Below are 133,713 nucleotides of genomic sequence, written 5' to 3'. Positions count from 1 at the left end.
GTGGCTCTGGCGCGGGATGTGGACCCCACTCCACCATAGTCTTTCTCCGTCTCTTTAACCGCCTCCATGGCCTCTTTAGAGCGACCCTCGCCACCGACCTCGGACTGGGGACCCAAGCCTGGAAAGCCTACATTTATTCAGTAATCCCATTGTATTACGACCGGACAGGAGATTCCAGCAGCACCGGACAGGCGGGAGACTCCGGCAACTCCGGAGTGAAGGGCGATTCCGGCAGCGCCGGCTTGACGGGCGATTCTGGCAGTTCCTGGCTGACGGACGGCTCTGGCATCTCCTGACTGACGGGCGGCTCTGGCAGCTCCTGACAGACGGGCGGCTCAGGCAGCTCAGGACAGAGGGGCAGCTCTGGCAGCTCAGGACAGACGGGCGGTTCTGGCAGCTCAGGACAGACGGGGGGCTCTGGCAGCTCAGGACAGATGGGAGACTCTGGCAGCTCAGGACAGACGGGAGACTCTGGCAACGTTAGACAGGAGGAAGACTCTGGCAGCGCTGAGCAGGCGGAAGCACCTTTAGGGAGGAGACGGAGAGACAGCCTGGTGCGGGGGGCTGCCACTGGAGGGCTGGTGCGTGGAGGAGGCACCGGATAGACCGGACCGTGGAGGCGCACTGGAGGTCTTGAGCACCGAGCCTGCCCAACCCTACCTGGCTGAATGCTCCCTGTAGCCAGGCCAGTGCGGCGAGGTGGAATAGCCCGCCCTGGGCTGTGCTGGTGAACCGGGGACACCATGCGTAAGGCTGGTGCCATGTACCCCGGCCTGAGGAGACGCACTGGAGACCAGATGCGCTGCGCCGGCTTCATGGCACCTGGCTCGATGCCCACTCTAGCCCGGCCGATATGAGGCACTGCTATGTACCGCACTGGGCTATGCCTGCCCGGTCCCCCTCTCTCCACGGTAAGCACGGGGAGTTGGCTCAGGTCTCCTTCCTGACTTAGCAACACTCCCCGTGTGCCCCCCCCCAAGACATTTTTGGGGCTGCCTCTCGGGCTTCCAACCACGCTGCCGTGCTGCCTCCTCATACCACCGCCTCTCGGCTTTCGATGCCTCCAGCTCTGCCTTTGTGCGGCGATATTCCCCAGCCTGTGCCCAGGGTCCTTTGCCGTCCAAAATCTCCTCCCATGTCCAGGAGTCTGGAGTTCGCTGCTGCTGCCTGTTACCACACTGCTTGGTCCTTTGGTGGTGGGTGATTCTGTAATGATTTTCCTCTTCTTCTGACGAGGAGTAAGAGAGGTCGGACCAATGTGCAGCGTGGTAAGTGTCCATTTTAATATATAAAACAGAACACTACAAAAATACAAAATAACAACGTGAATGAACAAACGAAAATCGAAACAGTCCCTTGTGGTACAAACACAGACACAGGAAACAATCACCCACCACTCAAAAGTGAAACCAGGCTACCTAAGTATGGTTCTCAATCAGGGACAACGAATGACAGCTGCCTCTGATTGAGAACCATACCAGGCCAAACACAGAAATCCCAAATCATAGAAAAAGGAACATAGACAACCCACCCAACTCACGTCCTGACCATACTAAAACAAAGACATAACAAAAGAACTAAGGTCAGAACGTGACAGCATTGAGATACCGATCTGTTATTAACTGCCTTCATTTTGCTGGACCCCAGGAAGAGTATGGGGATCCATAATAAATACAAACAGAAACATGCCACTCGTGAAAGTAAACAGGGACAAATGGGACGTAATGAGAAAAGTTCCTATCTTGTAGTACATACTGTTTATATATTTTCCCTGTTTTGTAAATGTACATTCTAACTGTCGGTGTGTGCTAAATTGAGGGTCTCAAATTCGAGTGATAAACTCAAAGCGAAGCACTAAGGACTGTCATTCTAAAATTGGGTTGGATAATTTATCAAGTGCTTTATTGTGATTCGGAAAAGAGTGAAAGAGAGAGGGCACAGCCCTAAACTGTGAGCAGAGCACAAAGTGAGGGGAGGGTGTACTGCTCAAATTTATTGAGTCTAGGGAGGGTTTTCCTCCCTTTAAACCTTATTTTATCATGTCCTCCGAGAGGGAGGTTATTACACAACCCACCAGATAATAGCTTGGGCTAACCATGATGGGGTATTGTGAGGGTAGGGGTTTTGTTTTACAATGTCATCAGAATCCTAATCAGTGGCAATTTTAGAATGTAAATCTTGGTGGGGCAAACTCCTCCAAAAATGTTTAGATGCATGCCAGCAAAGACACTACACAACATTAAACAATACGTTAATTACACTCTAACGGTGACAAGTGGTGCCGACAAACTGCTAGGTCCTAAATAAAGCTGTCCCAACAGCAGAGCTATCTTTCCAGCACAATGGAGTGAATCCTCACCACTGCTACACCTGGCTATCAGCGGAGCCTTGTTTGGCAGCGAAACAATTAATTCAGCCTCGTTTACTGACTTTTAAAAAAACATAGCTGATATGGCTGATAAGACAGGGAATTTTTACTTGATTTAAATATCAGGAATGGTGAAAAACTGAATTTAAATGTATTTGGCTAAGAAAAAGGGGTAAAATTTAAAAATAATAATAATAATAATGTTCTCCAGAAGTCGTTCCGACTTCAACTGTATGTAAAATAGTCTAGGAAACTTGACCGAAGAAGAGAGAGAAGAACAATTTCCTCTCACCGTTATTGATACCTCTAAAGTATCTATTCCAGTGACCTTGACCGTGTTACTTTGAAAGATCCATTCTGGAGAATCAAATCAAATCAAATTTATTTATATAGCCCTTCGTACATCAGCTGATATCTCAAAGTGCTGTACAGAAACCCAGCCTAAAACCCCAAACAGCAAGCAATGCAGGTGTAGAAGCATGGTGGCTAGGAAAAACTCCCTAGAAAGGCCAAAACCTAGGAAGAAACCTAGAGAGGAACCAGGCTAGTCCTCTTGTGGTGGCCAGTCCTCTTCTGGCTGTGCCGGGTGGAGATTATAACAGAACATGGTCAAGATGTTCAAATGTTCATAAATTACCAGCATGGTCGAATAATAATAAGGCAGAACAGTTGAAACTGGAGCAGCAGCACAGTCAGGTGGACAGGGGGCAGCAAGGAGTCATCATGTCAGGTATTCCTGGGGCATGGTCCTAGGGCTCAGGTCAGTTGAAACTGGAGAAACAGCACGGCCAGGTGGACTGGAAGGAGGAGTCATCATGTCAGGTAGTCCTAGGGCTCAGGTCGGCAGAACAGTTGAAAACATTATTATTATTATTTTGTAGTAGCTACTATCTTGTCTCATCGCTACAACTCCCATTCGGGCTCGGGAGAGATAAAGGTTGAAAGACATGCATCCTCCGATACACAACCCAACCAAGCCGCACTGCTTCTTAACACAACCCGGAAGCCAGCCGCACCAATGTGTCAGAGGAAACACCATGCACCTGGCAACCTTGGTTAGCGCGCACTGCGCCCAGCCCGCCACAGGAGTCGCTGGTGCACGATGAGACAAGGATTTCCCTACCAGCCAAACCCTCCCTAACCCGGACGACGCTAGGCCAATTGTGCGTCGCACCAGGTTACGACAGAGCCTGGGCGCGAACCCAGAGTCTCAGGTGGCACAGCTGGCGCTGCAGTACAGCGCCCTTAACCACTGCGCCACCCGGGAGGCCCTGGAGAACATTTTCTTATCAAACGACCATTGGTAGTCTGACGTATCCATTATAACAGACACTCCAAGAACAAAGGGAATAAGTAAGCTACAACTACAAAATACTTTGATCTCTGGTGGACAAACCAGAGACTTTCTGTCGACTGACTCTCCAGAAGACGGACTGGCGATTTCAACAAAGGCATACAATCGTAAATATGTCAATTGTAATTATTTTTTAATGAGTGGCTGTTCATGTGAAAAGTAAAAGCATTTCTATGTTCATAGTTATCAGCTGTGTTTACTATAGTGAAGTCCTTTGTCTTTTCTCCCACTCTTTCTTACATGCCCCTCCAATTTCATTTTGTGTAACAAGCCATCATATCGGTTTAGTCCACTAGGGACTTTTCATTGGAATATGTAGTAATCAATGTGTATGTCACACCCTGATCTATTTCACCTGTCTTTGTGATTGTCTCCACCCCCTCGAGGTGTCACCCATCTTCCCCATTATCCCCTGTGTATTTATACCTGTGTTCTCTGTTTTTCTGTTGCCAGTTTGTCTTGTTTGTCAAGCCAACCAGCGTTTTGTGTCAGCTTCTGCTTTTCCCCAGTCTCTCTTTTCTCGTCCTCCTGGTTTTTGACCCTTGCCTGTCCTGACCCTGTACCCACCAGCCTGACCACTCTTCCTGAGCCCGCCTGCCGTCCTTTGCCCCACCTCTGGATTATCGACCTCTGCCTAACCTGAGCCTGCCTGCCGTCCTGTACATTTGCCCCTGTAAACATTGTCACTTCGACACAGTCTGCATCGCGGTCTTACCTTGATAGCTGATAGTGTAACCTATTCTGTTTGTGTTTATGTAATTCTGTGTGATTATTTAGTTAGTTAGTAAATAAATAATTAAGCCAATAGTATATCACTGATTCATCATTTATGCTAGGGTACGTGCAGATATCCAAGAGTTTGCGACATTCGGAATATGACTGAGGTAATAATACATTAATAATTGACTGTAATCGATAACATATGAAAATATCAGAAGAGAGTTAAATTCGGGAAATAGTAACTCTTTAAACAACATTTTCCTGTGGTGCCCCAACTTCCTAGTTAATTGTTGACATGATTAGTTTAATCATGTAATAATTACACATAGAGAATTGATTCGATAATATAACAGTCTTCATATTAATGATAGTCTAAGACATGACAGCCACTTTGCAAATGCGATGATATGCATACAATGCTTTAATATAAAGGTGATTTTTTTTCTCTATCATGGTTTCTGCTACTGAAGAACTCCCCAGGTCACCCCACTCTCGCGCTCATCTTTTGTTCCGGCACCTCCCGATTTACAAATTAAGCATTGGCGTTGGGCAGACCGCACCACCCTCTGGAGAGCCCTAAGGTTGCAGGCGGTGCAGTTGCAATACCAGGTGGTGATACAGCCCGACAGGATGCTCTCAATGGTGCATCTGTAAAAGTCTGTGAGGGTCTTCGGAGCCAAGCCAAATTTCCTCAGCCTCATGAGGATTAAGAGGCGGTGTTGCGCCTTCTTCACCACATTGTCTGTATAGGTGGACCATTTCAGATTATCAGTGATGTGTATGATGCAGAACTTGAGAAGCTTCTCCACTGCAGTCTCATTGATGTGGATGGGGGAGTGCTCCCTGTGCTGTCTCTTGAAATCCAGGATCAGCTCCTTTGTTTTGTTGACGTTAAGGGAGAGGTTATTTTCCTGGCACCACTCTGCCACCCTCACCTCCTCCCTGTAGGCTGTCCCATCATTGTTGGTAATCAGGCCTACGTCTGTCCTACCTTCACCACCTGGGAGCAGCCCGTCAAGGAAGTCCAGGACCCAGTTGCACAGGGCGGGGTTCAGACCCAGGGCCTCGAGATTAATGATGAGCTTGGAGGGTACTATGGTGTTGAATGCTGAGCTGTAGTCAATGAACATCATTCTTACATACAGCACCAGTCAACAGTTTGGACACACCTACTCATGTCTTTATTTTTACTATTTTGTACATTGTAGATTAATAGTGAAGACATCAAAACTATGAAATAACACATATGGAATCATGTAGTAACCAAAAAAGAAAATGTTAAACAAATCTAAATATTTTTTGACATTTTAGATTCTTCAAAGTAGCCACCCTTTGCCTTGATGACAGCTTTACATACTCTTGGCATTCTTCTCTCAACCAGCTTCACCTGGAATGCTATTCATGCTACGGGGTGATAGTCATTTAGTTCAGTTACTTTTGCTTTCTTGGGTACAGGAACAATGGTGGATATCTTGAAGCAAGTGGGGGCATGTTAAGGGAATGTATATGTTTAAAGTAATAATAAGAGAATCTGAATGACATTAAGAGTAATGACTAAAGTATTTCACCCTAATAGTTACAGAAACGTAGACAATGTGTTTAGACATAATACTAGAATATTGTGAGACAGTGGGAATATTGTGTTTGTGTGTGATAAAGAGGAACTGACAACAGACATGTTTTGGTACTGTGAGACCAAGGACAGGAGATAAAGTTCCTCCACCCAGGGAGGAACAGATGCGCTTGTAGACTTGTAGGCGCTTGTAGGAGTTATATAAAAGGCTATGTGCATTGTATGATTTATAGAGCTCTCATGAATAAACTACAACAAACCTTTTGCATAAGCTGAGTCTTTGCCTAATCATTATTAAACCCAGGGTCTAACAAACCTCGGGGATTGGTCAAAGCTTATTGATTGTTAGTTATCATTGGGATTGAAAATTCTTGTGACAGGGCAGCAGACTTGGATAGGGAGAGATTGAATATGTCCGTAAACACTCCAGCCAGCTGGTCTGCACATGCTCTGAGGATGCGACTAGGGATGCCATCTGGGCTGGCAGCCTTGTAAGGTTTAACATGCTTAAATGTCTTACGTCGGTCATGGAAAACGAGAGCCCACAGTAAGGTAATACACATAATAGCATGGTTGGCTATATATACAGTATATAAGCTATGATGATATTGTCGTAGAAATTCTTACACAGGGACACTCAAAGTCAATTTTAAATTAATCATTGTTTATTGTCAGCATGCTGGAGAGGTTCCAAAAAACTGTCAGGAGCTCTGCTGGGGCAGTCCCAGCAGTTGTCTTAGATACACCGACAAGTTATATTTGCATGATTAAATCATAATGATTTCATCATTACCGTTTTCATTGATGTAACCAACCAATACATCACGAAGCTTCTTCTCTCTAAGCTGAAACCTTGTTCTCAAGTACTGCCAAATTGCAGATACTGATAAATGAGAATTTGTTCAATCAGTCACTTGCATGAACACAGAAATTGGTTATAACAAAATCCCATGTATAAAATATGTAAGCATTTAGATTTTAGCTTCAATGTCAACATATTCTATATTCTTATTTAAGTAAGGGAAAGCAACACAGAAAAAAGACACTTCATCATTTCAAACCCTTCATTCTGGGTTGTACAATCCAATTAGTATGGTAATTCTATAATCATAATAAAGGTTATACTTCTAGTAATGGTAGTGAGTATCAAAAATACACCCAAATACACAAGGGATCTGTAGATTCAGAGATGAATACATCTCAATGTTAACCATTCTTTCCACATCTTACCACAATCGTGTTGGATTGACCTATGTTTTTCACTAACTGTCCCTGGGACATCAACTTAGTCAAAATATAAAACCCTGTTGTTTAACAATTTTTGTTAAATGAAAACCACCTTCAATCATTACTCGTCATCCGTATCTACTGGGGGAAATGGAAGCTCATCCAGAGTTGGCAGCTCATTAGTTTCACCATTCTCTACAGGAGAAGAAAACATGATAGCTGATGAAATCTTATCAGCCAGAGGTATAGATCGCCTTACAGCATGTTAATAACATTTCACAGGGAAGAGAGAGAGAACACGTTATAACAGTTTCACACCAACCTTGATAAGAATGAGATTGGGCTAGGTTAGGCCAAGGGAAAATCGAGTGGCTCTCCTCACATTTTATCCAACCCATATTTAGAATGACAGTGCTTTGTGCTTCACGTTGGTTTTATCATTCAAATTTAAGACCCTCAACTTAGCACACACCGACACTGGCAGAATGTACAGTTACATTGAACTTGTTTTTCTAGCATTAACTTTTCTCATCATGGCCCCGTTTGTGGTAATGACAGATTGGAATCTCAATGCATTCTTAGTCTTAATTACTATACATTTTGCAGACCTCCACAATCAACCTGATACCCCATATATTTTTTGGGGGATAAGCCTAAATCAATTACGGGCACAGTTGACCACCCCCCTCCGTCCCAGCACTCATCCTTCTGGTGTTTCTTCATGTTCTTCTTCAGATAGTTTTTCAGTTCGTCTTTTAATGGCATATGTTCAAAGTGGATGGCCCTTGATAATTTCTCTCACCTGAGCCACCACTGTCCTTTACAGTACATTATGCCTTGTCCATTTTCCTACCAGTACACCAGCAGCATTAGAGAACTTTGGATGGGATCTCTCTCCATGCTCACACACCGTGGACTCATGTCGCACTCCTGAGAAAAAAGGAATGAGTGAAAAGGCAGTTGATAGCTTCGACTAGATGCTGTGTATAGGTTGCTGGCTCAGACTTAGGTCTCATGGTAGAAGTTGTGAAGGACCATACTGAACGCCATTTTCGCCATTACTTCAGCTGGTTAGTGGGGTTTGAGGTTCATACTGTTCTTGGTCAAATTATCCCTTCCATGCATCTAGATACCATCTGTTGTCTGCCTCGCCATAACCTTGAGACAGGACAGACCAAAGCAACAGTTAGGTTAAGGGCATTTCTGATTCAGGAAATCTAGACAATCTATTTACTGTATGACAAATTGTTACTACTATCAATATTCTTAATCCAGATTTCTAAAACAAATGTCAAAGACAATAACAACAGACAGCTGAAACCAGTTGCATATTTACCAAAGGGCCCCAGGGGACTGGTAATTCCCCCTGGGGGGAAAAACAAACACTGCATGTTAAATAAAAAATAAACAAATTAGAATAACAAATCAAATGATCACTCTTGATAACTCAATAAGGAAATAATTGTATCCCAAAGGGTTTGGTAAAATAGACTAGAGACAGGTGTCCCTCATTCAGGGGCAGCACTCTTTCTCTGTTCTCGTGGGTAAACACAAACAAAATGGCCAGGCCTTGCTTAATTTGGGAGGTCCCTTAACAGCTGGATCCGGGTACTTTTAACTGCTCTCCTAAGGCCTCAGGAAAGGGGAGAGATACAGAATCATTGATGAACATGTAAAAATAAAAATAAAAACTTGTTAGCGGATATTCCATCAGTCCTGGAAGAAAGAAAATAAACATAATCGAGTTGACTCCATCTTGAGCAGGAAGTCTTAGTAAACCCATGAGTATACAGAATTATACTTCAGACACATTTATACCTCAGACACATCAGATGATACAGTGTCCCGTAAAGCTGAATTAGGTACCTTCTAAAGTAAACAATCCAAGAGCCCCTCTTGTAATCTTAATATTTTTGACCTGTTGCATTGACATACAATTATGTACAAACTGTCCCAGGAACATAAATAGTTGCTACTTATATGGTAATTATCTATCTGGTTTGGCGTCAAGCCAGATACATGGTACCTTGGCAACGTGCTTTGCATTTATGCAACTTCAACTTGAAATGTCTAATGTACAGCTACAGTATGCCAATGTGAATTGAATACAAAGTATATTATTTTCTGTATTTTGCAGTTTCACAACATGAACGGTTACAATATTGTGGCAGATGGCAGGGAGAGGTGAGGGGAGTGGTGATTGAAGGGAGATTTCTTTCAGCCCAATGGCTGAACTTGGTGACGTGGAAACCCCACCCCCTTGAGCCTGCTACATGTGGTGGAGAATGCGGGCACCCCAAACCAGGCTCAATAACTAAATGGACACATAGCACAATGGAAACATTGGTGAAACAGCTGGTGGAGGCGAACATAGTGCAGCAGGCTTTGCATCGGGAACTGCTGGAGGAAAAGTGTCAGCAGACCGCTCTCCTGAGAGCTGAAGTCAGCTGACAGCCACCCAGGCGCAGCAGTCACTCGTCCCAAATCCAGTAGGTTTATACTAAAGTTGACAGAGGCTGACAACATTGAGGCTTACCTGAAAGCCTTCGAGAGGACGGTGGCTGGGGAGAAATGGCCCCATGAGCAATGGGCCAGCCTGCTAGCACCCTTTCTGTCAGATGCGACACAGAAGACCTATGAGGATCTGACAGCTGACCAGGCGCCGCATTACGAGGGGCTGAAAAAGGAAATCCTGCGCCAGAATGGTTACACCCTGATTAGCAAGGCACAAAGATTCCATGATTGAGCGTATGATGCTATAGCATCCCCCCGATCGCAAATGCATGATCTAATTAGGCTGGCCAATAGCTGGCTAACTGCTGAACCACTGATGCTCACACCCATTGAGAAAGTGGTCATTGATAAATTTCTACACTCTCTCCCATTCGAAGCTGTTGTGTTCGAAATTTTGAACATTGAGATATTAAATAAATGATAGACAGAATCAAATGGGAAAGTTAGGGGTTCTCTGTAGAAGGACAGATAGCTGTGGAATGTGTTGGAATGTGTTGGGGGACGGGAGCAGAGCACCGCGTTGATACAGGAAAGACAGATGGACATCTGTGTATTAGATGGAGGGGTTGAGGTGAGGAGGTGAGGACAGGTCACCTGATGAAGTAATAAGGGTTTGGGATCTTGTTACTCTTTTCCTGTTAAACCATAAACTAAGGATTGTAGAGAGGGAGTGTCTTAAGTAGGAGGTATATAACTGTGATGTGAGAAATGTTTTGCTGTCTGATTACAGCTGTACAGAACCTTTGGGAAGAATTAAACTTGGCTAAAGCGCCTCTAGTGTCCGTGGGTTATTTAAACTGAAAAATAAGAACCTAACAAAGCTAAAAAGTTAGCACGCCAAGCTAACCCGCAGAGTGGTGGAACTGGTGGAAGGTCAACAGGTGGCTTTGGAGGTCCTGCGCAGCAGACAACCACGGAAGGCTGAACCCTACACTCGCCCGAAGGAGCAGAAAACGGCGGAGGACCACGCAGGGATCCCGGCCAAGGATGGGGGGACACCAACAGCCAGCTCCCCGAGATGACGCCCCTTCCTGAACCTGGACAGGAGGAAGTGCTACGAGTTTGGCGAGCCGGGAGAGTGGTCCTTCCCCTGTCACCCCTGTAAGAGCCAACCGAAAGGACACCACGGCACTTGTGGACTCCAGGAGTATGGTAACCCTGATCCGACCTGACTTCGCCCAGTCCCCGAACCTAACGGACACCATGGCCAGACCACAAAGGTACAACACACAGGGCAAGTGGGAGTCGCCCCGAAACCACTTCTGCCGGTACTCATTTGGAGGGATTCCCTGGTGGACCAGTATGTCCGGAGACGTGGGGAACCGAGGGAACCAGAAGGGAAGAGGATGCCGGAGAGGTGGGATGAACGCATGAAAGAGAGATGTGTGGATTCCAGGAAGTGGACCCCCAGTCTTCAACAGAACCCCTCTCAGAGGGTGACTCGGGTGAAGCAAGACTGGAGGAAGGTGTGGCAAGTCTGGAAGACAATGAGGTGGTGCCAGAGCCCACTCTCTAGTGGGCCGGTTAGGAACGGACCAATTGGAAGATCCCAACCTGGCCAGCTCTCTCCAGCAGGTGACCGTGGTGGACGGAAAGCCCATGGAGGGGGTAAGTCAGATCACCTACCCCCATTTTTCTTTAAAGAAGAAATTGCTGTATCAGGTCGTGAAGAAGAATGACGAATGTATGAAGTTGTTGTTGGTGCCCCGTCCCTTTGTACAATATGTCCTGCAGCTGGCGCACTCCCACCTTCTTGGGGCTCACTTAGGGGTGGAGAAGACAATTTTAGGGGTGGAGAAGGCACAATTTTACTGGCCGGGTGTGAAGAGAGCAGTGGAAGATTACTTCCGCAGTTGCCCGGAGTGCCAGCAGGTGTGGCCAAAACCACACTTTCGCAGCCCCTAACCTCTTGCGACGAACAATCCCGTATCCGGGAGCGTAATCATAGCCTCAAATGCATTAGCATAACGCAGCGGACATAAATACCCCTAGAACCTTTTCCTATTCATGAAAATCACAAATGAAATGAAATAAATATATTCAAACACAAGCTTAGCCTTTTGTTAACAACACTGTCAACTCAGATTTTCAAAATATGCGTTACAGCCAATGCTAGACAAGCATTTGTGTAAGTTTATCATGGCATAATGCTATGCTAGCTCTGCTGGCAGCAGGCAACATTTTCACGAAAATAAGAAAAGCAACCAAATTAAATAATTTACCTTTGAAGAACTTCGGATGCTTTCACTCAGGAGACTCCCAGTTAGATAGCAAATGTTCCTTTTTTCCAAAAAGATAATTTTTGTAGGCGAAATAGCTCCCGTTTCTTCATCATGCTTGGCTGAGAAATAGACCGGAAATGCTTCAACTATAACGGCAAACTTTTTTCAAAATTTGCTCCATAATATCGACAGAAACACGGCAAACGTTGTTTAGGATCCATCCTCAAGGTGTTTTTAACATATATATTCAATAATATATCCGTCGAGGCAATTGGTTTCTCATCAGAAGTGATTGGAAAAATGGCTACCTCAGTATTTTACGCGAGATTTTCTGCGGGAGACACCATGTGACCACATGCTATATATGGTCCCTTACGGCCATTCTTCAATGGAAATGCCTAAAAAGACGTCACAATGCTGTAGACACCTTGGGGAATACGTGGAAAACGTAAGCTCATCCGTAGCTCATTCACAGCCATAGCATGAGGCGGTTTCAAAAAATGCGGCACTTCCTGGTTGGATTTTTATCTATCTTTTTATTTTCACCTGTAACATCAGTTCTGTGGCACTCACAGACAATATCTTTGCAGTTTTGGAAACGTCAGAGTGTTTTCTTTCCAAAGCTATCAATTATATGCATAGTCGAGCATCTTTTCGCGACAAAATATAACGGGAACGTTTTTCCTCCAACATTTTTAATAGCATAACTGGTTAATTCCACTACCCATTATTTCAGTCCCTTTCAGAAGGATCACAATGGACCTGGTGGGACCTCTACCCAAGAGCAACTGTGGGCACCAATACATCCTGGCGATTCTGGATTATGCCACCAGGTACCCGGAAGCCAATCCCCTGCTCGCTATGACCACCAAGGGAATCACACATGAGTTAGTCATGCTGTTCTCCCGAGTAGGAATCCCTGAGGAGATCTTCAAATCAAATAAAATCAAATGTATTTATATAGCCCTTCGTACATCAGCTGATATCTCAAAGTGCTGTACAGAAACCCAGCCTAAAACCCCAAACAGCAAGCAATGCAGGTGTAGAAGCACGGTGGCTAGGAAAAACTCCCTAGAAAGGCCAAAACCTAGGAAGAAACCTAGAGAGGAACCAGGCTATGTGGGGTGGCCAGTCCTCTTCTGGCTGTGCCGGGTGGAGATTATAACAGAACATGGCCAAGATGTTCAAATGTTCATAAATGACCAGCATGGTCGAATAATAATAAGGCAGAACAGTTGAAACTGGAGCAGCAGCACGGTCAGGTGGACTGGGAACAGCAAGGAGTCATCATGTCAGGTAGTCCTGGGGCATGGTCCTAGGGCTCAGGTCAGTTGAAACTGGAGTAACAGCACGGCCAGGTGGACTGGGGACAGCAAGGAGTCATCATGTCAGGTAGTCCTGGGGCATGGTCCTAGGGCTCAGGTCCTCCAAGAGAGAGAAAGAAAGAGAGAAGGAGAGAATTAGAGAACGCACACTAAGATTCACACAGAACACCGAATAGGACAGGAGAAGTACTCCAGATATAACAAACTGACCCTAGCCCCCCGACACATAAACTACTGCAGCATAAATACTGGAGGCTGAGACAGGAGGGGTCAGGAGACACTGGGCCCCATCCGAGGACACCCCCGGACAGGGCCAAACAGGAAGGATATAACCCCACCCACTTTGCCAAAGCACAGTCCCCACACCACTAGAGGGATATCTTCAACCAAACAACTTACCATCCTGAGACAAGGCTGAGTATAGCCCACAAAGACCCCACGCATCTTAACTGACCAAGGAACCCCGTTCATGTCGCGATTCATGAAGGATCTCTGCAAACTAATGAAAATAACCCAGTTGCGCACCTCAGTGTCTCACACAGACTGATGGAAATCCTGTGGCCCCTGGCACGGGAACACATGCTGGAGGCCCTAGCTCGGGTATACAACAGAGGGGCACAACAAAGAGTCTTCCAGCCAGGAGACAAAGTGTTGGTGTTGGTCCCCACCTCAGAATGTACATTTTTGGCCCGATGGAACGGGCCATACGAAGTCCTTGAGAAGGTGGGTGAAGTTTACTATAGGGTCAGACAGCCAGGACATAGGCATCTGACCCAGATTTACCATGTGAATTTGTTAAAAAAATGGAATGCACGTGATGTACTCTACTCTATTTCCCCGAAGAAGGCTACCATAGAGAGCAAGCCGGCGGAGGTGCCACTGAGGGAGCAACTGAGCCAAGCACAGAAGGAGGAGCTGACGGAGTAGGTCGGCCAGAACCAGGATTTGTTCTCCAGTGAACCAGGACACACCAATCTGGTACAGCACAGCATCATCCCCAAACCGGGGAAAAGGTGAGGTTGAGACCCTACTGCATAACGGAAGCATGGAGAGAGGCTGTTAGGAAGGAGGTAAAAAACGCTGTTGGAAGCTGATATTATCGAAGTTGAATAGTGAGTGGAGCAGCCCCATAGTGTTGGTGCCAAAACCAGATGGCACCATTCGCTTCTGTAATGATTTTAGAAAGGTAAATTAAATCTCAAAGTTTGACGCCTACTCCATGCCCGAATTGACGATCTAATCGAACAGCTAGGGACCGCCCAATTTATCAGCATGCTCGACCTGACAAAGGGTTATTGGCAGGTGCCCATTGCGCCCGAGTCGTGGAGAAAACTGTTTTTATCACCCCTGACGGGCTGTTCCACCACAAGAAGCTGCCCTTTTGTTTGCACTGGGCCCTGGCCACCTTCCAGAGGTTGATGGACGGATTCTCCGTCCTCATCGTGAGTATGCGACGGCCTACCTTGATGTTATTGTGGTCAATGGGATCAAGTGGGAGACACATCTAAACCAGGTGAGCGTGGTATTGCACGCTCACCTTACGGGAGCGAACCCAAGGAAATGTCGTCTCGGCCTGCGGGACGCTAAGGGGTGGGGTGCACGATCGGGAAGGGATGTGTCAAACCCCAGGCAAAGAAAGTGGAGGCGATTCAGGACTGGCCCTGTCTCCAAGAATATAAAATGTTGCCGGAAGAAATGGCAGAAGTTTTACGGGCGCCCAACCAATTGCGCTATTATGTGGTTTTTTTCACATTATTTATAACTTATTTTGTACCTAATGTTTCTCGATAAGAAACATTACTGTGCAGCCGTATTCATTGATCTGGCCAAGGCTTTCGACTCTGTCAATCACCACATCCTCATCGGCAGACTCGACAGCCTTGGTTTCTCAGATGATTGCTTCGCCTGGTTCACCAACTACTTCTCTGATAGAGTTCAGTGTGTCAAATCGGAGGGTCTGCTGTCCGGACCTCTGGCAGTCTCTATGGGGGTGCCACAGGGTTCAATTCTTGGACCGACTCTCTTCTCTGTATACATCAATGAGGTCGCTCTTGCTGCTGGTGAGTCTCTGATCCACCTCTATGCAGACGACACCATTCTGTATACTTCTGGCCCTTCTTTGGATAACAACCCTCCAGGCAAGCTTCAATGCCATACAACTCTCTTTCCGTGGCCTCCAATTGCTCTTAAATACAAGTAAAACTAAATGCATGCTCCTCAACCGATCGCTACCTGTACCTACCCGCCTGTCCAACATTACTACTCTGGACGGCTCCGACTTAGAATACGTGGACAACTACAAATACTTAGGTGTCTGGTTAGACTGTAAACTCTCCTTCCAGACCCATATCAAACATCTCCAATCCAAAGTCAAATCTATAATTGGCTTCCTATTTCGCAACAAAGCATCCTTCACTCATGCTGCCAAACATACCCTTGTAAAACTGACCATCCTACCAATCCTCGACTTTGGCGATGTCATTTACAAAATAGCCTCCAATACCCTACTCAACAAATTGGATGCAGTCTATCACAGTGCAATCCGTTTTGTCACCAAAGCCCCATATACTACCCACCATTGCGACCTGTACGCTCTCGTTGGCTGGCCCTCGCTTCATACTCGTCGCCAAACCTACTGGCTCCATGTCATCTACAAGACCCTGCTAGGTAAAGTCCCCCCTTATCTCAGCTCGCTGGTCACCATTGCATCTCCCACCTGTAGCACACGCTCCAGCAGGTATATCTCTCTAGTCACCCCCAAAACCAATTCTTTCTTTGGCCTCCTCTCCTTCCAGTTCTCTGCTGCCAATGACTGGAACGAACTACAAAAATCTCTGAAACTGGAAACACTTATCTCCCTCACTAGCTTTAAGCACCAACTGTCAGAGCAGCTCACAGATTACTACACATGTACATAGCCCACCTATAATTTAGCCCAAACAACTACCTCTTTCCCTACTGTATTTTATTTATTTATTTATTTTGCTCCTTTGCACCCCCATTATTTTTATTTCTACTTTGCACATTCTCCCCATTGCAAATCTACTATTCCAGTGTTTTACTTGCTATATTGTATCTACTTTGCCACCATGGCCTTTTTGCCTTTACCTCCCTTATCTCACCTCATTTGCTCACATCGTATATAGACTTGTTTATACTGTATTATTGACTGTATGTTTGTTTTACTCCATGTGTAACTCTGTATGTGTCGAACTGCTTTGCTTTATCTTGGCCAGGTCGCAATTGTAAATGAGAACTTGTTCTCAACTTGCCTACCTGGTTAAATAAAGGTGAAATAAATAAGAAAATAAGTAAACAGGAAACCACTCACCCAGAGGCGGCGTTCCTAGTGGCCTGAGACTTTAATGCAGGGAAACTTAAATCAGTTCTACCAAATTTCTATCAACATGTTAAATGTGCAACCAGAGGGAAACAAATTATAGATCACCTGTACTCCACACAAAAAGCTCTCCCTCAGCCTTCATTTGGAAAATCCAACCACAACTCTATCCTCCTGAGTCCTGCCTACAAACAAAAATGAAAGCAGGAAGCACCAGTGACTCGGTCTATAAAAAAGTGGTCAGATGAAGCAGATGCTAAACTACAGGACTGTTTTGCTATCACAGACTGGAACATGTTCTGGGATTCTTCCGATGGCATTGAGGAGTACACCACATCAGTCACTGGCTTTATCAATAAGTGCATCGAGGACGTCATCCCCACAGTGACTGTACGTTCATACTCCAACCAGAAGCCATGGATAAAATGCAACATTCGCCCTGAGCTAAAGGGTAGAGCTGCCGCTTTCAAGGTGCGGGACTCTCACCCGGGAGCTTACAAGAAATCCTGCTATGCCCTGCGACGAACCATCAAACAGGCAACGCGTCAATACAGGGCTAAGATTGAATCATACTACACTGGCTCTCACACTCTTCTTATGTGGCAGGGCTTGCGAACTATTACAAAGGGAAGCATAGCCGCGAGCTGCCCAGTGACACGAGCCTACCAGACGAGCTAAATCCCTTCTATGGTCGCTTCGAGGCAAGCAACACTGAGGCATGCATGAGAGCATCAGCTGTTCTGGCCGACGTCCATAGCCATGAAGTGCTTTGAAAGGTTGTTAATGGCTCACATCAACACCATTATCCCAGAAACCCTAGACCCACTCCAATTTGCATACCGCCCAAACAGATCCACTGATGATGCAATCTCTATTGCACTCCACACTGCCCTTTCCCACCTGGACAAAATAATCACTTATGTGAGAATGCTATTCATTGACTACAGCTCAGCGTTCAACACCATAGTACCCTCAAAGCTCCTCACTAAGCTAAGGATCCTGGGAGTAAACACCTCCCACTGCAAATGGATCCTGGACTTCCTGATGGGCCACCCCCAGGTGGTGAGGGTAGGTAGCAACACATCTGCCACGTTGATCCTCAACACTGGAGCTCTCCAGAGGTGCGTGCTCAGTCCCCTCCTGTACTCCCTGTTTACCCACGACTGCATGGCCAGGCACGACTCCAACACCATCATTAAGTTTGCAGACGACACAACAGTGGTAGGCCTGATCACCGACAATGACGAGACACCCTACAGGGAGGAGGTCAGAACACACGTTAGCTCAACTGTCTCGGTATATGTACACCGATCCTGTAGAGGTTAACATGGTCTGGCAACAACTTGAAGAGTGCTATGGTACACCCGAAGTGATCAAGAATGCACTGTTGAAGAAAACGTATGATTTTACAAAACTGTCTAAGAAAGACAATCACAAGCTAAGAGAACTGGGTGACATTCTTCTTGAACTGGAGTGTGCTCTACACCTCAACTACCCAGGTGTCCATGAAAAGTAAGAAACCTGTCAGGTACAGCAGCAAGACACCTATGACTGTATGCAAAACAGACGTGTCATCTGAGCTTACAAACCACCAAACCAAACCCAGTAAGACAAGGGTTGAAAGCCCTGACTATCACTGCCCAACACATAACATGCCTCATCCTCTTAAAAAGTATAGTGTGTTAAGATCCGAAAATGTGCCTAGTCAAAGCTTATTATGCTGGGAAATGAGGGAAAGCTGTCAAAATGTTTGTAGTGCTTGATGAACAGAGCCTCAAATCTCTGGCCTAGACAGTGTTTTTCAACCTCTATAACATCAATGACAACTCTGCTCCATACATCATGAAGACCTGTTCTGGGGTAACAGAGACATCAGGCAGGAGAACGGTCAACTTCATGGTGGAGTCTATAGACGGACACATGCAGCTCACTCTCCATACGCTGATAGAGTGTGACATGATGCCAGACGATAGGATGGAGATTCCCTCCCCAGACATTGCGCATCATCGTCCCCATCTGCAACCAGTGGCGGACAAAATTCCAGCCGTGGACCCAGACGCTCCCACCCTCCTGCTCTTAGGACGAGACTCTTTAAGGGGACACAAGGTACGAGAGCAAATCAATGGGCCCCACGACACTCTTTATCGGAGCGGTAGCCTACCTGAGATGTATTGACTCGAAAGGTTCAATGCCATGTTGGATTTGTCATGGGGAAATCTAAATTGGCTCCTCGACCGGCCCACACTATCCCACTCCATCCCACGCCCAGAACTGTGTGCGGTTGTGCTAGCTGTTAAGATGTATGAACTGATCAAATACGAAATGGACACTGATGTAAATACGTCCAAGTTCTACACAGACAATAAGATTGTGGATGTAACCGAGAACTATGTCACCAAAAGATTCTATGTGTATGTTGCCAATAAGGTAACTAGCATCAGGAAGTCTACCCATCCAGATCAGTGGTGTTATGTAAACACTGACAGCAATCCAGCAGACCATGCAACCAGGTCCATACTAACTGCACTCTTGAAGCACACCAGTTGGCTCTCAGGTCCACCTTTCCTGGCCCAAGCAAACTCAAATGAGCCTGAGACGATCAATTTTGACCTTGTAGAGCCTGACGCAGACGCAGAGATTTGACGAGACGTCACTGCCTACGCCAATAAGGTTTCTGGAGCTCAACTCTGCACTCATCGCTTTGAGAGCTTCTCAAGCTGGAAAGCTCTCCATCGAGCCACAGCACGACTCATTCATGTTGTCAGAACCTTCCATGAACGGTGTGGACGACACCAACAGCAGAGGCTGGCATCACTGTAATAAGCCACACAGTACAAGTACAGTAGTCATTCTTCATGCAGACAAGCAGCTAAAACAACTCTAAGGTGAAGTTCTTTCAGAGCAGCTATTTCTTGTCACGCTACAGTCTCTGAAAATATTTGTTTGTAAGTTCAATTCAAGCATATTGTTAGTGATGATAATATTGTTATTCATAGAATTGCTTACTTATCAATGTTGGTTACATTTTACTCACGCAAATTGCCTTGCCTTTAATGTATGCTGTCAGCTGTATGAGTTTACTCTTGCGTCATGTAAGAGAATTGTAAAACATACTATAGTTTTGTTACTATTTCTAGTGTAATATGCTTTGTTATTGTACAGAAGTCTTTGCACATTATTAGAGGAATGAAAGGAGTTGGCTAGTTGCTACTCATATGGTAATTATCTATCTGGTTTAGTGTCATGCCAGATACATGGTACCTTAGCATGTGCTTTGTATTCATGCAACTTCAACTTGAAATGTCTAATGTACAGCTACAGTATGTCAATGTGAATTGAATACTAAAGTATATTGTTTTCTGTATTTTGCTGTTTCACAACATGAACGTTTTCAATATATTCGTTCAAGAAAAGTCACACCTTGGGAGTTTTATTGAAGACTCAGTTTTTAGCTATCTGTCTAGTTTTGCATTGGACCGCAATTCCAGGGCAGAATAGCTAACTAACTTCCAAATGTCCAGACTGTCTCAACTCGGGTTGCTTAAGATTTTTTTATTTTTTTTTGATAGCACTTTTTGAACTATAACAATGTTTAAATAAGCTCCCAATGCATTTCAATGGGGAAAATGGGCCATTGACTTGAATGGTTTACAAATGTATAATTTATTAACCAATCTCTATCACGACTCAGAATATGACCCAAATGCAGACACAGGAGGTGGATAGTACAGTTCTCAATAATTTATTATAGCATGGGGCTAAGGGCAGGTCGAGTACAGGCAGAGGTTCGTAATCAGGTTAGAGTCATGCAGGTACAGGATGGCAGGCAGGCTCGGGGTCAGGGAAGGCAGAATGGAGAGAACTGGGAAAAACTAGGAAACAAACACTTGAGAAACAGTAAAACAGGATTGCACGCGTAAGACCTGACTGGCAACAGACAAACAGAGAACACAGGTATAAATGCTCAGGGGATAATGGGGAAGATGGGTGAAACCTGGAGGGGGATGGAGACAAGTACAAACAGAAGACTGAGGACAGTGAGACAGGATTTATCTTGGACACAAGAAAGGTAGGATGGATACGGAGGGTGCACGTCAACAGAAGATGAACAAAGGATTTTAGAGATGGGGAAAGGGCAGATGAAAAATGGGGGGAAAGTTTATGGGACTTCACACTGAGGGACATGTCCCAAGTGGACAGCCATACCCTCTGTGTCACGCCCTGACCTTAGAGAGACGTTTTATTTCTCTATTTGGTTAGGGGATGGGCATTCTATTTTTTGTTTTCTAGATTTCTTTATTTCTATGTTTTGGCCGGGTATGGTTTTCAATCAGGGACAGCTGTCTATCGTTGTCTTTAATTGGGAATCATACTTAGGTAGCCCCTTTTCCCTCCTTTCAGTGTGGGTAGTTAACTTTGTTTGTGGCACTTAGCCCTGTTTAAGCATCACGGTTGTTTTGTTATTTATTGCTTTGTTGGCTACATTTTATTTAAATAAAATAAAATGTACGCTCACCACGCTGCACCTTGGTCTACTTCCAACGACACCCGTGACAGAAAAACCCACCACCAAAAGACCAAGCAGCGTGCGCCAACCGGGAGGACGAGCTGGACCGGGGAAGAGAGAATGGCAGGAGACAAGACCCGGTCACGGAAGCCTGAGAGGCAGCTCCAAAAAAAAAATTGGGGGGGACACACGGGGAGATTGGCGGAGTCAGAATTTAGACCTGAACCAACTCCCTGTGCTTACCGTGGGGAGCATGTGACTGGTCAGGCACTGTGTTATGGGGTGATGCGCACAGTGTCTCGAGTGAGCATTCATAGGCCGGTGTGCTCTGTGCCAGCGTCCCGCATTTGCCAGGTGGAAGTGGGCATCCAGCCAGAACGGGTTGTGCCAGCTCTGCGCTCGAGACCATCAGCGCGCCTTCATGGCCATGTGTGTCCGATGCACGCCCCACGCACCACATCTCCTGTGTGTCTCTCCAGTCCGGTGAGTCCTGTAAATGCTTCAAGAACCAGGCCTCCTGTGTGTCTCCCCAGCCTGGTGAGTCCTGTGCCCGAGCCCAGAACGAAGCCTCCAGTGATGATCCATGGCAAGAAGCCTCCGGTGATGATCCATGGCAAGAAGCCTCCGGTGATGATCCATGGCACGAAGCCTCCAATGATGATCCATGGCACGAAGCCTCCAATGATGATCCATGGCACGAAGCCTCCAGCGACGTCCTCCAGTCCGGAGCCTCCAGCGACGTCCTTCAGTCCGGAGCCTCCAGCGACGTCCTTCAGTCCGGAGCCTCCAGCGACGTCCTTCAGTCCGGAACCTCCAGCGACGGTCTCAACCTGGAGCCTCCAGCGACGCCCTCCAGTCCGGAGCCTCCAGCGACGCCCTCCAGTCCGGAGCCTCCAGCGACGCCCTCCAGTCCGGAGCCTCCAGCGATGGTCTCCAGTCCCGAGCCCCAGCGAGGGTGCCCAGTCCGGGGCCCGCAACGAGGGTGCCCAGTCCGGGGCTCGCAACGAGGGTGCCCAGTCCGGGGCCAGCAGCGAGGGTCCCCAGTCCGGGGCCAGCAGCGAGAGTCCCCAGTCCGGGGCCAGTCCGGGCCCACAGAAAGGGTCCCCAGTCCGGGCCCACAGAAAGGGTCCCCAGTCCAGGGTCAGCGGTTAGGGTCCCCAGTCCGGGGTCGGCGGTTAGGGTCCCCACACCAGAGGTGCCACCAAAGCGGGGTGAACCAGAGGTGGAGCGGGGTCTACATCCCGCACCAGAGACGCCACCGCGGGGTATGGTTCTCAATCAGGGACAGCTGTCTATCATTGTCTCTGATTGGGTATTATACTTCGGTAGCGCTCACCACGCTGCACCTTGGTCTACTGCCAACGACACCCGTGACACTCTGCCCGAACCGATAGTAGGGAGCAGGGGTCCGGTGGCAATCTGCTTTTCGCCGATACCTGGATGTAGTCTTCAAAAGAGCGGCTCTCTTCCAGGTACAGCGATAGCGTTGGATGAACATCTGGGCAGAGCGTATTCTGACTTTAGTGGCTGAGCAGGGAATGGTGTTACGGACGTATTCCACCCACACGAGTTGCTGGCTCCAGGTGATGGGGTTGGCGGAGACGAGGCAACACAGGGCCATCTCTAGGTCCTGATTGGCTCGCTCCGACTGGTCATTAGATTGGGGGTGGAAACCAGAGGACAGGCTGTTTGACAACCCAATGAGGGTGCAGAACGTCTTCCAGAACCGGGACGAGACCTGGGGACCACAATCAGAGACCATGTTGACCAGAAGTCCATTGATCCGGAAGACCGGATGAGCTGAACTCTCTCCTTGGCTGAGGGTAACTTGGGAAGGGGAATAAAATGTAAGGCTTTAGAAAACCTTTCCACCACCGTCAGGATAGTAGTGTTGTCATCTGACGGGGGAAGCCCATTAACAAAATCCTGGGATATATGGGACTAAGGGCATGAGGAACAGGGAGTTGTTGAAGAAGGCCAGCTGGAACTTGCCGTGGAGTCTTATTTTGTGCACACACAGTGCAGGCAGCAATACGGAAACAGCCAGCACCATAGAAGGACACAAAAAGAGTGGTTGGATGAAAGCCAGGGTCCAACAGGAGCCTGGATGGCAGGTCAGTCTTGAGGAATGTGCCCATTCCAATTACCGGGGAACGGGCAGAGTCTGGGACAAACATCCGGTTAGCTGGACCCTCTTGTATTCCGACTGGGAACACTGCATCTTACGGACCAGGCTCTCTATACACCAGACAACTGTAGCCGCTAAACAGGAGGTAGGGAGCATGTTCTCATGGTCAGACGGAGTAGTAGCAGAGCAATATAACCATGAGAGTGCATAAGACTTCACCCTCTTGGACACCGGGCGGTAGGAGAGAGCGAAATTGAAACGGGTGAATAACAGGGCCCAACGAGTTGCCTAGAGTTGAGGCGCTTGGCGGTGTGGAGATATTCCAAATTCTTACTGGTCCGTCCACACTAAGAATGGTTGTTCTGCCCAGTCCAACCAGTGCCTCCAGTCCTCCAACGCCATCATGATGGCGAGGAGTTCTCGATTTCCCACATCATACTTCCTCTCTGCAAGGGTAAGACAATGGGAGAGGAAAGCGCAGGGGTGCAGTTTTTCATCCTGGGCATAACGCTGGGACAGGACGGTCCCCATTCCGACATCTGAGGTATCGACCTCCACCACAAACTGACAGGACGGGATGGATTAAGATGAGGGCTGTAGTGAATCGACGTTGATGTCAGAGAATGCCTGGTCAGCTGCTGGAGTCCACGTGAAGGGAACCTTGGGAGAGGTGAGTGCTGAGAGGAGAGAAGCCAGGATGCTGTAAGCCCGGCGGTAGAAATGAGCAAAACCCAGGAAACGTTCCAACTGCACTCTGGATGTGGGTTGAGGTCAATCCACCACCGCTCTCACCTTGTCTGGATACATGTGTATATGTCCTGCAGCGAGGACGTATCCTAGGAAGGAGATGGTGGGACGATATAATTCACACTTCTCCGCTTTAACGTCCAGGAGACGCTAAGGGACTTGTCGGACATTGAAAGACAAGGATGTCATTGAGGTAGACCAACACGAACGAGTTCAGCATGTCCCGGAGCACATCGTTGCCCAGGGCCTGGAACACCACGGGAGCGTTGGTCGGTCCGAATGGCTTAACTAAGTACTCATAGTGCCCCTAGCTGTGGTAAAGGCTGTTTTCCACTCATCTCCTTCCCTCTCCGAACCAGATGGTAGGCATTCCGAATGTCCAAATTAGAGAAGATGGTAGCTCCCTGAAGTGGTTTGAAAACCAAGGAGAAGATTGGTAGGGGGTAACAGTTAACTGTGATGTCATTAAGGCCCCTGTAGTCAATACATGGGCGCAGGGTTTTGTCCTTCTCCACAAAGAAGAACCCTGCTCTGGCGGGAGAGGCCGATGGACGAATACTCCCTGCAGCAAGAGAGTTCTCAATGTACTCCAAAGCTTTGGTCTCCGGTCCCGACAGGGAGTAAAGCCACCCCTGAGAGAGTGTATGCTCGGGAGAAGTTCAATGGCACAGTCGTAGGGTCCTATGGCTACCCGGACTACCTATATCGGCCGTTTTTGCACTAACTCTCTTGCATTGACTCTATGCACACACACACACACACGAGACTCTAACCACACACCCACACATACTTACACTGACACCCCAAAACACACACATATGCTGCTTCCCACTTTACCCCTACCTATATGTACAGTACATAACTAACTACCTCACTATGAAGCATGTGAAAAAATACAATTTGATTTGAAATGGATTCAATTGAGATTTTGTTCGCTGGCCTAGACACAATATCGCATGATGTCAAAGTGGAATTATGTTTAGACATTTTTACAAATTCATTAAAACTGAAATCTCTTGAGTCAATTAGTATTCAAACCTTTTGTTATGGCAAGCCTAAATGAGTTCAGGCGTAAAACTTTGCTTAACATAATCACATATTGTAACGGTTTTCTTTTGTTGAAGGAGAGGAGGACCAAAATGCAGCGTGGTTAGTGTTCAACATGTTTAATAAGGACAATAAACATGAACACTACAAAATAACAAATGTGAAAAAACCAAAACAGTCCTATCTGGTGCATAGACACAAAGACAGAAGACCCACCCACAAAACCAAACACAAAACAGGCTACAAGGAGCTGGAACGTACTGCACCGGGCTATACACCTGCACTGGGGACACCATGCGCTCCACAGCATATCTCTCTCGCTCTCCGGTAAGCACAGGAAGTTGGCGCAGGTCTCCTACCTGGCTTCGCCACACTCCCTGTGTGCCCCCCCAATACATTTTTGGGGCTGTCTCGGGCTTCCTTGCCAGCCGTGTTCCCTCATATCACTGGCTCCTCTCTCCGGCTGCCTCTGCTCTCCTAGCTGCCTCCACCTGTTCCCATGGGAGGCGATCCCTTCCAGCCAGGATCTCCTCCCATGTGTAGCAACCCTTGCCGTTCAAAACGTCCTCCCATTTCCAGGAGTCCTGACATCGCTGCCTCTCCTGCTGCTGCCGCTTGGTCCTTGGTTGGTGGGTGGTTCTGTAATGGTTTTCTTCCGTTGAAGGAGAGGAGGACCAAAATGCAGCGTGGTTAGTGTTCAACATGTTTAATAAGGACAATTAACGTGAACACTACAAAATACAAAACAACAAATGTGGAAAAACCGAAACCGTCCTATCTGGTGCATAGACAGAAGACAACCACCCACAAAACCCAACACAAAACAGGCTACCTAAATATGGTTCCCAATCAGAGACAATGACTAACACCTGCCTCTGATTGAGAACCATATCAGGCCAAACATAGAAATAGACAAACTAGACATTTAACATAGAATGCCCACTCAGCTCACGTCCTGACCAACACTAAAACAAAGAAAACACAAAAGAACTATGGTCAGAACGTGACACATATACTGAACAAATATATATATGCAACATGTAAAGTGTTGGTCCCATGTTTCATGAGCTGAAATAAAAGATCCCAGAAATTGTCCACATGCACAAAATGATTATTTCTTTCAAATGTTGTGCAGAAATGTGTTTACATCCCTGTTAGTGAGCATTTCTACCTTGCCAAGATAATTCATCCACCTGACAGGTGTTGCAAATCAAGAAGCTGATTACACAGCATGATCATTACACAGATGCACTTTGTGCTGGGGACAATAAAAGGCCACTCTAAAATGTGCAGTTTTCTCACAACACAATGCCACAGATGTCTCAAGTTTTGAGGAAGCGCGCAATTGGCATGCTGACTGCAGGAATGTCCACCAGAGCTGTTGCCAGAGAATTGAATCTTAATTTCTCTACCATAAGTTGCCTCTAATGTCATTGTATAGAATTTGTTAGTACGTCCAACCGGCCTCACAACCGCAGACCACATGTAACCAGGACCTCCACGTCCGTCTTCTTCACCTTTGGGATCATCTGAGACCAGCCACCTGGACAGCTGATGAAACTGAACAGTATTTATGTCTGTAATAAAACCCTTTTGTGGGGAAAAACACACTCTGATTGGCTGGACCTGGCTCCCCAGTGGGTGGCGTGGGCCCTCCCAGGCCCACCCATGGCTGTGCCCCTGCCCAGTCATGTGAAATCCATAGATTAGTGCCTAATGAATGTATTTCAATTGACTGATTTCCTAATATGAACTGTAACTGAGTAAAATTGTTGCATGTTGTGTTTATATTTTTGTTCAGTATAAGTTACATGGGCTCACTCTGTGTGTAATAATAGTATTGAACATGAATGACTACCTCATCTCTGTACCCCACAAATACATTGATCTGTACGGTTCCTCAGTCGAGCAGTGCATTTCAAACACAGATTTAACTATCAAGATCAGGGAAGTTTTCCAATGCCTCGCAAAGAAGGGCACCTATTGGTAGATGGGTATGAATTAAGAAAACAGCAGACATTGAATAACCCTTTGAGCATGGTGAAGTTATTAAATGTACTTTGGATGGTGTATCAATACACCCAGTCACTACAGAGATACAGGTGTTCTTCCTATCTCAGTTGCCGGAAAGGAAGGAAACAGCTCAGGGATTTCACCAAGAGGCCAATGTTGACTTTAATACAGTTACAGAGTTCAATGGCTGTGAGAGGAGAAAACTGGGTTTGGATTAACAACATTGTAGTTACTCTACAATACTAAACTAATACACAAAGTGAAAAGAAGAAAGCCTGTGCAGAAGAAAATATATTCCAAAACATGCATCCTGTTTGCAATAAGGCACTGACGTAAAACAGCAAAAAATTATGTCCTGAATACAAACCGTTTATGTTTGGGGCAAATTCAACACAACACATCACTGAGTACCACTCCTCATATTTTCAAGCATGGTGGTGGCTGCATCATGTTATTGATATGCTTGCCACCGGCAAGGACTAGGGAGTCTTATTTATGATAAAAATAAACTGAATAAAGCTAAGCACAGAAAAATCCTAGACAAAAACCTGGCTCAGTCTGCTTTCCAACAGACACTGGGAGACAAATTCAAATTTCAGTAGGACAATAAGAAGGCCAGACATACACTGGAGTTGCTTACCAATACGACATTGAATGTTCCTCAGTGGCCAAATTACAGTTTTGACTTAAATTGTCTTGAAAATCTATGGCAAGACTTGAAAATGGCTGTCTAGCAATGATCAAGAATCAACTTGACAGAGCTTGAATAATTTGTAATGTAATTGCTGCAAAAGGTAATTGCTGCAAAAGGTGATTCTAACATATATTGACTCAGCAGGTTGAATACTTATCTCATCAAGATATATTAGTGTTTATTTTTTTATGTTAGTATTTTTCTTAAATCAATTTTAATCACACTTTGTAACACAATAAAATGTGAAACAAGTCAAGGGGGCGTGAGTATTTTCTGAAGGCACTGTATTTTAATACGACTTGATGGTGCTAAATCTGATTAACTCAACAAAGTAGAATGTTAATGCAGAATTTTTTTTTCTGCCCCAAAAAGCAGGGCCCTATTCATCCCTCACTGTATGAATAGGGCCCTGCTTTTGGGGGCAGAAATGGAGGCACTGTGCTTTTACTGGTATTATAACATTATTTCCTAGTGTCGCTGCAGGTAGAAAATCCTAGGAAATGTTCTGTAATTGACACAAGTTGTCTCCAATCAATCAATGTCTGGTTGTGCGTGTGTGTTTGGCAAGGTGATTGCTTGAGCCAGGGGAGACGCAGCTCTGCGAATCTTGATCACGCAAAACCCATCATCTGATCACCAAACTTTCACCCTGTTGTCCTCTGAATCATTCAGATGTTAATTGGCAAACTTCAGACGGGCATGTATATGTGCTTTCTTGAGCAGGCAGACATTGCGGGCGCTGCAGGATTTCAGTCCTTCACGGCGTAGTGTGTTACCAATTGTTCTCTTGGTGACTATGTTCCCAGCTGCCTTGAGATCATTGACAAGATCCTCCCGTGTAGTTCTGAGCTGATTCCTCACCGTTCTCATGATCATTGCAACTCCACAAGGTGAGATCTTGCATGGAGCCCCATGCCGAGGGAGATTGACAGTTCTTTTGTGTTTCTTCCATTTGTGAATAATTGAACACACTGTTATCATCTTCTCACCAAGCTGCTTGGCGATGGTCTTGTAGCCCATTCCAGCCTTGTGTAGGTCTACAATCTTTTCCCTGACATCCTTGGAGAGCTCTTTGGTCTTGACCATGGTGGAGAGTTTGGAATCTGAATGATTGATTGCTTCTGTGGACAGGTGTCTTTCATACAGGTAACAAACTGAGATTAGGAGCACTCCCTTTAAGAGTGTGCTCATAATCTCAGCTCGTTACCTGTATAAAAGACACCTGGGAGCCAGAAATCTTTCTGATTGAGAGGGGGTCAAATACTTATTTCCCTCATTAAAATGCAAATCCATTTATAACATTTTTGACATGCGTTTTTCTGGATTTTTTGTTGTTGTTATTCTGTCTCTCATTGTTCAAAAAAACCTACCATTAAAATTCTAGACTGATCATTTCTTTGTCAGTGGGCAAACGTACAAAATCAGCAGGGGATCAAATACTTTTTCCCCTCACTGTCTGTGTTAAGTCATAGGAAGTTTCTTGCTCAGAGTTCAAAGTCTTTTAAGCGGCTTGGAAGCTTTGTATGCTTCTGGGAACAGAGAACACTAGGGGTAGTGATCATTCTCAAAGGTAGAAAAGCCACCAGCTGTTTCTGAGCCGGGCTCAGAGTATCTGACTCTGAGACTGGGTTCTCCTCTTGGTGAACTGTTTCCCCTGTTACAGTCTCTGTCTGTGGAACATGCACCACAGAAGAACTTGGATAGCTAGAGAGAAAGAAGCCTGTTCTCTGCCATCACAACTGATAGCTCACTTGTTGTTCCCTCCCATCTGGTGTTGTGTCTTTGGCATCATTAAACTAAAGACTTATTTCATCAAATCAATTCTCTGTAATTATTATTACGTGATTAAACTAACCAGGTTAATGTAATTAACTAGGAAGTCAGGGCACCAAATAACATTTTCAGATCACAAAGTTATAATTTTCCTAATATAACTTTTAGATATTTTAATATTTGATCAATTAGTCTTCTAATTAATGAATTATTCTTTACCTCACGTTAGTCTCATTCCAAACGTTGTAAATGGTTGGTTATCTGCACGGACCCAGTCTTCACCATGAAATTATTGACGAGTTTGTCAAGGTATTCCGCACCAAGCAGGGGCGGAGAGGGTTGGCTTCATCCTGTGGGGAGATTGAGGGTGAAAGGCCAAGAGGAGAAGCCAAGCCTTGTTGTTATTGGCCAAAAGGAGCCATATTACTCAGTGCCAAATGGCAAAGAGGAGAAGACTGAGGGACACATGAGGGAGGCAAAGTCTGAAACCTATCGTCTTTACTCCTGTGAGTACAGGGCACCGGTTGCTTGGATTGGTAGTCACGCTGTAGAGCGTGACCATTCTGGACTTCCTCCAGATGGTACCTAAGGGTGGTATTCTGCTGCTTTGCAGAGTCCACTTGAGCTCTTAGAGTACTGATTTTGGACACGTGAGTGTCGCACTTGCACCTTTCGGTCTCAAACTTATCTGTCATGGTTTGCAGATAGAGGTCTTTACGGAGCGAGAGATTCAGTGATGAGATTTCCTCCGCTTGCTTAGAAATCAATATTTCCATCTTCATCACCTGAGTTCTCTCATCATTCATTTGGTCAGCGATTTCAATAAGTTCTTCTGATTTGTCATCCAACTTAGTCATTGTGTTCATTAACTGATCGTCTTTGGTCTGCAGCGTTTTGAGTAGAACCGTATTACTTTGAGTAACGTTCAACAAAACTGCATGCATGTTATCAAGTTGAGCGCTCCTGTTTGTAGATAACTCGTCAGACTTATCTAGTTTGGCGTGGACATCATCATTTTTAGTTTTGGCTAAATCGAGTTGTTCATGTAGAAGGTGATTTTGTTCCTGTAGAAGGCGATTTTGTTGAAGAGTTTGTGCTTGTTCATCGTCATACGTTTTTGCAATTACATTTAATTGTTCCATTTTCAAACGCAGTTCCATAGCTAGCAGAATTGTTCCCTTTCCTGCATTTGTCATTGTTTCCCGGTTCTCTCCACCTGTCTCTTTATGTCTACCATTATCTGCTCGTGCTTCAATTGTGCACTGCGGTATTGGACCGATGCCAATCCTGGTTGGCAAGACATCAGGGTTAGACTGGTGAGAGACCTGCAGCCAATGGTTGACTTTGGAAAGCGTTGTTGTCTGCTGTTTTTCCGCTAATGGCATAATTAGGGTTGGTATCGCTGCTGAGGTCAGAGATCAATCCATTTATGGGTCGAGGTTCACAGATTTGCGGGCGAGTGGGGACTACACCCTCTGATAGCTTGAACATTATTAGAACATTTGAAAGGAAAATGTTTTTCCTAATTTTCCAAACTTTGGTTTTGGAATATGTTGGGAGCAGCAAATATGATTTTAATCTATTTATAGATGTTAATGAACCAACAGTACCAGTACTGTGGGAGTTGGACATGAATGAGTTTGCAAAAGCAAATTGAATTAATCAATTATAATGATTCATCATACCTGGATGGGCTATCTGGGAATTAAACTTTAAATTCAAATCAAATCAAGGTTTATTTGTCACGTGCGCTGAATACAACAGGTGTAGACCTTACAGTGAAATGCTTACTTACAGGCTCTAACCAATAGTGCAAAAAAGGTATTAGGTGAACAATAGGTAGGTAAAGAAATAAAACAACAGTAAAAAGACAGGCTACACACTGTAGCGAAGCTATAAAAGTAGCGAGGCTACATACAGACACTGGTTAGTCAGGCTGATTAAGGTAGTATGTATATGTAGATATGGTTAAAGTGACTATGCATGAACAGTGCCTTGCGAAAGTATTCGGCCCCCTTGAACTTTGCGACCTTTTGCCACATTTCAGGCTTCAAACATAAAGATATAAAACTGTATTTTTTTGTGAAGAATCAACAACAAGTGGGACACAATCATGAAGTGGAACGACATTTATTGGATATTTCAAACTTTTTTAACAAATCAAAAACTGAAAAATTGGGCGTGCAAAATTATTCAGCCCCCTTAAGCTAATACTTTGTAGCGCCACCTTTTGCTGCGATTACAGCTGTAAGTCACTTGGGGTATGTCTCTATCAGTTTTGCACATCGAGAGACCAACATTTTTTCCCATTCCTCCTTGCAAAACAGCTCGAGCTCAGTGAGGTTGGATGGAGAGCATTTGTGAACAGCAGTTTTCAGTTCTTTCCACAGATTCTCGATTGGATTCAGGTCTGGACTTTGACTTGGCCATTTTAACTCCTGGATATGTTTATTTTTGAACCATTCCATTGTAGATTTTGCTTTATGTTTTGGATCATTGTCTTGTTGGAAGACAAATCTCCGTCCCAGTCTCAGGTCTTTTGCAGACTCCATCAGGTTTTCTTCCAGAATAGTCCTGTATTTGGCTCCATCCATCTTCCCATCAATTTTAACCATCTTCCCTGTCCCTGCTGAAGAAAAGCAGGCCCAAACCATGATGCTGCCACCACCATGATTGACAGTGGGGATGGTGTTTTCAGGGTGATGGGCTGTGTTGCTTTTACGCCAAACATAACGTTTTGCATTGTTGCCAAAAAGTTCCATTTTGGTTTCATTTTGGTTTCATCTGACCAGAGCACCTTCTGCCACAGCTTGTGGCAAACTTTAAACAACACTTTTTATGGATATCTTTAAGAAATGGCTTTCTTCTTGCCACTCTTCCATAAAGGCCAGATTTGTGCAATATACGACTGATTGTTGTCCTATGGACAGTCTCCCACCTCAGCTGTAGATCTCTGCAGTTCATCCAGAGTGATCATGGGCCTCTTGGCTGCATCTCTGATCAGTCTTCTCCTTGTATGAGCTGAAAGTTTAGAGGGACGGCCAGGTCTTGGTAGATTTGCAATGGTCTGATACTCCTTCCATTTCAATATTATCGCTTGCACAGTGCTCCTTGGGATGTTTAAGGCTTGGGAAATCTTTTTGTATCCAAATCCGGCTTTAAACTTCTTCACAACAGTATCTCGGACCTGCCTGGTGTGTTCCTTGTTCTTCATGATGCTCTCTGCGCTTTTAACGGACCTCTGAGACTATCACAGTGCAGGTGCATTTATACGGAGACTTGATTACACACAGGTGGATTGTATTTATCATCATTAGTCATTTAGGTCAACATTGGATCATTCAGAGATCCTCACTGAACTTCTGGAGAGAGTTTGCTGCACTGAAAGTAAAGGGGCTGAATAATTTTGCACGCCCAATTTTTCAGTTTTTGAATTGCTAAAAAAGTTTGAAATATCCAATAAATGTCGTTCCACTTCATGATTGTGTCCCACTTGTTGTTGATTCTTCATAAAAAAATACAGTTTTATATCTTTATGTTTGAAGCCTGAAATGTGGCAAAAGGTCGCAAAGTTCAAGGGGGCCGAATACTTTCGCAAGGCACTGTATGATGAACAGAGAATAGCAGTAGCATAAAAGAGGGGTTGGCGGGTGGTGGGTGGGACACAATGCAGATAGCCCGGTTAGTAACTGTGCGGGAGCACTGGTTGGTCGGCCCAATTGCGGTAGTATATACAGGAATGTATAGTTAAAGTGACTATGCATATATGACAAACAGAGAGTAGCAGCAGCGTAAAAAGAGGGGTTGGGGGGGCATACAATGCAAATAGCCCGGGAAGCCATTTGATTACCTGTTCAGGAGTCTTATGGCTTGGGGGTAAAAACTGTTGAGAAGCCTTTTTGTCCTAGACTTGGCATTCCGGTACCGCTTGTCATGCGGTAGTAGAGAGATCATTCTATGACTGGGGTGGCTGGGGTTATTTAGGGCCTTCCTCTGACACCGCCTGGTATAGAGGTCCTGGATGGCAGGCAGCTTGGCCCCAGTGATGTACGGTCAGAGGCCGAGCAGTTGCCGTACCAGGCAGTGATGCAACCAGTGCTCTCAATGTTGCAGCTGTAGAACCTTTTGAGGATCTCAGGACCCATGACAAATCTTTTGAGTTTTCTGAAGGGGAATAGGCTTTGTCGTGCCCTCTTCACGACTGTCTTAGTGTGTTTGGACCATTCTAGTTTGTTGTTGATGTGGACACCGAGGAACTTGAAGCTCTCAACCTGCTCCACTACAGCCCTGTCGATGAGAATGGGGGCGTGCTCGGTCCTCCTTTTCCTGTAGTCCACAATAATCTCCTTAGTCTTGGTTATGTTGAGGGATAGGGATAGGTTGATATTCTGGCACCACCCGGCCAGGTCTCAGACTTCCTCCCGATTGGCTGTCTCGTCGTTGTCGGTGATCAGGATGATCACACTGTTGTGTCGTCTGCAAACTTAATGATGGTGTTGCAGTCGTGCCTGGCCATGCAGTCGTGGGTGAACAGGGAGTACAGGAGGGGACTGAGCACGCACCCCTGGGGAGCTCCAGTGTTGAGGATCAACGTGGCAGATGTGTTACTACCTACCCTCACCACCTGGGGGTGGCCCGTCAGGAATTCCAGGATCCAGTTGCAGAGGGAGGTGTTTAGTCCAAGGATCCTTAGGTTAGTGATGAGCTTTGAGGGTACTATGGTGTTGAACGCTGAGCTGTAGTCAATGAATAGCATTCTCACGTAAGTGTTCCTTTTGTCCAGGTGGGAAAGGGCAGTGTGGAGTGCAATAGAGATTGTATCATCTGTGGATCTGTTTTGGCAGTATGCAAATTGGAGTGGGTCTAGGGTTTCTGGGATAATGGTGTTGATGTGAGCCATTACTAACCTCTCAAACCACTTTGTGACTACAGACCTGAGTGCTATGGGTCTGTAGTCATTTAGGCAGGTTGCCTTTGTATTCTTGGGCACAGGGACTATGGTGGTCTGCTTGAAACATGTCGCTATTACAGACTTAATCAGGGACATGTTGACAATGTGAGTGAAGACACTTGCCAGTTGGTCAGCACATGCCCGAAGCACACGTCCTGGTAATCTATCTGGCCCCGCAGCCTTGTTTGTGTATGTTGAGCTGTTTAAATGTCTTAATCTCATCGGCTACTGAGAGCGTGATCACACAGTCGCCTGGAACAGCTGATGCTCTCATGCATGCCTCAGTGTTGCATGCCTCGAAGCGAGCATAGAAGAGATTTAGCTCGTCTGGTAGGCTTGTGTCACTGGGCAGCTCGCGGCTGTGCTTCCCTTTGTAGTCTGTAATAGTTTGCAAGCCCTGCCACATAAGACAAGCGTCAGAGCTGGTGTAGTATGATTCAATCTTAGCCCTGTATTGACGCATTGCCTGTTTGATGGTTCGTCGCAGGGCATAGCAATATTTCTTGTAAGCTTCCGGGTTAGAGTCCCGGCACCTTGAAAGCGGCAGCTCTACCCTTTAGCTCAGTGCAAATGCTGCCTGTAATCCATGGCTTCTGGTTGGGGTATGTATGTACAGTCACTGTGGGGACGACGTTCTCGATGCACTTATTTATAAAGGCAGTGACTGATGTGGTGTACTCCTCAATGCCATAGGAAGAATCCCAGAACATGTTCCAGTCTGTGATAGCAAAACAGTCCTGTAGTTTAGCATCTGCTTCATCTGACCACTTTTTTATAGACCGAGTATCAGGAAAACAGTTCAGCGAACTGGATGTTTGCATTTTATTAAGAGCACGATTGATTATTCCACAGTCAGCACGCCAGGCTATCCTACAGCAGTTACATCAGAGTCACCCTGGGCTCTCGCATATGAAAACATTGGCTAGGAGTTACTTATATGGTGGCCAAAACTAGATCAGAAGATAGAGAAACTAATCAAGACATGTAACACGTGTCAGGAACACAGAAGGGCACCAGCAGCAGCTCCACTTCACCCTTGGGAGTTTCCAGTAGAAAATGTTTCTGATAATCATCAATGCGCATTCAAAATGCATGGATGTGTATCCTGTTAGTTCTGCTTCATCTACAACTACTTTAGATGGCCTACGACAGAACTTAAGTAACCCAGGGATACCGGGGATGGTGGTGAGTGACAATGCAACCTGTTTCATGAGTACAGAAACACAAGAATTCTTCAGAAACAACGGTCACAAGAATTCTTCAGAAACAACGGTATTGTGCATGTGACATCTGCTCCATATCATCCATTTTCAAATGAACTGGCGAAACGGGCAGTACAGATGAATGCTTACTCATTTATTTAATCGAAAAGAGACAGTAAAAGTGTATGATCTGTACGTATGGTAAACTTCCCACCATATATGAGACAATCACCCACAAAACCCAACACCAAACAGGCTACCTAAATATGGTTCCCAATCAGAGACAATGACTAACACCTGCCTCTGATTGAGAACCATATTTAGGTAGCCTGTTTGGTGTTGGGTTTTGTGGGTGATTGTCTCCTGTGTCAGTGTTTGTACCACACGGGACTGGTTTCGGGTTTTCACATGTATTGTTTTGTAGTTTGTTCATGTATAGTTTTTCTTATTAAAAAACCATGAACTTCAACCACGCTGCGTATTGGTCCGCCTCTCCTTCGACGGAAGAACCCCGTTACAGAATCACCCACCACAACAGGACCAAGCAGGCTACCTAAATATGGTTCCCAATCAGAGACAATTCTCTGATTGAAAACCATATCAGGCCAAACACAGAAACAGACAAACTAGACACACAACATAGAATGCCCACTCAGATCACAACCTGACCAAAGCAAACTATGGTCAGGGTGTGACAATATATGTATTTGCGGAACCTCCCCTAAATCAGATCAAATCAAAATGTATTAGTCACATGCGCCGAATACAACAGGTGAAATGCTTACTTAACCTCCTGGCTGTCTCGCTGTTGTCGGTAATCAGGCCTACTGTTGTGTCATCGGCAAATTTAATTATGGTGTTGGAGTCATGCCTGGCTGTGCAGTCATGAGCATCTCACCCCGTAGAGTGACACATCACACAAGAGAATGAGGTCCTTCTCTCCATCGTAGTAAACCAACACATTCCATGACTGCATCCGTTTCTTTGATTTTGAAAACAAAGGCTCCTGCTCTTTCCCCCACTGCCACTTTGTCTCTTTACACAGTAGTGTGTGAAGAGGTGCTAACACTGTTGACAAGTTTGGCAAAAACCTCTTATAATAGTTTAGCAGTCCCAGGTAAGCTTTTAACTCAGTCACATTTATAGGAGCAGACGCGATCTGGATTGCTTGTACCTTGTAATTGAGAGGATGGATGGCAACTACTCTGTGTCCTTGGAACACTGCCTCGTTCCCTTTGAAGGTACATTTACTTCGCTTGAGATGTAAGCCGGCACTCTCCAACTCTGTAGTACCTCAGTCAGTGTGCTCAGATGCTCCTGGTCACTCCTCCCCGTCACCAGGATGTCATCCAAGTAAATGGCAACATGTGGAATCCCTTGAAGTACGCCCTCGATGGTCCTCTGAAAAATAGCAGGACTGCTGGAGACACCAAAAGGTAAACGTTTATTCATAAACAATCCCTTGTGTTTACTGTACAATACTCTTCATCAAGAGTGATCTGTTGATATGCAATGCTCATATCTAACTTTGTGAACTTCTGTCCACCAGACAGATTAGCAAATTGATCCTCTGTTTTTGGAATATGATAATGCTCTAACTTGGATACTCTGTTAACAGTCAACTGACTGTTAACAGAGTATCCAAGTTAGAGAATCCCCACAGATCCCCACAGATTCTCAAAGTATTCTCAGGTTTCAAAACAGGCACTATGGTAGCTGCCCATTCTGAGAATTTGACTGGTTCCATAATGTCCTCTTTCAAGAGACGGTCAATCTCTGCCTCTACCTTTGACTTCATGGCATAAGGCACAGGTCTTGATTTGTAAAACCTTGGTGTGTCCTCCTTGTGTCTACATATATTTTAGCTGGGGGGCTTTTCAATGTTCCAAGTTCATCTTTGAACACATTCTCATGCTTTGTCAACACCTCTCCCAATGTTCACAATTAACCCTCATCAATCTGATGTTCTATTCCCCAATCTAAATTCAGTTATTTTATCCAGCCCTGACCTAGCAAGTTTGGCTCGTTGCCTGATATGACTACTACAGGTAGCGGAGTCACTGTGACGCTGTGCTGCACAGTTACATTAGCTGCACCTAATGTGTCTACTCTCTCACCTGTGTACGTTTTGAGATGCAGAGAACAAGTATTTAAGTCTGGAACTTTTGCACTGTCCCACAACTAAGAGTACTCAGATCTGTTCATTATGGTGACACTGCACCCTGTATCCACTTCAAACTTCACATCTGATTCAATGACTTTCAATCTTAATGTGATAGGAGCTACTTTTGGAATGTTCTCTGAAATACTGAAAACTGTAAACATATCATCTTCCTCCTCTTTGTTTTATTCAGCTTCCCTGCTGATGTGATGTGTCCCATACTTTCTTACTCCTTTTTCCTGTTTTTGCTTTCTTCCCCTTTTGATTTGGAACTATCTGCAGGTGATTTAGCCTTACATGCTTGTTTTATGTGTCCTTGTTTACCACACTTATTGCACTTTTCATCCTGAAAACGGCACTCGCCATGTGATCACCTTCATATCTGTAACATGCTTTCACGTGCTCACCTCATGCTGGTTTCGCTCTCTGACATGTGCACACTTCCATGGCCTGTCCGTTGTTTCCAAGTCTCACATTATCACTGTCCACACATTTTCCATGGATTTATTTTCCATCCTTGTTGGCAGTCTCCATTGCTTGGGCACAGAACAATGCTGTATCAAAATAAAGTCCAGTCTCGGATAACTTCAGTTGGATCCGGCCAATTTCTTAGCATTTCCTTCAGAATGTCCCCATAACTGGAATCTTGTGTCAGTTTACACAACACAGCTACATAGTCCACAACACTCTCCTCCACATTTCTGTTCCTTAAATGAAAGTTCAACCGTTGCATGATCTCACTAGGCTTCAGGTTGAAATGTGCTTTTAGCTACATCACTAGCTCCTCAAAGTGTTGATCTCCAGGCTTTACAGGACTAAGCAGATTTCTCATAAGACTGTTGGTTTGGCTTCCCACGGAACTCTTGTCAGCTTCTATTTTGTTTGGATGCAAAAAATTACCAAGTACTTCACAGTATTTTTCTCACAATTGGGTCAAAGGGAGATACCGATCCTACCGTGGCAGCCATTTCTCTGTTACCATCTAGTTTTAGCCTTCCTGCTCGTGAATCCTTATGCCATGAAGTCAAAGGTAGAGGCAGAGTGGCCCAAGCCCGTGAACAGGAATGTTCCAAGTTCAGACAGAAAGGGGGAATCAGATCGTTATGATCGCAAAGAACTTTCCTTTTGGTTTTTGTATTTTGTTGTGCTACTAGTACAGCCTGTTGATGTTAAGGAGGCAGCTACAGTAGCTGGATGATTTTAACATATTTTTTTTTCATTATTTAAAAAAATGTCATCTGTGTGTTTACATCACCTACTAACACCCTGGTACTACCCGTAGCTCCCGTAAAAGGTGTGTTGCAAATTACTCCTGTGTAGAAGTCCATAACTTTAAATAAATAAAGCATTTCAATGTTAATGCTACAGGTATTGTTATGAGGGAGTGTGAGACTATTGAAACATGTAACTTTCAGAGTTGTTATTGTTGTTACTGATATACAGGACCAGTCAAAGTTTGGACACCTACTCATTACAGGGCTTTTCTTTATTTTTACTATTTTCTACATTGTAGAATAATAGGGAAGACATCGAAACTATGAAATAACACATATGGAATTATGTAGTAACCAAACATTTGTTAAACAAATCAAAATATATTTGAGATTCTTCAAAGTTGCCACTCTTTACCTTGATGACAGCTTTGCACACTCTTTGCATTCTCTCAACCTGCTTCACCTGGGATGCTTCTCCAACAGTCTTGAATGAGTTGCCACATATGCTGAGCACTTGTTGGCTGCTTTTCCTTCACTCTGCAGTCCAACCCATCCCAAACCATCTCAATTGGGTTGAGGTCGGGGGAATGTGGAGGTTAGGTCATCTGATGCAGCACTCCATCACTCATCACAGAAATTAGACCATGAAGAACTGATTCACGACATCTCCTCTCAACAGTTAATGTTGAGATGTGTCTCTTACTTGAACTCGTGGAAGCATTTATTTGGGCAGCAATTTCTGAGGCTAGTAAAGCTAATGAACTTATCCTCTGCAGCAGAGGTAACTCCGGGTCTTCCTTTTCTGTGGCGGTCCTCATGAGAGCCAGTTTCATCGGATTGCTTGATGGTTTTTGCGACTGCACATGAAGAAACTTTCAAAGTTCTTGAAATTTTCCGGATTGACTGACCTTCATGTCTTAAAGTAATGATGGTCTGTCGTTTCTCTTTGCTTATTTGAGCTGTTCATGCCACAATATGGAGTTGATCTTTTGCCAAACAGGGCTTTCTTCTGTATGTCAATCCTACCTTGTCCCAACACAACTGATTGGCTCAAACGCAAATTACACAAATTAACTTTTAACAAGGCACACCTGTTCATTGAAATGCATGTTGAGAGAATGCCAAGAGTGTGCAAAGCTGTCATCCTGGCAAAGAGTGGCTACTTTGAAGAATCTCAAATATTAAATATATTTTGATTTGTAGGACACTTTTTTGATTACTACATGATTCCATATGTGTTATTTCATAGTTTGATGTCTTCACTATTATTCTACAATGTAGAAAATAGTAAAAATATTGAAAAATCCTGGAATGAGTACTGTTGACTGGTACTGTAATTATTCAGATCCTTTGCTATGCAATAAAACATTTAGCTCAGGTATATCCTGTTTCCATTGATCACCCTTGAGATCTTTCTACAACTTCATTGAAGTCCACCTGTGGTAAATTAAACTGATTGGACATGGTTTAGCAAGGCACACACCTGTCTATATAGGGTCCCACAGTTGACAGTGCATGTCAGAGCAAAAACCAAGCAATGAGGTCGAAGGAATTGTCTGTAGAGCTCTGAGACAGGGTCAGATCTGGGGAAATGTACCAAAACATTGCTGCAGCATTGAAGGTCTCCCCTCCATAATTCTTAAATGGAAGAAGTTTGGAGCAACCAAGACCGTCTTAGAGCTGGGCGCCCGGCCAAACTGAGCAATTCGAGGAGAAGGGCATTGGTCAGGGAGCCCTGACAGAGCTCCAGAGTTGCTCTGTAGAGATGGGAGAACCTTCCAGACCTTCCAACCATCTCTGCAGCTCTCCATCAATCAGGCCTTGATGGTAGAGTGGCCAGACGGAAGCCACTCCTCAGTAAAAGGCACATGACAGCCCGCTTGGAGTTTGCCAAAAGTCACCTAAAGGACTCTCAGACCATGAGAAAAAGATTTTGATGATGACCCAGATTGAACTCTTTTGCCTGAATGCCAAGCGCCAGGTCTGGAAAAAACCAGGCACCGCTCATCATCTGGCCAATACCATCCCGATGGTAAAGCATGTAGGTGGCAGCATCATGCTGTGGGGATGTTTTTCAGCGGCAGGGACTGGGAGACTAGTCAGGATCGAGGGATAGATTTTTGATGAAAACCTGTTCCAGAGCGCTCAGGACCTCAGACTGGGGCAAAGGTTCACCCTCCAACAGGTCAACAACATCAAGCACATAGCCAAGACAATGCAGGAATGGTTTTGGGACAAGTCTCTGAATGTCCTTGAGTGGCCCAGCCAGAGCCTGGACTTGAATCCGATCGAACATCTGGAGAGACCTGAAAATAGCTGTGTGGCGACGCTCCCCAACCTGACAGAGCTTGAGAGGATATGCAGAGAAAAATGGGAGAAACTCCCCAAATACAGGTGTGCCAAGCTTGTAGCATCATATTGTAGCTTCAACAAAGTACTGAGTAAAGGGTCTGAATACTTAAATGTGATTTGTTTTTTATTTTTAATAAATGTTCTAACATTCTAAAAATGTGTTTTTGCTTTGTCATTATAGGATATTGTGTGTAGATTGATGAGGGTTAAACACTATTTAATCGATTTTAGATTAAGGCTGTAACGTAACAACATCTGGAAAAAGTGAAGGGGTCTGAATACTCTCCGAATATCTTAATCTTTCCAAAATATAGACACTTAGCTTTTATTTGACACCTAATTTGATCCTTTGAACTTCACAACAGTGTTCATGGAGCTTTTCACATGGAAATGTCCTACTGTTGATATTATACAAAAAGAAATCAACACCCTTACGAAAAAAATATATTTACCATAAGAGACACAAAGCTAGTCATTGTGGAATACCTGGCTATTATGAATGACACCATTGTAAGTGAATGATTGTTGCAGCCCCTCACCATCTGTGAATGTCTCACCTGAACATTATTCTGCTTAGATTAGTGTAATACAAAAGTCAAACAAACTGATACAAGATACAGGTGGCCAATACACTTTATCGGTGAATAAATAGTGGCTACAGGTCTCTCAAACAAACTGAAAAAAACACACACAAAGCGATTAAGACATCATTTCAATAGGCCTAACATTTCTAAATCTGCAATATAAATTTAGATGATTTTCTCACATAAAGGGCTGAGGTGGTGTGGTCACAAAAAGGACAGTCTGAAACCATGCATAAACTTGCATGTTTGGTGTCATTCAATGGACTTAAATACGGGGAGTGCGGTTAAACTTTCTGTTACTGTCGGTCAACATTGGATCTAAGTGAGTTGTTTTAAGGGATTGGTTTTGTCAGGTAAACTGAGTCCATGGATTTGGACGGCAAGGTCACATGTCTAATTATTCTTATTTGGTGTTTGTCTCATGATCTCCCTGGCTTAAGATGGAGTTGCATCCAGTGCAGTCCCCTTTAAAAAACCTAAACTACAATTAAACACAGAAGAATTCAGTAAATTGTGCAATTCCCAAAGCCTTATTCGGAGAGCATAAGGGTGACGACCTGGATTGTTTTGTCTGGGTATACAGGACTATGATTTAACAAATGAACAGAACAAAAAACAAGTCTGATGTCTGCAGTTTGATCTTTGGCAACTGAGGTCAGAACCTGGATTAGGGGTCAAAAGAGGTCAGTTTGTGGAAGGACTACTTGTGGGTTCCCTGACCCTGTCCGTCTTGTGGGGGAGGTGGTGGTGGGAGCTCAGAGATGCCCTCCTGTGTGGCAGGGGAGTCAGCCAGCAGGAAGGAGTCATTGGAATGGGTACTGAGGCACAGCGGAGCCAGGCGGCGGAGGTTGCTCGGTGTCCAGGGCAGTCTCAGCTGAGCCCTCTGAGAAGGGACCATGTTGCTGCTGTCCACCTCGGTTTCAGCCAGCCATGAAGGAATCTGCTGCATTGGTGGCATGGGGTCCATGGTGTCCATCTCCGCCATGAAAGCTGGGTTGACAATTCCAGCTAGACCAGGAGAGAGATTTAAATTAATTGGAAATTATTTAATCGATTGAAAGGTCTCTTAAGAGGTGAGCTTATTGTTGTTTTGTGACTGAAGTGTTTTAGTGTCTGATTTAGACATGTTTAACCTCTCTGCGCACGGAACCCGCTAGCGGGCTGAAATTCCACAACATACGGTGATCGAAAGCCTAGAATCTTGCTAATCCAACTGCGTTGTCAGATTTAAAAAATGATTTACTGTAAAAGAATACGATGCGATTATCTGAGCATAGAGCCCCCACAGGCGTAACATAATCACAAACTGCATTAAAATAAATAGTTTACCTTTGACGATCTTCGTCTGTTTGCAATTCCAATGCTCATTGTTACACAATGAATGATCTTTTGTTTGATCAAATCCGTTTTTATAGCCTAACACGAAACATTTTGTGCACCGCTTGTGTCGTGAATTCCGTCTCATTCCATTTTCGACGACACATTCCAGGTAAATAACCCACACAGAACGTGACTTTTCCAGTCATGTTTGGTTTCACTGCAATCAACTGGTTTGTTTGTAACACAATCAAACCTGATGGGCCATTTCGCTGACTGAAAGAAACCGATTTGAAGACAACAAGTCATCACATCATTGTGCACCAATGATTTGCCCGCTGTTTCGTTGATTGACTGTCTTTTAACCCAATGACCACTGATCGTCTTGAAATCTAGCTGGGTAGATAGCCAATGAGCTGAGCTAAACGGCAATAAGCCATATTTATGTGTTGCAAGACCAACCCATGTAGTAAGCTCCGGCGTAAAGTGAGTCATTCGCTATTGAAGTTTCATACCGGAAGGAGAAGCACATATTACAAATCAAATCAAATCAAATTTGATTTGTCACATACACATGGTTAGCAGATGTTAATGCGAGTGTAACGAAATGCTTGTGCTTCTAGTTCCGACAATGCAGTAATAACCAACAAGTAATCTAACTAACAATTCCAAAACTACTGTCTTATACACACAAGTGTAAGGGGATAAAGAATATGTACATAAAGATATATGAATGAGTGATGGTACAGAACGGCATAGGCAAGATACAGTAGATGGTATCGAGTACAGTATATACATATGTGGCATAGTTAAAGTGGCTAGTGATACATGTATTACATAAAGATGCAGTAGATGATATAGAGTACAGTATATATGTATACATATGAGATGAATAATGTAGGGTATGTAAACATTATATTAGGTAGCATTGTTTAAAGTGGCTAGTGATATATTTGACATAATTTCCCATCAATTCCCAATATTAAAGTGGCTGGAGTTGAGTCAGTGTGTTGACAGCAGCCACTCAATGTTAGTGGTGGCTGTTTAACAGTCTGATGGCCTTGAGATTTGATGCACCTGTACTGACCTCGCCTTCTGGATGATAGCGGGGTGAACAGGCAGTGGCTCGGGTGGATGTTGTCCTTGATGATCTTTATGGCCTTCCTGTAACATCGGGTGGTGTAGGTGTCCTGGAGGGCAGGTAGTTTGCCCCCGGTGATGCGTTGTGCAGACCTCACTACCCTCTGGAGAGCCTTACGGTTGTGGGCGGAGCAGTTCCCGTACCAGGTGGTGATACAGCCCGCCAGGATGCTCTCGATTGTGCATCTGTAGAAGTTTGTGAGTGCTTTTGGTGACAAGCCGAATTTCTTCAGCCTCCTGAGGTTGAAGAGGCGCTGCTGCGCCTTCTTCACGATGCTGTCTGTGTGGGTGGGCCAATTCAGTTTGTCTGTGATGTGTATGCCGAGGAACTTAAAACGTGCTACCCTCTCCACTACTGTTCCATCGATGTCGATAGGGGGTGTTCCCTCTGCTGTTTCCTGAAGTCCACAATCATCTCCTTAGTTTTGTTGACGTTGAGTGTGAGGTTATTTTCCTGACACCACACTCCAAGGGCCCTCACCTCCTCCCTGTAGGCCGTCTCGTCGTTGTTGGTAATCAAGCCTACCACTGTTGTGTCGTCCGCAAACTTGATGATTGAGTTGGAGGCGTGCGCGGCCACGCAGTCGTGGGTGAACAGGGAGTACAGGAGAGGGCTCAGAACGCACCCTTGTGGGGCCCCAGTGTTGAGGATCAGCGGGGTGGAGATGTTGTTGCCTACCCTCACCACCTGGGGGCGGCCCGTCAGGAAGTCCAGTACCCAGTTGCACAGGGCGGGGTCGAGACCCAGGGTCTCGAGCTTGATGACGAGCTTGGAGGGTACTATGGTGTTAAATGCCGAGCTGTAGTCGATGAACAGCATTCTCACATAGGTATTCCTCTTGTCCAGATGGGTTAGGGCAGTATGCAGTGTGGTTGAGATTGCATCGTCTGTGGACCTATTTGGGTGGTAAGCAAATTGGAGTGGGTCTAGGGTGTCAGGTAGGGTGGAGGTGATATGGTCCTTGACTAGTCTTTCAAAGCACTTCATGATGACGGAAGTGAGTGCTACGGGGCGGTAGTCATTTCGCTCAGTTACCTTAGCTTTCTTGGGAACAGGAACAATGGTGGCCCTCTTGAAGCATGTGGGAACAGCAGACTGGTATAGGGATTGATTGAATATGTCCGTAAACACACCAGCCAGCTGGTCTGCGCATGCTCTGAGGGCGTGGCTGGGGATGCCGTCTGGGCCTACAGCCTTGCGAGGGTTAACACGTTTAAATGTTACTCACCTCGGATGCAGTGAAGGAGAGGCCGCATGTTTTGGTTGCAGGCCGTGTCAGTGGCACTGTATTGTCCTCAAAGTGGGCAAAAAAGTTATTTAGTCTGCCTGGGAGCAAGACATCCTGGTCCGTGGCGGGGCTGGTTTTCTTTTTGTAATGCGTGATTGACTGTAGACCCTGCCACATACCTCTTGTGTCTGAGCCGTTGAATTGAGCTTCTACTTTGTCTCCATACTGACGCTTAGCTTGTTTGATTGCCTTGCGGAGGGAATAGCTACACTGTTTGTTTTCGGTCATGTTTCCGGTCACCTTGCCCTGATTAAAAGCAGTGGTTCGCGCTTTCAGTTTCACGCAAATGCTGCCATCAATCCACGGTTTCTGGTTTGGGAATGTTTTAATCGTTGCTATGGGAACGACATCTTCAACGCACGTTCTAATGAACTCGCACACCGAAACAGCGTATTCGTCAATGTTGTTGGCTGACGCAGTACGAAACATATCCCAGTCCACGTGATGGAAGCAGTCTTGGAGTGTGGAATCAGATTGGTCGGACCAGCGTTGAACAGACCTCAGCGTGGGAGCTTCTTGTTTTAGTTTCTGTCTGTAGGCAGGGATCAACAAAATGGAGTCGTGGTCAGCTTTTCCGAAAGGAGGGCGTGGCAGGGCCTTATATGCGTTGCGGAAGTTAGAATAGCAGTGATCCAAGGTTTTTCCAGCCCTAGTTGCGCAATCGATATGCTGATACAGTTTAGGGAGTCTTGTTTTCAGATTAGCCTTGTTAAAATCCCCAGCTACAATGAATGCAGCCTCAGGATGTATGGATTCCAGTTTGCAAAGAGTCAAATAAAGTTTGTTCAGAGCCATCGATGTGTCTGCTTGGGGGGGAATATCTACGGCTGTGATTATAATTGAAGAGAATTCCGTTGGTAGATAATGCGGTCGACATTTGATTGTGAGGAATTCTAAATCAGGTGAACAGAAGGACTTGAGTTCCTGTATGCTTTTGTGACCACACCATGTCTCGTTAGCCATAAGGCATACGCCCCCGCCCCCCTTCTTACCAGAAAGATGTTTGTTTCTGTCGGCGCGATGCGTGGAGAAACCAGCTGGCTGCACCGACTCCGATAGCGTCTCTCCAGTGAGCCATGTTTCCGTGAAGCAAAGAACGTTACAGTCTCTGATGTCCCTCTGGAATGCTACCCTTGCTCGGATTTCATCAACCTTGTTGTCAAGAGACTGGACATTGATGAGAAGTATACTGGTGAGTGGTGCACGATGTGCCCATCTCCGGAGTCTGAGCAGAAGACCGCTACGTTTCCCTCTTTTACGAAGTCGTTTTTTTGGGTCACCGGCTGGGATCCATTCCGTTGTCCTGGGTGAAAGGCAGAACACAGGATCCGCTTCGCGAAAGTCATATTCTTGGTCGTACTGATGGTGAGTTGACGCTGCTCTTATATTCAGTAGTTCTTCTCGACTGTATGCAATGAAACCTAAGATAACCTGGGGTACTAATGTAAGAAATAACACGTAAAAAAACAAAAAACTGCATAGTTTCCTAGGAACGCGAAGCGAGGCGGCCATCTCTGTCGGCGCCTCGGAAAGAAGTTTACGCACTGCATTACGCACTGCATTACGCACTGCATTGTTTGGTTAACGAGCAAATTCAGCTGTATATATATCAATCATTATGGCGACTAAGTCAGGGAAAGTTAAATCTAAGTCTAGATATACAGATGTACACACAATTTTAGAAGAAATTGATTGGGAAGGTGAGACAGAGATTTTTGTAGGATGCTTCATTTAGCGATTGTATATTTTTTGAACGGGAGAGGACATCGTTTTGGACTGGTAAGTTCTTATCATGCTAATGCCCTTGTTTGAAATTAATAATATAAAAAATTATTTGTGATTTTAATTTTATTTTAGAAGGAATATATAAACATGTAATGTCATGAAATGTGAGATGCGTGTGTCTGCCGCCCCACCCCAACCCACATGAAATAGCCCATTTGAGGCTGTTGAGGAGATGGCAGGACCACATCAATGGCCAAAGTGAAATGGAGACAGTAGATACAGCTGGTCTGTTGTAATATAATAAAGACAGTAGATCTAGCTGGTCTGTCATAATATAATAGAGACAGTAGATCTAGCTGAAATGTCATAATATAAAAGAGAGGGTAGATCTAGCAGGTAAGAATAATATAATAATATATTCAACCTAATATATTCAACCTTCAACCTTCAACTCTCTATATATGTCTGTTTATTATACCTGTTGATACCGGGCTCATATGTGAAACTATTCTAACTGAACATTTTCTTTCACAGTGACACTGACTCTGAATGGGAGTCTTATCCGGTGTCCTGTGTGAATTTAAGTATGCTCTCTCTAATTCTCTCTTTCTCTCTCTCGGAGGACCTGAGCCCTGGGACCATGCGTCAGGACTACCTGGCATGACTCCTTGCTGTCCCCAGTCCACCTGGCCTTGCCGCTGTTCCAGTTTCAACTGTTCTGCCTGCGGCTATGGAACCCTAAACTGTTCATTTTTACTCTTGAGGTGCTGTCCTGTTGCACCCTCTACAACCACTGTGATCTCCACCCGGCACAGCCAGAAGAGGACTGGCCACCCCTCATAGCCTGGTTCCTCTCTGGGTTTCTTCCTAGGTTTTTGCCTTTCTAGGGAGTTTTTCCTAGCCACTGTGCTTCTACACCTGCATTGCTTGCTGTTTGTGGTTTTAGGCTGGGGCTATATAAATAGATTTGATTTGATAGAGGACTGAGGGTCTTCCAAATATTGAAAGTGTGTAAATAGTTACCCATGTTATTTTGTAAATGTGTATATATTTTTTTTTTCTTCATATTTTTTAATCAATAATATTTTTTTTTCCATTTTTTTTCATCATTTATTTTCTAAAAATGTTTGGGGGGAGGTGTGTTAGAATACCATTTTGGTATTTTGTATATAGTTATTTGTTTCAAACTGTATACCTTCACCAATTTGGCCACTTGGGTACATTTGGGCTACTTGTGTGGGACACCTGAGTGATTTCATGATAAATGTCATGTAGCACACTCATTTTGGAAGTTATCACTCTGAAACTTTGTACTTTTGCCCTCTTATATATTTCACTGAAATTATCCCCATCATCCTATCTGAATGTTTGTTTTATCTTGTTCATTTTAAAGATGATGATACAAAAATAAAAATAGAAAACGTATGTTTTTTTTCATTTTGTTTTATCTAAACCAGATCTATTGTGTTATATTCTCCTACATTCAATTCACATGTACACAAACTTCAGAGTGTTTCCGTTCAAATGATACCAAGAATATGCATATCCTTGGTTCTGTGCCTGAGCTACAGGGCTGTTAGATTTGTCTTTAGGCGGAAATTGCACAAAGTAGCTGTAAGAGGTTAACTTGGTTGATTTAATTCATTTTGAGTTGGTGTGAAGAAGACTCTCTTACCTCCTCTATAGGCTCTCATGGGGAATGAACCGCCAGCAGCCTCGTAACCAGAGGCACTGTCTCCTTCAGAAAACTCAAAATCTAGAGGCAAAGAGAAACAGTCAATCAGAAAACAATTAAATGATGTTGTTTACTAATGCACAGGTATCTAAACCAAAATGGCAGAAAGCAAATGTAAGCAGCCTTGTCCTCTTCCTATGTGTCACAAATGTTTATGTCATTGCTGTTACTGGCTTGAAAATCACTCCAAAGATACTGTATTCAAGGACCTTGAGCATTCCCTCCAGTGGCCCCTCAGGGGAGGGGCTTATATTAAAGAAAAGTATTAGCTAATCACACCCATTTAATATGTTATAAAATTTAGGATTCCATTGATACATTTAACCATCGTGAAATGTCTAGCTAGTTAGCTAGTGGCGTTTCAATTGGTGACGTCACTCGAGACAAAGTAGTTGTTTCCCTTGCTTGGCTCGAGCCCAGGTTGGGGCAAGAGAGGGACGGAAGCAATCATTTTACATAAATACAAAGTGTCATTGGTGTTACTCAATTTAAAATAAGGGAAATTACATTGTATGCAAAATGGTTATCCATTTCATTTTAGTAAATTATTACTTGAGAATATGTGCCATCCATTTATGAAAACCCTCAAATACCTAAAACGTGTCATTGGTGTTACTACTCCTACTGGTGGCAAAATGTTATCATAATGGTGCAAATTATTAAAAGGCATTAAGCTGCCGTTTTAGTTGATTTAGAATAGGTACCCCCCCCCCCCCAAAAAATCTAGAAAAACACCACCGTAGTTTAAGAACGACCCTTGACCTCAACCTTCTCATATAATGCAAAAGAGAAGTGAAAATCAAAGAGCAAAGAAGTACCTTCATCCCCATAAGCATGGCTTTTACTGTTATCTGTGGATTTTCCATTTGGCATCTAAAAATGACAAAGTCAAACATACATATTATCACATTGCCTCCAAGAAGATGGTTATGAAGACAAGGGGGAAGGAGGAAAAAGTGCAGGCTTCCCTGACCTTTTGTGGCTGGTCTTTCTTTAAATGCTTGCTTATCTTCTTGGGTGGGGCGACACCCATTTTGGCTGACTTGAATGACTCTAGACGGCTCCTCATGGTTCTCTGGAAGATCTCTTGCACCTCATGCTCGTCTTTGTTGACTTCAAGTTGCTTCCGACTGTACCTGTGTCTGTGCTGTTAGGTGAGGGAATGAGAGGAAGAGAAGAGGGTAAAAAATAGTGTTTTTTAGCGCCCCTGAGATTTTTGAGGATCTAATTGTCTTTGACTAAGCAATACCTGTTTCCTGCCTTTGTACAAGTGCTGCTGCAGTAGATGGTGTGCATCAAAGTCCTCTGACTCCCTCATCTTCAGGTCCTGCTCATGCATGTCCAGGCAGACAGAGGGCACACTGTCCCGTCTGGAAGGGAAGAAACATACATATTCACTGTTGGTAATTTGCTGGCCACTGGAGGGCAGACTTGAAAAAGTACCAGGGCCCAGTTTCCCAAAAGCATCGTAAGTCTAAGTTCATAATTTGAACCCTCGTGGGAGCATTGTTAAATCTCCAAGCTGTTTCCAAAAAGCATTGTTTAATAAAGTTGCACTTTATTGGAGATAATATATGAAACACTGAAGATACCAGGCCTGGTCTTCATAGCAGATTTTGAAAAGGCGTTTAATAAATTACAACTAGAATTTACATGCAAATGCCTTGATTACTTTAATTTTGGTGAATCTCTTATACAATGGGTTAAAGTTATGAACAGTAACCCCAGATGTCAAATAGTAAATAATGGTTACTTCTCAGAAAGTATTGAGCGTTTAATAGGAGTAAAACAAGGCTGTCCTTTGTCTCCATATCTATTTATTATTGCAATTGAAATGCTAGCTATTAAAATGAGATCCAACAAGAACATCAAGTGGTTAGAAATCCAGGGGATAAAAACAAAAGTTTCAATGTATGCCAATGACTCTAGTTTTTTCTATATCCCTGCACAGTTTCATTGAAGATCTTGATCACTTTTCTAGGCTTTCTGGATTAAAACCAAATTCCAAAAAGTGTACCATATTACATATTGGATCGTTACAAAATACAGTGTTTACACTACTTTGTAGTTTACCAATAAAATGGACGGATGGTGAAGTAGACATACTTGGTATTCACATCTCAAAAAATATATAAAAACATTAAAATAATTTACTACAATTAATTTCAATAGAAAGTTAGCAAAAATAGATATGATTCTGCAACCATGGAGAGGTAAATACTTGTCTATTTGTGGAAAAAAATTACATTGATTAACTCTTTGGTCCTATCACAGTTTACTAACTTACTAATGGCACTGCCTACTCCACATGACTCGTTTAAAAAAATCATATGAGCAAAAAAAATTTCAATTTATTTGGAATGCTAAACCAGACAAAATTAAACATGCCTATTGATATAATGAATGTGATTTGGGGGGGGCTAAAATGATTAAATATTAAAGCTTTTAAACCTCTCACTAAAAGCTTCACTCATACATAAATTATACTTAAACACAAAATGGTTCTCCAGTAGATTATTAAGAAAGGTTAAAAAAATTGCCTTTTTTGCCTTCATACAGATTACAACTTCTCATTTCCGACTAATTGAAAATTACATTTAATTTAAGTATCGCACTTTCTTAAACAAGCCATACAAAGCTGCTTACAATTTCAGTTTTATCCTCCAGAAAAGATAGAACAAATATTACAACAAATGTTATGGTTAAACTCAAATATACTGATTAATAAAAAAAACATTTTTTTTTTGTAAAAAATGCAAAAAAATGGTATTATATTTATTAGTGATATTATGAATAGAAACAGAAGTGTTATGTCACATATGCAGTTATCAAAAATATATGGGAGTATCTGCTCAATCTGAATTTACAACCAACTGATTGCATCACTACCACACAAATGGAGGAGGAAAGTGGAAAAGGGAGAAGGTAGGGAACTTGTTTGCCTGCCATATATTAAAGATACAAATTCGCTGAAAGGAACTGGCATAAATAGAAAAATATACCAGTTTCATTTGAGGACAAAAATTTGGACAGCTGCACCATACAGGTTTCAAAATAAATGGGAAGAGATTTTCGATGTACCAATTCCATGGCATATGGTTTATGAACTGGTACAAAAAAACTACACTTGATTCAACACTTAAGAGTTTTTCTATTTAATTTATCATATAAAATCCTTGCTACCAACAGAATGCTATATACAGTCGGGAGAACAAGTATTTGATACACTGCCGACTTTGCAGGTTTTCCCACTTACAAAGCATGTAGAGGTCTGTAATTTTTATCATAGGTACACTTAAACTGTGAGAGACGGAATCTAAAACAAAAATCCAGAAAATCACATTGTATGATTTTTAAGTAATTCATTTGCATTTTATTGCATGACATAAGTATTTGATCACCTACCAACCAGTAAGAATTCCGGCTCTCACAGACCTGTTAGTTTTTCTTTAAGAAGCCCTCCTGTTCTCCACTCATTACCTGTATTAACTGCACCTGTTTGAACTCGTTACCTGTATAAAAGACACCTGTCCACACACTCAATCAAACAGACTCCAACCTCTCCACAATGGCCAAGACCAGAGAGATTTGTAAGGACATCATTGATAAAATTGTAGACCTGCACAAGGTTGGGATGTGCTGCAGGACAATAGGCAAGCAGCTTGGTGAGAAGGCAACAACTGTTGGCGCAATTATTAGAAAATGGAAGAAGTTCAAGATGACGGTCAATCACCCTCGGCCTGGGACTCCATGCAAGATCTCACCTCGTGGGGCATCAATGATCATGAGGAAGGTGAGGGATCAGCCCAGAACTACACGGCAGGACCTGGTCAATGACCTGAAGAGAGCTGGGACCACAGTCTCCAAGAAAACCATTAGTAACACACTACGCCGTCATCGATTAAAATCCTGCAGCGCACGCAAGGTCCCCTTGCTCAAGCCAGCGCATGTCCAGGCCCATCTGAAGTTTGCCAATGACCCTCTGGATGATCCAGAGGAGGAATGGGAGAAGGTCATGTGGTCTGATGAGACAAAAATCTAGCTTTTTGGTCTAAACTCCACTCGCCGTGTTTGGAGGAAGAAGAAGGATGAGTACAATCCCAAGAACACCATCCCAACCGTGAAGCATGGAGGTGAAACATCAATCTTTGGGGATGCTTTTCTGCAAAGGGGACAGGACGACTGCACCGTATTGAGGGGAGGATGGATGGGGCCATGTATCGCGAGATCTTGGCCTCCTTCCCCCAGTAAGAGCATTGAAGATGGGTCGTGGCTGGGTCTTCCAGCATGACAATGACCTGAATCACACAGCCAGGGCAACTAAGGAGGGGCTCCATAAGAAGCATCTAAAGGTCCTGGAGTGGCCTAACCAATATAAAATCTTTGGAGGGAGCTGAAAGTCCGTATTGCCCAGCGACAGCCCCGAAACCTGAAAATCCCTGCTGCAGTGTGTGCAAACCTGGTTAAGAACTACAGGAAACATATGATCTCTGTAATTGCAAACAAAGGTTTCTGTACCAAATATTAAGTTCTGCTTTTCTGATGTATCAAATACTTATGTCATGCAATAAAATGCAAAATCATACAATGTGATTTTCTGGATTTTTGTTTTAGATTCCGTCTCTCACAGTTGAAGTGTACCTATGATGCTTTGTAAGTAGGAAAACCTGCAAAATCGGCAGTGTATCAAATACTTGTACTCCCCACTGTATATGGGGCATACAACAATCTCAGCTCTGTAGATTTTGCTGCGAAGAGACAGAATCAATAGATAATTTATTTTGGTATTGCCCCTGTGTAGCTTTATTCTGGTCACAGGTTCAGGAATGGTTAAAAAAACTTAAAATTAACCTGACAAATAGCAGTGTTGGGTGATTTGGTGAGCCATAGTCAGTCAATAAGTAATATAATAATAATCATAGGAAAGGTTTTCATCTCTAGCTCACAATCTGTGGATGCGGAAACCAAACGAGGGTGGTCTATGGTGACATGTGGGATGGGCTGAGAGTGGGATTAAAAAGCTTATGTTTGGTAATGTATTATTGTTATGTGACTATTTTATATAAAAGTACCATGTAAAATGTGTATGCAAAATGTATATGTACAATGTATGTATATGTAGAAAAAAAGCTGTAAAAATATATATTTGTCCCCCGAAGAGGGTGGTGAAGGGGTTAATAAAAAATAAAATAATAATTGCACTTGAAAACGCTTGCTATTTACCAATAAATTCACAACGAATTTGACTACAAATGCAAAGTTTCCAATGACTTTGCAATTGTTACGAACAAGCAAAGGATGAAAATATGCTAGAAATAAAAAATGAAATTGACTGCATTAAAAAATAAATAACCTATAGTATAGGTTACATAGGTCTATATATTGTAATTCAATATTTAAATAAATTGTTCCTTCAATTGAGTTGTATTTTGCTAAAATAGGCCACTGTCGGTAATATTTGCCTCAATAAATTCCATGATGTGGCAAATATTGATTTAGTACATTATTATAGGGTAAGCATTAGAATAAGCCACCTCAATATTTGCAGTCATTAAGTGATTATATCTTTCTAGGAGCTGATCCATCATCAGTATTGTGGAATATTTATAATGTTAAGATAAGATTTGAATGGATAAATCTGATCCAAGAGCAGCGATGCCTTCCTTTCGATTTTATCAATATGGACACATGCCTCAATGACATACTTAGCGAACATTTTCTCTGTGTGGTGTTTTGGGAAATGTATGTTACATCTTCGGCCATTGTAGGAAAGATGCATCTTTAAAACATTCATAAGCCTAAATTCCATCGATACTGGGAAACCGGGCCCTGATCTACATATTGTAAGTGTTACATTAAAGAGCAATGATAATGATGTCACACAATCCCAAGTCGACCCCTAAACCCTATGCCCTATGCACTTGTGGAGATCTGAGTCGATTTTTCCAACTGTGTAAGCAAAATTGTAATCACACCACCTTGCCCATTGAAAGGCTGGGTGTATGTTTCACCACGTTGCTTATACCAATCAAAACCTCTCAGTTCACAAGTGCATTTAGGGGTCGATTTGGGATTGGGCATCTGTATTAACCATGCTTTTGCTACCATATCCTTTTGTTTCCATTGTAACCAGTGGAAGGCACCTAATGGCTGGTGAGTTTTGGGGATAAAATAAGTGAGACGGAACTCTTGACTAGCGAACTTATGGTTCTACCACGGATGACAAGGGAGGGTGCACACTCATTGTACATACCTATGTATTGTAATGGGAAACCAAGGCTTTCTGAGTCCTTTAGGGATTTCACCAAATTGTGCCTTAATGAAAACTGCTTATTACTCAGAGTTTTTAACATAATGCAGATTAGTGATTAGGTAAACTACATTTAGTTAGTATGTGTGATTCGCACTTACCCTTTTTGCCTCCAGGTTCAATATTATGGCAGGGTAGCCTAGTGGTTAGAGCATTGGACTAGTAACCGGAAGGTTGCAAGTTCAAACCCCCGAGCTGTCGTTCTGCCCCTGAACAGGCAGTTAACCCACTGTTCCTAGGCCGTCATTGAAAATAAGAATTTGTTCTTAACTGACATTTCCTAGTTAAATAAAGGTAAAATTAAAAATATATATAAAAGAATTACAAAAACTGTGCATCAGTGGTATTATTTAGGATGCTGAAGACAAAATATTATCATAGAATACACTAGATAATACTTTTTAACAACAATGGTGTGGACTCCAAACATTTTTTTAACTATAGCCGGGATTCGATGTGCCTCTGATCCCAAATCCCAGACCCTACCCGCTGAGCTACCATTCAGGTTTTGCCAGAAAATACAGACCCTACCGTTACACTTGTTCACACCTACTTGGGGTCGGAATGCAATTATGGTTACATTAAAACACCGTGGAGCCGGCACAAGATATGGTTCAGAAAACGTACCTCAATGAAGGGAAGGGATATGCCACTGTGGGATAATGGGACAATTCGGAGGACAACACATTTCTCATCCTTGCATTGAGGTAAATTTTCTGAGCCAGATCTCATGCTGGCTCCACGGTGTCTTAACTTAAAGGAGAAGCTTACCCAAAACCCACTGACAAGGTACTAATCTGTCATTCTGCCCCTTAACCCACTGTTCCAAGGCTGTCATTGAAAACAAGAATTTGTTCTTAACTGACTTGCCTAGTAAAATTAAATTAAATTACAAGAGATGCACCTGCCAGATAGTGAGCATCTCAAGCTCAATAAAACCTGGGTTAATCAGGTATCTTTCTCATCACATAGTTCTGGGAGGAACTTCCTAGTTCTTAGGACACGTTTTAGTATTTTGTTTTTTATGTGTTATTTCTTACTTTATTAGCCCAGACATTTTTTGTGTTATTACATACAGCCGGGAAGAACTATTGGATATCAGAGCGGCGGTAACTCGCCAGCACTACCAGTATTACGACCAGGAATATGACTTTCGGAAAACTGATCCTTTTTTCTTACCCCCCAGGGCAATTGAACTGATTCCAGAGACCGAATCCAAACAGCGCCGGCATAGGAGAGGTACTCGGGGTAGTCTTCTAGTCCGACTTAGGATGTGCACACCACCCACAGCGTCTGAGTATATTACTCGCTAAGGTTCAGTCTCTGGATAATAAAGTTGGTGAGCTCAGGGCAAGGATTTCTTTCCAAAGAGACATCAGGGATTGTAAAATTCTCTGTTTCACGAAAACATGGCTCTCTCGGGATATACTGTCTGTGTCTGTCCAGCCATTTGGGTTCTTAGTTCATAGTGCAGGCAGGAATACATATCTCTCCAGGAAGAAGAAGGGTGGGGGTGTATGTTTCATGATTAACGACTCATGGCGTGATTGTGATAACATACAGGAACTCAAGTCCTTTTGCTCACCCGACATAGAATACCTCACAATCAAATGCGGACCATATTACCTCCCAAGAGAATTCTCTTCAGTTATAGTCACAGACGTGTACATTTCCCTCATCAAGCCGATACTTCGACAGCCCTCAAAGAGCTTCACTGGACTTTATGCAAACTGGAAACCACATATCCTGAGGCTTCATTTATCGTTGCTGGGGATTTTAACAAAGCACATTTGAGGAAAAGAATGGCGAAATTCTATCAACACATTGACTGTAGTACTCGCTCTGCTAAAACACTCGACTACTGATACTCCAACTTCCGGGATGCCTACAAGTCCCTATCCCGCCCTCCTTTTGGCAAATCTGATCAAAACTCAATTTTGCTCCTCCCTTCCTATAGGCAGAAACTCAAACACAAAGTACCCATGCTAAGGACTATTCAACGCTGGTCTGACCAATCGGAATCCACGCTTCAAGATTGATTTGATCACGCAAACTGGGACATGTTCCGGGTAGCCTCTGAGAATAACATTGACGCATATACTGACACGGTGACTGAGTTTATCAGGATGTGTGACAATTAAAACTTACCCAAACCAGAAACCGTAGATAGATAGAAGCATTCACGCAAAACTGAAAGCACGAACTATCACATTTAACCTCTCTTTCCCAATTGCCAGGGAAAATGCAGAGCGCCAAATTCAAATAAAATACTTTACAAATAAAACTTTCATTAAATCACACATGTAAGATACCAAATTAAAGCTACACTCGTTGTGAATACAGCCAACATGTCAGATTTCAAAAAGGCTTTTCGGCGAAAGCACAATATGCTATTATCTGATGATAGCACAACAGTAAACAATGAGAGAGTAGCATATTTAAACTCTGCAGGTGAGACACAAAACGCAGAAATAAAATATAAATCATGCCTTACCTTTGACGAGCTTATTTTGTTGGCACTCCAATATGTCCCATAAACATCACAAATGGTCCTTTTGTTCGATCACAACTTGCAGACGTGTTTACGTGTTGCTGTGCGTTTTGTGCGTCTTGTTGCCAACCTTACTTTGCTACTTTACGGTTTTACTTGTTAATTACCGTTTATATTTTAGTTTTTTCCCTCCGCCAACTTTTTTTCATTCAACTTTTTCACTCCGGACTCTTTATCTGGACGTGGTTCGTCAGGACCTCCAACAGCCGAAGCTAAGTAGTAACATTAACATGATGCCTTCTAATTGCAGTTGCTGTACAGGAGAATGATCGCCTTACGGCGAGGATAGCTGTGCTGTAAGCCCAGCTTCAGACGCAATCGTTAGGCAAGGGTAATTTCAGTGTAGGAAAGGATGAAACAGCGTCTGTGCCACCAGTAAGTACAGATAGTAACGTTAGTATAAATCCGCTCGTACGGTCCCCGCAGCCGGACAACTTTCACATGGTTTCTGGAGGGAAATGCTGTAGGAATGTTCAACTGGTGTTTCTCATTCAGCCGACAGAAACTTTCAACCAGTTTTCCCTATTAAGCAGCGAATCGGAGTCTGAGGCCGAGCCTTCTCTTGTCTCTACTCGTCCCATTACGGGGTCTGAGACGCTGAAGCTTCCCACCATTAGCTCTGACAAATTGAAAACCCTAGTCATTGGCAACTCCATTACCCACAGTATTAGACTTAAAACGAATCATCAAGCGATCATACACTGTTTACCAGGGGGCAGGGCTACCGACTTTAAGGCTAATCTGAAGATGGTGCTGGCTAAAGCTAAAACTGGGAGTGTAGAGAGTATAGAGATATTGTTATCCACGTCGGCACCAACGATGTTAGGATGAAACAGTCAGAGGTCACCAAGCGCAACATAGCTTCAGCGTGTAAATCAGCTAGAAAGATGTGTCGGCATTGAGTAATTGTCTCTGGCCCCTCCCAGTTAGGGGGAGTGATGAGCTCTACAGCAGAGTCTCACAACTCAATCACTGGTTGAAAACTGTTTTCTGCCCCTCCCAAAAGATAGAAGTTGTAGATAATTGTCCCTCTTTCTGGGACTCACCCACAAACAGGACCAAGCCTGGCCTGCTATGGAGTGACGGACTCCATCCATCCAGCCTGGAGGGGTGCACTCATCTTATATACCAACATAGACAGGGCTCTAACTCCTCTAGCTCCACAAAGAAATAGGGTGCAGGCCAGGCAGCAGGCTGTTAGCCAGCCTACCAGCTTAGTGGAGTCTGTCACTAGCACAGTCAGTGTAGTCAGCTCAGCTATCCCTATTGAGACTGTGTCTGTGCCTCGACCTGGGTTGGGCAAAACTAAACATGGCGGTGTTCGCCTTAGCAATCTCAGTAGGATAAAGACCTCCTCCATTCCTGCCATTATTGAAAGAGATCGTGATAACGCACATCTCAAAATATGGCTACTTAATGTTAGATCCCTTACTTCAAAGGCAGTTATAGTCAATGAACTAATCACTAATCATAATCTTGATGTGATCGGCCTGACTGAAACATGGCTTAAAAGGGGCAGTATTTTAATTTTGGGAAAAATAACGTTCCCGTAGTAAACGGCATATTTTGTCAGGACAAGATGCTAGAATATGCATATAATTGACAGTTTAGGATAGAAAACACTCTAAAGTTTCCAAAACTGTAAAAATATTGTCTGTGAGTATAACAGAACTGATATTGCAGGTGAAAGCCTGAGAAAAATCCAATCCGGAAGTGCCTCGTGTTTTGAAAGCTCTGCGTTCCAATGCGTCCCTATTGAGCAGTGAATGGGCTATCAACCAGATTACCTTTTCTCCGTATTCCCCAAGGTGTCTACAGCATTGTGATGTAGTTTTACGCATTTATGTTGAAGAACACCCGTAAGCGGCTACATTGCGCAACTGGTCACCTGATGGCTCCCGGAGTGATTCTCGAGTAAAATACAGAGGTAGCCATTATTCCAATAGGTCCTACTGAAAAACCAATTGTCCCGGTGGATATATTATCGAATAGATATTTGAAAAACACCTTGAGGATTGATTATAAACAGCGTTTGCCATGTTTCTGTTGATATTATGGAGCTAATCTGGAATATTTTTCGGCGTTTTCATGACTGAAATTTCCGGGCGATTTCTCAGCCAAACATGAAGAACAAACGGAGCTATTTCGCCTACAAAAATAATATTTTTGGAAAAAAGGAACATTGGCTATCTAACTGGGAGTCTCGTAAGTGAAAACATCCGAAGCTCGTCAAAGGTAAACGATTTAATTTGATTGCTTTTCTGATTTCCGTGACCAAGTTACCTGCTAGCTGGACAAAATGCTATGCTAGGCTATCGATAAACTTACACAAATGCTTGTCTAGCTTTGGCTGTAAAGCATATTTTGAAAATCTGAGATGACAGGGTGATTAACAAAAGGCTAAGCTGTGTCTCAATATATTTAACTTGTGATTTTCATGAATAGGAATATTTTCTAGGAATATTTATGTCCGTTGCGTTATGCTAATTAGTGTCAGTCGATGATTACGCTCCCTCATGCGGGATGGGGAGTCAGAGATTAAGCCTGATGAATTTACTGTGTTAAATGATGCCTCACCTCCTGGTTACACTAGTGACCATATCCCCCGTGCATTCCGCAAAGGCGGAGGTGTTGCTAACATTTACGATGGCAAATTTCAATTTACACAAAAAGAAAATGTTTTCGTCTTTTGAGCTTCTAGTCATGAAATCTATGCAGCCTACTCAATCACTTTTTAAAGCTACTGTTTTCAGGCCTCCTGGGCCATATAGAGCCTCCCTCATTGAGTTCCCTGAATTCCTATTGGACATTGTAGTCATAGCAGATAATATTCAAATTTTTTGGTGACTTTAATATTCACATGGAAAAGTCCACAGACCCACTCCAAAAGGCTTTCAGAGCAATCATCTACTCGGTGGGTTTTGTCCAACATGTCTCTGGACCTACTCACTGTCACAGTCATACTCTGGACCTAGTTTGTCCCATGGAGTAAATGTTGTGGATCTTAATGTTTTTCCTCATAATCCTGGACTATTGGACCACCATTTTATTACGTTTGCAATTGCAACAAATAATCTGCTCAGACCCCAACCAAGGAGCATCAAAAGTCGTGCTATAAATTCACAGACAACACAAAGATTCCTTGATGCCATTCCAGACTCCCTCTGCCTACCCAAGGACGTCAGAGGACAAAAATCAGTCAACCACCTAACTGAGGAACTCAATTTAACCTTGCGCAATACCCTAGATGCAGTTGTACCCCTAAAAACTAAAAACATTTCTCATAAGAAACTAGCTCCCTGGTATACAGAAAATACCCGAGCTCTGAAGCAAGCTTCCAGAAAATTGGAACGGAAATGGCACCACACCGAACTGGAAGTCTTCCGACTAACTTGGAAAGACAGTACCGTGCAGTATCGAAGAACCGTTACTGCTGCTCGATCATCCTATTTTTCCAACTTAATTGAGGAAAATAAGGACAATCCAAAATGTATTTTTGATACTGTCGCAAAGCTAACTAAAAAGCAGCATTCCCCAAGTGAGGATGGCTTTCACTTCAGCAGTAATAAATTCATGAACTTCTTTGAGGGAAAGATCATGATTATTAGAAAGCAAATTACGGACTCCTCTTTAAATCCTTCAAAGCCCAGTTGTCCTGAGTCTGCACAACTCTGCCAGGACCTAGGATCAAGAGAGACACTCAAGTATTTTAGTACTATATCACTTGACACAATGATGAAAATAATCATGGCCTCTAAACCTTCAAGCTGCATACTGGACCCTATTCCAACTAAACTACTGAAAGAGCTGCTTCCTGTGCTTGGCCCTCCTATGTTGAACATAATAAACGGCTCTCTATCCACCGGATGTGTACCAACCTCACTAAAAGTGGCAGTAATAAAGCCTCGCTTGAAAAAGACAAACCTTGACCCAGACAATATAAAAAACTATCGGCCTAAATCGAATCTTCCATTCCTCTCAACATTTTTTGAAAAAGCTGTTGCGCAGCAACTCACTGCCTTCCTGAAGACATGCTTCAGTCTGAAATGCTTCAGTCTGGTTTTAGACCCCACCATAGCACTGAGACTGCATTGTAAATTACCTTTTAATGGCATCAGACCGAGGCTCTGCATCTGTTCTCGTGCTCCTAGACCTTAGTGCTGCTTTTGATATCATCGATCACCACATTATTTTGGAGAGATTGGAAACCCAAATTGGTCTACACAGACAAGTTCTGGCCTGGTTTAGATCTTATCTGTCGGAAAGATATCAGTTTGTCTCTGTGAATGGTTTGTCCTCTGACAAGTCAACTGTAAATTTCGGTGTTCCTCAAGGTTCCGTTTTAGGACCACTATTGTTTTCACTATATATTTTACCTCTTGTGGATTCGAAAACATAATGTTAACTTTCACTGCTATGTGGATGACACACAGCTGTACATTTCAATGAAACATGGTGAAGCCCCAAAATTGCCCTCGCTAGAAGCCTGTGTTTCAGACATAAGGAAGTGGATGGCAATAAACTTTCTACTTCTAGACTCGGACAAAACAGAGATGCTTGTTCTAGGTCCCAAGAAACAAAGAGATCTGACAATTAATCTTAATGGCTGTACAGTCGTCTCAAATAAAACTGTGAAGGACCTCAGTGTTACTCTGGACACTGATCTCTCTTTTTACGAACATATCAAGAATGTTTCAAGGACAGTTTTTTTCCATTTACGTAACATTGCAAAAATCAGAAACTTTCTGTCCAAAAATGATGCAGAAAAATTTATTCATGCTTTTGTTACTTCTAAGTTAGACTACTGCAATGCTCTACTTTCCAGCTACCCGGATAAAGCACTAAATAAACTTCAGTTAGTGCTAAATATTGATCATATTACTCCAGTGCTAGCCTCCCTACAATGGCTTCTTGTCAAGGCAAGGGCTGATTTCAAGGTTTTACTGCTAACCTACAAAGCATTACATGGGTTTGCTCCTACCTATCTCTCTGATTTGGTCCTGCTGTACATACCTACACGTACGGTCACAAGACGCAGGCCTCCTAATTGTCCCTAGAATTTCTAAGCAAACAGCTGAAGGCAGGGCTTTCTCCTATAGAGCTCCATTTTTATGGAATGGTCTGCCTACCCATGTGAGAGACGCAGACTCGGTCTCAACCTTTAAGTCTTTACTGAAGACTCATCTCTTCAGTGGGTCATATGATTGAGTGTAGTCTGGCCCAGGAGTGTGAAGGTGAACGGAAAGGCTCTGGAGCAACAAACCGCCCTTGCTGTCTCTGCCTGGCCGGTTCCCCTCTTTCCACTGGGATTCTCTGCCTCTAACCCTATTACAGGGGCTGAGTCACTGGCTTACTGGTGCTCTTTTATGCCATCCCTAGGAGGGGTGCGTCACTTGAGTGGGTTGAGTCACTGATGTGATCTTCCTGTCTGGGTTGGCGCCCCCCCCCCTTGGGTTTGTGCAGTGGCGGAGATCTTTGTGGGCTATACTCGGCCTTGTCTCAGGATGGTAAGTTGGTGGTTGAATATATCCCTCTAGTGGTGTGGGGGCTGTGCTTTGGCAAAGTGGGTGGGGTTATATCCTTCCTGTTTGGCCCTGTCCGGGGGTATCATCAGATGGGGCCACAGTGTCTCCTGACCCCTCCTGTCTCAGGGGGGCTAGGGTCAGTTTGTTATATCTGGAGTACTTCTCCTGTCTTATCCGGTTTCCTGTGTGAATTTAAGTATGTTCTCTCTAAATCTCTCTTTCTCTCTTTCTTTCTCTCTCTCGGAGGACCTGAGCCCTAGGACCATGCCTCAGGACTACCTGGCATGATGACTCCTTGCTGTCCCCAGTCCACCTGGCCGTGCTACTGCTGCAGTTTCAACTGTTCTGCCTATGGCTATGGAATCCTGACCTGTTCACCAGACGTGCTACCTGTCACAGAACTGCTGTTTTCAGCTCTCTAGAGACAGCAGGAGTGGTAGAGATACTCTTAATGATCGGCTATGAAAAGCCAACTGACATTTACTCTTGAGGTGCTGACTTGCTGCACCCTCGACACCTACTGTGATTATAATTATTTGACCATGCTGGTCATTTATGAACATTTGAACATCTTGGCCATGTTCTGTTATAATCTCCACCTGGCACAGCCAGAAGAGGACTGGCCACCCCTCATAGCCTGGTTCCTCTCTAGGTTTCTTCCAATGTTTTGGTCTTTCTAGGGAGTTTTTCCTAGCCACCGTGCTTCTACACCTGCACTGCTTGCTGTTTTAGGCTTGGTTTCTGTACAGCACTTTGAGATATCAGCTATCAACAAAATATATCAACAAAAGGGCTATATAAATACATTTGATTTGATTAATTCCGTCCATATATATCCAAAATGTCCAAGTATTTGGCTCGTTTGATCCAGCAAAACACTGGTTCCAACTTGACCAACGTCACTACAAAAGATCTCAAACGTTACCTGTAAACCTTGCCAAAACATTTCAAAATACTTTTGTAATACAACTTTAGGTATTTTTAAACGTAAATAATCAATAGAATTGAAGAAGGGATGATCTGTGTTCAATACAGGAAGACAACAAACTTAAGCATGCTTTCTGGTCTTGCGCAACTATCAAACAGTACACACGACGTGACCCTTGTTCAAGATGGCCGTACTTCTTCATTACAAAAAGGAATAACCTCAACCAATTTCTAAAGACTGGTGACATCCAGTGGAAGCAGTAGGAACTGCAAATAAGTCCCTTAGAAATCTGGTTTTCCTAATGAAACCTTAGTGACCTCAAAAAATGTTTTCAATGGTTTGTCCTCTGTGTTTTGCCTGCAACATAAGTTCTGTTATACTCACAGACATGATTCAAACAGTTTTAGAAACTTCAGAGTGTTTTCTATCCAAATGTACTAATAATATGCATATCTTATACTCTGGGGAAGAGTAGCAGGAAGTTGAATTTGGACACCCTATTTATCCAAACGTGAAAATGCTGCCCCCTATCCCGAAGAAGTAAACCATGGCAAGGTGACTGGGAATATGAATGAATACAAGCAGTGTAGTTATTCCCTCCATAAGGCAATCAAACAGGCAAAACATCAGTATAGAGACAAAGTGGAGTCGCAATTCAACGGCTCAGACACGAGACGTATGTGGCAGGCTCTACAGACAATCACAGACTACAAAGGGAAAACCAGCCACGTCGTGGACCACGTCGTCTTGCATCCAGACAAGCTAAACACCTTCTTCACCCGCTTTGAGAATAACACAGTGCCACCGACGCGGCCGCTACCAAGGACTCTGGGCTCTGCTCCTCCGTGGCTGACGGGAGTAAGACATTTAAACGTGTTAACCCTCACAAGGCTGCCGGCCCAGACGGCATCCCTAGCCGCGTCCTCAGAGCATGCGCAGACCAGCTGGCTTGAGTGTTTACGGACATATTCAATCTCTCCCTATCCCTTTCTACTGTCTCCACATGCTTCAAGATGTCCACCGTTGATCCTGTACCCAAGAAAGCAAAGGTAACTGAACTAAATAACTATTGTCCCGTAATACTCACTTCTGGCATCATGAAGTGCTTTGAGAGACTAGTGAAGGATCATATCACCTCTACCTTACCTGACACCCTAGACCCTCTTCAATTTGCTTACAGCACCAAATATCCACAGACGATGCAATCGCCATCGCAATGCACACTGCCCTATCCCATCTGGACAAGAGGAATTCCTACAGTTGAAGTAGGAAGTTTACATACACTTAGGTTGGAGTCATCAAAACTTGTTTTTCAACCACTCCACACATTTCTTGTTACCAAACTATAATTTTGGCAAGTCACTTAGGACATCTACTTTATGCATGCAACAATTGTTTAATTATTTCACTTCTGGGTTAGAAGTTGACATACTTGACTGTGCCTTTAAACAGCTTGGAAAATTCCAGAAAATGATGTCATGGCTTTAGAAGTTTCTGATAGGCTAATTGACATCATTTGAGTCAACTGGAGCTGTACTCAGTGCCTCTTTGCTTGACATCATGGGAAAATCCAAAGAAATCAGCCAAGATCTCAGAAAAAAAGTTGTCGACCTCCACAAGTCGGGTTCATCTTTGGGAGCAATTTCAGGAGCCGTCATACTACTCAGGAAGGAGACGCGTTCTGTCTCCTAGTGATGAATGTACGTTGGTGCCAAAAGTGCAAATCAATCCCAGAACAACAGCAAAGAACCTTGTGAAGATGCTAGAAGAAAGAGGTACAAAAGTGTCTATATTCACATTAAAATGAGTCCTATACCGACATAACCCGATAGGCCGCTCAGCAAGGAAGAAGACACTGCTCCAAAACCGCCAGACTACGGTTTGCAACTGCACATGAGGACAAAGATTGTACTTTTTGGAGAAATGTTCTCTGGTCTGATGAAACAAAAATAGAACTGTTTGACCATAAGGACCATCGAAATGTTTGGAGGAAAAGGGGGAGGCTTGCGCACGGGGGTGGGGGTGCATCATGCATCATGTTGTGGGGGTGCATTGCAGCAGGAGGGACTGGTGCACAAAAAATAGATGGCATCATAAAAAAGGAAAATTGTGTGGTTATATTGAAGCAACATCTCAAGTCATCAGGAAGTTAAACCGTGCTCGCAAATGGGTCTTACAAATGGACAATGACACCAAGCACCCCCCCCTATGAAAGGTTGTTCTAATGAGGGATTGCATTATGCACGCCTAAATCTCCATTCCTATGGTCCCATTCCCAGCCCTGCCAGTCTTTCTGGCATCACGTATAGCAGCTTTTTAGCTGCAAGTGGGCGTAGGAATGGAGATTGACCAAGCAGATAGTTTGCGCCATTGGAAAGCATGGAAATTAGTTCTCTAATTTAATATTGCTTTACTTAGCCATTACATCTACCAAACGGGTGAGTAAGCTGCACACACTATCAGTTTCAGTGCCTGTACTTTGTCCCAGGGTTGTCCGAGGTTGCTTTAAACTAAACCCGTGTTTGTGCCTAAAGGTAGCAGTGCTTGCCTCTTTTTAGAGCTTTTGGCCATGTCAAACGTCCTTCCATCCAATATACTTTATATACTTTATTATAACCAATGTCATAATTGCCAGAACACTCTGAGATAGCAAACATATTTTTTGCTGGAGTGTAATCCCACAACAGGGTTTAAGTTTACATTTCCGCCATCCCAAGTTAATGATGCATGTGTTTTAAGACATGCATAAGGTCGCATCCCAAATGGCACCCTATTTCCTATAGTGCATTACTTTTGACATCAGCAATATGGAATATGGTGCTATTGGGATGCAGACTAAGTCAGGAAATGTTGCTTACAAGATGGAGGAGACTGGAACATGATCTGGTCCCATATTTTCTGTCATGATGTAAGGCATCATCTCTGAAAAATCGGCACCAAACTTCTTATTGAAATCCACATCGGCCTTGTTTTCATTACGTACGAACGCCAATGAGCCTCTGCGTTCTCCCTATAAAAATGGGATACAAATTCTTCATCAAATCAAGGTTAATTGTTCACGTACACAGTGTAGCAGATGTAGCAGCGCATGCAGTGAAATGCTTGTGTTATTAACTCATAACAGTTCTAATAACACAACCATTTCACTGCACCCGCTGCAACATCTGCTATACACAAATTTCATGGTCTGCCATCCAATTTGTCTATTTGTTGTAATGTTACAGTAAATCAGTGATCCTGGAGGTTAATCTATTGTGTAGCATTGCAACTACAGTATTAAATTGTCATGGCTTTCCCTGACCTTGTGAGTCATTCTTACCTCTTTCACATAGCTTGTGGCATCCTTGATGTTGAGCTTGTGGAAAATGTTGAATATGGGGTCACAAGACTTCCTGGCAATGGGTGTCATCAAGAGCCAGTACAACCACTTCTCCTCAAAGTTATTCCACCTTAGAAGGATACGAGAAGAGAGTAAAAAAAACAATTTAGTGCTAACTTTAGTCTTTGAAGGTATGGTATGTAATACATTTATTTAAATAATACTTATATGATTATAATAACTTATTGAAGTTGATAATATGATGTTAGTGTCCACATACTTGTCTCTCATGTAGTTATCTCCTATTTGTCCAGAAATGTCCTCTATGGCGACAAGCATGTGGTCAAAGGTCTGAAATAATATTTATTTTGTAAAGATTATATTTCAATTGACCAATTTCAACACTTTTAGATTAACTGGTTGATGCTTTATAAAAGAAGGGTTTAGCTACTGACACTCAGCCCTTGATGAACACCCTTCATCTTCCAGAACCCTTCGCCTCTGTACACCTATCCCCTTGCCACTAACTGCTGTCAAGTTATTTTTTACATGTGCATTACTGAACACAGGTTCCACAGTGACCCTTAACCAACTGGGGCTTAACCTTGATCTCCGTAACTGGAGAAAGAGCTCCTATACTGGGACGCTGTGAAGTCTTGATGCAGGTGGGTGACTGAGGCTGAGGCAAAGCTTGACTTCCAGACAAATAACATTATGTTCCAACATGATAAACCCATCCCCCTTTTCAGTGAGTCTGCCTTCCCCAGTACGAGCAAACCAACAAGCCCTAGCCTTCAGTGGGAAGCCCCCTTTGCAGAGTGCATGTTTCCCCTATCCAATGATAGCCACCACCATGGAGCCCCATGAGGAACTACAGCTCCCGCCTACACCAGTTCTACAGGCGGCAAGTGTCACCACAGACGCAGAATCAGCAGCAGTCGCCACTGTCAAAGCCATGTGGGAGCGACAACAAGTCTGGGACCTACTTTACACATTCTGCTTTCCTGTCACCCTTAATGATGTAGATCGAACCCACTTGGTGCAGCACACCATTGACACGCCCCATCTGCCAATAAGCCAGATGGATGCCCTATGCTCATAGAACAGATAGCATCTACTGACACCAACAAACCTTGATAAGCCTCCTCGTAGTCATGGTCCCCAAAAAGGATGGAACCTATAGGTTCTCTGCTGACTATCGGCAACTTAGCGAAAAGATTGTGAAAGACACCTATCCACTGCCTCGGAGAGACAGATGCCATGATTATGTTGATGGCTCAGCTTGATTCTCCTCCCTGGATTTACGGAGCGGATACTGGCAGGTACCTCTGGCATCCGAAGACAAACCAAAGACATTGTTTATGGAGTAGGTTCTCAAAGGTGTGCCCGGAACAATGTTTGGTGTATTTCAATGACCTACTGGTGCGTGGGACAAGGTCTGAGACGTCGTTGGAAAACGTTAAGGAAGTTCTGGGCCAAATCCAAAGAGCTGGGCTGAGTGCATTTTCTTGCAGAAAGAGGTTACCTGCCTCGGGCGCAGAGTCAGCCAGGCAGGCGTCATGACAAAGTTGTTTTTTCTGATATCCAAATGGCAGTCAATACTCTCTTTGAGTGGGGGATGGACCAACAGACAGCCTGAAGCAGGCTTTGTGTCAGGACCCTGACGCAAATGAGCTGGTATCCATGTAAAATACTTGGGTTGCATTAGAAGGTTGGACTAATTACATTTTCTTTGTTTATACAGTGCCTTGCGAAAGTATTCGGCCCCCTTGAACTTTGCGACCTTTTGCCACATTTCAGGCTTCAAACATAAAGATATAAAATTGTATTTTTTTGTGAAGAATCAACAACAAGTGGGACACAATCATGAAGTGGAACGACATTTATTGGATATTTCAAACTTTTTTAACAAATCAAAAACTGAAAAATTGGGCGTGCAAAATTATTCAGCCCCTTTACTTTCAGTGCAGCAAACTCTCTCCAGAAGTTCAGTGAGGATCTCTGAATGATCCAATGTTGACCTAAATGACTAATGATGATAAATACAATCCACCTGTGTGTAATCAAGTCTCCGTATAAATGTACCTGCACTGTGATAGTCTCAGAGGTCCGTTAAAAGCGCAGAGAGCATCATGAAGAACAAGGAACACACCAGGCAGGTCCGAGATACTGTTGTGAAGAAGTTTAAAGCCGGATTTGGATACAAAAAGATTTCCCAAGCTTTAAACATCCCAAGGAGCACTGTGCAAGCGATAATATGGAAATGGAAGGAGTATCAGACCACTGCAAATCTACCAAGACCTGGCCGTCCCTCTAAACTTTCAGCTCATACAAGGAGAAGACTGATCAGAGATGCAGCCAAGAGGCCCATGATCACTCTGGATGAACTGCAGAGATCTACAGCTGAGGTGGGAGACTCTGTCCATAGGACAACAATCAGTTGTATATTGCACAAATCTGGCCTTTATGGAAGAGTGGCAAGAAGAAATCCATTTCTTAAAGATATCCATAAAAAGTGTCGTTTAAAGTTTGCAACAAGCCACCTTGGAGACACACCAAACATGTGGAAGAAGGTGCTCTGGTCAGATGAAACCAAAATTGAACTTTTTGGCAACAATGCAAAACGTTATGTTTGGCGTAAAAGCAACACAGCTCATCACACTGAACACACCATCCCCACTGTCAAACATGGTGGTGGCAGCATCATGGTTTGGGCCTGATTTTCTTCAGCAGGGACAGGGAAGATGGTTAAAATTGATGGGAAGATGGATGGAGCCAAATACAGGACCATTCTGGAAGAAAACCTGATGGAGTCTGCAAAAGACCTGAGACTGGGACGGAGATTTGTGTTCCAACAAGACAATGATCCAAAACATAAAGCAAAATCTACAATGGAATGGTTCAAAAATAAACATATCCAGGTGTTAGAATGGCCAAGTCAAAGTCCAGACCTGAATCCAATCGAGAATCTGTGGAAAGAACGGAAAACTGCTGTTTACAAATGCTCTCCATCCAACCTCACTGAGCTCGAGCTGTTTTGCAAGGAGGAATGGGAAAAAATGTCAGTCTCTCGATGTGCAAAACTGATAGAGACATACCCCAAGCGACTTACAGCTGTAATCGCAGCAAAAGGTGGCGCTACAAAGTATTAACTTAAGGGGGCTGAATAATTTTGCACGCCCAATTTTTCAGTTTTTGATTTGTTAAAAACGTTTGAAATATCCAATAAATGTCGTTCCACTTCATGATTGTGTCCCACTTGTTGTTGATTCTTCACAAAAAAATACAGTTTTATATCTTTATGTTTGAAGCCTGAAATGTGGCAAAAGGTCACAAAGTTCAAGGGGGCCGAATACTTTCGCAAGGCACTGTATGTTTGTTGTATGTTGTGTCACCACTCTTTCCTAGAGACCTCCTGGGCTAGCTGTTCTTAGGAGGGAGCTATTTGATTTGAAAGCAGAGTATGCATTCTCATGCCAATTACCACCAGTTGCTTATCCTATAAGAGTATTATACCAAGAGTGCGCTATCTCACACTGTTTCATCACGAGTGTACTAGCTTACAAATAATATATCATCACAAGTGCGCTTTATTTAAAGTCCAAATGAATCTTGCCCTGCTACTAATTTATTTGTGTTCTCCCCTGACAGGTCTGTCATTCATTTGACAGACCTGTGATTGAAAAAGTGTTTAGTACAGTTTACAAAAGTAGAAACATTACTTTGGGGATTTATTACAGAGATATAAGGTTTGTTGTCTGATTCTTTGGGATTGATGAACAACAAAGACTTCTGATCAGATAGTTACCCTATTCTGTATTTTTTCTGCTAGTGTGCGTTCTGACACTGCTGCTCTCTTCACTTTCAGCCAGGTCACCAGTGGTTTCATGGTTATTCCCTGCAACAAATAAGGAGAAAATATAGTAAACCGGTAGCAAATTAACACATACCAGTCTGTTCAAGACATATAGTATATGAAAGAAAACTACAAATGGTGAAATATGTATGGACTGACGTTTGACATTTAAATGAGCTATTTTACCTGCAACATGACAGTGAAGTACACCACTATGAGGGTGGTGCTGATCATCAGTTTCTTCTCCTTGTACTTATTCTCGTCCAGCAGGAGCACAAGGCCATAGGCTACGGCCCCACGTAGGCCACCGTAGCCCATCACTAGTTGATCAATAAAGTCCAAGGGAACCAGTCGGTACTGGTTCAGAATCCAGGTCAGTAAAAAGACCCCTGTGATATAAATACACACAGAGATAGGCAGTATTTATGTTACATGTTCAGTGCCTAGTGAAAGTCTACACCCCCCCCCCCCTTGCAGTCTTCACATTTTGCTACCATAAAATTACTTCTAAAAAGGGATTAAATTAGAGTGTTTCCATACAGATCTATACAACCTACTTCACATTTTCAATGTGAAATAAAATGATACATATTTTTCCTAATTAATTCAATTTAAATTTAAAAAATGAAGACTTGATTGCGTATGTCTTCACACCTCATAGTTATGCCACGTTCACATGCTATCTTAGTTATCGGAAGCTCCTAGTTCCCAGTGGGAAATGAATGACCCTCCAAATTGGAATTACAAGTGGTAAACTCAATAGAAAATGTTGTTACCAGATTTGCCGAGTGTGATGTTTGACCTTTTCAACCAAAAGATAACATCCATTTTTTGACAATGACAACCTTATCAATAGGAATAATGTAGCTACTCTGACCATATTGTCAATATTAAAGAGATTATCTGGTACGTTTGTTTACTTTTCAGCCAGTAGTTCTGAAAGTAGCACTCACGAGCCAAAAGTTATCCTCAAAAATTGAGGACTGCGCCACATATGTCCAGATATCTGCATCACATCATTTCTCTTTCACTCGCTCTGCTGTGATGTGACTCTTGACAGCTAGCAAGAGTCACTGGCAAAGAGCTAAAGCTCATTGGTTGAACTTGAACCCCCCCCCCCCCACGTGGGGGAAAATGGTGCAGCAAAGCTTCCAGAAAAACTGCAGCTTTCAAACTAGGGATTTCAAGGCAAATTGAGTAATTTGAGTAATTCTGCTCATAGATTATGCGTGTATGAACTACACATTGACAAATCCAGCTCAAAGCAGAAGGTTTAAAAAATACTTATTGGTTGCCAAAGTTAAGGAGCATGTCTTTATGCAAACTAGCTAACTTTATTATTTGCAATGTTATTAGCAAGCTTATCAAGCCCTAAATCTGCATCAAAGGGCTACTCTCCTGCTCACTGACAATTTGTGTTTCTCTTGTATGCACTACACATTGATAAATCCAGCCCAAAGCGGAAGGTTTAAGAAATACTTATTGGTTGCCAAAGTTTGGGAGCATGCCTTTATTCAAGCTAGATAACTTTATTATTAGCAATGTTATTAGCAAGCATTAAAAAGGCCACTCTCCTCCTCACTGACAATTGTTGTTTCTCTTCCGTAACTATTGCTCTCCTTTAGCATGACTGGTTTGTTTTCCCTCTTAAAAGTTCACAGGCGACCCGCAAGGCATATTGCTGGCAAAAGTGTGACTTTGGACCCAGTCGTGAGGCTGAGTAGTAACCGTATTTCTTGTAGAAATTCACTTTTCTACTTTTTCTAGCTAGCCTGATCATTAGCTAATGGGACTCAGTTATCCGATGCTGCATGGCTCATGCTAACTTGGCTAGCATGCTGCAAGGCAAGCTAACCATGTTATTCTACCTGGGACACAGTAGCATTGTTCATGTAAAAATCTTTTTCTACCTCGGTCCTCCCTCCTGCTAGCTAGATACATCGCTAGCTAGTGTGACTCGTGTAACGGATGTGAAACGGCTAGCTTAGTTAGCGGTGTGCGCTAAATAGCGTTTCAATCAGTGACGTCACTTGCTCTGAGACCTTGAAGTAGTTGTTCCCCTTGCTCTGCAAGGGCCGCGGCTTTTGTGGAGCGATGGGTAACGATGCTTCGTGGGTGTCAGTTGTTGATGTGTGCAGAAGGTCCCTAGTTCGCGCCCGGGTATGGGAGAGGGGACGGTCTAAACTTATACTGTTACATTGATGCTGTTTACCCGGATTACTGGTTGCTGCGGAAAAGGAGGAAGGTCAAAAGGGGGGTGAGTGTAACGGATGTGAAACGGCTAGTTTAGTTAGCAGTGTGCGCTAAATAGCGTTTCAATCGGTGACGTCACTTGCTCTGAGACCTTGAAGTAGTTGTTCCCCTTGCTCTGCAAGGGCCGCGGCTTTTGTGGAGCGATGGGTAACGATGCTTCGAGGGTGACTGTTGATGTGTGCAGAAGGTCCCTGGTTCGCGCCCGGGTATGGGCGAGGGGACGGTCTAAACTTATACTGTTACACTCGGTTAGCCCATGCTGCAATGTTTAAGCTAACTCGGCTAGCTCACTGCAAGGCAAGCTAACCTCACAATTCTACCTGCAACACAGTAGAATTGCTAGCTCTCCCCCTCACGAACCTGCGTTCATTTCCCAGTACTAACTAGACTGTTGATCCGGCCACACGGCTCTTTCAGTCGTCCTAGCTCAAACCATTCAGCTAGCACCGAGCTAGCTACAGTACAATTCCGGGTAGCTGCTAGCTAATGCAGTTCAGCCTCATTGCTATAGGGTTCTTTACTGTGCTAATCACTGCCAGCCATCATGGCTTCTTTCTCCACAATGGCTACCACTATCCCTAATCAAAACGAGCTTGCTCAGCACTCAAATCCCAATGTTCTTGTGCCTTCTGTTCTAGGATTGCTAGAAAGGATGTTGACCTTCTGTGCATCATGTGCTTGGGACAGAAACATGCCAAGATGGCGCTCAAGGACTTCTTCTGACTTCTACGATTGCTGCAAGTCGCTAACTGAGGCATATATGAAGAAGAGGCTGAAACGGGCCTCTCTCTCGGTAGCCCGGTTCAAATCACGACCAAGCATAGCTGGAACGAGATCATGGATAGCCTTGATTCTGCTCTCTATCAGTCTTGGGGAAAGGCAAATTAAGGGACGATGAGGATAATGGCGAGATTAACTTTGCCAGTCTCTTTGAGACGGCAACTGACATTGAGGTCGACCAGGTCCCAGTCTCTTAGGCGGGACAGCCCCAAAGACAGAGAAGACGCCATTGCGCCACTGTAATTTGGGTTCTTTGATGTCTATAGCCGAGCCACGACCAGAGTGAGTGGCCGGTTCCCTGGGGAACAGACCGAGAAAGGGATCTGCACGATGGGAGAAGAGTTTCCACTAGCTCAGCCCCAATAAAACAACTGCTACCTGCAGTTCCAGCTTGCCTATGGGAATTTAAGTGATTGTGGGATACTATAAGTCCCTTACTGACAAAGTGCTGGCTAAGGCACCTCGAGCTTGGACAAGCACAACATGGGGGAATCCGGGTTTTGCTGCCCTCCTAAAAGCCGATTTATGCTTGATCTGGCTATATGGTGCAGAGGCTCCGTATGGAGGGTGTGACGCAATTGCTCTCTCACTCACAGTAGCCCCGTGGGTTAACATGGTTAACCGCCCTTCCACCATGCACTATGGGCTCAGTCTCAAAAAGGCTCAAACATTACCTTCAAGCTCCATTTTTCATCTATTTTCCACAGCCCCCAGAATCTCTACCCAGAGATTTTCACCCATGAGACACCATGGATTTTCTACTTTCATTTCATAACCTCTCCGTGTCACATAATGGGGGATTTAGGCTTGCACCTCGCCCTACGAGCTCATCTTGATAACAAGTGACATTCCAGTCAGGCGGTTCTCTACCTCCTTATGACCAGTCCTGGTATGATTGGCTTTTGCAGGGTCTCGTATGGCAGCCTTGCATATGGTACCCTTTGACCCGGACCCCTATGACCCGTGTGTCTGCCCCGGTCGCCAGTTGGCTACATGCCCTGCGCACGACCGGCATGTGGACCGTTTTCCTTCGGTCCCCTGCTAACACACTGTTTGCCCGGTCTGTTTTAGTTGGGTTACCTACATGTAGTCTGCTTAACCTCTCTCTGTGGCTCAAGTCGAATAGTTTATTCATGGTCAGCTCTTGGGATTCTTTCTGACTTCCTGGCTGCTGCCTTTCCCAGAAGAGCATCTCCTTTTGTTCCAAAGTGTGGTCTGTACCTTTGCTGGAGTGGACGAAACCCTCATACTATGCTGTTATGCTCTCCTTGGTACCTGCCTTCAACAGAAGGTGGATACCTTTCTCTTCTCTTACACTATCCTGCTGGGATAGTGGGGGCTATTAGGATTTATTCTAATAGTTGGATGTTGGCCTTCGAAGGGGGCCTGCTATGGCCCTCTGCTACAGAGAACTGGGCGTGTTTCCTCTGGGAGATCTGTTTCGGGACCTATGAGGGTGATCTGTGCCAGGACCTCCTGAGAGCATGTTGCGATACAGGAGTTCACTAAGTCATGACGTTGCCCTCTTTGGGTATAGCGAGCACCATCCCCCTCTCTCTGTCTCCTACACTCAGGCTGCTGCGACCTCAGGTCGTAAATTCCTGGAGGAGATTATCTCCTCATGGCCACAGTATAGAGAGAGAGTGAGTTTTCATAGAGAGAACAAAGCCATTTCTTCCACCTCAAAGAACATGAGGTCCGAACAACATTTATGTTCTGGAGAAGGTATAAAAGATTGGTGAAGAATCCAGCTACGAACTGGTCCGTTGGTACAATTTTGTGAAACTCATGGGAGACAATACGATCACATTACATTTATGCTGTTTATATAACAGCCTCAGTTATGAGTCTTACATCTAATTGTTGTATAAGATGAATCAGTGAGGCTAATACTGTTTGGACTGTTTAATGAAGGAAACTCCAATTCCCTTTGGAGTTTAACTAAATCACAGGACCGCTCATGAGCACAGGTATGGTCTTGCGTCCTGGGACAGGCCCTTTTCTGCTCTTCCGAATAAAACCCCCACCTGGGTTTTCTATCACCAGACCAGCTTACCTCGATAACGAGAGGGCCAAGGTTTGAGAGGAGACCATAAACCTGAGTATAAGCTAAGGTTTGAGTAGATGGCTGAAAATTTTAACCATACCACGTGGTTAAACTCTTAGACTATCGATACCGACAGAATAAGAACAAGTCTTTGATATTAATTACTAGTCTGCAGCTAGGAATTTGGTATCATTGAACGCGAAGACCGACAACCGCCGAAACATCTATTTTATTACGACATGAATGAATGTCACTCTGAACTAACCATTCTAACCACGACAGAGAGAGGGCAGACAAACTCTCCAACAGAAACAAACTTTTCAACAGAGATCCCGACGACACACGGAGCGTAAATATATGTACTGATTGCAATTATTCCCGAATGAGTGAGCGTTCATGTACAAAGGATTAGCATTTCCATTGTTATAATTATCAACTTTGTCGCGTCTCATCTCAGTTGACCCCCACATCCCTTTGTGTCCACCAAGCCGCGATACCGGTTTATCCCACTAGGGAAACTCCGTTATCATTTCCTTGTAACTATCTACTGTTTGTTTATGCATTTCTGTGAATTACTTAGTTAGTAAATATTATTATTATTAATAATAATAATAATAAATATTATTATATTATATTATTAATATTATAAATATTATTATTATTATATTATTATAAAATTATTTAAGACAATTGATGTATGGATGACTCATAGTGAAGACTGGGTTCGTGCAGATAACCAACAATTTACAACGTTTGGAATGAGACTAATAACATGAGGTAAAGAATAATTCATTAATTAGAAGACTAATTGATCAGATATTAAAATATCTGAAAGTTATATTAGGAAAATCATAACTTATAATCTGAATATTTTCCTTGGTGCCCCGACTTCCTAGTTAATTACAGTTACATGATTAATCAGTTTAATCGCGTAATAATAATTACAGAGAGTTATTTGATAAAGATTCATCTTCAGATTAATGATGCCAAAGACACGACATATATATCCCATTGTGAAATATTGAATGAGTATTTGAAATATAGAACTCAAGGTTATTTACATAATCTTGGTTTTCTGATATTTTCAGTGAAGTATTTCACTGCACCTTTTGAAAATGATCAGTGAGTGGAGAGCTCTTTTATGCAGGGTGAAGGCACACCCTTTTTGATGTTCTCCCGGTCTGTCTTCACCATACATTTGTGATTTGGTTCTTCAAGTTATGGGAATTCCGAAACAAAATCCTATTGTGAAATATTTCACTGATAACCCCAGTTCTCTGTTATTATGTAAATAACCTATAATTTCACTATGGTAGCCTAGTTGCTGGATTGCATCCACGAGCTGACAAGGTAAAACTCTGTCATTCTGCCCCTGAGCAAGGCAGTTAACTCACTGTTCCCCAGATGCTGAAGATGTGGATGTTGATTAAGGCAGCCCTCCGCACCTCTCCGATTCAGAGGGGTTGTGTTAAATGCAGCAGACACATTTCAGTTGAATGCATTTAGTTGTACAACTGAGTAGGTATCCCGCCTTTCTCCATGTGTTGTATTGGACCCAAAACCACAGTTTTTAAATCCGTTTTTAAAAAGTTACTATAAATTTTCTTTGCTGCGTTGTCTTGCAGCATTACTTTACAACGTTGTTGCAAACAGAATGGATTATTTGGAGTGGATTGTTTTACACAGGCAAGTAATGTGGAGTGAATGTAATGTTGTTGATCATTTTCAAATATTGTGATGGCAGAATCATGATATGGACATGATTGACACTGGCAGGGACTTGGGAGTTTGTCAGGATCAAAATAAATATGAAAAGAGCAAAGTTAAAGGAGAATACTACAGTTTACTACAGAATATTCTAGTGCTTACTATAGAATTCTGTACTAACAGTAATATACTGTCACGTTCTGACCATAGTTCTGTTATTTTATTCTTTGTTTTAGTATGGTCAGGGCGTGAGTTGGGGTGGGCAGTCTGTTTGTTTTTCTATGTTGGTTTTTGTGTTCGGCCTAGTATGGTTCTCAATCAGAGGCAGGTGTCGTTATTTGTCTCTGATTGAGAATCATACTTAGGTAGCCTGGGTTTCACTTTTGGTTTGTTGGTGTTTGTTTCCGTGTGAGTGTTTGTTGCCACATGGTACTGTTTCGGTTTTTGTTCATGTTCACGTTTATTGTTTTGTATCTCATAGTGTTTAGTTTATGTCTTAAAATAAACGTTATGGACACTTACCAAGCTGTGCATTGGTCCTCCGATCCTTCTCGCTACTCCTCCTCAGGAGAGGAGGAGGAATGCCATTACATATACTCTAGACGACTATACTCTACACTGTAGTATCCCTCGATTGTGTAGTGCTTACTATAGAATCATGTAGTATACTATAGAATACTATACTCCACAATGTAGTATCCCTTGCTCAACTATGGAGTTTTCTATTTTTCTGTAGAATAATGTGAAAACACTACAGTGAAGTATAGTATAGTAATTTCATGTGGGGTGTGTAGACTTTCACTAGCGACAGTATTTCAAATATATATTCTATTAATTTTGAATAACTTTGTAACAAGATACTTTCGAGAGCTGTAATTTGCATTTTAAAAATTCTAAATACTTTTCCATACCAATTTTTTTTAGAAGCAGTTCACAATTTTGTGGTCCCCTTCACAATTTTGTGATCCCCTTTACCATGCATTGGTATTAGAAGTCTGACGGCACTGGTGTGATGAAAGCATCAGCTAAATTACCAAAATGTACATGTACTGCAAATGTTCAAATGAACACTCGCAAAGCATGCTCGTTATTATTCTATTTAGCTCCAGCCCTGAAATGAGACCAATAATAATATCCAGTGTGCTTTGCTATTGTAAATGTTTTTATGTATATTTAGGTCATTTAGCAGACACTCTATCCATAGCAACTAACAGTCTTCATCAAACAAAATTGTAAAAAAACAAACACTTCAAAGTCATAGCAAGTAAAACGATTATCGTTACTGAGAAAATTCTTGTAGTTTTATTTTGTATTTTGAGAATATAAAGATACCTAAATGACTGTATTTGGGGCCTCCCGAGTGACGGCGTGGTTTAAGGCACTGCATCGCAGTGCTGGAGGCGTTACTAAAGACCTGGATTCATTCCCAGGCTGTGCTGCAACCGGTACTCCCATAGGACGGCGCACAATTGGCCCAGCGCCGGCCCGGGTTAGGAGAGGGTTTGGCTGGGAAGGCTTTACTTGGCTCATCGCGCTCTAGTGATTCCTTGTGGCAGGTCGTGTGCCTGCAGGCTGACCCCGGTCACCAGTTGAACCTGTGTTTCCTCTGACACATTGGTGCGGCTGGCTTCCAGGTTAAGCTGGCGGGTGATGAGGAGTGCGGTTAGGAGGGTCATGTTTCAGAGAATATATGACTTCGCCTCTCCTGAGCCAGTTGGGGAGTTGCAGTGATGAGACAAGATCGAAATTGGGGAGAATATATATATATATATATATATATATATATATTAAAATGCATGAATTTAATCTAGATACAATACAAAAGTACTCTTTTATTTTATTTCGATATATTGGTCTGTCGGGTATTTCGTATTTGAAACAAGCTATTTTTAGATGCATCTTTTTCCAATATCTGCATACACACACATCGTGTCAGTGCTGGTAATGTGAAGCCTTCAATGAGATTGATTGTGTATAATATTGAACCATACACACAGGGATTGCAAGTTGGCAATTGCCTAAACTTCCAAACTACGATATTGTTCGTCCTATAGAGATTGAGCGAAATAGAATCTCCATTGATTCCCCCTCTCACAAAATCATACTAAAGATTATGACCCAAACTCACCTATGAACCTGAACACAAAGATGAAGAGGAGTGTGAGGAGGATAAAGGCTGTGTTCCACACCCATATTGACGGATCTATGGCCGAGATGCCGAGGAAGACAAAGATGATGGTCTCTGAGCCATTTGCGAACACCTTCATTGTGGATCGTACCGTGCTGACCGACCGCTCATCCATGTTGGCATTGATATACTTCTGACAGCAGACCCCACAGAATGTACACCTATGGCACAGCAAGAAAAGGGTCGTGTCACTTAGAACATATACTAAAATGCAGTAGGTACTGTATATAATGGTAAATAGAGAGCTCTGACATAGTTGACCTCAAGGGTCATAAATGGCTCATCCATACACTCTCAGAAAAAGGGTTCCAAAGGGGTTCTTCGGCTGTCCTCATAGAAGAACCCTTTTTGGTTCCATGTAGAAGCCTTTTGGGTTCCATGTAGAACCCTCTGTGGAAAGGGTCCTACATGGAACCCAAAATAGTTCTACCTGGACCAAAAAGTGTTTCATCAAAGGGTTATCCTATAGGGACAACCAAATAACCTTTTTAGGTTCTTATGATAATGTCTAATTAATTGGGTAATTAATTATGGAATATAAAATATGAATGTATCCATATTGTACAGTAAACGGGGCACCACTTATCATTTAAGTCCTGAGGAAACTTTCTTAGCAAGTAGGGATAGGAGGATGGTTTATTTTAACTCACAAGGATAGAAAAACTAAAGTCACGATGATTCTAAATGAGACAAAGCAGGGAATTTAAGTGAAAGAAAGTTACACGCTCATACCCAGAGGGATTAAAAAAGTGAGAAAAGGCTGCATTGAATGTGCTAACGTGTAATTCGGTAATAGCTCAATCTCTCGGATTCACAAATATCCTTTCAGTGCGAAAGGTCCCTGTTCAAACAGTTCCAGGTCGGTGTCTTCGTCCAATTGAGATCGAAGCGAGAGCAGAGGACAATCGTTCAAATTCCAATATTGGTGTTTGGCCCCCACTCATTGAGATCGGGGGGGATCAATAATCAAGGGCCACTTTCCAGTTACCAACTACGCTGACGTCTGAGTAGCAGAAGGATTTCAGTCGGCCATGGCTATTATTCGCACCACACTTTGATAGCTCAGTTTGAATGGACAGTGAGGTAAGTGAGGTCGGGGCTAAGTGCTGAGGCTCCTTGCTTGATTGGCTGAAATGTTCTGTGGTAGCATATTACGTGGTAGCAGGAGGGGCACCCAGCCCCAGGGAGAAGAATCCCTTAGGGAATTCCTTAGGGAATTGAATATTGTTCCATTATTGATGGATACATCCTTTGCCCATCGGGAAAGGTGAGTCATTGTTCAGAGTATCAGTTTCCTTCTTGTCTCCCAGCCTAGATCCTTATGTAAAAAAGCAAGGATGTTCTCCTGATTCCATATGAACGGTCTGGATTCTGTCCATTAAAAGCAGGGCAAACCATTTGGTGGGCCCCTGCTGTTACGGTGCTGTTACTGGTGGAGTTATAATTGCATCAGGCCTCACATCATCAAGGAGCTGGGAATAATAATAATAGTAATATTTTTTATTATCCTCTTGAGGACCCTTGAGGTCCTCCCTAACACGACCCGCTGTCATGGGCTGCTCAGCTTCTCATTCTGTCTGGCTTCAGCAGGTTGGTTCAGCATAGGTACAATCTGCTGGAAGCTTCAAAGTTGCAAGGGAAATGGGGAGGGAGGGTTTTTTGCCTGGCCTCTGTACCCAGGTAAATGAGGCCAAATTGTTGACAAAAATCATATTAATGAATCCATATATAATAGATCAATAATTTATTTCCATACATATACATATATTTCATATCAATATTGATATAATCCAACTCATATTAGAAACAAGTGGACTGGTTCATGATAATTGACTATTCCCTCCTGACAGAGTTCCCTTTGTCTTTTCACGAGAGTGGTGTGTGTAACTTGTTGTTGGCCAATCACAAGTCATCAAAGTGGCAATAGGCTACAGTCATGGAGCCTCAGTGTGTGGTAAAAGTTAGGAGATATCTAATCCATAGGAGATTTAATTAAAATGACGGAATTAAAAGTTAAAGGAGAAGGATAGGCTACAATGACCAAGAGCCAACAGGTAGGCTGCTATGTAATATTCTGAATGGAGTTGTTGTTATTTGTAACTGTAGGACAAGAAAGCGCATGCAGCTTCAATTAGCCTTCCTATCTATATAGCTAGCTTAACTAGCATCTCCCAATTTGCTGCAGTCAAGACAGGTACTAAATACTCCTATTGGATGATAAATAACCTACCTATGGCAGCTATTATTCAACTATAGCGCGAGTCGGCTTGGTTGGTAGCTGTTTATCGTCTCTCCTTCCCTCCTCCCTGCGTTACTCGTGCACAGCAGTAGCACAGCCCCTCCCCCGTCTGCTGAGTGGTCGCCTTTTTCAAATAAAAACTATTTCATTGCATCCGCGGTGGAGTTTAGTTTCATAATATTATCATATATCCCAGCTGCCTGACTTGGTTTTAAGTAATCACGAATAAACAGGCCTTATTTTAGGGCATTTTTCACCCTGCCAGCTCCTATTAGTTCTATTGAACAATGTGGCACCAACTTGCCTTCCGAACGTTCTAATCCAAGTTTATTGTACTATGTCACAATTCCTGCTTTGCTATTGTTGGCAATGGAGACCTGCTCACATTGTTTATGGTTAAAATGTAAACAACAAAAAATTACTCATGGAACTCTGAGGTCGTCCCATTGTTTACTATAGGGAAATATAGGTACAGTGCCTTGCGAAAGTATTCGGCCCCCTTGAACTTTGCAACCTTTTTCCACATTTCAGGCTTCAAACATAAAGATATAAAACTGTATTTTTTTGTGAAGAATCAAGTGGGACACAATCATGAAGTGGAACGACATTTATTGGATATTTCAAACTTTTTTAACAAATCAAAAACTGAAAAATTGGGCGTGCAAAATTATTCAGCCCCCTTAAGTTAATACTTTGTAGCGCCACCTTTTGCTGCGATTACAGCTGTAAGTCGCTTGGGGTATGTCTCTATCAGTTTTGCACATCGAGAGACTGACATTTTTTCCCATTCCTCCTTGCAAAACAGCTCGAGCTCAGTGAGGTTGGATGGAGAGCATTTGTGAACAGCAGTTTTCAGTTCTTTCCACAGATTCTCGATTGGATTCAGGTCTGGACTTTGACTTGGCCATTCTAACACCTGGATATGTTTATTTTTGAACCCTTCCATTGTAGATTTTGCTTTATGTTTTGGATCATTGTCTTGTTGGAAGACAAATCTCCGTCCCAGTCTCAGGTCTTTTGCAGACTCCATCAGGTTTTCTTCCAGAATGGTCCTGTATTGGGCTCCATCCATCTTCCCATCAATTTTAACCATCTTCCCTGTCCCTGCTGAAGAAAAGCAGGCCCAAACCATGATGCTGCCACCACCATGTTTGACAGTGGGAATGGTGTGTGTAGCTGTGTTGCTTTTACGCCAAACATAACGTTTTGCATTGTTGCCAAAAAGTTACATTTTGGTTTCATCTGACCAGAGCACCTTCTTCCACATGTTTGGTGTGTCTCCCATGTGGCTTGTAGCAAACTTTAAACAACACTTTTTATGGATATCTTTAAGAAATGGCTTTCTTCTTGCCACTCTTCCATAAAGGCCAGATTTGTGCAATATACAACTGATTGTTGTCCTATGGACAGAGTCTCCCACCTCAGCTGTAGATCTCTGCAGTTCATCCAGAGTGATCATGGGCCTCTTGGCTGCATCTCTGATCAGTCTTCTCCTTGTATGAGCTGAAAGTTTAGACGGACGGCCAGGTCTTGGTAGATTTGCAGTGGTCTGATACTCCTTTCATTTCAATATTATCGATTGCACAGTGCTCCTTGGGATGTTTAAAGCTTGGGAAATCTTTTTGTATCCAAATCCGGCTTTAAACTTCTTCACAACAGTATCTCGGACCTGCCTGGTGTGTTCCTTGTTCTTCATGATGCTCTCTGCGCTTTTAACGGACCTCTGAGACTATCACAGTGCAGGTGCATTTATACGGAGACTTGATTACACACAGGTGGATTGTATTTATCATCATTAGTCATTTAGGTCAACATTGGATCATTCAGAGATCCTCACTGAACTTCTGGAGAGAGTTTGCTGCACTGAAAGTAAAGGGGCTGAATAATTTTGCACTCCCAATTTTTCAGTTTTTGAGATTGTTAAAAAAGTTTGAAATATCCAATAAATGTCGTTCCATTTCATGATTGTGTCCCACTTGTTGTTGATTCGTCACAAAAAAATACAGTTTTATATCTTTATGTTTGAAGCCTGAAATGTGGCAAAAGGTCACAAAGTTCAAGGGGGCCGAATACTTTCACAAGGCACTGTATGTCTGTCTATTTTGGCAAATATCTCGCAATGTGTATATTTAGATTTAAAAAAATTGGACACCATTTTAATCATGAGAATATCCTCTTTCTAATTATGTAAGGGCAGTGTATTTCGTTGTCATCAAACGCTAGCCCCGAAATACCTTTTGCCCTTGGAACGCTGAGCTCCCCCCATTGTTTTCCTATGGAGAAGCATGTTGGTATATTTCGCCAAATATCTCGCAATGGGTATATTTAGATTTTTTCAATTCGGACACCATTTCAATAATGAGAATCTCCTCTCTTGAATTATGTAAGGCTGGGCAGTGTATCTCGTTGTCATCAAACGCTAGACCAGAAACAGTCAGAAGTTGCCATTTTTTTCCTACTTCCTAGCTATGCAGACATAAGCACACTTGGTTAACTTTCTACACAAGTTGTTAATTTTCAGTTTCGTCCTAAGAACAGATTGTAGTGGTAAAATAAAAAGGGATACATTTTTTGGTGCCATTTAGGCGAAATGGAATTCTAAGCATCACTCCAGTCAAAACAACCCTGGAGAACGTTCCATTCCATTAATTTGCTATGGGCTCGCTCAAGTGTTCCAGCTTAGCCAACATTATTTTGCCATTTTCAACCTTGGGTGAATTTTGACTCATTCTATTGTCCAGCCTATAAGTGGCAATTCGCTCTCCTTTTTCTTCTTCTTCGTGTGGTTTTCCAGTAGACTAAAGATTTTGTTGCGTATTGCTGCCTTTAACAGTTCAAAAAGTCGATTGCAAAAAAGGTAAAAGGTAAACACCTCTCTCCCTCCTCTCGCTTGCACTTTATCACCCCCGGTTAATAAAGTTAAAGCTTAAAAATATAATTTTCTGCTGCTTCCCTCACTCAAATCAGACTGGGTCTGATCAGATCTATTTGGAACGGGTGTAGTTGTCCTCGGGTCCGTTCGGAATTTACTTTATTTAAAAAATGTATCTATGCATATTGGGTCTGGGTAGGAAAGCACCAGGTCCATTTCAGAACAGGTCCTTTTTGGACCCATGAAGACCTCTAATGTGTAGTCCATGTATCTGATGTTGTCTGGCCAAAAATAATATGGCATGTCATACAGCATCAGATACATGGGCTACATATAGTAAGATAGAAGGGGTGTCATGTCTTTACTATAAAACTGATTTAAAACAGGGTTAGGGTTAGGGTCACTAAGTCTGGGTGCAGTCCAGCCCTGGATAGAACGTTTGAAGTGGATGTTCTGCTATTTAATGGTTCTCTGGAGTGTCATCCTTCTCTCCTTGGCCTGTCGGAATCCCGGTAGGCGTTGAGGGGAGCAAGGCTTCAGTTGGAAGGTTTCTAGGTTCATGAGACTATGGTTTGCAGTCATACTACTCCTAAGCGCAGGAAACACATAGGATGATGACTGATGGACTCTACGAATGGGTGAGGGATGTCCTAAGGAATTTAGGTTTAACTGGAGCGATGTGCAGTCCCTGGGTAGTCAGCTTAAAGTCAAGGAGTTTATTACCTTCATAGAGAATTTCATTTTGAATGGGTATACCAAGGTCAAGAGGGTGTCACGCAAAAGCATCAGGAATTTCAATGGCGGTATCATGTCTATCTGAGTCTAAGTAGTACTTTGCGACATCACCTAGGTGTACTATATCTCCTTCTAGTTTGATTTGGGAGGGGCAGCTTAGTGACAGTGTCATGACGCTCACATGTGACTATGACGAGGCTGGCCGGGGTGCTGACGAACGAATTGCCAGCTATCTCAACCTGCATGGCTGTTACGTCATCCTCAGCGGACACCACAGCTTGACATCGTTCATCCTCAGAAAACGGCTTAAGGCCGCACAGACAATCTGCCTTATCTCGGATGAAGGGTTTACCGGGACACATGATTAGATTTGGGGTCAGATACAGGTCAGGATTTCTCTGTAGGTAATCAACCAAAGGATGGGTGTGGAACTTCATATACGGTTAAGGATCGGCCCCCTTTTTTCAATTTTCGCCTAAAATGACATACCCAGATCTAACTGCCTGTAGCTCAGGCCCTGAAGCAAGGATATGCATTTTTTTTTGGTACCATTTGAGGAAATGTGAAAGGAATGTAGGAGAATATAACACATTAGATCTGGTAAAAGATAATACAAAGAAAAAAACATCATCTTTGAAATGCAAGACAAAGGCCATCATGTATTATTCCAGCCCAGGTGCAATTTAGATACTGGCCACTAGATGGCAGCAGTGTATGTGCAAAGTTTTAGTCTGATCCAATGAATCATTGTATTTCTGTTCAAAATGTTGAATCAAGACTGCCCAAATGAGCCTAATTTATGTATTAATAACTTTTCATGTTCATAACTGTGCACTCTCCTCAAACTGTAATAGCTACTGTATATCGGACAGTGCAGTTAGATTAACAAGAATTTAAGCTTTCTGACAATATCAGATACAGTGCCTTGCGAAAGTATTCGGCCCCCTTGAACTTTGCGACCTTTTGCCAGATTTCAGGCTTCAAACATAAAGATATAAAACTGTATTTTTTTGTGAAGAATCAAGTGGGACACAATCATGAAGTGGAACGACATTTATTGGATATTTCAAACTTTTTTAACAAATCAAAAACTGAAAAATTGGGCGTGCAAAATTATTCAGCCCCCTTAAGTTAATACTTTGTAGCGCCACCTTTTGCTGCGATTACAGCTGTAAGTCGCTTGGGGTATGTCTCTATCAGTTTTGCAAATCGAGAGACTGACATTTTTTCCCATTCCTCCTTGCAAAACAGCTCGAGCTCAGTGAGGTTAGATGGATGGAGAGCATTTGTGAACAGCAGTTTTCAGTTCTTCTGAGACTATCACAGTGCAGGTGCATTTATACGGAGACTTGATTACACACAGGTGGATTGTATTTATCATCATTAGTCATTTAGGTCAACATTGGATCATTCAGAGATCCTCACTAAACTTCTGGAGAGAGTTTGCTGCACTGTAAGTAAAGGGGCTGAATAATTTTGCACGCCCAATTTTTCAGTTTTTGATTTGTTAAAAAAGTTTGAAATATCCAATAAATACAGTTTTATATCTTTATGTTTGAAGCCTGAAATGTGGCAAAAGGTCGCAAAGTTCAAGGGGGCCGAATACTTTCGCAAGGCACTGTATTATTACAGCCACCTGCCACAATCGTTACACGCATCTGCCCCTAATGACACTCACCTGGACTCCATCACCTTCCTGATTACCTCCACTATATCTGTCACTCCCCTTGGTTCTTTCCTCAGGATTTATTTACTCTGTTTCTGTGTTTCATGTCTGTACACTATTCGTGTTTCTTGTTTTGTTCCATGTTCGTTTATTTATTAAATTCACTCCCTGTACCTGCTTCCCGACTCCCAGCGTACACGTTACAGTTATCTAATAACTTTCAGGTTGTCAGCAACAGGGTCTGGTTCCAGATCCCCGTAGAATGCTTTCTTAAGACGGCTCTGATCATTTTTAGGGCTTTCTAGTCGTGTTTGGCTCACGGTAGATGCCTGCAGAAGATTTGTAATGGCATCAATGCGTTTCGCCCATTCTGCGATAATTGCATATGCCCGCGTATGTTTTTGTCGCTTCAGATTGAAACTCTGCCATGACCTTGTGGATTTCTGAACCAGTTATTTTCCAGGGTAACATCTTTGATGTTGTCATAAATGTTTAACATTGAGTTCAATCCTTTGATATAATCATTCACAGTGAGATTGTTTGATCAATTCCAGGTATTCCCAAACAGGGTTAAGCGCAATGCCGTCGGGGGTTTGCCAAATAAAATGTGATTCGCATTAAAAATGATATATTCCAGAAAAAAATATTCACATTTTTATTTATATTTTCCAACAGGCTATACATTTGGTTGAGACTTTTTTTCTCGCCTGAGTACCCTCGTTTCACTGCCAAAAATAAAATGAAACAATCTAGTGTTCAGCAAAATAACAACACAATGTCAAATACAGTTAGTCAAATAATTAATATCCAATCACATTAACCGTTACTCTCTCGTGGGAATTCCACTAATCTAGCCAAACGTAGCTGTTGCTCATGTTGGTATCTATACTAATGGCGCAAAAGCCATGACAGGGAGACATAGTCGAGTGGTAACGCGCGTGCAAGCAGTTGCTCCTGATGCCACTTGGGTACAATGCAGCATCCACCGAGAGGCTCTTGCTGCCAAGGGAATGCCTGACAGCTTGATAGACGTTTGGACACTACAGTGAAAATGGTTAACTTTGTTAACTCTCGTGTATTTTCTGCATTATGCAATGATATGGGTAGCAACCGTGTAACACTTTTACAACATACAGAAGTGCGCTGGTTATCAAGGTGTGCGTATTGACAAAATATGTCAAAATATGTTAACTTGAGAGACGAGCTTAAAGTTTTTTTTTAAATGACCAACATTTTCACTTGTCTGACCGCTTGCATGATGATGGGTTTCTCACATGACTGGACATATCTGGGTGATGTTTTTTCTCGTCTAAATGATCTGAATCTAGAATTACAGGGACTCTCCGCAACTATATTCAATGTGCGGGACAAAATTGAGGCTATGATTAAGAAGTTGGAGTTCTTCTCTGTCTGCATTAACATGGACAACACACAGGTCTTTCCATCTTTGTATGATTTTTTTGTGTGCAAATGAACTCAAGCGTACGGACAATGTCAAAAGTGATATAGCGAAGCACCTGAGTGAGTTGGGTGCGCAATTACGCAGGTACTTTCCCGAAACAGATGGCACAAACAACTGGATTCGTTATCCCTTTCATGCCCTGCCTCCAGTCCACTTACCGATATCTGAACAAGAGAGCCTCATCGAAACTGCAACAAGTGGTTCTGTGAAAATGTAATTTAATCAGAAGCCACTGCCAGATTTCTGGATTTGGCTGCGCTCAGAGTACCCTGCCTTGGATAATCACACTGTTAAGACACTGATTTCCTTTGCAACCACGTACCTATGTGAGAGTGAATTCTCTGCCCTCACTAGCATGAAAACTAAATACAGGCACAGACTGTGTGTGGGAAATGATTTAAGACTGAGATTCTCTCCAAAACAACCCAACATTGCAGAGTTATGTGCATCCTTTCAAGCACACCCTTCTCATTAACCTGTGGTGAGTTATTCACAATTTTCGATTAACAAATACGGTTTTATATGTAAGATGGTTAAATAAACAGCAAAATTATTATTTGCGCCCTGGTCGCTAAGAGCTCTTTGTCACTTCCCACGAACTGGGTTGTGACAAAAACTCACACTCATTCTTATGTTTAATAAATGTATCGTATAGTGTGTGTGTGTGTGGCAGGCATACAATGATGGCAAAAAACAACATTTGAGAGTGCACTGACCCTGGTGCTAAAGGGGGTACGCAGCTGGAGGTTGAATGTTTGAAGGGGTACGGGACTATAAAAAGATTGGGAACCACTGATCTATACTCCTCGTTCAGTTGGTTTAGCATTATTTGGTAGGCTCATGGTTCCTCCTTACTGGTTGAGCGACGCTTCTTAGGGACTGGGTTTTTCCCTTCAGAGTCAGTATCGCTGTTGTGTGGAGAAGTGTGGAGATTTGTCGTTGATGTACCCTTCCTTTCTCTGGGCTCACCATTACCTGGGTAGGTATTGTCGCCCATAGCATAGCACGTTTCCTGTGGGTATGAGAGGTTCCTATGAGGTGACAATTAGGTCAGTGGTCAGTTGGCTTTGTTTTAAGTTGGATGTCCGGGATTTGTATACCCAGTTTTGTTGCTCGCCTTTGGCCTATTCATACTTATTCTGTAAAACCACGATTTTCTCATGTAGCCTGTAGGCTTCCTTTTTCCATTGAGCACTGTCTGCTTCAATCTCTTGTAACTCCCTTGAGAGTCTTTCTGCTTTCTTATTGGATTTTAGGATAAAGTTTTGCTCCAATTCCAATGTCCCTTCAGTTTCCTGGGGAGTGAGCATTACGGCCATAAGTTATTGTACTTTACGACCCAGAGAGTCCAGATGCATGTGCTTCTTTAGACTCGGCCAAAAATGCTATTTGTGCAGTGAGTTCCTCCTTAACTCTCTGTGCGTCAGTCTTTCAGTCCTGCCATCCAGTTGTCTAGTCATGTCTTTGTGCTCCTCCTCTAACTAGTACCGAGTTCTGTAAGGTATCATGTTCTTGTTTGAGTGTGTAATTTTCTTTCTTTGTTTGCTGGGCTTGAGCCATTCGTTCATCCAACTCAATTTGCAGAGTGTCTTTGGATCCTTTGAACTCTTTATTCTGCAATTGGGCTAGTAGTAGTTCACCTTTCTGATTCTCGATAACTGCTTATTACTTGGCTAGTTTCTCATCCTCTGGCCCCATCTACTTCCTTTAGGGCTATCCTAAATTGGGCAGAGACATTTAACACTATACTATGTGGTTAAATGAGGGTCTGGTCTGAAGCGCCTGTGATGATATCCTGTGCGGTCTGATTGATTTAATTAATTCTTCTAGTGTTTCCACATAACACGGATTTGACGTAGAGGTAAAATCTGCTACAATGGCTTCAGTGTTCAAGTTATCCATGCTTACTTAGAGATGACAATGTTAGACTATAGAGGACTAGGGTACAAATTGTTAATGTGTGACAATAGAATTTGAGAGGTTGCTCCTTTACTGCTACTCACTTCCAAGGGAACCAAAAGGGTTTTACACCACAGGGAGCCAGATTGTCATTTTATTTAGCTTTGATCCCAGTTGGACAAAGAAGCCGACCCGTAACTGTTTGAACAGGGACCCGAGAGATTGAACTACAATGGAATTGAGCTACAATGGTCTAGGATGGTTGAGGGGCAGCTCTCAGGTAACTGTTGGGGGATCTTGGATAGTTCAGATCCCCATTTTGACTTGATGGGAGATCTGTCGACATGCTCTTGAGCGGGACGCTTGACCCTGGCTGCTCCTGTGGTTTGCTTTGGATGGTAGTCTGTTAGATAACTGAATATAATGTAAATGTTGAGCGGCTTCACTGTAGGTAGATCAATAATAATGATCAATAAAAAATATCACTGTCTCTGAGATTTCGAATCCTACTTGTCATTAAAAGAAGTCTACAGAACCTTCAGATTATAATTGTGACACCTGCGGTTTATGACACCTACTTGCTAAGAAAGTTTCCCATTGCCTTAAATGATAGGTGTGGCCCCGTTTACTATAGTTTGGACACACCTACTCATTCAAGGGTTTTTCCTTTATTTTTGCTATTTTCTACATTGTGGAATAATAGTGAAGACATCAAAATTATGAAATAACACATATGGAATCATGTAGTAGGGTCAAAGACGAGACATGTACATTTGGTGTCCGAAGGCCATTCATTTAACATAAAAAGATAAATACGTATAAAAATAAGATTAAATCACTCTTAAACTCTTACCCTTCTTTTGACCCAGACATATTTGTGTCGCAAACTATTAAATGAAGGGAGTTATTGAGCTCTAAAGCGTCAAAATGTCCTTCAGTATAACTGTCCAGGTTAAAATTCTAATGACAAAAGTGTTTTTTTAATTCATCCTAAAAATATAAATTAACACCCATGGCATAATTGTGTTAGCGTTTGCGCCGTCAAAAAATCAAACAAATGAATCTGGTGATGAACTTAACTATAGTATCCACTGAAGGATAGAGCAGCCTCCTGAACAACTTGTACAAGTACAACATGAACCTGCACCTCCAGAGATGGAGCAAGCATCTGAGTCCTTGAAAAATACTATTGCTGCCACTAATAATAGTCCACGGGATCATTATTGTTATTTCTGAAGGAATCACATTTAATCAATATTTGTGGGCCGTAGTGATACAGTGGGGCAAAAAAGTATTTAGTCAGCCACCAATTGTGCAAGTTCTCTGAGAGAGGCCTGTCATTTTCATTATAGGTACACTTCAACTATGACAGACAAAATTAGCAAAAAAAATCCAGAAAATCACATTGTAGGATTTTTAATTAATTTATTTGCAAATGATGGTGGAAAATAAGTATTTGGTCAATAACAAAAGTTTATCTCAATACTTTGTTATCTACCCTTTGTTGGCAATGACAGAGGTCAAACATTTTCTGTAAGTCTTCACAAGGTTTTCACACACTGTTGCTGGTATTTTGGCCCATTCCTCCGTGCAGATCTCCTCTAGAGCAGTGATGTTTTGGGGCTGTTGATGGGCAACACGGACTTTCAACTCCCTCCAAAGATTTTCTATGGGGTTGAGATCTGGAGACTGGCTAGGCCACTCCAGGACCTTGAAATGCTTATTACGAAGCCACTCCTTCATTGCCCGGGCGGTGTGTTTGGGATCATTGTCATGCTGAAAGACCCAGCCACGTTTCATCTTCAATGCCCTTGCTGATGGAAGGAGGTTTTCACTCAAAATCTCACGATACATGGCCCCATTAATTTTTTGCTTTACGCGGATCAGTCATACTGGTCCCTTTGTAGAAAAACAGCCCCAAAGCATGATGTTTCCACCCCCATGCTAGGTATGGTGTTCTTTGATGCAACTCAGCATTCTTTGTCCTCCAAACACGACGAGTTGAGTTTTTACCAAAAAGTTATATTTTGGTTTCATCTGACCATATGACATTCTCCCAATCTTCTTCTGGATCATCCAAATGCTCTCTAGCAAACTTCAGATGGGCCTGGACATGTACTGGCTTAAGCAGGGGGACACGTCTGGCACTGCAGGATTTGAGTCCCTGGCGGCGTAGTATGTTACTGATTGTAGGCTTTGTTACTTTGGTCCCAGGTCTCTGCAGGTCATTCACTGGTTCTGGGATTTTTGCTCACCGTTCTTGTGATCATTTTGACCCCACGGGGTGAGATCTTGCGTGAAGCCCCAGATCGAGTGAGATTATCAGTGGTCTTGTATGTCTTCCATTTCCTAATAATTGCTCCCACAGTTGATTTCTTCAAACCAAGCTGCTTACCTATTGCAGATTCAGTCTTCCCAGCCTGGTGCAGGTCTACAATTTTGTTTCTGGGGTCCTTTGACAGCTCTTTGGTCTTGGCCATAGTGGAGTTTGGAGTGTGACTGTTTGAGGTTGTGGACTGGCTATGCCACTCTTTTATTCTGATAACATGTTCAAACAGGTGCCATTCAGGTGCCATTCAGGTGCCACAAGTGGAGGTGGAACAAGTGGAACAAGTGTACCTATGATGAAAATTACAGGCCTCTCTCATCTTTTTAAGTGGGAGAACATGCACAATTGGTGGCTGAATAAATACTTTTTTGCCCCACTGTATGTGTCATTCAGGGTAACAAAATATTGTCATACAGTATAACACCAGTATTTTATATTAAAATACAATAACTTTGTTTTGTTGACTCAAGAGACAAAAACAAATGTCAAAGGATGAAGTGAAAGATATTTGCTTAGATTTCATATTTTCTTTCAGTAAGGCAGGAAGTTTTTGTAAAATAAATTTAGTTCCCGTGACACATCAAATATGTGGTATTCAAAATAAAATGTAATTTCTCTCTGGGTAGTTATAGTTCTGCCATGTCTAAGCATGGTATAACCTTGTGATTGTGAAAAATGGGCCTAAAATTATTATATTTTTATTACCACTTAGTGTGATACTGAATGACATTTTACTAGGGTACATTCATATGAATCACAATAAAAGTTCATTATTGGCTTTATTGTTGAATATAACTCAAATAAGGGCATAGGTGACACTCAAATTAACATAAAAAAGTATTTTAGGGAATTGTAATTGCTACTTTGAAAACCTTATACGTCTTTGACCCAGTAACCAAAAAAGTGTTAAACAAATCAAAATATATTTTATATTTGAGATTCTTCAAAGTAGTCACCCTTTGCCTTGATGACAGCTTTGCACACTCTTGGCAATCCATTCAAATCATATTTTTATTCAATACATATTTTATATTCCATAATTAATTACCCAAATAATTTGACATTATAATAATGTTAGGCTACTCCGCTAAATTATGGTATTGCTCGTGTGAGGATGCTAAAGTCTGGTTCATTTCTCAGAGTACAGTGATGTTTTTGTTAACATTTTAACGAGAACTATTTCTCTCCTGCCTCAGGCCGCCGCGCATGACTTTCCTCCCCTCTCCCTCCCTTCTGTAAATTCTATGGGCTGTTACAACTTCTTGCATTGTTGTTCATCTCTAGATGTGGGCATAATATATTATTTTTATAATGGAGACATTACTGGATGTTAGAGTTTAATGAATAGCATTAAGAAGTGTTTGAAGTTTTGTTTTTTAATGTTGATTAGTGTGCTTTCTGCATGAAATTGTTTGTTTATAAGGCCGGAACTTTCATTTCTTACTTTTCCACATAATGGTGAGTCATCCTCATATCTTACATTACAAAGATGCCTCAAGGGAAGTAAAAGGCAATTGGATTTGAATCAAAAGTATATTACATTACCCTAAAAACAGGTGTGTAATTTGCAATCTTTATTGTGAGAGCCATTGTGACATTAAAAATCCAATATTGGTGTTTGGCCACCACTCATTGAGATCGAGGGGATCAATAAGCAAGCAGAAGAAGGATTTTGGTCGGCTGTGGCTATTATTCGAGCCACGCTTTTATTGTTCAGGTCGAATGGACAGTGAGGGCGAGGCTAGGTGCTAGGCTCCTTGCCTGATTGGCTGAAACATTCCGTGGTCCCGCTTAGCAGGAGGTGCATCCAGCCCCAGAGAGCAGAGTTCCTTTCATTAGGGAATTTAATATTGTTCCATTATTGATGGATAAATCCTTTTTACAACCGGGAAAGGTGGGTCATTGTTCAGGGCATAATGTCCCTACATAATGATACAAAACATGACCTGCTCTCTTTGAAATAGAAGTTATTCACAAAGTTTAGAATACACAATATAATTTAGCATTTCTACAGCACACAATGATCATAGCATGCATCAGTACACTTCTTGCCTCCCAGCCTGGATGCTTATGTAATGATTTCTCCCACAAAGCAAGGTTTTTGGTGTTAACAATAATGGTTTCCTGATTCCATTTGAATGTTTTGGATTCTGTCCTTTTAGAGCAGGGCAAACCATTTGGCGGGCCCCTGCTATTACTGTGTCACCCTGTCTTGGATCGAACGTGTGAAGTTGATGTTCTGCCATGTAATGGCCCTCTGGACTGTTATCTTGTAAAGGCATCAGCATACTTCAGTCAGTTTCACACAAACCATGAGCTTGCATACTCCCTTAAAAGACCTTCGCTTGAAAAACGAGAAAAAAGTGACAATAGCACTGTTTGTCCATTTTGAGATGCCATAACCACCTTCAAAATAGTCTGAATTAATATAAGGTAACTCAAGAAATCTGTCATTCATTTTGACCTTTTTGCCAAGGAGATCTTAGTTACGCAATTTTACACCTAAGATGTTTGGTGCAGCATTTCTCAATGAAAAAATGTGCATGAAATCGAGTCATCTCTCGTTGAATGACACCCAATACTTTATTGAAGAATCCCTACTGTTGACCAATCACCAAAAAAGGTGCATAGACTATGGCTACCGACTTCGGTCAAATTGGTGTGACCGAATAGCCAAAAAGTCCAAAACAAACAATAACGTCACAAAATGTTATCATAATATATGCACAAACTCTTCCAAACTGTTTCATCTGGGAAGCATGCAGAAGCCAAAGTGCATTGGGAATGGGGGAAAATATTTGCTGAGTAGTGTCACGTCTTTTCATCTCTACCGTTGTAGATGTGTGGGTATGGTCTGCCAACTGCCAGGCATTTGGAATTGGCCTGGTCTTTAGTCAGCCGACTTCCCTACAATAACTCCTTTTTTTCTAAGAGTGTACTAAGTAACTGAAACACATATCTAAAAACTAAGGCAAGGTAAGTGGAAATATCATGTTAAGGGGTGTTCCACTGAAAACCTAACAGAAAGGGTATACAGTAAATGGCCTAATACATCAACATAACAGTCAGAAAGACTTACGACAGGATAGCGGATAGGGAGAGCATCTCGGCTGTGAGGTAAGAGAGGTAGCCCAGAACGAAGATGAAGCCTGGCTCGATAATCTGGATGTTCTTGGTGCATCTGGTTAGGAGCGAGATCAGCAGAGCAAAGACGACACCAACCAGGGAGCCTCCAACCGCCACCACGAAGAATGAGACTACACAGAGCAGAGGAGGAAGAGAGGAAGGTGATAAAAGAAAGAGGAGGAAGAAGAAGAGAGTCAGAAGGACATATAGGGGCAAACAGGGAACAAAGTAAGTAATTATTAAATGAATACATAAAATGTTGGTTAGACCAGGGGTATGCAACCCCTGGGTTAGACAGATTACATACTCTATTGCTTGTTGCATTACCTTTACAGTTTGCTTAAAGATGGCACAATAAGCTGTACCTATTGACTATCTGACAGGGCTATATTTGTTGGCCTGAGAATCAAACACTGGCACCTTATTCCTTACATAGCGCAGATAAGTGCACTATATAAGGAAGTTGGAAAAAATGTATGCACTCACTACTGTAAGTTGTTCTGGATAAGAGTGTCTCCTAAATGACTAAAATGTCAAATGTAAAATAATTGCAATATATAAGGAATAGAGTGCAATTTTGGACGTAGCCAAGGTGTGGCGCTCTTACTCACTTATGCCTTTGATGATCTCTACAGCGTCGATTTGTGCCCCTCCAAGCGACACAAATGCATCAAACACATTGAACAGCACCTGAGGGAGCATGGAAATAAAGATGACCGGTCACTAAGGAGTTGGGGGGGTTAAGCAACCAAATAAATTGAACACTACATTATTTAATGTGTTACAATTAATTGAATCAATTGTTTAATGTAATCCATTAGATTTAAAATGGTATTCTTGGACTATTTGTATATGATTTATGTTATATAGGCCTACAAACAGACAGCATTCTCTGGAGCAAAGCATGTGACTGACCGGTGCAGTTCAGTCAACATGCCTTGTCTTGTGTATTGCCTTTGTACTCCATTTGTCGGGTTAAGGTTTCCAATGATGAATGTCATTACACTTGGATGTCCACATACTTCTTATTTAACACATTACAAAAAGTTAAGTGAATGTGTTTTGCAAAAAAACTGTAGTATACACATTAACTGTGTCCCAAATGGCACCCTATTCCTTACCAAGGGGCGTATTCAGACTTACCCTATGCACGTGTGTAACAAGGTTTGTGTGTGTGGCACCCTTGTGAGCACTGAATACATTTAATTAAATGCCAGAAAACACACCCACTGGGTGGCCTACCAATTTGATCAAGGAGTTTTTCGGTTCATTTATCTAAATCCCTTTAAATACTGAATTTGTTTGGCACAACATTAGTATGTAGCTTATGGAGAAGGTGTTCAGAATGGAGATGCATCTGCATATTCATCTGTTTCAAAACCCATGCGTAGATTTAAAAACACTTAGAGTGAAATATATATTATTTTTTATCAACCTTGGGCTGCATCATGGGACAAATACGGTTAGAGCGCCTTACGCACAAAATGTAAAAAAAAAGGTTGAATCAGCATTGTTTCAATGTAATTTATCAACGTATTGTGATATGGAATATGAGCATAAAACACATTTAGATTTGCAAAAGTTATGAAAACAGTACTGGTTGATCTAATTTCAACCAGCGTTGCAAAGATTGAATTGAGGGTAAAACTTTTACTTAAATACAATCCCACTGGGCACAAAAAATGTTGAATTAATGTTCAATGTAATTTGTCAACAAATTGTGATGTGGAATCTACGTGGAAAATATATTGGATCAAGTCAACAACTGTTGTTTTGAGGGTGACATTTTTTGACATTTTGAGGGTGACATGAGGGTGACATTTCTACCCCAGGATTATGTCATTATGGTAACCCATTTTCAACATAGATAATCCTTGTATCTTCAACATTATATCCAATATCAGAAAAGTTCATGCCAGGCAGCACCTCCTACTGGAAAGTTGATCTATCTACAGCTATGGTTGCTAAACTTCTAATAGTTATCCAAATTTCAGTTCATGTGTGTGGAGCAGTGGATGACTGGAAGACTGTGTCCCCTTTTCTCAGCGATACAACAAATGATCTATTACTAGTGTGTTCATATCTAAATTTTTTAAATATCATTTAAGTTTCCACATCACAATAACATCACTTCCAGTTGACGGGGGCAGCTCTAGTAGGGCAGAAATTTGATGAACTGACTATTTGGAAAGGTGGCGTCATGACAGTGCCACGTTGAAATTCACTGAGCTCTTCAGTAAGGCTTTTTTACTGTCAATGTTTGTCTACTGGAGATTGCATGGCTGTGTGCTCGATTTTATACACCTGTCAGCAACGGGTATTGCTGAAACAGCCGAATCCAGAATTTGTAGGGGTGTCCACATACTTTTGTATATATAGTGTGTTTCAACCCAGGATCCAACTAAAATAGACAATACATATACTGTATGCCTAGGGTTTCAAGCTTCCCCATAGTATGATGCTGCCTCCCGCATGCTTCACCATGGTGCCAGGTTTCCTCCAGACGTGACACTTTGCATTCAGGCCAAAGAGTTCAATCTTGGTTTCATCAGATCAGAGAATCTTGTTTCTCGTGGTCTGAGAGTCCTTTAGGTGCCTTTTGGCAAACTCCAAGCAGGCTGTCATGTGCCTTTTAACTGAGAAGTGGCTTCCATCTGGGCACTCCACCAAAAAGGCCTGATTGGTGGAGTGCTGCAGAGATGGTTGTCCTTCTAGGCAGAATTGCAAAGAAAAAGCGATATCTCAGACTGGCCAATGAAAAGAAAAGATTAAGATGGGCAAAAGAACACAGACACAGGACAGAGGAGCTCTGCTTAGAAGGCCAGCATCCCGGAGTCGCCTCTTCACTGTTGACGTTGAGACTGGTGTTTTGCGGGTACTATTTAATGAAGCTGCCAGTTGAAGACTTGTGAGGCATCTGTTTCTCAAACTAGACACGCTAATGTACTTGTCCTCTTGCTCAGTTGTGCACCGGGGCCTCCCACTCCTCTTCCTATTCTAGTTAGATCCAGTTTGCGCTGTTCCGTGAAGGGAGTAGGTCACAGCGTTATACGAGATCTTCAGATTCTTGGCAATTTATCACATGGAATAGCCTTCATTTCTCCGAACAAGAATAGACTGACGAGTTTCAGAAGAAAGGTCTTTGTTTCTGGCCATTTTGAGCCTGTAATCGAACCCACAAATGCTGATGCTCCAGATACTCTAAAGAAGGCCAGTTTTATTGCTTCTTTAATCAGGACTACAGTTTTCAGCTGTGCTAACATAATTACAAAACGGTTTTCTAATGATCAATTAGCCTTTTAAAATGATAAACTTGGATTAGCTAGACAAAATGTGCCATTGGAACGCAGGAGTGATGGTTGCTGAAAATGGGCCTCTGTACGCCGGGCCTCCAGCTACAACACTCATTTACAACATTAACAATGTCTACACTGTATTTCTGATTAATTTTATGTTATTTTAATGGACAAGGACATTTCTAAGTGACCCCAAACTTTTGAACGGTAGTGTATATTTAATCAATTTTGAATTCAGGCTGGAACACATTTTTTTTTTAATAAGTCAAGTGGTATGAATACTTTCTGAAGACACTGTAGCATGAAAAGGATGCAGGTCTTTTTTAGAGCTCTTCACAATTGCTATAATAATCTGCGCAGAATCTCAAACAGCATTGATTACTTGCACTATTTACTTTGAATGTAATCTCAACTGCAATTAAGGTCATTTGATTGTGTTTCTAGATGAAGCACAGTGATAACACATTAAGTTGTGGTATAAATAAAGACACTTTAACTTTTCTGTGCATTTAAATTGGTTGAAACATATTTAGATGACAACTAAACCAAAAAGAAGACATTGTTTTTCCATTGGTATGTACTTGTGCTTTTAGATGGTTGAAAGAAGTGTTATAACACATTGGGAATTCAACAAACTCCGTCTGCCTTTTTGAGTGGGTGAATAATGGTTGAAATCTCATTGATCAACATCTCAAGCAAATATGACCTAAGTGTCCACATTGAAATGACGTGGTGTGCCCAGTGGGATGACAGGCCCAACTATTGTGCCATAGGTCAGGTTCAAACTGTTACAGCTTGGTCTGCTCTCCATAATGATTTCATTAGCCTGCATGTCAATTTTCTTACATGAAGTATGATCAAATATGGCTGATATCCTGCAATTAAATAGATTTTTCTATGTTTTCTTTTGTATGTTCATGTGATATCTGAGCAACTCGAACATTACAACAAAATCAATGGTCTGAAAAACCTAGCTAAAAATGTTGACATGGGCTAGTTGATTAACTGTAAATAGCTCTCTAAAGTAAGCAATGACTGACAATAAAAAAGTAAAACTGCTGATGCCCTGCCAAATAACGACATTGCAGCTTGAGGCCCACAGTCCGTATTGACACCACCTATTGAGTATGGCTGATATAGGGTAAAGTGTGCAATTTGGGACGCATCCTAATAATGATGAATGAGGATGATCAAATTTGTGAGACTGACCACTGTGACGCCGTCGTTGAGAAGGGACTCCCCAAACACCAGGATGTACAGGACCTCGTTGACATGGACCTCCTCAAACACGGCAATCACAGCCACGGGATCCACAGCAGCAATCAGACTCCCAAACAACAACAACTGCAGGAGACCAGTGTCGATATTACCTACAGAGGCCCAGGGTAAAATATGTTATGATCTCAGACCTTTGATCTACCTTACACTTTAACTCTGAAGACCTCACAAATGCCAGTTTCAGTCATCGTAAAACTATAGAAGAACCTGTCTTTTATGTTGATCTGCTCTATGGTGGTCAGTTCAGACTTTGGTTGGCCTGTCCCAAATGGCACCCTATTCCCTATATAGTGCACTGCTATTGACCAGGGTCTTCTGGTCAAAAGTAGTGCACTAGCATAGGAAATCAGGTGCTATTTGGGACGCATAAGTTGCCTGCCTTACCCATGGCTCCGCCCAACCAGCACCCCCAAAGGGCGAGTCCCAAAGTGGCAGCGTTCCAGCAGGTGCCAATAACAGCGTAAACCAGGATGGCGCCCAAGTTGCCGAAGAACAGCTTGTTGGGCATGGAGTAGCCTGCGTCTAGGACGATCTGGGGCAGCAGGTAGAAGAAGAAGGTGAAGGGCTGCAGCCTGAAGGTCTGCACCTTGTCTGCTCCATAGATGATGCCGCCCAGGACCCAACCGATGCAAATGAGGAGGCCGCTCTCCGGGATCACTCTGGTTAGGCACGGGTTCAGCTGGAATACTGTTGGTGAACAGAGCAAGACAAGGACAAAAGAGACACATTCAGAGATACGCAGAGTGAATGAAAGACAAAAGTTAATAATTTGGTAGATTCAGGTGGCGCCAAGTCAAACAGACCTGAGCCCGGTTTCCCCATAGCGATTGTACTTAGGCTTCCGAATGTTTTAATGATGCATCTTTCCCACAATGGCCGAATATGTAACACGCATTTCCCAAAACATCATGCAGAGAAAACGTTGACTAAGTGCGTCGTGGATTGAAATAAAGGCAGCACTACTCTCGGATCAGCATTCTACTTTCATATTTTACCTAACATTATAATTAATCCACAATACTGACAAGGGATCAGATCCTAGAGAGATATTATCACCTATGGCAACAAATAGTGAGGCGGCTTATTATAATGCTTACCCTATAATAATGCACAAAATCAAGATTTGGCACATTATTGTGCACATGTTAAACATACTGAAATATATTGAAGCAAAAATTACAGACAGTAACATACAAATAGCTCAATTAAACTCAACTGAATGAGCATGAAATTGATTGTAAGGTCATTGAAATAACAGAGATACAGTGTGTAGCCTACACTGTATTTATATTTCTAATACAGTCATCTCGGTTTTCATTTAATCAAATTTGTATTTTTCATTTGTTAGTAACAATGAAAATAAATTGGTAACTTTGTATGTGTAGTCACATTTGTTCTGAAGTTATAGGTGGTCACAGATTAATATCTTGATTTTATGTTTAGCGGAAATCTTCTGAGAATAAAGTGACGCGGAAGGGCGCAAAAGTATCTAACGACAACCTTAGCTGTTCTACGAGTGGTCTGAGGCAGTCATTAAATAACAAGCTTTTTCAAGAGACACTTTAGAAACAATGGTTTGGGGAAACAGCTCAGAGATTTAATGATGCTCCTACGAAGGTTCTAACAATCAACTTGGCCTGAAAATGCTTTTGCGAAACCAGGCCCTGGGCACAGATTCACAAAACACTTCTTACGCAAAAACGTAAGGAGCTTCTTAAAAAAAAAAAGAAGTTCATAAGAAAGTTTAGGTGCAATTCCTCAAACATTTCTTAAGAATTTATGATTTTCTTAAAACTTCTCAAAGTTTTCTTATGATCTTCTTAACTATCTTAAGATGATTGTTGCTATGCAACCGAGTTAGCCTACTAACTAGCATATTTCTTACTGATATTACTGGTCAATTTCTTTTGGTGGGGGATTTCAAACAATCAATACTGATTTTTTTCAATTAAACATGTTCAATTTCTTTCATTAGCTTATTTTCTCACGTCCATGAGAATAAGCTATCTTAAGAACATTAAGAAATCCAATAACTTTATTTTCAAGAATCACATTTTTCTTAACTACTTCCTTAAGATGAAACATGGGAAGAAACTTAAGAACATTTTCAATAACTTTATTGAGGAATAGCAACTTTTTGTAAGTTTCTTCTTAATAAGAATAAAGTTAAGGAAAAAATGGCACTTAGGAAGAAATGTCTTCTTAAGATGGTTTTGTGAATCTGGGCTGTGGTCCCAAAAATGCAGCTCACTGCCTGATAAATCTTTGAAGTAAATTTTTCACAGCCAAGATGCTGGCATCATTTTAGCGTAGTTAGCTAATTAGTCAGGCCTCCTTACACTTTCTTGATCCCTGGAGTTGTATTCATAAAGAATCTTAGAGTAGGAGTGCTGATATACCATATGCTCTGTTGTGGCTTAAAGATCCTACTGCATATCTCATGGACTGGGAGGACCTGATCATAGATCAGCATTCCTACTCTAAGACGTTTTATGATTAGGCCTACAGGCTGCGGCCTCCTTAAAATAATTTTTTCTGTCCCTGGAATATGATTAACCAGCAATGTGCCGTTATAAATGTTCTCATCACTCAGTCTGGATTAGCGGAGAGAGGCAAGTTTTTAAAGTCGGTAATGCTTTTTCAGATTCCATGCCATCACTCCTTCTTTAACTTCGTCCACAGGATCAATTCCTACCAAGCCGGCTGGCTTCTATCTCAAAGTGAACATTTTCACTAACTGAACAGTAACCTCTGGATTTGTCATCCCACCAGAGGACTCAGGGCTATATCTTTTGCTTAGGTGTTTTAAGTGTTGCCTCTGGCAGCCTGAAGCTCAGTTAATAGGGCTAGGCTTCCCGCTAGTGGGACAACTTCCGGTGAAACTGGAGGGCGCGCAATTCAAATAAATAATCATAAATATTATGGATATCTCTAACAGTCCCCCCTGAGTGAGTTTTCTCATGCATGTGATGTCAGAATTAATTCACTAACCCCATTTCTGTCTACAGTTTTTTATGCGAGTAAAATATAAATGCTGACAGATAATTGGTTCCTTCGACATGGTGGGATCTTTTTGTGCTGGTAAAATTAATTATGGTAGAAATGGCGGTGGAAATGCATTTATGTGCAAATATATTGGTAGAAAAACCATCATGTCGAAGTAAACTTGGAGTCACTCGATTATATGGTGTGTGGCCATCCCACTTAGACTCGGGAAACCATGCAATTGATTAGGCTACAGATTAAATAACTTATGATGAACTTCACTGGGTGTTGAAAGTGCACAGTGATCTTGAAGGTCCTTTCAAATAAATATTGAGGGTCTGATTCTGGTCACTTGATGATCGATGCTTGACTGCTTTTTGACAAATAAAGAATATTTAACCATAGCTGCCCTCAAACCAAGGCACGCTGCCTGTTAATTATCTATAGAAAATGGTTCAACTAGTCAATTGTCCATTATTTTGTAACAGTGAGGTAGGTGCGTTCCACCTCCTCATTAATTCACATAGAAAGTAGCCCATTTCACTGTGGCAGAGGAATTCTAGGCTCATGTAAGGAAAGGATTAGCTAGATGAGTCAGACAAACTTCTCTCTTTGATGAAGCCCAAGCACTCTACCATTGTTTCTTCAGGTCAAGTATGCAGACATTTGCGCATCTCCAGTCAAAACAGAACCTGACAGAACCTTTAGCCCCGGCGCATTGCCTTCATTGTTGTTTTCCTTACTAATAATTACCGTGGGCATTTCTATCAAAGTAAGTGCCTTATTATCTTATTATAATAATGTTTCTGTATATCGTGTTATGTCATTTCTACTGTAACACACAGTATTTATGTATGGAGCATAATGCATTCTGTGTATTCCTTTATAACAACGGACACGCAAGGTACTGATTTCATAACCTTCAAGGTGTTATACTCAACTGTGCTTATGTAGTTAAATTTGTATATTAGTTCTGTAAAACAATGCTAATGTTAATGGCGTCAAATAAGTATTAGCTTGTGTTGTATTCTTGAAGCTGTTTAATAAGTTCTCCTCAGAGTCACCAGTGTAAATACTGTGGATACGTTTTGAGGGGCTGTTTCACAGACGTCAGCATAGGGTAAAATGAAGGGATTAATGACCAGCAAAATTTGAGGTAATCTGCAAGGAGAGCCCATATGTAAATCTATATGTAGTCTATATCTGCCTGCAATACTAAATGCTGTGCATTTCCTCCATCATATGCATGGCAAACACACTCCCCACATGTACTGTATCTGTCATGCCCTGACCTTAGAGAGCCGTTTTATTTTTCTATTTGGTTAGGTCAGGGTGTGATTTGGGGTGGGCATTCTATGTTGTCTATTTCTTTGTTTGTGGCTGAGTATGGTTCCCAATCAGAGGCAGCAGTCTATCGTTGTCTCTGATTGGGGATCATACTTAGACAGCCCTTTTTCCCACTTTCTATTGTGGGATCTTGTTTTTGTTAGTTGCTGGTTTAGCGCTACTATACTTTACATGTCGCTTAATAAATTCAAAATGTACACTTACCACGCTGCACCTTGGTCTCATTCCAACGACAGCCATAGCAGTATCTTTATGTACAGTGTCTTCAGAAACTATTCACATCCCTTTACTTTTTCCACATTTTGTGTGTTAAATTTAAAATTGATTATATTGAGATTTTTTTGTCACTGGCCTACACACAATACCCCATAATGCCAAAGTTGAATTATGTTTTTCAAAATGTTTACAAATTAATCACAAATTAAAAGCTAAAATGTCTTGAGTAAATAAGTATTCAACCCCTTTTATTTTGGCAAGCCTAAATACGTTCAGGAGTAAAAATTTGTCAACAAGTCACACTCACTCTGTGTGCAATAATAGTGTTTAACATGATTTTTGAATGACTATCTCTTCTCTGTACCCCAAACATACAACAATTTTAAGGTCTCTCAGTTGAGCAGCGAATTTCAAACACACATTTAACCAGAAAGACGAGGGAGGTTTTCCAATGCCTCGCAAAGAAGAAGCAGACATTGAATATCCCTTTGAGCACGGTGAAGTTATTAATTACACTTTGGGTGGTGTATCAATACACCCAGTCACTACAAAGATACAGGCATCCTTCCTAACTAAGTTGCCGGCGAGGAAGGAAACCACTCTGGGATTTCAACATGAGGCCAATGTTGACTTTAAAACAGTTACAGATTTTAATGGCTGTGATAGGAGAAAACTGAGGATGGAACAACAACATTGTAATTACTCCACAATACTAACCTAATAGACAGAGTGAAAATAAGGAAGCCTGTACAGAATAAATACATTCCAAAACATGTATCCTGTTTGCAATAAGTTATTAAGTAAAACTGCAAAAAATGTGGCAAGAAATGTACTTTATGTCCTGAATACGAACTGTTATGTTTGGTGCAAATCCAACACAACAATCACTGAGTACCACGCTTCATATTTATTTTCAGGCGTGATCGCTGCATCATGTTATGGGTATGCTTGTCATTGGCAATGACTAGGAAGGTTTTATGATGAAAAGAAACCGAATATAGCTAATCACAGGCAAATTCCTAGTGGAAAACATGGTTCAGTCTGGTTTCCAACAGGCACTGGGAGACACATTCACCTTTCAGTAGGACAATAACCTAAAACACAAGGCCAAATATACACTGGAGTTGCTTACCAAGACAACATTGAATGTTCCTGAATGTCCTAGTTACAGTTTTGACTAGGGGTGTACTGATTCGTCATACTCGTACTCATAATCATATCCATTTTATCACACTTGATACTCGTAATCGGATTTACTCGTGATTGTAAAACCCAAAAGCTTTAAATGCCGGTAAAGCCTATACCTCAAGTGTGCGTTACAGCACTATCACTCAAGAGTGCATCTCAGAGCGCATCGTTGTTCTTTCACTCATTCACACACATTGTTAAACGACCTCGACAGGTAAAAATGCACAAAAATAGCCTAATGCATGGCTGGCTACTACTGCCTGCATTTATTCCAGACACAGATTTAGATGAAGGTAGGCTAATTTGTTTGCCCCATATATTGTTTCACATTTGAGAGGAGCAAAACGTTTGTATTACAAAAATAAACAATCTACCCCTATAAAAATGTGGATTAAAAATGAACCATATACATTTGGCATTTTATTTTCTAATGATTTGTCTCTCGGCGAACATGCCTGTGCGCATTCAAATAAATAATAATAGCAAGCAAGCATGGGCTTGGATCACAACATAACACAGACGTTGTCAGCAATGGAATAATTATAATGACAAAGTAGGCCTACTAAACAATACCAAGTAGACAGACAAAAACAACCATATGGCCTCAGCAAAGTCGACAAGAAACAAGTAGATTGAACAACAATGACTAGATACGGATTCTATTTGAGTGAAAGAGAGATGCGTGCTGGCTGCTGAAAATAATGTTTCCCTTGACGGATAATTACAAAAAATACGAGTACTCGGCACACCTCTAGTTTTGACTTAAATCGGCTTGAAAATCTGTGGCAAGACTTGAAAATGGCTGTCTAGCAATGATCAACAACTATATTGACTGAGTTTGAAGATTTTTTTAAAGAATAATGTGCAACTATTGAACAATAGAGGTTTGCAAAGCTCTAAGAGACTTACCCAGAAAGACTCACAGCTTTAATCGCTGACAAAGTTGATTCCAACATGTATTGACTCAGGGAGTTGAATACTTATCTTATCAGGATACAGTATAGTGTATTTTTCATATATACTGTATATATTTATTTTGACATGTTAGACTTTTCTTCCACTTTTTTGTTGTATTTTGTGTAGATAATTGGGAAAAAAAATACAATTTGAATCCCACTTTGTAATAACAAAATGTGTAAAAATTCAAGGGGTGTGAATACTTTGTGAAGGCACTGTACCTATCTATGCACAGTGTATGCACATTTACACAAACACACAAAAAGTGTAATCAATGTCACATCTCAATTGTGTCTGGTGTGTACACTCACATTGATATTGACCACCATGTCACCACAACAAACAAGACCTAAACATGGTAGATGCTCCATTACCTTTAACAGTTAACATTCAAAAGATGACACTCCACAGCTCATATCTGTACATACGCATATACATTAGCACAAATTACATTGTCGCTTTTCTGTCGAAACACATAAATAAGTCCTGCATCAATTAAATGGTCACCTGACGTCCAAATCTGCAAAGAACAATTTTACACTAATACACGGTTAATTTGCTGTGTCATGACAGTGTAAAGTCATTGTCTTAAGCTGACATCAGCTTGGTTTATAAGATCTGTTATGTATTGATTATGACAGTTTAATGTTGGTTCTTATGACTCGGGGTAAAGTAAAGCGTCAGCAAACAAACTCTTAGAGCGTGACTAGAGGGTGGCAATCTATGGTACGATGAAATACTATAAAGATGAGTAGCCTGGGGAAGGGGATGTAAATCAGTGGAGGCTCCTCAGAAGAGGAAGGGGAGGACTGTCCTCCTCAATGAAATTTCATAAAAATAAAAATAGTTAAACAAAGTTATCCTTTATAGATAAAACTATACTAAATATATTAATATTTCATTAAATCATTTATTTAAACACACTATTTTTCAATAAAGGTCTATAGTAACTTCAACAGCACTCTCTTGGGTAGCATTATGGTGAAGCCGGTTGACAACTAGCTTCCATTTTCCTCTGGCTACATTAACTTCAATACAAAACCTAGGAGTCTAGTAGGCCTCACCCCCTTCCATAGACCTACATGGTAACTATGACCACTTCTGGAGGACAACCTCCAACCAATCAAAGCTTTTGCAGTATGAACTGACATGTTGTCCATCCAATCATAAGATTAGGATCAGAGAATGTGTTGTATTGGGGTTGTGCCGCAGAGCATTATGGGGGGTTCTATGTGTTGAGAAGCTTGGTAAGTCCTTGACATTATTGGTTAGAGATTGAGAGTGAAAAGTGATAGTTGAGCATTTTTTAAATATTATTCAATTCAAATTAGTTTCTTCAAATTACAGGAGAAAATGGAACCCAGAATAGACATGCTCTCATTAGGAGTGTGTGTGTGTGTGTGTGTGTGTGTGTGTGTGTGTGTGTGTGTGTGTGTGTGTGTGTGTGTGTGTGTGTGTGTGTGTGTGTGTGTGTGTGTGTGTGTGTGTGTGTGTGTGTGTGTGTGTGTGTGTGTGTGTGTGTTCTGTTATTCATCTGTGTGATGTGATCAATCGGTTAATGCCAGTTCAGAATGAAAATGATGTATTGTATTTTAACAGCAACAGTTCCAACCTAGACAGATATGTAAGAGTGTTTTTAATGGGGGGAAATAAACATGAATAGATATTTATATGGCTATTTAATTTAATTGTTATTTGTTTTTGTCTATATTGCATTTGTTTAAAGCATAAGGGGAATGAATGTACCGATATTTATGTATAGTTGAATATATTTTCCTAAGCTTGGGTCCCAGGAAAACACAGCATTTCTAATTTGGGTCCCAGGCTGAACATGTTTAAGATCCCCTGCATTAGAGATCTGACATACTGTATGGGATGAAAACGAGACGATTTTTCAGTCTGATCAACTGTAGGCTACTAATAATAGCAGCTGCATACAGCCTATGCACCCTGTCCATCTGCTCAGGTTAAACAAATTGGTAACGTTATGTATTTATAGTCCATTTGTGTGAGGAGAAAATGTGAATGTTATCAAATTTGGTTTATATTCCAACTTGGCTAGGCTGCCTATTCGTTTTCAATTCAAAATAATTAACTGGAATTAATCAACCAACATAATAGTGATGACAGGTCTACAGTTGCATAGGCCTGCATGATGCAAACATGCATTAAGCAAGCTCAGCCCTGTGAGTTTTATTTGCTATCAGTTGTTATCTCTGCGTCTGGATAGAGGAAATTCCCCTCTTAATCTAGTCTAAATATAATTCATATAAACAAGTTTTAAGGTTATTGCAGTTTGACAGGATTTTCATCCCCCCAGGGCCAGGAGTTTTTTTCAGGAGTTTTTTTAAACCATGTCACCTGATTAGGAAAAACAGGTCCCTTCATAGGCTGGGATGGTGCAACCAGTCTGCTTGCAGTTGTCAGTTATTGTCAGGTATGTGGATGATCAGGGCTTTATTCAGGAATGTTTTTTTGTATACTTTGATGTGTTGGTTGGGCAAGATTTGCAGTCTGTGTTTGACTTTGTGAATTCTGATTTGTCTGAGTTTCACTTCATGAAGAAACTCATTGCCCAAACCTACGATGGCACAGCTGTAATGGAATGTATCTGCTATTTGTATTTACAGCTAAGTCCCCTCCAGTCAACTATTGTCAACTCTCTCCTGATATGAACTGATGCCACTTCTCATGTGCCTGCTCATCTACTGGCACATTGAATGTTTCCTCTCCAAGCACTGTGAGTACCCATATCAATTTTCTCTCATTACTGTATGTAGAGTCAATCACACACACAAACACAATCACATTATTACACATCAATGATTTTACTTGCTTGGACTAACTCATTCTCAGATCTTTTGTGTAACTGTGTAGTGTATTGTGTTATTGTTTTTTTGTCTTCCCTGTCAAATCCTGTCCTGCCCTCAGTGGAAGAGTTGAGCTCTTCTCCAACACCATCCATCCATGATGAGCCTGTCCTGCACTGAAGCCTATGAACACCTCAACCCCTGTCCTGCACTGACGTCAAGCCTCTGAACACCCCAACTCATGCCTCATACCCTCATTTGTCGTCTCCGTGTGTTCCGAGCATATACCGTGAGTCTCCCATCCTCCTTAATTTTTCAAGTCACCAGCTTCCACTGATGTACATGTATGGAACTCACCGAGTTTGCAGAGCCAGCTGACCAGGACCCAGAGTGCCACCAGGTATGGGAAATGAATTTCCTCCCACTTCCAGATAACGATGGGGAGGGTGGTGATAGTATGTTCTGTTCCATTTCCTGTGGCCTCAGATGCCAGGCTGGGCCTACTAATGGCAAGCAGTACCATCACCAGGACGAAAGTGGAGCGCCACAGAGCTGGCATCTTCAAGCTGGATGCTTTTCAAATCTTGAGCTTTGATCAATCTTGGTGTCTGTCTCTCTCCCTCTCTGTCCTCTGTCACTGACTATCTGAATTGTCACTGCTGGCCCTAAGTATGTTTGCTCCTCTCTGTCCTTGATCAGGTTAGAGTACACCTTTTCACTGCAGGTGAAAGCCCCTCCCACTCTTTAGCCAGACAGGCTAGTTGGGCCACTTCTTCGATACCAGGGTGCAGTTCTACCCAACCTTTACCACCCTGTTGTTTTTCATTGGCTCAGGACACCAGAGGCATCATCCCAATAGGGGTCAAACGGGTACGTGCCCCCTCATATTTGTCCTGTTTAAAATATATATATATAATAATAAGAAAAACATATTACATTTTTTTGTTAGTTTTGTTGTTGTTTCTCTGTAATACTACTATCCACCTAGCACTTTTATTAAGTTTTATTTACTATTTGTATTTATTTGTAAGGCAGGAGCTACTCGTCCTGGGGTCCAACCACATTATGGCACTTACATCACACATAAAACAAAAGATAAAACAGTACATAATATAACATTACACCACTACATATATACAATACAAAATGTATAATACCACCATACAACAATATTTAAATGTACGCGTGTATAGAGTGCGTGTGCTAGCATGTGTGTGTGTATGCCTGTGTCTGTACCTGTGTGTGTGTGTCTTCACAGTCCCCGCTGTTCCTTAAGGTGTATTTTTATCTGTTTTTAAAATCTGATTCTACTGCTTGCATCAGTTACCTGATGTAGAATAGAGTTCCATGTAGTCATGGCTCTATGTAGTACTGTCCCTCTCCCATAGTCCCATGTGAAGAGACCTCTGGTGGCATGTCTTGTAGGGTATGCATGGGGTGTCTGTGCTGTGTGCTAGTAGTTTAAACAGATGACATGTCAATACTTCTTAAAAACTTCTTACAAAAGTAGTGATGAAGTCAATCTCTCCTCCACTTTGAGCCATGAGAGATTGACATGCAAATTATTAATGTTAGCTCTCCATGTACATTTAAGGGCCAGCCGTGCTGCCCTGTTCTGAGCGAATTGTAATTTTCCTAAGTCCCTCTTTGTGGCACCTGACCACACGACTGAACAGCAGTCCAAGTGTGACAAAACTCGGGCCTGTAGGACATGCCTTGTTGATAGTGATGTTAAGAAGGCAGAGCAGAGCTTTATTATCGACAGACTTCTCCCAATCTTAGCTACTGTTGTATCAACATATTTTGACAATGACAGTTTACAATCCAGGGTTACTCCAAGCAGTTTAGTCACCTCAACTTGCTCAATTTCCACATTATTCATTAAAATGTTTAGGGTTTAGTGAATGATTTGTCCCAAATATAATTATTTTAGTTTTTGAAATATGTAGGACTAACTTATTCTTTGCCACCCACTCTGAAAATAACTGCAACTCAAGTTAAATAAAGGTGAAATAAATTTAAAAAAGTGTTGCAGTCATTTCAGTCGCTGTAGTAGCTGACGTGTATAGTGTTGAGTCATCCGTATAGATAGACACACTGGCTTTACTTAAAGTTAGTGGCATGTCATTAGTAAAGATTAAAAAGTAAGAGGCCTAGACAGCTGTCCTGTGGAATTCCTGATACTACTTGGATTACAGTGCCTTTGGAAAGTATTCAGACCCCTTGACTTTTTCCACATTTTGTTAAATTACTGCCTTATTCTAAAATTGATTAATTTGTTTTGTTTTTCCCCTCATCAATCTAGACACAATACCTCATATTGACAAAGCAAAAACTGGTTTTTAGAAATGTATCTTAATTTATTACAAATTAAAACTGAAATATCACATTTACATAAATATTCAGACCCTTTACTCAGTCATTTTTTGAAGCACCTTTGGCAGCGATTACAGCCTCTAGTCGTCTTCTGTATGACTACAAGCTTGGCACACCTGTATTTGGGGAGTATCTCCCATTCTTCTCAGCAGATCCTCTCAAGCTCTGTCATGTTGGATGGGGAGAGTTGCTGCACAGCTATTTCCAGGTCTCTCCAGAGATGTTCGATCTGGTTCAAGTCTGGGCTCTGACTGGGCCCCTCAAGGACATTCAGAGACTTGTCCGGAAGCCACTCCTGCACTGTCTTGGCTGTGTGCTTAGGGTCGTTGACCTGTTGGAAGGTGAACCTTCGCCCCAGTCTGAGGTCCTGAGCACTCTGGAACAGGTTTTCATCAAGGATCTTTCTATACTTTGCTCCGTTCATCTTTGCCTCGATCCTGAATAGTCTCCCAGTCCCTGATCAAAGGAATGTTTCTGGTCTGTGTCCGGTCCAAGCTTAACATCTCCAAGGAGACGTCGTTGCCAGAGGACGCTGTCTTTGACTTCCACGTCGAGTGACATATGGCTGGGTGGTAAACAGAGAAACAGACGAGCATTTCGCTACACTCGCATTAACATCTGCTAACCATGTGTATGTGACAAATAAATTTGATTTGATTTGGTAGGCTCGAGAACAGGAACATCCATCAAGTCATCCAGGATTATCCTTCTAGCTCCATTCTCTAGGGAAGGGGGAGACCCATTCGGGAGGGATCCCTGCAGAGTACCAGCCATGCGGCTGTGGAGAGCCGAAACGGCGGCAACACTTCCACTAGACCAGAGCGGCGTCCGGCTACTGGGGTAGAAGTTAAATAAAAAGTAGGCGCCCATGGATTCCCCAGTGGCTTGTCCAGGTTCGCTACTTGTTTGCCACTTCGCCCCTGTAGTCCTCTGTAAGCAAACAGTTGTTACATTAAAAGTCTGGGTGGTCCATATTGTCCCGGAATAAAGCAAAATAAACACAGCTCCTGCAGCGTTGAAAATGTTTGATAGCATCCTCCATTTGAGGCTCCAGGCTAGCTGGGCTAGCTAAGCCAGGTAAGGCTACACCAATCACACCAATCACACAAATAATTTGAATTCACAATTTGAAACATTTATGACAGTGTCGAGTATAATAACTCAGGCTACTTAGTGGCAAACTGATTCTGATCCTCTGGATAGGGATTCGGATTTGTTAATCCAATCTGACCTTTAATAATAATTAAATGTCTTTTTTTTATGCTGAAAATCTGGATTATCTTGATCCCTCTGGAAGGGGGATTTAGAATGTCATTACAACTAAGACATATCAATGTAACTAAGATGACAATGTTTAAAAAACGACCTATGGCTGAAAATAGGCAATTGAGGTGGCTTATTACCCAGTAATAATGCACTAAATCACATATTGGACACATCATTGCGCACATGTTGTCACACATCATTAAACAGGCAAACAGACAGTAGCTTAGTGGTCAAATCGAACTCATTTGATCTAAGATGGCATTACAGGGGATATCAGATGTTTTATTTAGTTTTTTATGCTGATTTCAATTTTTTTTGTAACATAATGTCTCCCCTATCATTTCCTATGAACAAAACCAGCTTCTGGAGATCAGAACAGCGATCACTAACCACGATTTGGATGACAATTTCTACTTCAACAAGTCGTCACGGACCAGGCCCTAATCCCCGGGATTCAAAAAAGGAAGTGACGGCGCAGAGGCAAAAGAGCAGGCATCCTGACTAAACCTCAATGGTGTGCAAATAAACCGCCTCTACCCTCCGTTCTGTTTGCTAACATACATCCACTAGTGAACAAACTGGATGAACTCTGTTCAAAATCGTATCAACAGGACCTGAAGAACTGTAATAGTCCATGTTTCACGGAGTCGTGACTGAACAAGGATATGGATAATATACATCTTGCTGGCTTTTCCATGCATCGTCAAGACTTCTTGGCAGCCTTGGTTAAGATGAGGGGGGAGGGGTGTCTTTGTTAACCACAGCTGGTGTGCGATTTCTAATATTAAGGAGGTCTCGAGTTTTTACTCACCTGAGTTAGAATAACTCATGATAAGCTGCAGACCATACTATTTACCAAGGGAGTTTTCGTATATAATTTTCATAGATGCTGGCGCAAAGGCCGCACTCAACGAGCTGTATAGGGCCATAGGCAAACAAGAAAATGCCCACCCAGAGTCAATGCTTGTTGTGGCCGATGATTTTAATGTAGAGAAACTAAAATACGTTTTACCCAAAAAATAATCCAGCATGTCACCCTGTGCAACTAGAAGCAACAACATTTATATCACCTTTACTTCACAAACAGAAGCACATGCAAGGCTCTCCCTCACCGTCCCTTTAGCAAATCTGACCATAACTCTATCCTCCTGATTCCTGCTTTCCCAAACAGGAAGAAACAATTATGAAAGTGGTCTGATGAAGCGCTTTCTAAGCTACAGGACTGCTTCACTAGCACTGGAATATGTTCTGGGATTCATCCGATAACAATGGGGAGTTTACCACATCAGTCACCGGCTTCCTTACCAAGTGCATCAATGTAGCCCCCACAGTGACCATGCGTACATATCCCAACCAGAAGCCATGGATTACAAGCAACATCCGCACTGAGATAAAGGCTGGAGCTGCCGGTTTCAAGGAGCGGGACACTAACCCGGACACTTATAAGAAATCCCGCTACAACCTCCGACGAGCCATCAAACAGGCAAACCTTCAATAGAGGACGAAGATCGAACCCTACTACGCCGGTTCTGATGCTCGTCAAATGAACCAGGGCTTGCAAACTATAATGGATTACAAAGGAAAACCAGGCTGCGAACTGCCCAGTGACACAAGCTTACCAGACGAGCTAAATGCCTTCTATGCTCGCTTCAAGGCAAGCAACACTGAACCATCCATGAGAGCACCAACTGTTCCGGATGACTGTCCATAGCCATAGCCGATGTTAGTAAGACCTTTAAACAGGTTAACATTCACAAGGCCGCGGGGCCAGACAGATTACCAGGATCCGTACTTTGCACATGCACTGACCAACTGGCAAGTGTCTTCACTGACATTTGTAACCTCTCCCTGATACCGTCTGTAATATCTACATATTTCAAGCAGACCACCATAGTACCATTTCCCAAGGACATGAAGGTAACCTGTCTAAATGACTATCGCCCCGTAGCACTCACATCTGTAGCCATGAAATGCTTTGAAAGGCTCACATCACATCATGGCACACATCAACATCATCATCCCAAACACCCTGGACACATTCCAATTCACATACCGCCCCACCAGATACACAGCTGACGCAATCTCTTTTGCACTCCATACTGCTCTCTCCCACCTGGACAGGAGGAACACCTACAGTGTATGTGAGAATGCTGTTCATCAACTACAGCTCAGCGTTCAACACCATAGTGCCCTCCAAGCTCAACTGAACACCTCCCTCTGCAACTGGATCCTGGACTTCCTGACGGGCCGTCCTCAAGTGGTGAGCATAGGCATATCATATTCACCACGCTGACCCTCAACATGGGGGCCCCTTAGTCTCCTCCTGCACTCCCTGTTCACTCAGGTTCCGTGGATGCCATGGCGCCATATGGCAGCCTTGGTTGTTTACTTCTGCTAATTTACTCCTGCTAATTTAATCTTCAATGTTTTTCTATGTACACATTTTACTTCAACTTTAATTTTATGGTAGCTTATCAAGTCTACATAGTAAATATCTTGAAATCCTATAAGGAAAATGCTAAACTGGATGATTAAACAGACTTCTTCATCAAACTGCTCAGCATCCCAGAGCTACTCACTGACATTCTTAATTAAGAAGTTTTCAAAAGATGCGGACACCCATTACTTTCGACATTAAGGATTTTCTCAAAGCTCACAGTATACTTCGCCAGAGAGGATGCCGGAGAGGGAAGAGAGCAAGTCGTAACTCCCTGTATATTCAAACTATTGTTGGAAATAGACCCTCCGAGTGCTCCCAAACTTTAAATAATGTACTCCCACATCAGACAGACACGCGAAACTTAATTGACATCTAGACCATTGTAAACCAGCAAGATCCCATCCAGCCAATTTGTCACAACTGTGGGAAGCATTGGAAGCATGGGCCAGCATCCCTGTGGAACGCTTTCAACATCTTGTAGAGTCCATGCCCTGATAAATTGAGGCTGTTTGGAGGGCAAAAAAAGCTGTGTGGGGGGGCTAGAAGCAACCTTGTCCATTAACCTGTTGAGTGTAGGGGGCAGTATTTTGATGTTTGGATGAAAAACGTACCTAAATGAAACTGAATATTTCTCAGGCCCAGAAGCTAGAATATGCATAACAGAATTGATATTGCAGGCGAAAACCTGAGGAAAATCCAACCCGGAAGTGCCTCTTATTTGGAAAGCTCCCAGTTCCATTGCATGCCTTCCCTCCATTTAAAGGGATATCCACATGGTGTGAACAGTCTTTAGACATAGTTTCAGCCTTTTATTCTGAAAAATGAGCGAGAACGATCACATCGCGTCAGTGGATGGCTGTGTGTCCCCAGAGTTTTGCATGCGCAACAGCTTGGAGCAGACATTTTCTCTCTCTCTCCTATTGAAAAAGCTACGGTCCGGTTGAAATATTATCAATTATTTATTGTAAAAACAACCTGAGGATTGATTATAAAAAACATTTGACATGTTTCTACGAACTTTACGGATACTATTTGGAATTTTCGTCTGCCCGTCATGACCTGCACGAGCCTGTGGATTTCTGAACAAAACGTGCCAACCAAATGGAGGTTTTTGGATATAAAAATAATCTTTATCGAACAAAAGGAACATTTATTGTGTAACTGGGAGTCTCGTGAGTGCAAACATCCGAAGATCATCAAAGGTAAGCCATTCATTTTATTGCTTTTCTGACTTTCGTGACCAATCTACTTTGCTGCTAGCTGTTTGTAATGTTTTGTCTGCTGGGACAGATGTCCTCACATAAACACGGTTTGCTCTCGCTCTACAGGTTTTTTGAAATCTGACACGCCAGGTGGATTAACAACAAGCTAAGCTGGTGGCCTCCCGGGTGGCGCAGTGGTTAAGGGTGCTGTACCAGCTGCTGCGCCAGCTGTGCCATCAGAGTCCCTGGGTTCGCGCCCAGGCTCTGTCGTAACCGGCCACGACCGGGAGGTCCGTGGGGCGATGCACAATTGGCCTAGCGTCATCCGGGTTAGGATGGGGTCCTAGGTCCTTGTCTCATCGTGCACCAGCGACTCCTGTGGCGGGCCGGGCGCAGTGCCAAGGTTGCCAGGTGTAGCCTCCGACACATTGGTGCGGCTGGCTTCCGGGTTGGATGAGCGCTGTGTTAAGAAGCAGTATGGCTGGTTGGGTTGTGTATCGGAGGACGCATGACATTCAACCGAGCCCGTACGGGAGTTGTAGCAATGAGACAAGATAGTAGCTACTACAACAATTGGATACCACGAAAAAGGGGTAAAAATTAAAAATAAATAAATACAAATAAAAAAACATTATATTGCACTTGTGATTTCATGAAAATTAAATATTTTTAGTAGTGGAGGAGGCATTAGAGATAGCATCCATGTCATACATCTCTGTCCTAGAATATTTGGAGTGCCTGTGGTTTTGGGTGAGACCTTGCCACCGGCCTCGCCTCCTCTCTATTGCCATATGTACTGTTTACATCCCCCCTCAGTTTCCTCACCAAAATACGTTGAGACCATCTTATAGAGACCATCATCAGACTTATTAAAAATGGAGTATCCTAACTATGGTCTTGTCACACTCTTGTCACACTGAGACTAATAGATTTTACCCAAACACTGTCTATCAAGGAAATGGGCTAACCCAAGTTGTGCAAGATGGTACCAGAAGTGAGGCAATACTGGACCTAATCATTACAAAAATGACACAATTGTACAATAAACCAACCATTCTACCACCCATTGTCCTCAGTGATCACCAGGCAGTCCTATGGTCTCATAAACAAGAGCCAAAAAAAACAGAAGCTAGAGTATTGCCCAATCAGACAATCGAACCTGAACAGTTTTGGAAAGTGGATCACAACCAAGCAGTACACAACATCCGTGATGCAACATCCAAGACTGCTGCCTTCTATAGCACATTGACCTCTGTGTGTAACTATCACTTTCTCTGTCCTAGCGGTGAAAATGTACCCTACTGACAGACCTTGGATGACAGCTGATATCAAGAACCTGATCACTTGTTGTCAAAAGGAATATGGGCTTGGAAAGATTCTACGGGAATAAAGTTCAGAAAGCCATCCGTCATCCAAACAGACATTTTATTCTAACCAGATTGCTCATCTTAAAAAAGAAAAAGAAAACAGTGGCACAGACAGGTGCAAACCATGTCGGGAAATGAAAAAAGCCCCTCTGAAATCTATATTCCTAGCCGTGATCAGAACAATAAAGTTGGAATAGCAAATGAAATTAACAACCGGTTTTCTCAGGTCAGCCAATCACTGGACACAACAATCCTCCCAGCATCGAACCCTTGGAGGTCTATGACAAGCTGCATGTGATCACAACCAACAAAGCCTGCGGTGTGCCACAGCGGATCCTACGAGAATTTGCCTGCAAGTTGAGTCAACCCATCTGTGACATCCTCAATCCAGCAAGGTGAATTCCCCTCCCAGTGGAAAGAAGCCACCGTCGTGCCCATCTCCAAGACCCACCCTCCATAAATCGACCAGCTACGGCCAATATCCCTGACACCACAACTATCAAACGTTGCTGAGAGCTTCACTGCCACCTGGATGAAGGAAGACATTACACACAACATAGACCGCAGACAGTTTGGAAGCAGACCAGAAAGATCATGTACCCCTGCATTTGTTATCCGCCTGGACTGTTTATACAAGCAATCAGACATCATCTCCACCATAACCATCCTAAATCACCACTGACTTCTACAAGGCCTTTGACAAAATTGACCACACCATCGCCATTGAACACCTAATACAACTGGGTGTCACACCTGCCCTCACAGCATGGCTGCACTTTTGTGACCGGCCGCAAACAATAGGTACGCTACCAAGACGGCCTCTCAGACTGGCAGGAGCTGACGGGAGGTGTGGCTAAATGAACTCTTCTGGGTCCTCTAATCTTCCTTGCGGTCATAGACAGTGCAGCCCAGGATGTCCACAATAGGGGGAAATATGTTGACAATCTAAATCTGGTCCACACGTGTACAACAAGAAACATCAGTACACCACAGCAGGCTCTGAACAACTTTGACACATGCAAGCAGAATGTCACTGAACCCTGCCAAGTGAAAGGTCCATATCAGTGACCGTCACTGTCCCATGCCCTCTCCAGATCGAGGGCCAGGATCTCAAAGTGTGTGGCCCAAAAGGACCACCATGGAAATAAGCTTTTAAGCTTCATTGTGTTATCCTTGATGATTTTCTTAAATTGTATGCGTCACCAGCTGGAGCGCCCTTACGTATGTATTATTATTTTTTTAAATGGTCTATGAAATTTGATCAATCAATTAGTGTGAAGATTTTAGGGGTAATGGTACAGAAGGTACAGAAGGACAATGTGAAGAGCAGGTTGCTACCAAGAGCAACAGAAAGTGTTTTCTCCTTTGCCGCCATAAAAGGTTCCATGTGCCACAGGAAGAACTGGTGAGCATTTACACCGGCTACATATTCCCTACCCTGGAGTATACTGCTACCGCTTGGAACAGCTCACTGACCCAGGCCCAGTCTATTCCAGTCTATTCAGAAGAAAGCATGCCACACTCTTCTAGGAGGATACTCCAGTTATACTGAGGCACTTCAGACCCTGTCCCTACCCCGGCTTCAAGAAAGACAGACACAACTCTGCATGACTTCTCTGTCAGCCTCCTAAAACATAAATTCAGAGACTGGCTACCCCCTGATCGAATCACAGTGACAGCCGGGAACACCCGCAGCCAGAACCAACTGACTATACCATAGTCTAGAACTGAATGGTACATGATTAAGGAGTCACTTTAATACTGCAGGATATTATGGATAAAACCCCCCCCTTTTTTTTTGCTCTTATCCATTAACTCATGGTTTTCAGTTTGTATTGACTGCTATATGATTGTAATAAATAAAACATCCATGACTTTGTGGTCGTTTGCGGATGACTTCACGGTGGTAGGACTGAACACCGACAACGATGAGACAGCCTATAGGGAAGAGGTCAGAGACCCGGCAGTGTGGAGCCAGGACAACAACCTCTTCCTCAACGTCAGCAAGACAAAGGAGCTGATCGTGGATTACAGGAAACGGAGGGCTGAGCACACCCCATCCACATCAACGGGGCTGTAGTGGATCGGGTTAAGAGCTTCAAGTTCCTCGGTGTCCACATCACTAAGGAATTAACATAGTCCACACACACCAACAGTCTTGAAGAAGACACGACAATGCCACATCCCCATCAGGACGCTGAAAAGAATTGGCATGGGCACTCAGATCCTCAAAAAGTTCTACAGGTGCACCATTGAGAGCATCTTGGCTACATCATCACACTACAGAGGATAGTGCGTACGGCCTTGTACATCACTTGGGTTGAGCTCCCTGCCATCCAGGACCTCTATACCAGGCGGTGTCAGAGGAAGGCCCTAAAAATGGTCAAATATTCCAGCCACCCAAGTCATAGACTGTTCTCTCTGCTACCGCATGGCAAGCGGTACCGATGCACCAAGTCTAGAACCGGCAGGACAATGAACAGCTTCTACGCCCAAGACATAAGACCGAGAAATAGTTAGCCAAATAGCTACCCGGACTATCTGCATTGACCCTTTATGCACTAACTCTTTTGACTAATCACATACATTGCTGCTATTGTGTGAAAGTGTTCACACCCCTTGACTTTTTCCACATTGTGTTGTGTTACAGCATGAATTGAAAATGTATTAAATTGAGATTTTGTGTCACTGGCCTACACACAATACCCCATAACGTGAAAGTGGAATTCTGTTTTTAGATTTTTTTACAAATTAATAAAACATTTAAAGCTGAAATATCTTGAGTCAATAAGTATTCAACTGTTTCGTTTAAGTTCTGGAGTAAAAATTTGCTTAACAAGTCACCTAATATGTTGCAATAATAGTTTTTAACATAATATTTTTAAATGACTACCTCATCTCTGTACCCCACACATACAAGGTCCCTCGGTCGAGCAGTGGATTTCCAACACAGATTCAACCCCAAAGACCAGGGAGGTTTTCCAATGCCTCGCAAAGGGCACCTATTGGTAGATTGGCAAAATGTTTATAAAAAAGCAGACACTGAATATCCCTTTGAGCATGGTGAAGTTATTAATTACACTTTGGATGGTGTATCAATACACCCAGTCACTACAAAGATACAGGTGTCCTTCCTAACTCCAGTTCCCGTAGAGGAAGGAAACCACTCAGGGATTTCACCATGAGGCCAATGGTGACTTTAAAACAGGAACAGAGTTTAATGGCTGTGATAGGAGAAAACTGAGGATGGATCAACAACATTGTAATTACTCCGAAATACTAACCTAAATGATAGAGTGAAAAGAGGGAAGCTTGTATAGAATAAAAATATTCCAAAACGTGCATCCTGTTTGCAATAGGCACTAAAGTATAATTGCAAAAAATGTATTAAAGAAATTAACTGTATGTCTAAATAATAAAGCATCATGTTTGGGCAAGTCCAACACCACTGAGTATCACTCTTCATATTTCCAAGCATGGTGGAGGCTGTATAATGTCATCGGCAATAACGAGTTTTTTAGAATAAAAAGAAACTGGATAGAGCTAAACACAGGCACCTGGTTTGGTTTGCTTTCCAACAGACTCTGGGAGACAAATTCACCTTTCAGCAGGACAATAACCTAAAACCCAAGGCCAAATATACACTGGAATTGCTTACCAAGACTACATTGAATGTTCCTGAGTGGCCGAGTTACAGTTTTGACTTAAATCGCCTTGAAAATGTATGGTAAGACTTAAAAATGGCTGTCTAGCAATGGTGGACAACTTCACAGAGTTTGAATCATTTTTATATTGTACAATCCAGGTGTGCAAAGCTCTTAGAGACTTACCCAGAAAGACTCACAGCTGTAATCACTGCCATAGGTGATTCTAAACTCAGCAAAAAAAGAAATGTCCCTTTTTCAGGACCCTGTCTTTCAAAGATAATTCGTAAAAATCCAAATAACTTCACAGATCTTCATTGTAAAGGGTTTTAACACTGTTTCCCAATTAATGAACATGCACCTGTGGAACGGTCGTTAAGACACTAACAGCTTACAGACGGTAGGCAATTAAGGTCACAGTTATGAAAACTTAGGACACTAAAGAGTCCTTTCTACTGACTCAGAAAAACACCAAAAGAAAGATGCCCAGGGTCCCTGCTCATCTGCGTGAACGTGCCTTATGCATGCTGCAAGGAGGCATGAGGCCTGCAGATGTGGCCAGGGCAATAAATTGAAATGTCAGTACTGTGAGATGCCTAAGACACGCTACAGGGAGACAGGACGGACAGCTGATCGTCCTCGCAGTGGCAGACCACGTGTAACAACACCTGCAGAGGATCGGTACATCCGAACATTACACCTACTGGACAGGTACAGGATGGCAACAACAACTGCCTGAGTTACACCAGGAACGCACAAGCCCTCCATCAATGCTCAGACTGTCCGCAATAGGCTGAGAGAGGCTGGACTGAGGGCTTGTAGGCCTGTTGTAAGGCAGGTCCTCACCAGACATCACTGGCAACAACGTCGCCTATGGGCACAAACCCACCGTCGCTGGACCAGACAGGACTGGCAAAAAGTTCTCTTCACTGACGAGTCACGGTTTTGTCTCACCAGGGGTGATGGTCGGATTCGCGTTTATCGCTGAAGGAATGAGCGTTACACCGGGGCTTGTACTCTGGAGCGGGATCGATTTGGAGGTGGAGGGTCCATCATGGTCTGGGGCGGTGTGTCACAGCATCATAAGACTGAACTTGTTGTCATTGCAGGCAATCTCAATGCTGTGCGTTACAGGGAAGACATCCTCCTCCCTCGTGTGGTACCCTTCCTGCAGGCTCATCCTGACATGACCCTCCAGCATGACAATGTGCCACCAGCCATACTGCTCGTTCTGTGTGTGATTTCCTGCAAGACAGAAATGTCAGTGTTCTGCCATGGCCAGCAAAGAGCCCAGATCTCAATCCCATTGAGCACGTGTGGGACCTGTTGGATCGGAGGGTGAGAGGTAGGGCCATTCCCCCCAGAAATGTCCAGGAACTCGCAGGTTCCTTGGTAGAAGAGTGGGGTAACATCTCACAGCAAGAACTGGCAAATCTGGTGCAGTCCATGAGGAGGAGATGCACTGCAGTACTTAATGCAGCTGGTGGCCACACCAGATACTGGCTGTTACTTTTGATTTTGACCCCCCCTTTGTTCATGGACACATTATTCCATTTCTGTTAGTCACATGTCTGTGGAACTTGTTCAGTTTATGTCTCAGTTGTTGAATCTTGTTATGTTCATACAAATATATACACGTTAAGTTTGCTGAAAGTAAACACAGTTGACAGTGAGAGGACTTTTCTTTTTTTGCTGAGTTTAATATGTTTTGACTCAGGGGTGTGAATACTTATGTAAATTAGATATTTTCGTATTTACTTCTCAATACATTTCTAAAAACATGTTTTCACTTTGTCATTATGGGGAATGGTGTGTGTAGATGAGTGAGAGAGAGAAAAAAATAAATATATTCCATTTTGAATTGAGGCTGTAACATGACAAAATGTGGAATAAGTCAAGGGGAATGAATCGTTTCTGAAGGCACTGTATATGTACATATCTACCTCAATTACCTCGTACCCCTGCACATCGACTCAGTGCTGGTAGCCTGTGTGTATAGCCAAGTTATTGTTACTCATTGTGTATTTATTCCCTATTTTATTTTTCTCTCTTTTCATTGTTGGGAAGGGCCCATAAGTAAGCATTTCAATGTTAATCTAGACCTGTTGTACAAAACATATGACATATAAAATTTGATTTCAAATGATTTCTATATGATTGAAATTGTCCATATTTATCTCTTAAGTCAACTCGGTTTTTATTTGAAGCATAATTATATACTGCACTCATTTGTGAACAATTCTTTGTATTTGTAGTCAACTTCATTCGGAAGTTAAATTATCTCTTAAGTCAACTCGGTTTTCATTTGAAGCATAATTATATACTGCACTCATTTGTAAACAATTCTTTGTATTTGTAGTCAACTTCATTCGGAAGTTAGACAGCCTAAATATCTTGATTCTATGTTTAGCGGAGATCATCTGTGAATAAAGTAATGCAGAAGGGTAAAATAGAAGGGTAAAATATAACGATACACTTTGGCTGCTCTACAAGTGGTCTGAATCACTCGTAGATGTGCAAAGGTTTTTTAGAGCCATCTTACTAACGAAGGCTCTGAGAAACACCTTGGCTACTAAAGATACATCATAAAATGGTTCTAATGGTGATCCTAACGCTACGAAGGCTCTGGGAAACTAGGCCCTGTTCAATGCATTGAAAATCCAAATGGCAAAAAAGAAGATTACAGAATCCGGATCTTTCTGATCTTTCTGATTTTTTTCTGTTTATGGACCCAGGGGATTCATTCCTTTTAGTGTGACCCCCTGACCAAGAGAGGTGGGTGTAGTTGGACAGAGAGTGACCACGCACTACCGTAAAACCAGTCAGAGTTGGATTAATTTCTCCCCTCACAAGAAAGATCTACCAACCCTCTTCTACCCCTAACCGACAACTGCCATAACAGTGGCAGTGTTGAGCCTCCATTGCCACTATGGGTCTGTGTTTATAAGAGAGGCTTGAAGGTGAACCTTAGTTTGGACCGACAATTATAAACATTTCCGAGAGCACCTGACAAAGTCCGCTTCCGCATATGATTTACCACTGTCTACCTTGGTTTCAATTCAAGAGGTCTTAACGCCTCCTATTTTCAATGGTCGTGGCACATCACCTTGTTCCCAACAATTAACAATTAATTCTCGTATCAAGAAGGAACGTTATATAATTAGGTTATAGGAAGGACACTTCATGTACACTTCATGTAGCTGATAAATGTAATTCAAATGATTTAATTTCCCAGATTACCAGTTCATGACAGGTAATTATATTTATATTTCCTAATCTGTTTTCCTCCAGTTAGATAACTAACAGTAAGTATTTTTATGTTAGCTTACATGCTTACATGAGAAGCTTTGCCTATCTGAATCCAGGGCCTTTTCTCAATTTGTCCTCTCTCTCCTCCTTTTGAAAAGTTAAAAGGTAATCCAGGAGGCGGCAGGGTGAGGGAATGTGTACAAAAATCCTCTAGTATGAAACAAGACTCTCCTCTTCACTTGCCCGTCATCAGGCAAATGACGTGTTGTGGATCCCAATCAAGTTAATTGTGCAAGACAATTCAAAGATAAAATGACAAGTATTTTATTTTACCTAGTAGCCTAGTCAATTATTGCCGTTTGAGCTGTCTGATTGCTCAGTACTTGTGACTGTCGTGGAGGATTTAGGATTAGTTTCAGGCCTATTTGTGTAACAACCTTGCTAAATTGTGGGCGTGTTGTATTGTAGGGCGTTTTTTCACTTCTGCCAGGCAATCAGCAATCAGTGCTGGGAGGTAGTGCTAGTACTGCATCCACAGTTTTTTAATTGGCAGCATTGGCAGCTGTGGTGTTGTTACCAAAGCGAAGACTGACACTGGAAAAAAAGAAGTTCTGCAGAGTTGTTCTACCAAGTTATTTGAAGGAGAGAGAGAAAGGCTCCACACCACTCTCACTTGTGTATCTTACCTAGTTATTTTCTGATCATCTCATTTTGCTATTTTGTAGCTTTTGCAAGTACGTCTGTGTTTCCCATCCCAGTTTGCTCCTATGCCTATAGGTTTTATGGAAGCTCCAGTGGCTGCAACCCTTCTAATTTAGTGTACACTGCAAGCACAACCCATGTGGAGTTCCTGGTGTCCGGCAGTGTTCTGAACTGCTGATCTGCAGTCAATAAGGCTGAGTTCACACTTCAGTCCCTACACTTTTTGGCCCTGATGGAGACATGGATTTCCCCAAAGAACACTGCTACTCCAGCTGCTCTCTCATCATCTGACTATGTGTTCTCTCACAGTCTTAACATTGTTGTCATCTATTGCTCACTAGGTGCCCTTGGTGATTTCCTCAATGAGATTGACACCAAGTTAGTTTACTGCTTGTACTGGGTGGCCTTAACCTCCCGACGCCTGTCTTCAATTCATTTCTTTCCACTTCTTTTCTCTTTTGACCTCACCCTATCCCAGTCACCTCCCACTCACAAGGCAGGCAATACGCTTGACCTCATCTTCCCTAGAGGCTGTCCACCTACTAATCTCACTGCAACCACCCTCCATGTTTCTGATCACTACTTTGTTTTACGATCTTCCCCTCCCGCTCCGTGGCTGACTGACTCACTGCGTGCTGACAGAACAGGGCTTCGGGCAACTGAGCAGGAAAAAAACTAAACTTCCGGAGGACCTATCATTCTTCCACTCCCTCCTCTCTACCTTCTCTTCCTCTATATCCGCAGCTACAGCCACTGTCTATCACTCTAAATGTCAAGCTTCCTGGGAAACTCTTCTCTACTTTCTCCTCCCTCCTTAGTCCTCCACCTCATCCTCCTCTCTTCCCTCTCTGCCTGATAACTTTGTCAACCACTTTTGAAAAATGGTTGAAGACATCTGTTCCTCTTTCACTCAGCCTGCTGAGTCCAATGCTCCCACTCACACAGAATTACCATATGCCTTGACTTCTTTCTCCCTCTCTCTCCAGAAGAAAGCCTGTAACTAATGATGTCTGGTCGCCCGACAACCTGCTCACTTGTACCCCTCCTCCCTTCTCCAGACCATCTCTGGAGATCTTCTCCCATTCCTCACTTCCCTTATCAACTCATCCATGACCACTGGCTTCATCCCCTCTGACTTCAAGATGGCCAGAGTTGCTCTCCTCTTCAAGAAACCATCACTCAACCCCTCTGAAGTCAAACACTACAGACCGTTATCCATTTATTTTCTTTCCAAAACATTTGAGCGGACTATCTGACCAACTCTCATTATCTCTCTCAGAACCATCTTCTTGACCCTAACCAGTCAGGCTTCAATACGGCTTACTCAACTGAGACCACTCTCCTCTGAGTCAGAGGCTCTCCGCTCTGCCAAAGCGGAATCTCTCTCCTCTGTTGTTATCCTCCTAGATGTATCAGCTGCCTTCGACACTGTGAACCATCAGATCCTCCTCTCCACCCTCTCAGGGTTGGGGATCTCAGCCTCTGCACACTCCTAGGTTGCATCCTACCTGGCAGGTCGCTCCTACCAGGTGGTGTGGAGAGGATCTGTGTCTGCATCACGTGCACTCACTATTGGTTTCCCCCAGGGCTTGGTTATAGGTCCTCTCCTCTTTTCTCTTTACACAAAGTCACTTGGCTTTGTTATATCCTTACATGGTCTCTCCTATCATTTCTATGCTTATGACACTCAACTACTCTTCTCTTTCCCCCCATCTCAGCTTAATGTTGGTCCACCTCAAGCTCAACCTCGACAAAACTGAGCTGGTCTTCCTCCTGGAAAAGGACTGCCTGCTCCCAGACCTCTCCATCACGTTTGATAACTCCACTGTGTCTCAGTCCCAGAGTGCAAAGGCTTTGGCCAAACCCTACATCATAACCTGAGCGCTTCGTTCCACCACTTCTGGTCTCTTGGCCCTCCCACCCCTATTGGAAGACAGCTCCGCTCAGCCCAGTAAAAGCTCTTCTGTGTCCGGGCACCCCAATGGTGGAACAAGCTTCCCCCTAAAGTCAGGACATTGGAGTCCCTGCCCATCTTCCGAAAACATCTGAAACCCTACCTCTTTTAAGATTATAACTCTCAAAGCTCCTCAGAGGCCCCCTATCAAGGAGGGGAGGACACCTTATGTTCGCCTGTTAATGAATTGACATCTCCTCAACCACTTTTTCTGTTTCTGGAGCAAGGGTGGGGGATGGCTTTTTTCTCAATAGAGAAAAGGTCCAGGTCTCCCTTATAAAAGAGGTCTTCTGACCTAAATAAAAATTAGCATTCTCTACTGGCACTATGTAATGATGATGCTGGGAGACAGGAAGCATGTGCAGGAGGTGAGTAATTTAATGATAAGAAAAAGGCAGATAAACAAAATAGGAGAAGCTTACTGAACTTACCTACTGTGTCTCCAGGGGTGATGATGATGTGTTACTGGTCATGCTGAACAATATCTAGGAACATTTAGAAAAGGCAAATAGCCTAGTGAAAATTGCGTAGCGCGTTTAACACCATCCAACCCCACCTACTGGTGGATAAGCTGGTAAATTTGGATGTCAACTCTCTACTGATCAAGTGAATTAATAGTTTCCTTGTTAGCCTTACTCAACAAGTGAAGTTTAACTCCGCCATCTCTACATCTGGAATAGTGAATACAGGAGCCCCTCAAGGTTGCGTACTTTCACCGATACTGTACATAAACGATTGTCAAGCCTCTGACGCAGCCCACACATTTTTTTTAAATGCAGATGACACCGCTGTTGTGGGTTTCCTCCACCAAGCCTCTCTTCAAGGTTTTGACAGAGAAAGGGCAAAATTCATCCAGTGGTGTGCAGTGGTGAAATTCCCCTTCAGTAGGCAGAAGGCCTCATCGGCTGCAGGACTACACACTACTTATCGGGACTGCCCTTGAGAGGAGAGGCGATGGAGCTAAAGTTTTTAATGAAGTGGCGGTAGAAGTTGGCAAAAACCATTGTAGTCCCTTTACAGTGGTTGGGACTGGCCATGACCTGACTGCCTCGATCTTCCTCTCATCCATCACCACTCCTTACGGGCTGATCCGGTATCCCAAGAAGGAGAGAGTGACCTGATGGAACTGGCACCTCTGTGCTTTGACATACAGGTGGTTCTCCAGGAGGCGTCCCAGGTCTACCTGGACGCGGGTGATGTGCTCCTCCAAGGTGGCCGAGTACACCAGGATGTCGTCGATATACACGACCACCTGGCACCCGAGCATGTCCCAGAACACCTCATTCATGAATGCCTGGACCACTGACGCTGCATTGGCTAACCCATAAGACATCACCAAGTACTCGTAGTTCCCAGAATCGTGCTGAAGGCCGTTTTCCATTCATCCCCATTCCGGATCAGATTTTAGGCACTCCGCAGGTCCAGTTTAGTAAAAAAAAACACAGGCACCAACTGGAGAGGGTAGCGGTACTTGGTGGTGATGGAATTGAAGCCCCTGTAGTCGATGCACGGACTTAGACCTCCGTCCTTCTTGGCCACAAAGAAGAAGACTGCCGATGCAGGGGAGGTGGATGTGCAGATCAAACCCTGTTGGAGAGCCTCCTGGATGTACTCCTCCATGGCCTCGGTTTCAGCCACGGACGGGGGGTAGATCCTGATAAATGTCGGGCTGGACAGCAACCACAGGACTCTCAACCGACTTGGAACCACAGGGTAAGGGAAATCAGGTCTTCCGGGTGCCCAGACAGTGATTTTCATCCTTGACCAGGAGATGTTGGGGTCATGACGTTAGAGACACGGGAGGCCGAGAATTACTTTGTGTACGGGTGGGTAGGTGATGAGGAAGGGAAGGCTATCTTGGTGCATGGGTGAGTGGTGCTGTGATGCGTGTGATAGTGCCGGAACACCAAAGGCCGATTATCTAGGGCTTGGACCGGAAAAGGGGAGGAGAGTGGGTACGAGGGGAATAACTATGTAAGAATGCTGTTTATTGACTATAGCTCAGTATTCAACACCATTGTACCCTCCAATCATTAATCTCGAGGCCCTGGGTCTGAACCCCACCTTGTGCAACTGGGTCCTGGACTTCCTGTCGGGCGGGCTGCTCCCAGGTGGTGAAGGTAGGAAACATCACCTACACTCCGCTGATCCTCAACACTGGGCTGCTTGCTCAGCCCACTCTTGTACTCCCTGTTCACCCATGACTGCGTGACCAAAGACACTTCCAACTCAATCAATAAGTTTGCAGACGACACAACAGTAGTAGGCTTGATTACCAACAATGACGAGACAGCCTACAGGGAGGAAATGAGGGCTCTGGGAGTGTGGTGCCTGGAAAACAACCTTTCACTCAACATCAACAAGACAAAGGAGATGATGGTGGATTTCAGGAAACAGCAGAGGGTGCACCCCCATATCTACATCGACAGGACCGTAGTGGAGAAGGTGGAAAGCTTCAAGTTCCTTGGCGTACACATCACTGACAAACTGAAATGGACCACCCACACAGACAGTGTGGTGAAGAAGGTGCAACAGAGCCTCTTTAACCTCAGGAGGCAAAAAAAAATCACCTAAAACCCTCAAACTTTTACAGATGCACAATTGAAAGCATCCTGTCAGATGTATATACTGTATTCCATACTATTCTACTTAGTATCTTAGTCCGTTCCGCTGTGACATCGCTCGTCCATACATGCATCATGCATGTTAACATTAGAAGCCTCCTCCCTAAGTTTGTTTTATTCACTGCTTTAGCACACTCTGCCAACCAGGATGTTCTAGCCGTGTCTGAATCCTGGCTTAGGAAGACCACCAAAAAGTCTGAAATCTTCATCCCTAACTACAACAAGATAGATCTACTATATACTAGATCTACAATCTACTTCAAATATAGCCTGAAGAGTTCTGTCCTACTATCCAGGTCTGTACCCAAACAATTTGAACTTCTACTTTTAAAAATCCACCTCTCTAAAAACAAGTCTATCACCGTTGCCGCCTGCTATAGACCACCCTCTGCCCCCAGCTGTGCTCTGGACACCATATGTGAACTGATTGCCCCCCATCTATCTTCAGAGCTTGTGCTGCTAGGCGACCTAAACTGGAACATGCTTAACACCCCAGCCATCCTACAATCTAAGCTTGATGCCCTCAATCTCACACAAATGATCAATGAACCTACCAGGTACCACCCCAAAACCGTACCCTCATAGATATCATCCTAACCAACTTGCCCTCTAAACTGCTGTTTTCAACCAAGATCTCAGCGATCACTGCCTCATTGCCTGCATCCGTAATGGGTCAGCGGTCAAACGACCTCCACTCATCACTGTCAAACGCTCCCTAAAACACTTCAGTGAGCAGGCCTTTCTAATCGACCTGGCCGGGGTATCCTGGAAGGATATTGATCTCATCCCGTCAGTAGAGGATGCCTATTTTTTTTTAAATGCTTTCCTCACCATCTTAAATAAGCATGCCCCATTCAAGAAATGTAGAACCAGGAACAGATATAGCCCTTGGTTATCTCCAGACCTGACTGCCCTTAACCAACACAAAAACATCCTATGTCGTTCTGCATTAGCATCGAACAGCCCCCGTGATATGCAACTTTTCAGGGACGCTAGAAACGAATATACACAGGCAGTTAGAAAAGCCAAGGCTAGCTTTTTCAAGCAGAAATTTGCTTCCTGCAACACAAACTCAAAAAAGTTCTGGGACACTAAAGTCCATGAAGAATAAGAACACCTCCTCCCAGCTGCCCACTGCACTGAGGATAGGAAACACTGTCACCACCGATAAATCCACTATAATTGAGAATTTCAATAAGCATTTTTCTACGGCTGGCCATGCTTTCCACCTGGCTACCCCTACCCCGGTCAACAGCACTGCACCCCCCCCCCCAGCAACTCGCCCAAGCCTTCCCCATTTCTCCTTCTCCCAAATCCAGTCGGCCGATGTTCTGAAAGAGCTGCAAAATCTGGACCTTTACAAATCAGCCGGGCTAGACAATCTGGACCCTTTCTAAAATGATCTGCCCGTTCAACCTCTTAGATTCCCAAAGATTGGAAAGCAGCTGCGGTCATCCCCCTCTTCAAAGGGGGTGACACTCTTGACCCAAACTGCTACAGTCCTATATCTATCCTACCCTGCCTTTCTAAGATCTTCGAAGGCCAAGTCAACAAACAGATTACCGACCATTTCGAATCCCACCATACCTTCTCCGCTATGCAATATGGTTTCAGAGCTGGTCATGGGTGCACCTCAGCCACACTCAAGGTCCTAAGCGATATCTTAACCACCATCGATAAGAAACAATACTGTGCAGCTGTATTCATTGACCTGGCCAAGGCTTTCGACTCTGTCAATCACCACATCCTCATCGGCAGACTCGATGGCCTTGGTTTCTCAAATGATTGCATCGCCTGG

At 42.9% G+C, this 133,713-nt stretch overlaps 1 protein-coding gene across 1 annotated transcript; it reads right to left on the bottom strand.

Moving 5' to 3' along the window:
• Window positions 1-41,545: 41,545 nt before the first annotated feature.
• On the bottom strand, window positions 41,546-111,781 carry nhe3b (putative sodium hydrogen exchanger 3b). Its single transcript, NM_001160482.1, is given in 16 exon segments — window positions 41,546-43,024; window positions 49,163-49,243; window positions 50,041-50,095; window positions 50,196-50,369; window positions 50,472-50,592; window positions 67,395-67,546; window positions 67,856-67,985; window positions 68,136-68,206; window positions 71,664-71,753; window positions 71,898-72,100; window positions 80,627-80,847; window positions 96,968-97,145; window positions 97,626-97,704; window positions 101,520-101,680; window positions 101,973-102,275; window positions 111,449-111,781. Coding segments are annotated over 16 exon segments (2,529 nt in total). The 5' UTR covers window positions 111,651-111,781; the 3' UTR covers window positions 41,546-42,716.
• Window positions 111,782-133,713: the final 21,932 nt, after the last annotated feature.

Source organism: Oncorhynchus mykiss, chromosome 32 (genome assembly GCF_013265735.2).
Source record: "Oncorhynchus mykiss isolate Arlee chromosome 32, USDA_OmykA_1.1, whole genome shotgun sequence".
Lineage (NCBI taxonomy): Eukaryota > Metazoa > Chordata > Actinopteri > Salmoniformes > Salmonidae > Oncorhynchus > Oncorhynchus mykiss.
This window is presented reverse-complemented; position numbering and strand designations above follow the sequence as displayed.